The 144,179-nt window shown below is 43.0% G+C and overlaps 3 protein-coding genes across 10 annotated transcripts; 1 reads left to right on the top strand and 2 right to left on the bottom strand.

Moving 5' to 3' along the window:
• Window positions 1-47,203: 47,203 nt before the first annotated feature.
• Window positions 47,204-49,977, bottom strand: LOC101058317 (uncharacterized). The gene is made up of 2 exons (XM_063815957.1): window positions 49,292-49,977; window positions 47,204-48,939 (listed from the first exon to the last, which is right to left on the bottom strand). Exon 1 carries the CDS (start codon window positions 49,975-49,977, stop codon window positions 49,318-49,320), a length of 660 nt encoding a protein of 219 aa, XP_063672027.1. The 3' UTR covers window positions 47,204-48,939; window positions 49,292-49,317.
• PAXIP1 (PAX interacting protein 1) lies at window positions 49,920-108,792 on the top strand. 3 transcript variants are annotated; one of them, XM_063815855.1, is made up of 22 exons: window positions 49,962-50,056; window positions 54,140-54,274; window positions 59,191-59,234; window positions 61,895-61,958; window positions 66,839-66,962; window positions 69,687-69,800; window positions 76,625-77,254; window positions 83,820-84,543; window positions 85,036-85,130; window positions 89,174-89,269; window positions 90,483-90,620; window positions 91,293-91,414; window positions 91,863-92,047; window positions 93,007-93,050; window positions 95,452-95,522; window positions 97,115-97,217; window positions 98,337-98,505; window positions 104,750-104,850; window positions 105,940-106,074; window positions 106,166-106,241; window positions 106,326-106,390; window positions 108,612-108,792. In XM_063815855.1, exons 4-22 carry the CDS (start codon window positions 61,900-61,902, stop codon window positions 108,621-108,623), a joined length of 3,063 nt encoding a protein of 1,020 aa, XP_063671925.1. In that variant the 5' UTR covers window positions 49,962-50,056; window positions 54,140-54,274; window positions 59,191-59,234; window positions 61,895-61,899; the 3' UTR covers window positions 108,624-108,792. The 3 variants fall into 3 exon arrangements, with proteins under 3 accessions (XP_054511373.1, XP_063671925.1, XP_054511374.1); XM_054655398.2 differs by lacking the exon at window positions 66,839-66,962 and having other exon boundaries at window positions 49,920-50,056; XM_054655399.2 differs by lacking the exon at window positions 49,962-50,056 and having other exon boundaries at window positions 66,839-67,001.
• LOC129135457 (uncharacterized) lies at window positions 105,133-124,238 on the bottom strand. Of its 6 annotated transcripts, none has more exons than XM_063815857.1 (6): window positions 123,904-124,238; window positions 123,647-123,715; window positions 108,129-108,745; window positions 107,632-107,749; window positions 106,260-106,391; window positions 105,133-106,113 (listed from the first exon to the last, which is right to left on the bottom strand). In XM_063815857.1, exons 1-3 carry the CDS (start codon window positions 124,020-124,022, stop codon window positions 108,616-108,618), a joined length of 318 nt encoding a protein of 105 aa, XP_063671927.1. In that variant the 5' UTR covers window positions 124,023-124,238; the 3' UTR covers window positions 105,133-106,113; window positions 106,260-106,391; window positions 107,632-107,749; window positions 108,129-108,615. The 6 variants fall into 6 exon arrangements, with proteins under 6 accessions (XP_063671927.1, XP_063671929.1, XP_063671926.1 ...); XM_063815859.1 differs by having other exon boundaries at window positions 107,632-107,745; window positions 123,904-124,220; XM_063815856.1 differs by having other exon boundaries at window positions 105,901-106,160.
• Window positions 124,239-144,179: the final 19,941 nt, after the last annotated feature.

Raw genomic sequence — 144,179 nt, 5'->3', positions numbered from 1 at the left:
TCTCCTCTCACTTATAAAACTGGACAATTGTGTCCGCCCTGCCTCGGAGTCGCAGCGTGGGGGTAAGGATCAAATGCTCCTGCCGACAGGAATAAGCATCGTGGACTGAATGCAGCAAAATCTCATCATAGTGTCAAAAGCACAATGAGCTCTGCTACCCTGTTCCTTCTAACGAGGTTGATATTGCTCTGTTTCAAGGTGCTGTGATTTTCCTCAATGCAAAACTTTTTTTTTTTTTCTTTTTCTTTTTTTTTTTTTTTTGAGACAGAGTCTCACTCTGTCGCCGCCCAGGAGGCTGGAGTGCTGCGGCGCGATCTCGGCTCACTGCAAGCTCCGCCTCCCAGGTTCCCGCCATTCTCCTGCCTCAGGCTGCTGAGTAGCTGGGGCTACAGGCGCCCGCCACCATGCCCAGCTAATTTTTTGTATTTTTAGTAGAGACGGGGTTTCACTGTGTTAGCCAGGAGGGTCTCGATCTCCTGACCTCGTGATCCACCCACCTGGCCTTCCCAAGGTGCTGGGATTACAGGCATGAGCCACTGCGCCCAGCCAAAACTCTTCTTTAAAGGAATACATAATATGACTCGCCAATGATTAGTGGTGTCTACACTTCAGCCACATTTTCCAATAGTGGGGGTGGGTTTCATGGAGTCCATTCATGCTAAGACCCCAATCATATCCTAAGGAGCTGGCCATCTGCATGCTCATATCACACATGCAAGGGGGTGATACCTGCCTAGTTCTTTAAGGCACCCTGACCCCTGACAGCACAACCTGTAGGCTCTTCTACAGGTTGAGCTTCTAACATCACAGATATTAAAAGCAGTCATCCAGACTCCCAAGACTTCCCTGATGCTGACTGCCTGGACTGTTTCTCAACTGCTTCATTTTAAATCTTCCCCAGACTCAAGACTTCACTTTTGCCCTAACCGCAGTCTCTGTCTAGTAAATGTTCCTTCCCAGGCTCACACCTTGGCTTTCCCATGAGAATGTCCGTTTAATTCTCACCTGACATTCCTGGCATCATTTGCTGCCTTGGTGTCCCAGTTCAACTCTCAGCCTAGGCTTCACTGGTGCACTTCCATACCAGACATTAGGCAGCCAGGCGTGGAAAATGCTGGAGTCAGGAGCACTGCTTTGGGCGAGTTGGCTCTTTATGTGAGAGGACCCAAGTTTAACCATCTCTACACAGCAAAGTTGGACTCCAAAAGTATGTTTCAGATTGTTTTCTGAGGGTCCCTAGTGTCCAGATGTGGAGATTCGGAGCAGAACAGGCTTCAAGCAAACACTCTGGCCGGCAACAGAGCATTTTAGTTTTTGTCTGTCTATATAGGAGTTCTACATAAGATCTTGTTCTTAAGCTAATTGAAAACCATTTTCCAAAGTAATCTCTTGGGTCTCTTCCATCGTCAGTGCCATGAACATGGTTGACCTCACTATCACCAAGCTTCTCCCAGCCAGGCTCACTGGCGGGAACCACAGCCCTGATGCTGACTGTGTGTGACAACTTTGAGTGGCCATCACCAACTTGGGAAGAGCTATCTGAAGACCTGAAGACCTAGCCATAACCAGAAGGCAAGAACAGCCTCCTCAGGCAGCAAAAACCAGCATATGCTACACCCGCCAAGTGCAGGCCCAACTTGTGGTTGCTCTTTGGAATTGGTTTGAAAGACTAATTAATTAAACTAAGGAAGAAAAGAAACACTGACTTGGGCCATGGCTACCATACGTAGTGTCGCCCCACCAACATTTGGCCCCCACATAGGCAAGAGGATACCTAAGACTTCTACCTAGCAGAGTATTTCTCAACACCTAAATCATGCCTTCCTCTGATGACTTTTACATGTTCATTTTCATTTCTCATCCTCATCCGAAATAGGAACATCATCGCCCCTTCATCAATAAATGACTGAATTCTGACTCTTGAGCCAAAGAAAGACATTGCGTCTGTATCTAACGTTCTAAACTTTTGTCTTATTTGAGCTTATCCCATCTTTTCACTGTCCTGCAAGACTCCCATCCCGTCATTCATCACAAGTATTAGGACAATAGTAACTGTCTGATTTTTGCCCCTAACTGTCCCTTTTATCTAGATCTTCCAGGAGGAAGCAAAGTACATTCTTTGAGGCCCATGAAGCAGTGACTAATGCTCATCTGAATAAAAATGGAGTGAAACCATGAGAATGGGTCAAGGCCTCATATTCCACCCCTGAGAATTATGAGATTTCTCCAAGGTTAAGCTCAGTCACTCAGAAAAATAATGTAATGGCATAACTAAGTGAGTGCTGTATATGCTCTGAATGTATGTATGCATCAACCATCTGCTGCTCTATGTATTATTTTGCAGTCATTTTTAACCACGAATGCTGTTGGCTGCAAGAATAGCGGGTGAGCAGTGACTCCAAAACAAGATAATCTCACATAACAAGAAGCCTGGGGACAGGAGGCCTAGGGCTAGTGTAGGGGCTTGGTGGTACCATCGTGTGTGTGTGTGTGTGTGTGTGTGTGTGTACTCCATGCAAATATACATAAAATGCTTGAGAAATTGAATTGTAGAGTATCTAGATTCAATGTCTCCAGAGTCATCAGAACTAATGTATTTCTTGTGATACTGTATTTCTCATGTATTTGAAATGATTATGTATTATCATTTCAAAAATGCATTTTTTATAGGAAAAGTATTTGAGGTTTCCATAGTTCTTTTATAGAATTTGGTGTGCTTCACCCAGAAAAATAAATCTATATAAATGAAAGCAGGGCCGGTTGTGGTGGCTCTTTCCTGTAATCCCAGCACTTTGGGAGGACAAGGCAGGTGGATCATGAGGTCAGGAGCTTGAGACCATCCTGGCTAACACCGTGAAACCCTGTCTCTACTAAAAATACAAAAAAAAAAAAAAAAATTAGCTGGGTGTGGTGGCATGAACCTGTAATCCCAGCTACTCGGGAGGCTGAGGCAGGAGACTCACTTGAACCCAGGAGGTGGAGGTTGCAGTGAGCCCAGATTGCACCACTGCACTCCAGCCTGGGGGACAGAGCAAGACTCCGTCTCAGAAAAAAAAAAAAAAAAAAAAAAAAAATGAAAGCAATGGCGTTACTATGTAGAATATGACATCTCCAACTTTAAATTCCAAGTGCTTGATGTTTTCTCTGCTAGTTCTACCCTGGAATCAATTGTAAAAGGGAAAAAATACTGTGGATCAAGGCAAAGACATTTGAACCAGATACAAAAATGAAATAGAGACTCTGATGCCAGGTAGAGAAAATTTTAGGGGAATAAAAGATTCAGGTGAAAATGCTTCCTGAATCCCTCAGAAATGTGACACCCAGAAGGTGACAGGGACTGAAAACTTCAGCAGCAGTTGCTAGACCAGAACCCCCAGGGAGAAAGTCAGGTTAATCAAGGAAAGACAGGCCCCTGTCTCCATGACAGGACGTTATTAGAAAAAAAGATACTTTTTAAAATGAGCGAAAATACAGTAAACACTTCATATGTGACATACGCATAAATATACGGCAAAGCCCTCAACCCCATGAATCAAGGAGATGCAAATCAAAATTACAGTACAATCTCACTATTTATCTGCCAGAATGGCTAAAATGGAAAAGACTGGCAATAGAACCCCCATGGCGGTGTGAAGCAGTACAACCACTTTGGAAAACTGGCAGCATCTGTCAGAACCAGATGTGTGCATATCCTACAACCCAGCAATTCCACTGCTGGATCTATATCCTACAGAAATGTATACATCCATTCACCAAATGGCATATATGGAACTATTTAGAATCACATATTTGTAATAAGAAAAAACTGAAAACTGCCTAAGTGCCCATCAGTAGCAACATAGATAAACCACCGAGCTGCCTTTACTCCATGGAAGGCTGTGTTATAGCAGTGTGGACAGACAGGCCACACCTGGCAGCAATATGGATGGATCGCACAGACATCATTTTGATCAGAGGATGCCAGACACGAAATACAACCTATTATGTGATTCCATTTGTATTAATTCAATAACAGGAAAATGACCCTAAAGTATCAGAAATCAGGACAGGATAACATTTTTTATCCTGTTGGGGAAACAGTGACCAGAAAAGGAGGCAGGTGAGGTTCTATTTCCTGCTGGTTACACGGGTATGTTCTCCCTGTGAAAATTCTTTGAGCTGTACACTTAATGATTTATGCACTTTATTATATACCATGCCTTATCATTATGTTCTGCTTTATATATTATACTTCAATGAAAACTTCAGCAATAAATGCAGCTCGGTATTGTCCAGTTTAAGGTGGTCTCATTCAGATTCATGACCCCCTCCAGCAATAATTATCTTTAGCCAAATGAGGGATTCATGATTATTTTGAAACCACTTATTTAAAAATATGATGAATAATTTGGGAGGCCAAGGCAGGCAGACCACCTGAGGACAGGAGTTCGAGACCAGCCTGGTCAACATGGTGAAACCCCGTCTCTACTAAAAATACAAAAATTAGTCGGGTGTGGGGGCATGTGCCTGTAACCCCAGCTACCAGGGAGGCTGATGCAGGAGAATCGCTTGAACCCGCGGGGCGGAGGTTGCAGTGAGCCGAAATCACACCATGGTACTCCAGCCTGGGCAACAAGAGTGAAACTCCATCTCAAACAAAAAAAAAAAGAAAAAGAAATAAAAAAGAAAAATTTTCAAGCTTCCCGAAACATCGAAATAATAAAATGAGAATGCGAATGTCATAACTCACCTATTGCAAACATTTTGCTACCCTACCTTTCTCTCACTCTCACACACACTTGCATATGTACGTATGTGTGTTTCTCAGTCCATTTGGGTTGCTATAGTAACATACCATAGACAAAGTGGCTTATAAAGACAGAAATTTATTTCTTACAGTTCTGAAGGCTGTGAAGTTCGAGATTAAGGTGCCAGAACATTCAGTGTCTGGTGAGAACCTGTTTCCTTATTTGTAGCTGATGCCTTGTCGCTCTGTCATTACGCGGCAGTAGAGATCTCTGGAGCCTCTCTTCCAAGGGCATTAATCCCATTCCTATGGGCTCCACTGTCATGATCAAACTACCCCCCAGTACCATCACCTTGGGAGTTAGGATGGCAACATATGAATTTTGGGGAGACACAAAGACTCAGACCATACCATTCTGCCCCTAGCACCCCAAAATTCATGTTGTTCTCACATGCAAAATACATTGATTTCCAGCATCAACTTGAAGGTTTAAAGTACAAAGTCTCATCTAATTATCACCTAAATAAAATATGGTAGTCTCGCCAGGCGCAGTGGCTCACGCCTGTAATCCCAGCACTTTGGGAGGCTGAGGCAGGTGGATCATGAGGTCAGGAGATTGCGACCATCCTGGCTAACACGGTGAAACCCCGTCTGTACTAAAAATACAAAAAAAAAAAAAAAAAAAAAAAAAATTAGCCGTGCATGGTGGTGGGCACCTATAGTCCCAGCTACTCGGGAGGCCGAGGCAAGAGAATGCTGTGAACCCAGGAGGCGGAGCTTGTGGTAAGCCAAGATCATGCCACTGCCCACCAGCCTGGGTGACAGAGTGAGACTCCACCTCAAAAAAAAAAAAAAAAAAAAAAGACAAGAAAAAGAAAAAAAAATGTGGTAGTCTCAAGGTAGAATTCATATTGAGGCAAAATTCTTCTCCAGCTGTGAATCTGCAAAATCAAACAAGTTACGTGCTTCCAAAATTCCATGGTGGGACAGGCATAGGACAGACATTTCCACTCCAGAAGGGAGAAATAGGAAAGAAGACAGGAATAACAGGAATTCTATCTTATTGAAATAAAAGCACCAGTTCTTATTGCAGTGCAAAAAAAAAATGTTTATTGCGGTGTTTGTGGTGGTAAAAACCTAATCAGCCCTATTGGTGAGCGTTCACGTTCTGGTTCAACAAAGTATGGCAAAGCTATGTTGTGGAATTTGCAATAATTATTTTTTTTCTTTTGTTTATTTTGAGACAGAGTCTTGCTCTGTCACCCAGGCTGGAGTGCAATGGCGCCATCTTGGCTCACTGCAACCTCCACCTCCTGGGTTCAAGCCATTCTCGTGCCTCAGCCTCTCGAGTAGCTGGGACTACAGGTACGTGCCACCATCCCCAGCTAGTTTTTGTATTTTTAGTAGAGGTGGGGTTTCACCATTTTGGCCAGGCTGGTCTCAAACTCCCGACCTCAAATGATCCACCCACCTTGGCCTCCCAAAGTGCTGGGATTATAGGTGTGAGCCACCACACCCAGCCTATAATTATTTTTAAATTTAAATATATCCATATTGATTTGGTGACATGCCATGATATTATATGGGAAGAAAAATAATTTTCTCTTTCACCCTTCTTGCATTCTTAGCTGAGACTCCACGTAACACAACACAGATTAACAAAAGAAAAACAAACAGAAGTTTAATAATATATATCCCTCCTATACACATGGGAAATACCCAAAGAAATTAGTAAACCTCTACTGATGGTCCTCAACTTATGATGGTTTGACTGAAAATTTTCTGACCTTGGCCAGGTGCGGTGGCTCACGCCTATAATCCCAGCACTTTGGAAGGCCGAGGCAGGTGGATCACCTGAGGTCAGGAGTTTGAGAGCAGCCTGTCCAATATGGTGAAACCCTGTCTCTACTAATAATACAAAAATTAGCTGGGTGTAGTGGTGGGTGCCTATAATCCCAGCTACTCGGGAAGCTGAAGCAGGAGAATCAGTTGAACCCGGGAGGCAAAGTTTGCAGTGAGCTGAGATCGTGCCATTGCTCTCCAGCCTGGGGGACAGAGCGAGACTCCATCTCAAAAAAAAAAAAAAAAAAAAAAAATTTCTGACCTCATGATGCTGTCAATGCTGTGAAATCATTCTGTTTTTTACTTTCAATAAATCACAAAGTATATCCAACACTTTAGTGTAAATAGGCTTTGTGTTAGATGCTTTTGTCCAGCTGTAGGCTGATGCAAGTGTTCTGAGCAGGTTTAAGGTAGGAGAGGCTGAGATATGATGTTGGTAGGTTAGGTGCATTAGATGCATTTTGGACTTATGATATTTTCAGTTTACGATGGGTTTACTGGGAGGTAACACCATCATATGTCAAGGATCATCTATAGATCTCAAAGAAGGGGCATTGACTTAAGATTTAAATACCCTTTTTTGTTCTCTGAAACAAAAAAAGAAAGTTGCAGTGGACAGAAGGGAAGACCAGTTAAAGCACTCTGGCTAGGAAAGGCACCTTAAACAAGGGATAGGTTTGTTCTGCTTATTTAAAGTGGTGCCTTTTCAATTAATAAAAAAGTCCCTGGTGATTTAGTCATCCTTCTCTTCCTAGCGCAGTGAGGAAGACACTCTTACAACTGGAAGTTTCCTTTGCAGACACAAACATCTCTTTTTTTTTTTTTTTTTTTTTTCTGAGATGGAGCCTCGCTCTGTTGCCCAGACTGGAGTGCAGTGGCACAATCTCAGCTCACTGCAAACTCCGCCTCCCAGGCTGACGCCATTCTCCTGCCTCAGCCTCCTGAGTAGCTGGGACTAAAGGTGCCCGCCACCATGCCCAGCTAAATTTTTGTATTTTTAGTAGAGACAGGGTTTCACCGTGTTAGCCAGGATGGTCTCGATCTCCTGACCTCGTGATCCGCCCACCTCAGCCTCCCAAAGTGCTGGGATTACAGACATGAGCCACTGCTCCTGGCCTAATTTTTTTATTTTTATTAGAGACTGGGTTTCACCATCTTGGCCAGGCTGGTCTTGAACTCCTGACCTTGTGATCCACCTGCCTTGGCCTCCCAAAGTGCGGGGATTACAGGCGTGAGCCACTGCGCCCGGCCCAAATATCTCTTACAAAACCGTCACTTCTATTCTGCTTTCCAGTTTCTCCTGGGACTGCTGCTACTCAAAATGATCAGCTCCATATAATCTGTATGCGTAATAGGCATGTTCGGGGTGGCACATTCTGGTCTCCTACAGTCATATTTTTAGGTGGAATATTCTGGACTTCATCATTGTATTAACTGGGGAATTAGTTGTATATTTTTGTAAGTAAAAGGGAGCCAAAATCTTTATGTTTTACATATCTGTGTAAGCAGAGAGAAAGGTGTAAAAGATACACACACACAGACATATTGCAGTTGTTGCTTCAAACCATTAAGTTTGATAAATTAGATGCTCTTTCCAGTGACTTTGAATCTTGAAAGTTTGAGTATGGAAGAAATGCTGTATTTTATTTAGGCCAGTGTCTCAAGTACTGCTTGTGTAGTTGAGTCCAAAGCTCATACCATGCCCTGCATGACAGCAAGTCAAGAGACAAGGTGCTGGGGGCAAGGGAAGGGACTTTATGTTGGAGAGGGAGCAAGCTGAGAAGATGGCAGATGAAGGTCCTAAAGAACCATCTTAACAGGCAGGAATCTCAAGCTTCTTTTTATATTGGGGAAGAGGGAACAAGTAGGAGGTTGAGGTCAGGAGATGACTGGTGACCACACACACCTGGGTGTCAGCAGGAGCCCAAGGGAGTTGCAAAGTTTGTCTTTGGTCAGGTCACAATGCACCTTACCAGCAGCGAATCCATACAGGTCTGCAGCAAACTCAATCCTTGCCTCCTTGGAGGAAAGCGGCCAAGAGGCAGAAGTATGTTTAAGGCAGAGGGAGAGACCAAAGCAAGTTTTAGAGCAGGAATGAACGTTTATTAAAATAATTATAGGGCAGGAATGAAAGAAAGTAAAGTACACTTGGAAGAGGGCCAAGTGGGTGACTTGAGAGATCCAAGTGCCCTGTTCAGCCCTTGATTTGGGTTTTTATACACTGGTGTGGTTCTGAGGTTTGTGTCTCTTCTCCTGTGATTCTTCCCTTGGGGTGGGCTGTCTGCATGCACAGTGGTCTGCCAGCACTTGGGAGGGGCCGCATGTGCAGTGTGTTTACTAAAGTCGTGCACATGCTCGCTTGTGGCATTCTTCCCTTACCAGTTGAGATTTCCTAGAGGAAGGTCATATACTGGTTAAGCTCCGCCATTTTGCCTCAGTTCCCATGCTTGAGCCTGCTCCTCCAACTCCTGAGATTCTTTTGGGAAGCTGCTGATCACCAGCTCCAGGTGTTTTCTATCTATTGAAGACCGTCGCTCCCTGGTGGCAGCTGCTACCAATTACCATTTTAAAGAGACACAGCTTAACCAAATGACCATCACCTAATGGTCGCCTGACATTCTTGGGTGTGGGGGCCTCTCCTGCCCTGCTCGTGACTGCCTTACTACCTGCTCTAATACACTCCTATACATTTTTAACAGAACATTGCTATTTGTATGTATAGCCTCCTTATCTCCTCAGGGGTTAGTTTTGGGAAGGGACTATATTATGGTTTGGCTGTGTCCCCACACAAATCTCATCTTGAATTGTATCTCCCATGATCCCCACATGTCGTGGGAGGTAATTGAATCATGGGGAGGGTCTTTCACATGCTGTTCTCGTGATAGTGAATAAGTCTCATGAGATACTATGGTTTTATAAAGGGCAGTTCTCCTGCACACGCTCTCTTGCCTGACAACATCAAGACGTGCCTTTGCTCCTCCTCCACCTTCCACCCTGATTGTGAGGCCTCCCCAGACATGTGGAACTGTGAGTCCATTAAACCTCTTTTTCTTTATAAATTGCCCAGTCTTGGGTATTTCTTCATAGCAGTATGAAAATGGAGTAATATAGCCTGTTATCATTCTTGCTTCAAACTATAAACTAAACTCCTCTCATAGTTAGCTCAGCCTACATGCGGGAATGAGAAAAAGCAGTTAGCTTGTGAGGTAAGGAGCAAGACAGAGTCAGCTGTGTCAGATTTATCTCATTATTACGCTTGGATGCTGGCAGGATCCGCCCTGGTTAGTTTTCCTCACCTATTGAGAGCTGGCTTTTTTCTTGTTTATTTTCGTGCTTGCATCTCCAGTTTTGCATTTTGTGGCTAGATTACATTGCAGCAACAGCTTGAAATCATCGTGGCTTACAACCTCTTCTGACACACATTCCATTTCCATCATTAGCTGCTCCAGGTAGTCACTCAGGGATCCAGGCTAACAGGGGTTCCATCTTCACACATACTTCAACAATCTCACAGGCAGGAAGGACAGCATGGCAGCCCCTGCACTGGCTCTTATGGGGCCTCCCCAGCAGTGACATGTGTCAACTTCTCTCATTTTTCATTGGCCAAAGAAAGTCAGGGGGCTACATTTTTCACTGGCCAAAGAAAGTCAGAGGTCTATAGGGTGGGGACATACAATTATTCCATAGGAAGGGACACTGAATGTGGGGAACCAGGAACAGCCGACCACATCAGCCCATCCATATGGTCTTCCTTGATTTGTATAACAGCCACAACATTTATTTCTGATCAACAGAGACCTGTTATGAGCTATCCTAGGAGTCATGACCAATTGCTTAATTCCCAGAAATTATTGAATTTGCCAACCAAGAAGTATTTAAATAAAGGGGCAGTTAGGTACACTTAAAAAGACTCTGTTTTAATAATGCAAGAGAATTATGACTTGTTCTCTTAAATTTCCTCCAAAGGAAACCGTGGATATTGGTTGAGTAACTTTGTATAAGGGCAGGGGAACTAGCCACAAAGTTAGGAGGGTTCTGGGATGCTGCTTCTGAGCTGACACTGATTTCTGGGGACCGCAGGAGCCAACAGTGGTTCACTAGTCAGAGTTGAGCTATATCGGTAATCAGGTGTTAAGTGGAGTTTTGTACAGAATCTGCCTCAAATTAGGCCCCAGCGGGCCCCTGAATCCATGCCATGGCTGTTGGTCTGAACACTGACTGTTCCGCTTCAGAATCCCCAGCGTGAGCTCCTTGGCTGATGTCAAGGCTGTTAGTTAGATCAAACAACAGGTTCTGGAGCCTGCCTATTTTATTTAGATAGTAAAATAAAGCAGTTCCACATCCCTTGGAGAGTCACACAGTTTAATGTCACCAGCAAAGCCTTGAATAATGCACACTCATGTTTTTATTAATGAAATTTTAAAAGTGAAATTCAACATATATAAGGAAAAGCATACATCATAAGTGAATACCTCCAGGTAACACACCCAGAACAGAAAATATCATATTACCATCACTCCAGAAACCACCATAATGCCCCCTCCTCCAGGTAACACCACCCAGAACAGAAAATATCACATTACCATCACTCCAGAAACCACCATAATGCCCCCTCCCAGTCACTATACCCCCAGAAGTAATCACAATCCTGACGTCCAACAGCAGAGCTGAGTTTTGTGTCTGGCTTCTTCATTTAATGTTATGTTAGTGAGATTCATGGATGCTTCTCCACATAGAAGTTGTTTGTTCATTTTCATCATTATATAATATTCTGTGTCACAAATGAATACTATTTATCCATTCTGTGGCTTGTGGACATTTGAATTATTTCCAGTTTGTGTCTACTAAGAATAATGCTTTAAGAAAATTTGTGCATAAGTCCTTTTGTGGACATGTGTAGAGAGTTCTGTTGGGCATATGGCTGGGGTGGAATTGCTGGGTCATAGGGTATGGTTACACTGGGCTTCAGGGACGTGCTGTTTACAACAACCCCAGTGGGGCACAAGAGTTCCAGTTCCCCCACATCCTCATTAAAACTAGGTAGTATGATTTTTTTTTAATATTAATCATTCAGGTGGAGGAAATAATATTGTGTCTCTCATTGTATCTTCTTGATACCTGATGAGATTGAACATGTTTTCCTTTGCTTATTTCAAATCTGAATATCTTCATTTGTGAAGTGCCTGTTCAAGTCCTTTTCCATTTGCTGTCTTTTTCTTTTTATTTGTAAGTGTTCTTTGTATATTCTGGATTCAGTTATATGTATTGTAAATATATTATCCTACCGTGTAGCTTGTCTTTTCATTCTCTTAATAATCTCTTTTTCTAAGTACAAGTTCCTCATTTTAATGTAATCCAAGTTGTCTACCTTTTTCTTTACAGTTACCGTTTCTTTTTTCTTTTTTCTTCTTTTTGAGATGGAGTCTTGGTCTGTTGCCATGGTGGAGGGCAGTGGTGCGATCTCAGCTCACTGCAACCTCTGCTTCCCGGGTTCAAGTGATTCTCCTGCCTCAGCCTCCCAAGTAGCTGGGTCCACACGGGCACACCACCATGCCCAGCTAATTTTTGTATTTTTAGTAGAGACGGGGTTTCACCATGTTAGTCAGGATGGTCTCCATCTCCTGACCTCGTGATCCACTCACCTTTGCCTCCCAAAGTACTGGGGTTACAGGTGTGAGCCACCACGCCCAGCCTACAGTTACTGTTTCTTATGACTTGTTTAAGAAATCTTTGCCTGTTCTGATATCGTGAAGATAGATTCTGATCTGCTAGTCACTTTATTACTTTACCTTTTAATGTAAAGATCTAGAGACCTCCTGGAATTAATTTTGGCATATGGTAAGAGATAAGGGGTCAAGATTTAATTTTTCCCAAAGGAATATTTAATTGATCTTGTGCCACTTATGAAAAGACCATGAACAGCATGTAACCCAACAGGCAGCAGTGTCTCCTTCATCACAGGTTAAGTGACCTGCATAGAAAGCTGTTTCTGGAATCTCTCTCCTGTTCCACTGGCTGTTATCTATCCTTTTGACAATACCACACTGTCTTAGTAACTATAGCTTTATAATATGTCTCATTGTCTAAGAGCATTAGTCCTCCAAACTTCTTTTTCTTCAAGATTGTCATGGCTATTTTTAACCCTTTGCATTTTCATGTGAATTTAGTGTTAACTGGTCAACTGTCATCTCACCCCCACAAAAAAACATCTTCTGAAGTTTGTATTGGGAATGCATTGAATCTTAAGATTAGTTTGAGAACAATTTACATCTTTACAGTATTGTTTTCCAACATAAGCATAGTATAGTGCATATGTTTAGAGATCTTTCTACAGGTATGTGTTCACATATTTAATAGTTTCCCTTTTTAAATTCAATTTTTGAATTATTTACTGCTGGTAGAAAATACAGTTAATTTATTACGATCCTCTATCCAGTGAAATTGCTAAATTTCCTTACTAGTTCTGGTAGGTCATAGTTTCCTCTTAGTTTTCTGCATAAACAACCATGTTATCTGAAGTTAATGACAATGTAATTGCTTCCATGCTAATTCTTTTGCTTGTATATCTCTGTCTTGTGTTAATCAATGCACTAGTGGCTAGGTGTGGTGGCTCACGCCTGTAATCCCAGAACTTGGGAGGCTGAGGTGGGCAGATTGCTTGAGCCCAGAAGTTCAAGAACAGCCTGGGCAACATGGCAAAACCCCATCTCTATAAAAAACACATAGTCTGGGCATGGTCATGCATGCCTGTAGTTCCAGCAAGTCGAGAGGCTGATATGGGAGAATTGCTTGAGCCCAGGAGGTGGAGGATGCAGTGAGCTGAGATTGTGCTACTACACTCCAGCCTGTGCAACAGAGCCAGACCCTGTCTTGAAACAAAAAAATACATAAACTAGCTGGGTGTGGTGGTGTGCACCTGTAGTCCCAGCTACTTGGGAGGCTGAAGTGGAAGAATTGCTTGAGCCTGCGAGGTTGAGGCTGCGGTGAGCCGTGATCCTGCCACTGCCATCGAGACTGGACAAAAAAGTGAGACCCTATCTCAAAAAAAAAAAACCAAATTAGTGCACTAGGACATACAGCATAATGTTAAGAACCCTCCCCTCCCCGCCACACACACCTTGTACAGTCAAGCTACTCCCTGACCAGTTTACTTCCTGAAGAATGTGACCCAGAAGGACTCCTGATTGGGGTGGGGACATCCTGGAAACTGAGGTAATGGGCAGGAGAGTATCAAAGCATCTGCAAGGCCTCCTTGTTCCATGTGTTCCTCAGTTTTGTAGGCAGGCAAGAGATAAAAAGATTCTTTTGGGAGAAATCTGTCCAAATCTGTGCTTGTAAGAAGCACCTTAAGACACTGAGAGTCAGAGGAGCCTTCGCTTTCAGGAGCCTCATTCATGAGCACAGAGACTCCAAATGGCATTTGAGTGCTCCATGGTGAAATATGGGCGGGCAGCCAAGGATCATCAGCTACCTGGACAAAATCTCCAGCCCCTAAGAGAGGAGCACAAACAGGAAAATACAACTGATTAACAAGAAAAATGATGCAGGAAAAAGAAAAGTTAATGAAAACTCTATTTTGATTTTTACAAATAAGAGAAAATATTGTATCCATACAAACAAGAATAAAATGCCATTTCACAAAAGGAAAAAAGCTGGGTACATTGGCTCACGCCTGTAATCCCAGCACTTTGGGAGGCCGAAGTGGAAGGATCACCTGAGGTCAGGAGTTCGAAACCAGCCTGGCCAACATGGTAAAACCCCATCTCTACTAAAAATACAAAAATTAGCGAGGCATGGTGCATGCCTGTAGTCCCAGCTACTCGGGAGGCTGGGGCAGGAAAATCACTTGAACCCGGGAAGTGGAGGCTGCAGCTAGCAGAGATAGCACCATTGCATTCCAGCCTGGGTGACAGAGTAAGACTCCATCTCAAAAAAAAAAAAAAAAAAAAGGAAAACACACGGGGAGAAAGCGAACACTTAAAATTTTCTCTTAAACAGGAAGTAAAAGTGCAACAGAATAGGAATTGTTGCAAATAGCTTTAGGCATGAAAATGGTATTCTGGGTTTTTTAGAGTCTTTATCTTTGGCAGGTGCATGCTGAAGGATTTACAGATGAAGCTTTCAAGTCTGGGATTGGCCATGGGTTGATCATTGCTGAAGCTGGATGATGGGTACCTGGTGCTAAAGATTTTAATTATGTTATTTTCTCTACTTTTGTATATGTCTGGAAATTTCCATGATAAAATTTTAAAGGAAATTCAGTAGAAGACAAGTTTTAAAAAATTCTCCAAGAAAGTGGAATAAGGATAAAATTAGAAAACAAATGCAGGGACGGGCACATTGGCTCACACCTGTAATTCTAGCACTATTAGAGGCTGAGGCGGGAGGATTATTTGAGACCAAGAGTTAAAGACCAGCCTGGTCAACATAGTGAGACCCCGTTTCTACAAAACAAATTTTTGTTAATTAGCTGGGTGTGGTGACATGTGCCTGTAGTTGCAGATATTTGGGAAGCAGAGGTGGAAGAATGGCTTGAGCCCAGGAGTTCAAGGCTGCAGTGAGCTATGATCACACCACTGCACTCCAGCCTGAGAGAGAGACAGAAAGAGAGAGAGAGAGAGAGAGAAAGAAAGTAAGTTAGTTCAGGAAAAAGAAAGATGGTGAAGGGAGATTCCAAAATGGCAGGTGCACATCAGGCCTAGAAGGCAGCAAGTCCAGATTGGAGCAAAAGCTCCAGGCTCTAGGAGAGGTCTCAAAAAAGATGGCCCTGATAGAGCACTGGATATGTTCACAGGAAAGCTGCACAAAAGACAAAGTCAGGGAAGCAAATTAAATCCAGGGAAAATAATGTTACATAAGAAATGGAGGCCATGTGCGGTGGCTCACACCTCTAATCCCAACACTTTGGAAGGCCGAGGCGAGTGGATCACCTGAGGTCAGGAGTTCGAGACCGGCCTGGTCAACATGGTGAAACCCCATTTCTATCAAATATATACAAAAATTAGCTGGGCAAGGTGGCAGGCACCTGTAATCCCAGCTACTTGGAAGGCTGAGGCAGGAGAATTACTTGAACCTGGGAGGCGGAGGTTGCAGTGAGCCAAGATCACGCCATTGCACTCCAGCTTGGGTGACAAGAGGGAAACTCCATCTCAAAAAAAAAAAGAGAAGTGGAATGGAATATAATCCCAGTATATATTGTGACCCAGCTATGAATAATAATCTCTACACAGCTCTAATAATAAAACACTGAATATTTATTATATAGCTATATTGAGAAGTGAATGGGGGGTGGAGTGAGGGAGGTATAATCTGTCTTCATTTTCCATAGTTAGGAGTCAATAATAAAAGTGAAAAATTGAGAAACAGCATAAGCATGCTATTTAAAAATATACAAGTAGGCTGGATGTGGTGGCTCATGCCTGTAATCCCAGCACTTTGAGAGGCCAAGGTGGTGTCAGAGACGTTTGAATCAGAGCAACTCCATCTTGAATAGGAGCTGGGTAAATATATATATGGCCTGGCATGATGGCTCACACCCATAATTCCAGCACTTCGTGAGGTTGAGGCAGGCAGATAACCTGAAGTCAGGAGTTTGAGACCAGCCTGGCCAACATGGCCAATATAGTGAAACCCCATCTCTACTAAAAATACAAAAATTAGCTGGGCGTGGTGGAAGGCGCCTGTAATCCCAGCTACTTGGGAGGCTGAGGCAGGAGAATCACTTGAACCTGGGAGGTGGAGGTTGCAGTGAGCCAAGATCGTGCCACTGCATTCCAGCCTGGTGGCAGAGCGAGACTCCATCTCAAAAAAAAAAAAAAAAAAAAGCAAGATGGAGTTGGTTAAATCGGATGTTTTTTACTGTTATAATTTTCTCACTGGTATGAATTTTGGTATTTACAAGTAAATGCCAAAAGAAATAATTACTGGAGCTTTTGGGGGTTTTTTGTTGTTGTTGTTTTCTGTTTTGTTTTGTTTTTTACAGATTGTCTTTCAGATAGGGTAGATTGCTGATCTTTATTGTACATCTTGTAGAACTTATTAAGCTTTAATAAAACATTGGTTTAAAAAATCCAAAGTAGGGATTACAAAGCCATCACCTGAAAACAAGCAGACAATTGATTAAGAAACATTATCAGTGTCAAGAAATTGAAGGCCAGATGCGTTGGCTTATGTCTGTAATCCCAGCACTTTGGGAGCCCAAGGCGGGCAGATCACCTGAGGTCAGGAGTTTGAGACCAGCCTGGCCAACATGGTGAAACCCCGTCTCTACAAAAAATACAAAAATTAGCCGGCGTGGTAGTGCGCACCTATAATCCCAGCTACTCAGGAGGCTGAGGCAGAAGAATCGGTTGAATCCGAGAGGCGGAGGTTTCAGTGAGCCAAGATCCCACCATTGCACTCCAGCCTGGGGAACAGAGCAAGACTCCATCTCAATAATAATAATAATAATAATAATAATAATTAAGAAATTTAAACCGCCTCTGCAAAATTCGTAACAGTGAGAAAATTATGACAGTGAAAAAGATCTGATCTAACCAACTCCATCTTGCCTTTAACCTCCAAACTGCCCTTGGTCATTCCTGAGCTTAGGCCAAGCTAGCTTTGGGAAAAATTGAGTTATGGTTTAAATGCTAATAGCCATTCCCAAAACTAAACCACCTTTGTAAAACTAATGAAAAGCCACCAGGTTAGCAGTGTGAGAGGGGCCTGAATTCTGCTAAGATGTAGACATAATTAACCAATTACCAGCCATTGTTCCAGAGGTCACAAGATTTGTAACTTCTCCAACTACTCCTGTAAATAACGTCACTACTGTAGAACCTAAGATTTGCCTTTTGAGATATCTTTTCAAGCTTTTGCATTTCTGAAGACCAGATGGTCCCACCCGGTCCAGCGACTTCTCTGTGGACCCCACCCAGAAGCAGCCGGCACAGAACGGCCATTTTCCACACCTCTAGGATTGCAACCCCAAACAATCAGCATTGCCCCTAACCCCAGCCCCCTGCCCACCAAACTATCCTTGAAAAACCCTAGCATCTAGATTTTCAGGGAGGCTGATCTGAGTAATAATAAAACCCCAGTCTTCATTTTATTTTATTTTATTTTATTTTATTTTATTTTTATTTATTTATTTCTTTTATTGATCATTCTTGGGTGATTCTCGCATAGGGGGATTTGGCAGGGTCCTAGGACAATAGTAGAGGGAAGGTCAGCAGATAAACAAGTGAACAAAGGTCTCTGGTTTTCCTAGGCAGAAGACCCTGCGGCCTACCGCAGTGTTTGTGTCCCTGGGTACTTGAGATTAGGGAGTGGTGATGACTCTTAACGAGCATGCTGCCTTCAAGCATCTGTTTAACAAAGCACATCTTGCACTGCCCTTAATCCATTTAACCCTGAGTGGACACAGCACATGTTTCAGAGAGCACCGGGTTGGGGGTAAGGTCATAGATCAACAGCATCCCAAGGCAGAAGAATTTTTCTTAGTACAGAACAAAATGGAGTCTCCTATGTCTACTTCTTTCTACACAGACACAGCAACAATCTGATTTCTCTATCTTTTCCCCACATTTCCCCCTTTTCTATTCGACAAAACCGCCATCGTCATCATGGCCCGTTCTAAATGAGCTGTTGGGTACACCTCCCAGACGGGGTGGCGGCCGGGCAGAAGGGCTCCTCACTTCCCAGAAGGGGCGGCCGGGCAGAGGCACCCCCCACCTCCCTCCCGGACGGGGCAGCTGGCCGGGCAGGGGCTGCCCCCCACCTCCCTCCCAGACGGGGAGGCTGGCCGGCCCAGTCTTCATTTTAAACAGCTCTATGTGTATTAAACATTTTCTCGATTGCAATTCCCCTGTCTTGATAAATTGGCTTTATCTAGGCAGTGGACAGGATGAACCCACTGGGCAGTTGCATGATTTTTAAATTCTAGCCTTTGCACATACATACAGTACAAGTCTCCAATATTAACAAGTAGGAATAGCACCAAATGAGAAGATTGGAAAGTCAAGTTACAATCCCAAGGTATGGAAAAATTTATGTAAACGGAAACATACTCTGATGACTATTAGTTGGCAGAAAAGGTACAATTTCACTTTTCCACCCAGCCTAAGCTCTATGTTTAGGTGGAATTAGTGGCTGACATCAATGTGATTTCAGAAACAGCAGTGTAGCAGGCAGGAATCTTATCTACAAATGCAGGTGTTTAAGAAATGAAGCTGTTTTAAAAATGCTTTTTTCTCTCATCAGTGGTATGGCAGAAACTTAAGAACAGTCATTTAGGTTTTGTGCCCCTTACACCATGTCTTACCTTTAATGGTGGGTGGCAGGGTGGGAGTCGGGAAGGAAGTTATCTTAGCAATTGTTCCCTTCTGTTTTTTTACTGTAAGCCTGAATAGTTAACTATTGCATTATGCTCTTTTCCTGCCCAAATCCACTTAGAATCTGGCTTTTTTTTTTTTTTTTTTTTTTTTGACAAGGTCTCGCTTTGTCACCCTGGCAGGAATGCAGTAGCAGGATCACAACTCCCTGCAGGCTTGACCTCCTGGGCTCAAGCAATTCTGCCTCAGCCTCCCAAGTAGCTGGGACTACAGGTGTGCACCACCACACCTGGCTAATTTTTTATTTTTTGTAGAGATAGGGTCTCACTATGTTGCCCAGGCTGGTCTTGAACTCTTGGGCTCAAGCAATCTTCCTGCCTTGGCCTCCCAAAATGCTGGGATCACAGGTGTCATACACAGTGCTTTTTCCTTTGCATCTTCCCTATTACCCTTGGGTGCGTGCCTAACATCTAGCTGCCCCATGGCCTAGGGAACTCTAGGAAGGTGTTTAAGACACAATCGGGGACAGGCGTGGTGACTCACACCTATAATCCGAGCACTTTGGGAGACTGAGGTAGGTGGATCACCTGAGGTCAGGAGTTCATGACCAGCCTGGCCAATATGGTGAAACCCCATCTCTACTAAAAATACAAGAATTAGCCAGGCATTGTGGCGTGCGCCTGTAATCTCAGCTACTCGGGAGGCTGAGGCAGGAGAATCGCTTGAACCCGGGAGGCGGGGGTGCAGTGAGCCGAGATCCCGCCATTGCTCTCCAGCCTGGGAGACAAGAATGAAGCTTTGTCTCAAAAAAAAACAAAAAAACAACAACAAAAAAACGCTATCGCCCTATACCTGAACTCATCACGGGTAATGGTCACAGGGTATCATCAGGTAACATAAAGAGGGAAGCAGGTGAGTGTTGACCGTTGTGAGCTGGAGAGAGTGCTGGCTCCATCTAGAGGGGTGGCAACTGCTCAGCTCCAGATGAGCACCATACAACAACGTCCTCAGATATCCCAGTTGTTCGAGAAAAGCCAAACATTCAGGTGTCTGGGCAAAAATCCATCCCCCTTTTTTTCTTTTCTAGAAACCACATCACATTTATTCATTATTAAAATAGACCATTTGAAAATGTACAACACCAGAAGTGCACCCTAATAAAAGCTATAAACTTCAGGGGATAATGAAGTGTCAGTGTAGGTTCAGTGGCTGTAACAAATGGACCATTCTGTTGGGGGATGTTGAGAACGGGGGAGACTGCATTTGTGGGGGTAGGAGGTATATGTGATACCTTCATACCTTCGTCTGCATTTTGCTGTGAACCTAAAACTGCTCTAAAAAATAAAATCTATTAAACCAGTACAAACCAGATCACATTACTCCCCTGCTCAATCTCTTTCAAAGAAATCCAAATCATATCTGTTATTTCTTAAAACATAAGAAACATTTATTAGTAGAAACTGCATATAGAGATTAGAAAAACAATAGCTTTGTTTTTGAGGTAACTTGTTCACAGTCAAAACTGAATCTTTTATCATTTTTAAAAATCAACTTTATTGGCCAGTCACAGTGGTTCATGCCTGTAATCCCAGCACTTTGGGAGGCCGAGGTGGGCAAATCACCTGAGGTCAGGAGTTTCAGACCAGCCTGGCCAGTGAAACCCCATCTCTACTAAAAATACAAAACTTAGCCTGGTGTGGAGGCAGGCATCTGTAGTCCCAGCTACTCAGGAGGCTGAGGCAGGAGAATCACTTGAACCCAGGAGGCAGAGATTGCAGTGAGCCAATATCACGTCAGTGCACTCCAGCCTGGGTGACAAGAGTGAAACTACTTCTCAAAAAAAAAAAAAAAGAACTTTTTAAAGATATAACTGAAATACGGCAAAATGTACTACTTTTAAGTGTCTAGTTTGATAAGTTCAGACAAGTGTCATCATCCATTAACAGCCACACCAATTGTGATATAGAATATTTCTATCACCCCAAAAAGTGGCCCTGAACTCAGGCAATTGCTTATCTTATTCCTATAACTACAGATTCATTTTTTTGCCTATTCCAAAACTTCACATAAGCGAAGTCATACAGTTTGCAGTCCTTCCATTGTATGGATATGCCACAACATGTTTATCATTCATCTGTTGGTGGATTTCATGCTGTTTTAATTTTGCAACTATTAGGACTAAACAGACCATGAACATTCATGTACAAGTGATTTTGTGGGCATATGTTTTTATTTATTTTGGGAAAATATACATAGAAATGGAATTGATGGGTCATATGGTAAATATATAGCTTCGTAAGAAACTCTCAGATCCCTTTCCAAAGTGGTTGCACTATTTTCCAATGACTCCAGCAATGCATGAGAGTTCCAGTTGATCCACACTTTGCCACATTTGGTGTTATCTTAATATTAGCTATTTTGTTGGACACCCTGTAGCATCTTATAACTTCAATTTGCATTTCCCTAATGAATAAAGATGTTAGACAAGTTTCCATGTGTTTATTGAGGTGCTTACATGTCTTCTCTTGTAAAATATGTGTTCTAATCTTTTGTCCACTTTTATAGCTTTCAGTTTGTTGTCCTCTTATTGTTGAGTTTAGGAGTTCTTCATATTTTCTCACTACAAGTCCTTTGTCAGATACATGAATCACAAATATTTCCTCCCAGTTTGTGGCTCGCGCTATTGGATGACTATGTGCCTTGGAGTTATCTGAGTTATCTTCTTTGGTTTATTCTTCTTGGGGTGTGCTTGGCTTCTAGTGGGTTCACATTAGACATCAGATATGGAAAATAACCATCATTTCTTCAAATATTTTTCTCTCTTTCTGGGACTCCAACTACATGTATGTGAGGCTTCTTGATTTTGCCTGACAGGAACTAAGGTTCTGATGATCATTGTTTTTCAGCTATGACCCTGCCAAATCCCCCTCTCTGAGAAACACCCAAGAATGATCAATAAATACTAAAAAAATTAAAAAATTAAAAAAAATTTAAAAACTAAAATTGAAAAAAAAAAGAAAAGAAAATCAGTGGCATTTATATATGCCAACAGCAAACAATCTGAAAAAGAAATCAAGAAAGTAATCCCATTTATAATAGCTACAAATAAAATAAAATACCTAGGAATTAACCAAGGAAGTGAAAGATCTCTATAATGAAAACTATCAAATGTTGATGAAAGAAATTGAAGAGGACACACAAAAAAATGGAAAGATATTCCATATTCATGGATTTGAAGAATTCATATTGTTAAAATGTCCATACTACCTAAAGCAATCTACAGATTCAATGCAATCCCTATCAAATTATCAATGACATTGTTCACAGAAATGGAAAAGAAAATCCTAAATTTATGTGGAGCCAAAAAAGACCCAGAATAGCCAAAGCTATCCTGAGTAAAAAGAACAAAACTGGAGGAATCACATTACCTGAATTCAAATTATACTACAAAGCTATGGTAACCAAAGCAGTATGGTGCTGGCATAAAAACAGGCACATAGACCTGTGGAACAGAATAGAGAACCCAGAAACAAATCCATATATCTACAATGAACTCATTCTCAACAAGGTGCCAAGAACATACATTGAGCAAAGGACAGTCTCTTCAATAAATAGTGCTGAGAAACTCAGTATCTATATGCAGAAGAATAAAACTAGACCTTTATTTTCATCTTATTTTTAAAAATCAAGTCGAAATGGATTAAAGACTTAAATCTAAGACCTCAAACTATAAAACTACTAAAAGAAAACATTGGGGAAACTCTTCAGGACACTGGACTGGGCAAAGATTTCTTGAGTAATACTCTGTAAACACATGCAACAAAAGCAAAAATATATAAATCAGATGACATCAATTTTAAGAGCTTCTGCACAACAAAGGAAACAATCAACAAAATAGAGTGACGATCCACAGAATGGAAGAAAATATCTGCAAACTATCCATCTGACAAGGAATTAATAGCCAGAATATATAAGGAGCTCAAATAACTCAATAGGAAAAAGTCTAATAATCTGATTGAAAAATGGGCAAAAGATCTAAATAGACATTTCTCAAAAGAAGGCATACAAATGGTAAGCAGATATATGAAAAGGTGCTCAACATTACTGATTATCAGAGAAATGCAAATCAAAACAATGAGATATCATCTCACCCCAGTTAAAATGGCTTTTATCCCAAAGACAGGCAATAAAGAATGCTGGCAAGAATACGGAGAAAGAGGAATCCTCGTACACTATTGGTGGGAATGTAAATTAGTACAGCCACTACGGAGAACAGTTTGGAGTTCCTCAGAAAACTATAGAGCTACCATATGATCCAGCAATCCCACTGCTAGGTACACATCCAAAAGAAAAGAAATCAGTATATTGAAGAGATATCTGCACTCCCATGTTTACGGCAGCGTTATTCACAATAGCCAAGATTTGGAACCTAAATGTCCATCAACAAACAAATGGATAAAGAAAATGTGGTACATATACATGGTGAAGTACTATTCAGCCATAAAAAAGAATGAGATCCTGTCATTTTCAACACCATGGATGGAACTGGAGGTCCTTATGTTAAGTGAAATAAGTCAGGCACAGAAAGAGAAACTTGCCATGTTCTCACTTATTTAGGGGAGCTAGAAATTAAAACAATTGAACGTACAAAGATAGAGGGTAGAATGAGGGGGCGAGGGATGGTTAATGGGTACTAAAATATAGATAGAAGGAATAAGATCTAATATTTGATAGCAAAACAGGGTGACTATAGGAAACAATGATTTATTGTCCATTTAAAAATAACTCAAAGAGTATTATTGGATTGTTTGTAACACAAAGAAAGGATAAATGCTTGAGGTGACGGATACTTCATTTAACCTGGTGTGATTATTATGCATTGTACGCTTGTATCAAAATACTTCATGTACTGCATAAAGATATAAACTTACTATGTACCCACAAAAATTAAATATTAATTTTTTTTAAATTAAGGAAATCTCAATAAAGTATGAATCAGTTGCCCAAAAAACTACAATTTTTTTTTTTTTTTCAGATGGAGTCTTGCTCTGTTGCCCAGGCTGGAGTGCAGTGATGCAATCTTGGCTCACTGCAACCTCCACCTCCCAGGTTCAAGATTCTTCTGCCTCAGCCTCCTGAGTAGCTGTGATTACAGGTGTGCACCATCACACCCAGCTAATTTTTTTTCTGTTTTTTAGTAGAGACAGGGTTTCACCGTGTTGGCCAGGCTGGTCTCAAACTCCTGACCTCAAGTGATCTGCCCTCCTCGGCCTCCCAAAGTACTGGGATTACAGGCATGAGCCACCACGCCCAGCCCCAAAAATCATTTTTAGTAGTTTCCATTTCTTTCTTCATTATATGTATGTTTTTTTAAAAGTCATTGAATAGACATTTTTAAATGCTTATCTGTGAATTTCATAATTTGTCTGATTTACATATCTGTTTCAAAGGATTGATTTTCCTTCTGGTTATGGGTTACAATTTTCTGCTTCTTCACAGGCCTAGTAATTTTTATTGGATGCTGGGCATTATAAATGTCATATCTCCAAATATCTGGATTTTGTGAGGTTTTTTTTTAAGACAGTGTGTCTGTACCAACAAAAATTAAGAATTTAAAAAAAAAAAAAAAAGACAGGGTCTTGCTCTGTCGCCCAGGCTGGAGTGCAGTGGTGTGATCATAGCTCACTGTAGCCTTGAACTCCTGGGCTCAAGCGATCCTTCTGCCTCAGCCTCCCAAGTGGCTAGGACTACAAGCATGCACCACCATGCCTGGTAATTTTGTAATGTTTTTGTAGAGATGGGGTCTTGCCATTTTGCCCAGACTGGTCTTGAGCTTGTGACCTCAAGCGATCCTCTTGCCTTGGCCTCCCAAAGTACTGGGATTACAGGCATGAGCCACCATGCTAGGCTAAACTTTGTTTCTGTATTTAGAGTACTGAGTTTTGTGCTGGCTGGCATTTACTTAACTTGCAGATCAGCTTGATAACTTGCAAGGCTGGAAGTTTTGTTATCTGCAGAGTACTGAAACTGAAACCTAACTTATAAAACAGGCCTAGGATTCAGCAAAAGAGAAAAACTACAAATGTGTACAAGCCAAGCTATCTAAGTTCAAACTGCTTTAACAACAATTTGTTCCATTTCATATATTCCAAAGTAAGATCACAGACAAATTGATTTAACAGTAACTCCTCATGAGGAGTTACTCTCATAGAGAGTTGGATACTTCTCCAGTATTCATTTATTTTCCATTTTTTACCCCAAACCTACATCATATTAATGTTTCAATACACTTCTAACAAACTCTAATATGAAGCAGGAGGTTTAGTGTGTGAAACACAGTATGCCTGAACAACATAAGAAAAGAGGTGCATCTGGTAGGCAAAGAAAACCACACAATGGGACACTGATCAGAGGAAGGACACAGGTGTGCTTTCTCATTCATTCATTAGTTTACCAAATGAAGTGGGTGGAAAGGTGATGCTTAAATAACATGTTTAGGAAGCTGCCTAAAAGGTGACATTCAATCATGAATGAATGAGAAAGAGGCAGTCATGGAAAGAGCTGGGATCAAAGACTCAAACATTTACATATCCTCTAAAGCAGGAAGAAGGGGTTGCAGTTGTTTTTAAAGATGGCAGACACTGGCTGGGCGTGGTGGCTCATGCCTGTAATCCCAGCACTTTCGGTGGCTGAAGCCAGTGGATCACTTGAGGTCAGGAGTTTGAGACCAGCCTGGCCAACACAGCAAAACCCCGTCTACTAAAAATACAAAAATTAGCCAGGCATGGTGGCACGCACCTGTAGTCCCAGCTACTTGGGAGGCTGAGGCAGGAGAAACTCTTGAAACCAGAAGGTGGAGGTTGTGATGAGCCAAGATCACGCTACTGCACTCCAGCCTGGGCAACAGAGCAAGACTCTATCTCAAAAAAAAAAAAAAAAAAGAAAAAGAAAAAGATGGCAGATATTGGAGGATATTTGCATGATGGTAGAAATGCTCTCATGAAGAGCAGGAGAAATGCATGCTAGAGAGAAGGGAAGATGGAAAGAGCCAAGGCATTAAAGCATTTAGGAAATAGTAGAGTAAAAGGCCCACTCAACATTCATTGTTTTGGTTGTCAACATCCCTTCCTCCTTCTTAACCGGGCTCCGCAGTTTCCTCTGGGGGAAATATCTCAATGCCCACTCCATGCCCATTGTGTGAAGCACTGGTGGGACTCTCAATTAAGATGCCTGCAATCCTCCATCCAGGAACATGGCTCAACTAGACCCTGTGTTCCCCCACTTTGATTCCTGCACTTACTAAATGGTTAGTGTGGGACTGTAGCCCTTGGAGGATTTGACTGACTAGTTCCTGACACCTCCTTATAAAGAGCTGCCCCGGTTCCCAAATGTTTCTGGGAACCCATCCATTTAGTGAGATATCCAATATTTCTCAAACTCCCTTTTGGAATAAGTTAGCCAGTATGTGCTTTATTGATATAGAACTGATATACAAGCATCTACCACATACCAGACTCTGAGGCAGGAGCTGGAGGATACATTATCACAAAAATATTAAGGCATCCTCTCTGTTTTCACGGCATGTAGATTTAGCCAGGTGAACACACATTAATTAAATCATCACACAAATAAATAAATGAGAATGGGTCAGGTGTGGTGGCTCACACCTGTAATCCCAGCACTTTGAGAGGCCAAGATGGGGGGATCTCTTGAGTCCAGGAGTTCAAGACTAGCCTGGGCAACACAGTGGGATCCTGTCTCTGTTAAAACACGAGAGGGGCGGTAGGTGCTGTAGCAGAGGAGCTAAGAGAGCTCAGGGGATTTAACTAAACCAAGAAAAGTTTCCTTCAGCAAATGCTTGTGCATAATTCCTTTTTTTTTTTTTTTTAAGATGGAGTCTCACTCTGTTACCCAGGCTGGAGTTCAGTGGTGTGATCTTGGCTCACTGCAACCTCCATCTCCTGGGTTCAAGTGATTCTCCTGCCTCAGCCTCCCAAGTAGCTGATACTACAGGTGTGTGCCACCACACCTGGCTAATTTTTGTATTCTTAGCAGAGATGGGGTTTCGCCATGTTGGCCAGGCTGGTCTCAAACTCCTGACCTCAGGGGATCCACCTGACTCGGCCTCCCAAAGTGCTGGGATTATAGGCATGAGCCACCGCGCCCATTCTGAAAGATGACTGGAATTAACTAGTCATGTGAAAAGAGGAGGGAAGAGCATCTGGGGACGTGAGAAAGCATGTTCTGGAATGGGAAGTAGCACAGGAGGTATTTGGAATGACAAGGAGTGTAATACGACTAGAGTGACAAAATAACAGAGACAGTGGGTAGGAGACGTGGCTGGTGCAGTCTGTAAGGACTGGTTCACTCATAGCCTTTGGGCCACAGAATAGAGGACATCACTGAAATACTTTAAAGCAGGGGCAACATGATCAGATCTGTATTTTAAAAATATGGTCTGGTGGGCCGGGCACAGTGGCTCACGTCTGTAATCCCCATACTTTAGAAGGCTGAGGCAGGCAGATCACTTGAGGTCAGGAGGTCGATACCAGCCTGACCAACATGGTGAAACCCCGTCTCTACTAAAAATACAAACAAATTAGCCGAGCGTAGTGGTGCACACTTGTAGTCCCAGCTACTTGGGAGGCTGAGGCAGGAGAATTGTTTGAACTTGAGAGGCAGAGGTTGCAGTGAGCTGAGATTATGCCATTGCACTCCAGCCTGGGTGACAAGAGTGAAACTCAGTCTAAAAAAAAAAAAAAGAAGAAGAAAAAGGAAAAAAAATGTGGTGTGGCTCTGTGTGGAAAATGTATTGGAAGGTAAGAGTGAGCTTACTTCACCTAGCCAGGTGGAATGGCTGGGAGGTCACTGTCATAGTCCAGGCTCACAATGATGATGAGAGTTTGGAGTACGGGCACATGGACAGGCAGAGATGGGTTGTAGACCACCCAAGAGATATTTAGGGTAAAATCATTAGGAACAGACTATATATAGGCCAGGGAGGGTGGGAGAGGTGGAGGTGCCAAGGTCTAAGTTTCTGGCCCGCATAGCTGGATGGAGGGCTCCTGTCACAGATACAAAAAATACTGGAAAATAACGAGCTTTAGCATAAAAATTAAGTTCAGTTTGGGGCATATTGAGTTTGCAGTGCTTTTGAGCAAGAGGAGATGTTAAATAGCAAGTGGAACAGGACTATAGCTCAGAAAAGTGTTTGAGCTGGATATGTACCTTTGAGAGTTGTCTGTGTAGGGTTGGTGTCTTAGTCCATTTGGGCTGCTATCACAAAAATTCCATAGACTGGGTGGCTTAAACAGTAAACGTTTATTTCTCACAGTTCTAGAGGCTGGGAAGTCCAAGATCGAGGTGCCAGCAGATTTGGCAGCTAGTGAGGGCTGCTTCCTGATTCACAGAGGGCCAGCTTCTCACTCTACCCTCACATGGAGAAATAGGGCAGGAGAGCTCTCTTGTGTCTTTTAGAAGGGCACAATTTCATTCAGAAGGGCTCCACCTTCATGACTTAGTCATCTCCCAAAGGCCCTACCTTCTACTACCATCACTTTGTGGAGTTAAGATTTCAACATATGGGCCAGGCGCGGTGTGTCACACCTGTAATCCCAGCACCTTGGGAGGCCAAGGCCAGTGGATCACAAGGTCAGGAGTTTGAGACCAGCCTGGCCAATATGGTGAAACCACATCTCTACCAAAAATACAAAAAAACTAGCCAGGTGTGGTGGTGCATGCCTGTAGTCCCAGCTACTCAGGAGGCTGAGGCAGGAGAGTCGCTTGAACCCAAGAGGTGGAGGTTGCAGTGAGCCGAGATTGCACCACTGCACTCCAGCCTGGGCAATAGAAAGAGACTCTGTCTCAAAAAAAAAAAAGATTTCAACATATGAAATTTAAGGGGATACAAACAGGTGGTAACTGATACTGCAGCATAGTAGAGAGTTTTGGAGACAACGCAAAATAAGAACTGAGCCCTTGCTGAGCTGCATAGGGGATGAAATATCTGCAAAGATGACAGAGGAGGTATAGCCAGAGAGATAGCCAGGAGAGTGTCCTGTCCAGGAAGCCGTGGAAGGAGAGTGTTTGAAAAAAGACAGTAAGGTCAACAGTGTCATTGGCTGCTGAGGGACACCAGTAGGACAAAGGCCAATGTTGTCTGTGAATTTAATAATATGGCGGCCACTGTGCCCCTGAGAACTGTGTTAGTGGGTCAGTGGAAGTCAGATTAGCATGGGTTGAAGAGTTGGTAGTGAGAAAATGGAAACAGTAGATATAAACAACTCTTTTGAGAAATATGACTATGAAGAAAGGGAGAGAAATTCGAAGGAGATTTGGAGTGGAGGGGAAGTCTGGAATGTATAAAGTGGGGATGTTTAAAAGCACTAGCTTATTTAAAAGCTTTTTGGGGGATTCTATTAAGAAGGGTGGAATATGTAAGGGAGAAGGAATGAGTAACAGGCTCCTGAGGATACAGGCGGTTGGGGGAAGATGTAAAGCTCTCGAGTTAGAAGTGCAGTTTCCCTGTTGCCCCTGGAGGGAAGGCAGGAGGGAAGCTGCAGATGTTGGTGAATTTGTGTGTCACAGGCCCTGAATCCAAGCTCAATTAGAGAAACAGGGCAACGAGGCGATATACCGAGAACGTATTTTGGCAACAGAGCTTTGTGTGGCTGATTAAACCATCTGTGTGAGGCTGTTGAGTCTGTCTGGGATTGGCATCTGAAGTCTACAGGGTGGGCAGCAGGAAGGGAAGATAAGAGTGAAGTGGAGGAAGCCAAGAGAGTCTGGGCTGGAACCCTCATCAGGCTCTCACTGCCTCCAGTCCTCCCGCTTCAGGGAAGGGGCGGCTCAATGCAGAAGCTGCAGGACTTAAACACTCACCTGGCCCAGGAGGTGGAAAAGCTTCAGGAGGATCCCACGGGAGCAGGAAGAGCTGTGGGCCCAGCTGCTGCCCAGCCCAGGCCCGGGAGCCACAGAAAAGCAACAACATGTGTGTGTCGGGGCGGTGCCTGGGGTCCCCGTGCCAGCCTCCAGAACGTGAAAAGAGAATGGCTGCTGTTCCACTTCTGCCTTCCAAATCTTCAACAGACATCTCTGTGGCCCATGCTAACCCCAAACCATGCAGAGAAGGGAACTCTGGGAAATGTAGCTCCTACTTGGCTAAATTGACACAATGCAATTCCAGCACCATCGTCCCTTTGTCGACTTGGCATACAAAGCCACCACTTTCAGCCATGCTTAACTTCCAAATATAGATGGTCACAAAACCATGCTTCTGCCACCTATCATAAAGCCATTATCCTTCATACAACTAAAAACAAGCAATTCTGTCCCCCAAAACTGGATACAAAGACCCTTTATTCAAAGTTAGATGCTGCTGCTTCCACTTCTAATTGAGTTACATTCCCCCTTTGGCATCCTGTAAGCCAGACACAGAGATATGAGGTTAACTACTTTACACATCTTATGTTAGATTGCAGGGGGATGGAAGATGAGAAAGGAAGAAAACGTTGGCTATACCTACATATACATCTTCATAGCGAAATAAGGAAGAAACACTCATAGCTATGACAGCCTTTGTTTCTGCAACTAGTCATGTGGTCATAATTGGAATTTATTAATTTATTTATGTTTTAAGACAAGGTTTCACGCTGTTGTCCAGGCTGGAGTGCAGTGGCGCAATCTCGGCTTACTGCAACCTCCACCTCTCGGGTTCAAGCGACTCTCCTGCCTCAAACTCCTGAAAGCTGGCAGTACCGACACGCACCACCACACCTGGCTAATTTTTGTATTTTTGGTAGATACAGGGTTTCATGTTGGCCAGGCTTGTCTCGAACACCTGACCTCAAGTGATCCACCCTCCTCTGCCTCCCGAAGTGCTGGGATTACAGATGTGAGCCACCGCGCCCGGCCCCTAATTGGAATTTATAACTACTTTCTTCCGTTACACAGTCCATATTTCCTTTGCCCACAGCAAGCACCTTGACTAGTCATAGGTTGTAGTTTTCTACTGGCTTTAATCACAGGGCATAGGAGTAGTGTCAGAAGCATTGGAAACGGAGCAACTCCATTTCGAATAGCAACTGGGTAAAATAAGGCTGAGACCTACTGGGCTGCATTCCCAGATGGTTAAGACATTCTAAGTCACAGGATGGACAGGAGGTCACCACAAGACACAGGTCATAAAGATCTTGCTGATAAAACAAGTTGCAATAAACAAGCTGGCTAAAACCTACCCATTCCAAGATGGCCATAAGAGTGACCTCTGGTCGTCCTCACTGCTACACTCCCATTAGCACCATGACAGTTTACGAATGCCATGGCAACATCGACAAGTTACCCTATATGGTCTAAAAAGGGGAACCATGAATAATTCACCCCTTGTTTAGCTTATCATCAAGAAATAACCATAAAAATGGGCAACCAGAAGCCAGAGTCTCACTCTGTTGCCCAGGCTGGAGTGCTGTGGCATGATCTAGGGCTCACTGCAACCTCCGCCTCCTGGGTTCAAATGATACTCTTGCCTCAGCCACCCAAGTAGCTGGGACTATGGATGCGCGCCTCCATGCCCGGCTAATTTTTGTGTGTTTTTAGTAGAAACGTGGTTTCATCATGTTGGTCAGGTTGGTCTCGAGCTCCTGACCTCAAGTGATCCACCCACTTCGGACTCCCAAAAGGCCTGAGCCACTGGGCCCAGCCCTAGTTCCAGTTTTTATGATGTTTCTCTATGGTGGTGTTCAGGACCTGCTACCCCAAAATAGGACAGCTTGACATAGTGAATATTTTAAGCTGCAGGCATTTGAGAAATGGCAGGAAGGAGTCTGACTTTCCCTCTTCTCCCCTGAAGGAGGTCATTAGTTCCTCAGGTGAGAGGCGCCCTCCCTAGACTCCGGGGAAAAGAGCGCTCTTACTGTCAAGCTCACTGTGCTTAGCTCAGACCCTTTGTCCTCTCACTTCTCCCCTCTGTTGCTCTTCATCAAACCTAGCATAAAAATGCTCAGATTCCACCATTTCTTTGGGTCTTCATTTTCTTATGAAGGCCCCTGTGTCATGTAAGACTTTTAAAATGTGTATACTTTTCTGTTGTCAATCTGTCTTTCGCTACAGGAGCCCAGCTGAAAACTTAGAAAGGAAGGAGAGATATTTTTCCTCTCCTTCAACACATACCCAATACGCTGAACATCTTTGCAGGAATGGAACTTACAACTGAATCCAACACTATCTGCCTATTCCCCTGATTTTTTAAATACTTCTTCTAAAGTTCACATAGCTTCCTCATATAGGTAAATGGACTAAGTAAATTCTCTCACTTAGAAAGCTATCAAAATTATTCGGGACTCTATTAAATCACTGAATCACTGGAATGTTGCCTGGACAAAGCGTTGTAAACGTAACTGTTTTTTGTCTCTGCTTTTCATAGTCTTATTTTCCTTTCCCTCCATAGGTATGGTGCAGACGCTGTCCTCTATGTGAGCGTGTGAGTAACAGGAGCAAGACGATACACCAGTGTTCTCAGCAGGCATCCAATGAGGGCGTCTTATATGCCAGTGGAAACAGCAGAAAGTCAAGGCTACCCAATCAATGCACGCTTCTTTTTTTATTATTTATTTATTTATTTTTTGAGAAAGAGTTTCACTCTTGTTGCCCGGGCTGGAGTGCAATGGCATGATCTCGGCTCACTGCAACCTCTGCCTCCTGGGTTCAAGCGATTCTCCTACCTCAGCATCCCTGTAGCTGGGATTACAGGCATGCCCGGCTAATTTTGTATTTTTAGTAGAGACAGAGTTTCTCCATGTTGGCCAGGCTGGTCTTGAACTCCCAACCTCAGGTGATCCACCTGCCTCGGCCTCCCAAAGTGCTGGGATTATAGGCATGAGCCACCACACCCAGCCTGCATGCTTCTTTCCTGTGAGCTTCTTTTTGATTCGTCCTTTCCCCTCCATATTCTTAACCAATAATATTACTTTTTTTTTTTTTTTTGAGATGCAGTCTTACTCTGGCGCCCAGGCTGGAGTGCAATGGCGTTATCTCAGCTCACTGCAACCTCCATCTCCTGGGTTCAAGCAATTCTCCTGCCTCAGCCTCTGGAGTAGCTGGGATTACAGGCGCCTGCCACCACGCCCGCCTAATTTTTGTATTTTTAGTAGAGACTGGGTTTCATCATGTTGGCCAGGCTGGTCTCGAACTCCTGACCTCAAGTGATCTGCCAGCCTTGGCCTCCCAAAGTGCTGGGATTACAGGCGTGAGCCACCGCACCCAGCCGACTAATAACATTCTTACTATGGTCTTTGTCTTTCTAAGGAGTAGTATGTTTTTAAATGAAAAAAAATGAACCGATTTACCACCAAGGAGAGAATTACTTGTGAACCCTATTAATGAAATGTAGCACAGTGTTAGAAATTCTATATGGTTGGGTTTATAACATCTTCGAAAATTTGTCTTGAGAATTAACTGGGAATAGAAAGTTCATAACAAGAAGTGACTCACAGATGCCCTTTTAGATTTGCAGTTTCTAAATTTGCTCTAAGCTTAAAGCTCAAATATTTATTCATGTAAAAAGACTTTAAAAATGTATTTTAATTCATTTAAGGAGCCACACACCTCACTTTGTGACCATTTTCTCTTTGGTGTATATGTTGTTCATTAAAATGGTGAAAACAGGCCAGGCATGGTGGCTCACGCCTGTAATCCCAGTACTTTGGGAGGCCAAGGTGGATGGATTGCTTGAGCCCCAGAGTTTCAGACCAGCTGGGCAACATGGTGAAACCCCATCTCTAAAAAAAAAAAAAAATACAAAAATACAAAAAACTAGCTGGGCATGGTGGCAAGCACCTGTAGTCCCAGCTACTTGGGAGGCTGAGGTGGGAGAATCACCTGAGCCTGGGAGTTTGAGGCTGCAGTGAGCCATGATCATGCCACTGAACTCTAGCCTGGGTGACGGAGTGAGATTCTGTCACAAAAAAACAAAACCAGCCCAGCACAGTGGCTCACACCTGTAATCCCAGCACTTTGGGAGGCCAAGGCGGGTGGATCACCTAAGGTCAGGAGTTCGAGACCAGCCTGGACAACATGGTGAAACCCCATCTCTACTAAAAACACAAAAATTAGCCGGGCAAGGTGGTGGGCACCTGTAGTCCCAGCTACTCGGGATGTTGAGGCACGAGAATCGCTTGAACCTGGGAGGTGGAGGTTGCAGTGAGCCGAGATCATGCCACTGCACTCCAGCCTGGGCAACAGAGTGATACTCGGTCTCCAAAAAAAAAAAAAAAAAGAACCACCCCTCCCCCCAAAATGATTATAACATGTTGAAATATCTGCCTTTTTCCTAACAAAAATGGTTTCTATTAATACCTGTGAAAAATGTCCCTAAAATTCCTATATTTATCTTGATAGACATTGAATTAACTGCTTTTAGATTGCTGCTCTTCTTTTATTCCATGAGCTCCACTAAACAATAAGCTTTTATATTGAACATACGACGAGCACATTTCACTAAGACTTTCTTCATTTTCACCTGTGCTGTGCTAATAAGTCTCAAATTAAACAGCTCCATCCAGTCTCCGCAGCTGGCATTGTACCCCACTGAGTATCGCAAACTGGAAAATGATTATTTGGGGAGGCTTCATAATTATGCTAAGATGAAAATCTTGGCAGCTAGGAGATACTTATTTTTCAAGATTTGAGAGAAAATTTAATGAAAGTGTCACAGATATATTACTTAGGATGATAGTTTGCACTTAATATGAGGCCCCATTTCTCAGTGGATTTCAAAGTCTTGACTAATTAATTAGCCCTAATTCCCTTGTTTGCCTGATGGTCAAGCATTCAGACAGACCTCCTGAGACCACAGAGTTATCACAGTAAAGCAGGGAGAGTACTGTACGGGGGTCAAGAGGCTCATTAGTTAGTGAACACCTGTTGGGTTTTAGTCTTTCTTTGTTTCTTCCACTTGCTAGTGTGTGACCTTGGAAAACCTAACACAGGGTCAGCAAACCAAGGCCCAAAGGCTAACTCTGGACTGCTGCCTGGTTTTGTACATAAAGTTTTATTGGAATGCAGTCTTGCTCGTTTTTACACAGAGTGTCTGTGGCTGCTTTCACACTGCAATAGCAGAGTTGAGAAGTCACAAGAGAGATTGTATAAACCACAATGCCTAAAATATCTTCTATCTGGGCCTTTACAGAAAAATGTTTGCTGACCCCTGATCTAACCTTCCCAAACGTGTTTCCCCAGCTATAAAGTATAATGAAATAGAACAAGGAAACCTTATTAGAATAAGTTTTAAATTTGTATTCTGATGATTATCTTTAAAGAGGCCCTAAAAGGTGAAAAATCCCTGGCAGTGATGTTAATTCATTCAAAATGCATCCATCCACTCCTTAAATATTTACTCATCATCCATTTGACATCAGGCCTCATACTAAATATGGAAGAGAATATGTGTTAAGGGAAAATAAAACTTGTTTTAGGCCAGGTGCAGTGGCTTACGCCTGATATCCTAGCACTTTGGGAGGCCAAGGCAGGAGAATGGCTTGAGCTCAGGAGTTCGAGACCAACTTGGGCAACACAGTGGACCCCATTTCCCTTTTTGGTTTTTTGTTTGTTTGTTTGTTTTGTTTTGTTTTGAGACAGAGTCTTGCTCTGTCACCCAGACTGGAGTGCAGTGGCACCACCACGGCCCACTGCAACCTTCACCTCCCGGGTTCAAGCGATTCTCCTGCCTCAGCCTCCTGGAGTAGCTGGGATTACAGGCGCCTGCCACCGTGCCTGACTAATTTTTGTATTTTTAGTAGAGACGGGGTTTCACTATGTTGGCCAAGCTGGTCTCAAACTCCTGACCTCAAGTGATCTGCCAGCTTCAGCCTCCCAGAGTGCTGGGATTACAGGCATGAGCCACCGTAGCTGGTCTGAGACCCCATTTCTACACAAAATGTAAAAAGTAGCCAGTGGTGTGTACCTGTGGTCCCATCTACTTGGGAGACTGAGGTGGGAAGGTCCCTTGGGCACTGTGAAGTCGAGGCTGCAGTGAGCTATGATGGCGCCACTGCACTTTCAGCCTGGGCAACAGAGCAAAACCCTGTCTTAAAAACAAAAACTTGTTTTAGTCTTGGAGGGGTTGGGAGTGGGGTGGTGGTGGTGATGCAATGGCAAAGTATTTTAGAATACAGTCTTTTTGATACTTTAAATATAAGTATTGGGATGAAGGCAAGCTCTCACATTTGAGGCTCCCTCCAGCCTTGTTTGTACTCCTTACCCTGAAAATGGTTCACAGCAGCACCACACCAGACATTACGTTGGGTGAGATGAACTCTCTCACATGTGGTTGAGTTAGTCATCCTTGATCCAAGCCAAAGAGCCGCCAGTTATATAATTTATTTATATTTATGTAAATCACAGTAGAAGAGACCAAAGAAAGTCTTTCTCAAGGCATCAGAGATGTTTCATAAAATGGGACATCTAAGGTTGGCCATAGGAAGAGCAGGTGCGATTTGCGCAGGTGCATGAGTGCAGAGGGTTGCTGGTGATGGAACACAGCCATGGCTGCGGTGGGAAAGTTCTGGATGTGTTTGGAGAGTCAAGTGCTGTAGTCTAGTCTGCTAAGAGTGGGAGGACATGGGCCTAGTGTGCTCGGGCTATGGTGTACAAAGGTGGGGTGTATGGTGGAAAGCAACAGCTTAGAGGGTTCTCTGAAAGGCAGGCTAAGGTGACTGAACTTCAGTCTACAAGTGGTGGGAAACTATGGGACATTTTGGAACCAGAGCATTGAGTCAGCATTGTCTAGCTAGTACTTTTTTGGATATTGTGGAACTAGCAGCACTACTTTGCCTGCTATTATACACTGAATAGGGGCAGGCCAGGCACGGTGGCTCACGCCTGTAATCCCAGCACTTTGGGAGGCCGAGGCTGGCAGATCGCTTGAGGTCAGGAGTTTGAGACCAGCCTGGCCAACATGATGAAACCCCATCTCTACTAAAAATACAAAAATTAGCCAGGCATGGTGGCACATGTCTGTACTCTCAGCTACGTGGGAGACTGAGGCAGGAGAATTGCTTGAACCCGGGAGGCGGAGGTTGCAGTGAGCCAAGATTGCAGCACTGCACTCCATCCTGAGTGACAGGGTGAGACCTTGTCTCAATAAAACAAAAAATAAAATAAAATAAAAATAAAATAAAATAAACAGAATAAGGGCAGATATTTTCCAAATGGAATCAAATGGAATACCAGTTTTTACTGTCTCAACTTCAGCCTGTAAATTTTTTTGATAGGAATTGAAAATAGTAGGATTCTAATTTATGAGAAATATGGACAGTCATTTCTTCATATAAAGCTTTTCCCCGAAGGTCTCCAATCTGCTTCTTTGTACATGTCTCCCGCGCTCCATCCCGCAACATCTTCCTCCAGGCAGGAGCTGACTGCTAGTCCTGCCAGCCCACCATGCTCATTCCCAAGCCCAGGCCTCTGCTCAGGCTTCTTTTCCAAAGGGAACAGGCATCCTTCTCTTCCTGTTGATCTTCGAAGGTCTCTCAAGACCCCTCCTCTAAGACGACCTCCCGAAACATCCCTGTCTCCGTCGCATCTCACACTTTGTATTCCATTACTCTATACAACTCACGTTGGCATTTGATATGCTGCTTACAGGCTGGAACTCAGTCACTCCATGGACGGGCCTTGACTGCAACACAAAGCCTATATGCAATGCACCTATGTGCTCAGTACAGGTTTGTTCAACTACAGTGGATTTCCTATCATCAGACCACTTCACTGGACTACATGCGTTGGGCTTGTGTTTTAAACCATACCAGTACCCAAGCTTTACTCACATAACCTCTTGATGGATCAGGGTCTCTCCCAGGTAGTGGTGCTGTGGAAAAGGGGCAATGCAGAGACAGGGAGAAATGGGTAACAGTGCCCTGTCTCTGTCCGCGTCTGCCTGCAGAGGTCTGGCTGCTCAAATCTCCGTGCAGAGGCCCTTCTAAAGTGGGAAGAGAAGGCAAATTCAGCCATTTTGTAGATGCAGCCTCATTTTTGCTCTCGGAAAACACATCACTACATGAAAACATAGTTATCCACAAATTGTTTGTATTTATAAACATGAAATAACATGGCTTATTGATTTCCTCAAGCCATATAGCTGCTAGGCTTATCAATCTGTTATTTCTTCCCAAAATGTCATCCATTTAATCCACCGGCAAGTCTGAGGAAAAACTAAATATTTTATTATGCCATTTATACCAGATGATAGTTTCAGAAACTCTCCTTTTCATTATAATTATTTAGTATGATTTGATGCATCATGATTATTTTATTGTCTATAACTGAGATCATGTGATGGGGCTATTTCTTATAGAAGTCTATGTTCTAGGATATATTTTATCCTTAAACAAAAGACATATCCATTGAGTTCAAATTGGACAGAAATTATGGAGTCTCAACTCAAGTTTTTACATGCATCATGGTTCAAAACAAGTGAGAAATACCTTTGCAAGTATCTGATATCTCACCTAAAATTCCCCTTAATCTGTCTTATTCCTGCCACTGATCATAAAACAGTAAGTGTAAGACTTGGCAATATCCCCTCTTGTCATAAGCTTTCCAATTATTGAAAATTAAGTAACTCCCCATAGATGAGAAATCATTAAATATATAGTAAATAATGAGGTTAATTAATTTAACCCCTTCTAATTAGGAAACTAATTAAATCAGAAAATTAAAACTGACATGAGACATTAAACATAAAATTGTCTCTTCCACTTCAACCACTTCCAAAAGAGAAATATGTATTAGCTACAAAAAATATAAATCTGTATACTCTTTTCAACCAAAATAAAGTTAGATTTTTCCATAGTATAAATATTACTTTCAGAGAGTTTTCCTCTTTTCTATTTCTATTGTATATGAAATTAAAACTCTTTCCTTTCAATGTTTTTAAAGAATGAATTAGAATAAGTCTAAAAAGGAGAGCGTAACCCAGACTCTGCCAGTAACTGTGACAATGAGAAACTCACTTGAATTCCTTGGGCCTCACCTTTCTCAACCTTAGTGTAGTCTCTGAAAGAAGTGAGATTGACTCCCGTCATCTTGGAGACGGACACAGTGTTAAACAGGAGCAACAGATGAGGCAGTTAGAGTTAGAGAAGCTGTTAAAATCTTTTCAGGGTGTTATGATACAGAACTAGATCTTGGCTTGGGATCTTCATTAATTCGCTGGTGAAATGTCTGAGATAAATTAAAGAGATATTTTGCAAACAAGCCCAATTCTCTCTTCAACCCCAAACTGTCATGCCTGTCAACATTATTTTTGGATATAAATTCCTAACCTCTGGGAAATGTCTCAGAACAACAACCAAATAAAGAAAAAGGTTGTGTTGCTTGGTGCCATTAAAAATAATTTTTCTTTTCTTTCTTTTTTTTTTTTCTTATTAAGACAGAGTCACTCTGTTGCCTAGGCTAGAAGTGCAGTAGTATACTCTCGGTTCACTGCAACCTCCACCTCTTGGGTTTAAGTGATTATCGTGCCTCAGCCTCCCAAGTAGCTGGGATTACAGGCACTCACCACCACCTGGCTAATTTTTGTATTTTTAGTAGAGACAGGTTTTCACCACGTTGGCCAGGCTGGTCTCGAACTCCTGACCTCAAACTATCCACCTGCCTCGGCCTCCCAAAGTGCTAGGATTACAGGTGTGAAAAAATGATTTTTTCTAAGCTTGAAAATATCTAAGCAGGTATCCTGCCAGGAGTATTTTTTTACATTGTTCTCAGGCTCCATGCAATTGACAAGCACGTGGTGCACTCTGCGGGGTGGGAGTGGGTGAGCGAATACGGATTCCCAAAAGCCAGCGCCGTAAATCATTTGCCAGCAGAGAATACCTTCGATAGACACTTGGTCTTGCTTACAGGAAGGTGAGTAGCCCCAATTTGCAGGGAATCTCCCAAATTTCAGGACTCTCTTACTTCAGTGTGTATTTCCTACACCTGGGACCTATGAACTCCCACAGGAATTAAGTGTAGCCCGTCTAATTCAGGTGTTGGAAAGCACCAGTAGAAGCAGATGGGGCACAATTTCTTCTCCAAAACTTGAATCCTTAATTCATTCATTTTTTTAATTACTGTAAACAAGTGTGCTCAATTGGCATGTTAATGCTGCTGGGTGTTTTTAATCAAATGACCAATACAATTCGTGACAACAGTTTTATTTTCACATGCGTCAAAGGCGATAAATGAAACAACAGAAGTCTTCAATCACACTACAGCCTGGCCACTCCTGACTTAGAAAATTTTGTTATTTCCTAGATTAGTATTTTCGTTTTAGTCCTAGGACTTGTCCATCTCTATGCTAGACCTACAAAGGTTAGGTCTAAATCAACTGTTTTGTAAAAGAAGCCGTTCCTCTGTGTATGCACGCCTCTTTCTGAGAAGATGCAGGTACGAGTCCCATGCTGGGCTGTCTCCCTGCTGGTTCACAGAATCTGAATAAGTACAGCTTCTAGATGCCACCTAATGATGTCAGTTAAGCTAGTGCTCAGTTGTGTGTGCAAAGTTACTGGGAGTAATTTAGCTGCCCCATACAAATGTAGATAACACAGTGTGAAGAATCATTAACTTTAAAGAACCAGCAATTGGTAAACATATTAATGCTTTCTGGAAAACTATAGGGAATTACTTGCTGGGCAGATGACACAGTTCTGAATAATGAAAGTCCACTGTGATGTACTAGAAACCATGGCATTATCCTAACTCTTAAGATGCTCTCGGAGGACTGTGAACTGTGCCTTTAGCCACAACCAAAACCCAACCAAAGAAACAAGAGCCACAACACCACTTTTCCACTGCAGTCGCTTGTTGCATGTTGTTCCCCACCATGGGTTGCTTTCCTGTAGGATTACAGTTCCTGCCCTGTTCACTGCGGGCTTCACTTTGTGACTTGCTTTGGCTCTGGCTTGCGTTCTCCGAATTGCCCCTCTCAGAGCAGGGCCTGAGCAAGGGCTTGTGTGCAAATTGTTTAACTGGGAAAGTGACCCCAGGAGCAGGGGTGCAGGTGCAGGGGGTGAAACAGGGAGGGTGGGATGTGTGACCAAACTGGCCACCCAATGGGACTCAGTGCAAGATCAATGGGGCCTTTTCTGAGGAGCCTGGTGAAATGTCTCAAAAAATGGGGCAAAGAAAGGAAAGCTTTTACCCATGGGTTCTCACCCCGCAGTGATCAAGTAGCTTCACAGGCTAACTCCTTGAACCTCACCCTTGTGCCTGTGAGCACAGAATCATGAGATTCAGAAGTTTTGTGTAGCTGCAATGTAATTTATTGAAGTTTAACTGGTAGTGGCAGTTGAGGTGGGGAACCCTTCCCACATCCACCCACGGGGATGTCTGTAGCGCTCTGGACCAGTGACCGGGTCAGCCTGCATTCATTCTCCCTGTTCTCAATGGAGTGATCTTTCCCAGCTCCACCGCACGTCGGGGAAGAGGGGCATCCATCTGTGACTAGACTGAGAGAAGACACATCTAGAGTTGCTGTAGAGGCCCCCATGAGTGCCTGCACTTTGGGCCTGATGCTATAATTGAGTGGAATTTTTGCAATTTCTTCTCAAAAGACACAGATGTGGAGTGCAGAAGGGACACACGCTCACATTTGTGACTGAGAGGGATCATGGGTAGAACATACTGCTGTATTCCCAGGAAGAGGATGACATACTCCTGCCCACTCTGCCATGACCTGGAGTAACTTCCTGTGGGAGGAACAGATTCACTTCCGCATTGACATCGGGTTTGGCAACGAGACTGACTTTCAAATGGAACGTGTGTGAATTCCAGAGAGAAGTTTTATAGCTATTACGCGGTTCTGCCATTCTTCTTTCCCCTTGGTCACTAGAACTGCCTATGCCTTCTGCAGAGTTTCCAGAAAAAAGAGCAGCAGAGCCACGCCTGCCCAACACATGAGTGAGAAGCGAGCTTTGTTGAAGCCACTGAACTTTGGGGGTTAGTTCCCACAGCATAAGCTGGCAGGGAAAGCTTTTACCACTTGACCCACCCGGGCTTCAAATGACCACTGGATGTGTATATGCTAATAGGAAAAGAGAGAAAACGTAAAGAAACGAAAGCGAGGACTTGAAATAATTTTATCTTAATAGACTTATCACGCAGTTCTTGGGCACTCAACATCAGTTACAAATCCTGGGGTCACTCTTAGGCTGTAACAATTTCTCGTTATTATAATTTTTAGCAGGGCACACATAGTACGCTGTTTAGCTTAAATCCACTCGAAACATGGGCTGACATCTTAATTTCTAGCTTCCTCTTGACTACCCTTCAGACATACTGAATGTTAGCTTGCTAGGGCTACTGTAACAAAGTGCCACGTACTGGCAGCTTAAACAATAGACATTCATTCTCTCAGTTCCGGAGGCCAGAAATCGAAGATGAAGGTGGTGGCCAGGCTGTGCTTCCTCTGAAGGCGTTAGGGGAAAGGCGGTCCTGGCCTCTTCCAGCTTCTGGTGTCTGCTGCAACCTTGGTGTTCCTCAGCTTCTAGACACGTCACCCCAACCCTTGTTGCGGTCATCACTTGGCACTCTCCTGGGTGTCTGTGTTCAAATTTTCTTCGTCTTATACGAGCACCAGTGACTGGATTTAGGTCCCATCCTCATGCAGCAGGACCTCATCTTAATGACGGGGGCAAAGACCCTACTTCCAAATAAGGCCACACTCACAGGTACCAGCGGTCAAAACCTGAGTTAAGATTCAATATGTCTTCTTGTTTACCCACAACATGAGTAAACAGCCAATCCCACAGCCAGCTTGTCACGAAGTACTTAACTTTAAATAGCTGGTAAGCGATTTTCTTTTCTGTTTTCACAGCCACAGAATTAGGCTAAGTCTCAAATGCAACAGCTTCCTCTGATGAGGTCCCAAGATCTTCATACGCTAGACACGGTCTATTATTTCTTATTACTCCCCATTTCTCTCTTAAATCATCAGTTATTTAATATCCAAAATGTGCACCCTTTTATTTGGCAATATCAGTACTCTGGCCTCTTTTCAGTGGTTTCTCCTCTCCCTTCAAGAACTATTCCCCTCAGCCCGCTCCATCCAAGAGGTTTCCCCCAGCTATTCTGGCACATGGGAACCTCTTTTCTAAATCTCTGCTGCATTTCTACAGAATCCCACTAGTGTTAGGCTCGTGCATCCAAGTATTTGTTAGTTTTTTGAGAGCAGACGCAATATTTTAAGAATTTCTCATCGTCCCTGTAAGAGTTTCCTGTCCATCACAACAGGGTCACCACTGGGGGCAGCACACTCAAATTACAATCATCTGAGAAGGTTTATCAAGGAACTACTTACAAAGGTGTAGGCAGGATGCATGGAGAGTGAAGGGACCTGTGGGGAGAAGCAGGTGAGCCCTCACCACCCTAGGTCCAAGGGATGAGAGGAAGGAAAGATTCCCAGGACCCGGAAGGAGAGAGTTGTATAGAATGGGCTCCTCTGCCAGCTCAAGGCAACCTGATGAGGAACCTGGGAAATAAACACCCTCATACCTCTCTCCTCTCTCCCCTCACTGCCCAGCTTTCTGCTGGGACTCCCCATTGACCAAATTCAACTAGAAGCCAACGTGCAAGGGATTCTACTTACATAATCTGCTCAGGTCAGCACCCAGGGGCGGAGAAAAAGGTGGAGCAGGATGGAGTACAGATCTGACATGGGGAGTGGGACAAATGGAAGACATCTAACACATCCCTCACATGCCTCGGAGAAGTACCTTGTGTTTGCTTTTTAAAAATAATGCTGTTTCTTTGTTGTTTGTTTTTGAGATAGACTCTCACTCTGTGGCCCAGACTGGCATGATCTCAGCTCACTGCAACCTCTGCCTCCCAGGTTCAAGCGATCCTTGTGGCTCAGTCTCCTGGGTAGCTGGGATTCCAGGCGTGCACCACCATGCCTGGCTAATTTTTTTGTATTTTCAGTAGAGATGGGGTTTTACCATTTGGCCAGGCGGGAAAAAGAATACGCTTAATCCTCTATGTATAAAGCCAGTAACCTCAAATTCAACAAATATCTATTGAGTAGCTAACGGGTATTTTTTTTAAATTATCTTTGAGAACTTTGTTTTATATTACACTAATCTTAATTCGTATAAGAATTTTTTTGAAAACCAAAAATGGCAAAAATTAGCAAGATACCATCAATGCCATTTTCTTTTCTTGGACGTGTAAGAACACCACATCACCCAGCAGTCTCCTTTACAGCTTACGGAGGTGTCAGGAGACCAGGTTTTGGCCAGTGGAAATGGCTGGAGGTATGTGTGCCACTCTTGCTAGCTCAGCCATAGAAACTGCAGCAGGATATTCTATATGCTTTGTCCCCATCTGTACAGCTAACAAAGCCGCATGAGAGAAGCTAAGTCCCATTTGGAAGAAAGCTGTCTGAAGCAAGCCACCAAGGCGTTATGTGCAAGAAACTTTCTTTTTCGTTTTTTTTTTTTGAGACAGAGTCTAGATCTGTCACCCAGGATGGAGTGCAGTGGTGCAATCTTGACTCAATGCAACCTCCACCTCACCGGTTCAAGCCATTCTCGTGCCTCAGCCTCCCGAGTAGCTGGGATTACAGGTGCGCACCACCATGCTCAACTACTTTTTGTATTTTTAGTAAGAGATGAGGTTTCACCATGTTAGCCAGGCTGGTCTCGAACTCCTGACCTAAGTGATCCACCTGCCTCGGGCACCCAAAGTGTTGGGATTACAGGCGTGAGCCACTGTGCCCGGTCGAAACTTTCAAAGTCTTATTCCACTGAAATGTAGTTACAACATGATCTTAATCCGGGTTTCTCAACAGTGGCACTATTGACATTTTGCACGGGTCCTTTGTCATGGAGGACGGTCCTGTGCGTTGCGTGATGTTTAGCAGCTTCCTATCCTCCACCACTAGATGCCAGTAGCATCCCCTACCCCCTAGTTGTGACAACCAAAAATGTCTCCAGACGTTGTCAAATGTGCCATAGGGGGCTAAATTGCCCATGGTTGAGAATCGCTGATCCTGTTACCGCACTGTTCTCAGAGTGACGGCAGACAGGTATGGGACGTCGTTTCTAACCTTAAAGGATGGAACATTATGATACGTTATACATGTATTTGTATTTTAAGATGATTGCTTCATTGGAGTACTGTAATTGTTAAATTGGAAACAACAAATGTGCAACAATACAGAATACTGTACATTCAAACAAGGGAGTATTATGTATTCATTAAATGATATAGATATTTATTGACATGGAAAAACAGTCTTGATTTTTTTGAAGTGGCAGAGTATGGGGTATAATTTTTTTTAGGGAAAGAAATATATTTATACGGGACAATGTCTAGAAGGATTTCCATAGTGGTTGCTTCTGGGTATAGAATTTGAGGTAATTTACAATTTCTCTTCACTTGTGATTTCTCTACATGACACTGGTGGCAGCTGTGCCCCGCAGGTCCACTGACGGGATCTTTCCTGCAGAGAAGCAGTGCTCCTTTGAGTTCGCAGTTTCTCCTTCAACTAAACTATGGCCTGTTTGTGCCTGCAACTGGAGTATTCTGACCCTTTCATGAGAAGGTTAAATGTTGTCTATAAACCCAAACTAAAGGTTTACTAAACATTAAAAATATCTAATTTTAAGGGATGTATGGCTAGCTGAACAGGAGAGATGAAGACTGAGACTGTTGTATACAATATAGAAATACATTTAAAAAAAGCCATTTGGAAATAATCTAAGTAACTGCCTCGAGTTTCCACCAGTAAGGGAAATTTGAGTTAAATATCCCCAACTCTACTTTTTTTTTCTAATTTTTTATTTTTCCTAGGCTTAGGTTATCTAATTTTGCCAAATAGAAAATGAGAAACATATTTACTGAACTAGCACTGGCAGTAAGCAGGCTGTTTAATTCTCCAAAGGCTGATTATCAACAAAATGATCATGCTTTTAATTTACTTGGGGGAAGTCTAAAAATATTAATGCTCAGTGTCATATCTGGAAGTGGTATATGCTTCAAATTAAACAAATGCATAGCTTCTGTTTAATAAACTGATAGTTATCACCCTAAAATGGGTCATCCTTGAAGTGTCACAAAACCAGTAATAAGAATTTTATTTAACTGTGAATAAGATACAGCACTATCAACATGATATTTTGTTCCTATAACTTTGCATATGGCCATTTTGGGGAAGATAATTTCTGAGTTTACCGCTTGCCTTTAAATATTGACTTGCCATCTTTACGTCCTCTGCTGGATGGGTTACTCTTCATGATGTCAGGATGCTAGTTTTTTAGACTGCCTCAGAGCATCCTTTATCCACGTGAAATTAACCTAATGTAAACATTTTTCATTACTGGCCAAGCAGTAGTATTGGAGACTCACTGAGTGAGTGTGACACTGCCTCCAGGCCTTCCTGATGCTGTTGCCGTAAGATCCACTTGTGTGGACCGCCTTGCACAGTTCACGTGTGGTATTTTATAAATACTGACTAGGTGATGGGGTTTAAAATAGCAGATTTATTTATTTATTTAGAATCTCACTCTGCCACCTAAGCTGGAGTACAGTGGTGTGATCTCTGCTCTCTGCAACCTCTGCTTCCCGGGTTCAAGTGATTCTCCTGCCTCAGCTTCCCAAGAAGGTGGGATTACAGGTGCACGCCACCATGCCCAGCTAATTTTTGTTTTTAGTAGAGACAGGCTTTCACCATGTTGGCCAGGCTGGTGTTGAACTCCTGACCTCCAGTGATCTGCCTGCCTCGGCCTCCCAAAGTGCTGGGATTATAGGGGTGAGCCACCACGCTGGCCTTAAATAGCAGGTTTCTTAATCCCACAATTTGCCTTACCATCAGAACCTGAAGTAGGGTAAGCTTGTTCTCTTGAACATTGCAAATTGCTTTCTTAATTCACAAAATAAAATACCTGGTTGAGGTCCACTTCAGGTCTTTTAACATAAAATCACATGCTTAGTCTGTGTTTAACCAAGAAAATCAAAGGGAGGGCCGGGCGTGATGGCTCATGCCTGTAATCCCAGCACTTTGGGAGGCCGAGGCAGAAGGATCACAAGGTCAGGAGTTCAAGACCAGCCTGGCCAACATAGTGAAAACCTGTCTCTACTAAAAATACCAAAATTAGCCAGGTGTGGTGGCACGCACCTGTAGTCCCAGCTACTTGGGAGGCTGAGGTGGGAGAATCGCTTGAACCCAGGGGGTGGAAGTTGTAGTGAGCCGAGACCACGCCATTGCACTCCAGCCTGGGTGAGAGTGGGACTCCGTTTCAAAAAAAAGAAAGAAAAAGAAAAGGATAAATAAGTTCTCTCACACAGGTCGATAAAAACGCGGCATGATCTGTATTTGGATCTAATGTATTTATTACACTGATATATGCCCAACATAGAACATTAAACATCAGAATGATAAACATATACCAGAATATATCAAATATATTCTTAGGTATTAAAAGGTTTCCTGATTACAAAGGGTGTCATAAAAATTTAAGGATGGATGACAAATTCTTGGTTTTTCCTTCAGGCAAGCACTCAGTGTTTTTATTACAGGTTGAGTAATCTTTATCTGAAATGCTTGGGACAAAAGTATTTCAGATATTTTTGATTTGGAATATTTGCATACACATAATAAGATATCTTGGGGATGGAACCCAAGTCTAAATGAGAAATTCATTTGTTTCACATACACCTTACCTTACGCACATAGCCTGAAGGTAAGGTTATATTATATATTTTAAATAATTTTGTGCATGAAACAAAGTTTTGATGGCGTTTTTTAAAAAAAATGTTGTTTTTTTTGTTTTTGTTTTTGTTTTTTTACAGACAGGGTCTGGCTATATCGTCCAGGCTGGACTCAAACTCCTGGGCTCAAGCAATCCTCCTGCTCAACCTCCCGAGTAGCTGGCACTACAGGTGCCCACCACACCAGGCTTGATTGTGACTTGACTGTCACCCAGTGTCACATGAGGGCAAGTGTGGAATTTTCCATTTGTGGGGTCACGTCAGCACTCAAAAAAATTCGAATTTTAGAGCATTTTGGATTTCAGATTAGGAATGTTTAACCTAAGTTTGTAAAGGAAATTTTTTAGCCTTAGAATAGGGATGTTTCAGATTGTTCAAGAGACAAATGAAAGACTAAAACAACCAGAAAACATTGGAATGATAAATCATTAAGTATATGTAAATGTGCGTTATTTACCTCCTGCCCATACAAAACCACTCATGACATACATACAAATGTAAGGACAAAACTGTATTCACCTGATTAACAAGAGCCAGAGTTCATTGCATGCTGATCAACGAACCAACACAACTTTTATCATACACTAAAAAAAGGGTAGAACAAAGACCAACTTAAAGCCTGGAGAGTGATCTAATCTGTTAAATTAGTGTACCGCAGAGTAATTTTGAAAGCCTTCTCGTTTTTTTTTTTTTCAGAGACGGAGTCTCGCTCTGTCGCCCAGGCTGGAGTGCAGCGGCGCGATCTCGGCTCACTGCAACCTCCCCCACCCGAGTTCAAGCCATTCTCCTGCCTCAGCCTCCTGAGTAGCTGGGATTACAGGCGCGTGCCGCCACGCCCGGCTAATTTTTTGTATTTTAGTAGGGACGGGGGTTTCACCGTGTCGCCCAGGCTGGTCTCGAACTCCTGAACTCAGGCAATCCGCCCACCTCGGCCTCCTAAAGGCTAGGATTACAGGCGTGAGCCACCGCGCCCGGCCCCTTCTCTTTTTTAAAACCAATTTCACTAACATTTACTTAAAAATGATTTTCTGCTTGGCAGAAGTGACTTAAGGCATGTGGGGGAGACACTGCGGGTCTGTCTCAGATTCCTTTAGACACCAATGCTCCACAGTTTTACGACTAGGTAATAGTCCGATAATCACCCATGAGTTCCTGGACTCCGGTTTGTTGTGGGATTGGAAATAAACGAGAAAGGCTGCGTTCGTCATCATGGCCTTATTTCTTCTCCCAACTTCCGGTCGTGCAGGTGTCTTGGGCAGGTGATCCCGAGGCCACTCTGCCGTGTTCTGTGAATCTTGGCGGAAGGGAGGCGAGCTGTAAATAAAAGCGTGACCATTAGAATCGCCGCTGTGTAGTATTAACCTGTTGAGCGCGGGGCTTCCCGGGGCTGGAGCTGCACCGCGGGCTCTGCTGTCTGGGACTCTCCTCCAGCGCCGACCCGACAGGACGCCAGGGACCAGGCCGGTCCGGCCGGGACAGCGGGGCCTCGGGCAGCGACGGGGCCGGGCCTCCCCCCAGCACGTCCCCAGCTCGGGCGCTGAGGCCTTGCGGAGACCCCAGGACTCGCCGCGGAGGCCACCAGTGCGCGTCTCGCGTGGCGCTACGGCCTCGGGAATTCCGTCACGGCATAGCCGGGTCCAGCGCGGTGTAGACCCGGGCCCCGTACCTTGCTCGGCCAGAGCGGCTCAGGTACTACTGCAGGTCCGGCTGCACTCGCGGCCACTGCGAACAGCCGGGACACCCAACCCCACTCTGCCCAGGGCCAACAAGCCCGAGGAGGCCGCAGAAACGCTCCCGCTCCCGCTCCCACTCGCGGCCCCAAGGCCCCACCCCCTCCGCCGCGCGCATGCGCCGCCCCCGAGCAGCCGCATGTGGCGACGGGAGGGGCCTGCCAGCTCCCCTCCTCCCCGGGACCGGCTCACTCCGGCCCCGCCGAGGGGGGAGCGGGTTTCCCCTCGTCCTCGGGGCCCGCTCGTTGCAGAGCGGCGGCCATGGAACCGCAAGGGCCAGAGCGGGCTGGCAGGCGCCAGCTACCCCGGAGCCGTGGGTGGCGGCAGAGGCGCGCGGCGTCACTGGAGGCCGGGCGGCTCCTCGGCGCTCCCCCTCGGTGGCCGGGGCGGGATGGTGCGTCCCGCAGGGCGCGCGCGGCTCCCGCGCTTCGGGCGCTCGGCGCGGGCGCGGGCGGGGGCGCGGAGGGCGGGGGAGCGGACCCCGATTCGCAGGACCGGGCCTGGGCTGCGCGGGCAGGGCCGTTGGCGGGGCGAGTGGGGGCGCCGGGCGCCGCGGGGGCCGGGGGCGGGGGGTGGGCGGGGCCGGGCGCCGCCGCGGAGCCTCCCGGGCCGCCGCGATCATGTCGGACCAGGCGCCCAAAGTTCCTGAGGAGATGTTCAGGGAGGTCAAGTATTACGCGGTGGGCGACATCGACCCGCAGGTACCGCGCCCGCCCCTGCCGCGGCCTCCTCCCCCGTCCGCGTCCCCGTCCGTCCCCGTCCCCGTCCCCGCTCCTGCCGCGGGCGCGCGCCGGGCGCAGAGCGTCGGGTCCGCCGAGGCCGCTGGCCTGACTGCGCTGAGGGCAGGGGCGACCGCGGGGTGGGCGCGGGAGGCCGGGGCCCGGGGGAGTGCGGGAGGGAGGGCGGCCGGGGCGCCTGGGGCTCTGTACCTCGGCCCCTAGTGCGCGCCCTGACCCCCCGGCCTGCGGCCCTGGGGTCGCCGCCCCCCACCCACCGGGCCGCCTCGTTCTCTGCTCCTTTGCTGAGCGGGACGGGCGCGGGGTCGCGTCTCCCCATTCCCCGCGCCGGGCGTCTCGGCTCCCGGGAGAGCAGCTCCGAGGGCGGACGAGGGGCGCCGGGATCCCCAGCCGGGGCAGCTCGCGCGGGGACCCCAGCCTCGCTCGGCCGGCGGGGGTCGTGGCCGTGCACCGGCTTGGCCGCCTCCGCCACCCGGGCAGCTGCCGTCCTGTGCGGGGCTGAGGAGGGCTCCCTTCCACCCTGTGTCCCTGCACGTGGGGGCTGGCATTCGTCTTCCTTGATTTTCCCACTTGGACGATTAATTTTACGGTACCCTGGTAACACTATCACATTACACATTTAATTTTGTGTAGTTTGGGCTCACGCCAAGGGATATTGTGGGTTTTCCTTAGTATTCCTATAATAATATATCTGTTTGATGTCACACAGTTATCAGTCCGTGGTAGGAATGCATCTTAGTTGAATATCCTCTTCAGGTTAATCTTCAAAATATTTCCTTCTTAAAAGTTTAACTGTACAGTAATGTTGCCTTGGGTGTGACATCAGTGGCCCCCACCTTGGAGGATGGGGATCCCCTGTGACCAGAGTTAGGCCTGGAAGGGCGGAGACTCATATTTCGCAGATAAACTTGGATGGTGTAGAAGGAATTGTAGAAGGCTGAGTGATCTTGGCCTTCTTGAGGTTCGTCCTTGTATGTTAGTAACAACTTTTTGGACTCTTTTTGCCCTGTAACTTTAGGGTAAAGAGACTTCAAGGCCGGGTTTACCCCTGTAATCCTAGCACTTTGGGAGGCCAAGGCGGGTGGATCACCTGACGTCAGGAGTTCGAGACCAGCCTGGCCAACATGGTGAAGGCTCATCTCTACTAAAAATACAAAAATTAGCCGGGCGTGGTGGCGGGCGCCTGTGGTCTCAGCTACTCGGGAGGCTGAGGCAGGAGAATTGCTGGAACCTGGGAGGTGGAGGTTGCAGTGAGCCGAGATCGCGCCACTGCACTCCAGCCTGGGCAACAACAGCGAGACTCCGTCTCAAAAAAAAAAAAAAAAAAAAAGCCTTCTATGAATTTACAGAGTAAAACAGTTGCTGAACACGGAGAGATCAAGATGAGTGCCTGTAACAGTGTTAGCTTTTTCCAGTATTGATGATTCCCCAGCCCCCCTTTTTTTTTTGTTTGTTTTTTTGTTTTTGTTTTTTGCTATCCACCATTTTTCTCTTCCCCCTCCTTCCTAGCCTTCGTGTTTCATTTTAGGACTTTGGCTCTTATAGGGGACTTGAACCAAATGTTACTTAAAACCTGGAACAAGTTGAACTGGAACCATATTTACTCGACTTCGAATCAAATCTAAATGCTTAAAAATGTCCTTGGCAAACCACTTTGATCTGAAACAGTAGATTTTCTGAAAAGTTTTGAGCCTGGACATCTGATTCTCTGACTCTTATGACTGTGGATTATAAGTTCACATGTTGACCATCTAATATGAGGCAGGCATGGACTAGGTGCCAGGTATAATACAGAGGTGAAGAGGACATGGTACCTGCCCTTGAGCGCCCCTCATTGGTGGGGGAGGGAGCACACCTGGACATATCACAGTACAAGGTGTAGCAGATTTCTCCACTGGGGTGCAAAGTAGACACCACTGAAATGTCACTCAGTAGATGTCATTTCAGTTGGGTTTTGAGATAAGCAGAAGTTAAGAACATGAAGGAATATTTTCATGTGGAGCGTATGTGCTGAGGAATGAAGGCATTCATGCGTTTGGGATACATCGGGATGATCACTATATCTGGAACAGAGTGATATGAGATAAATCTATTAAGATACTCAGTAGTGTGGAGATTGAAGAGAAGCTATTGGTTTTGGCATCCTCAAAGTTCGTGAAAACCGAGTAAAGTGTTTTTGGTAGAGTGTTGGTGGAAGGGGCTGGATTGCAGGGAGTTGAAGAGTGAATGGAAACTGAGAACAGAAAGGTTAGACTCTTCAGGAAGTTTGTCCTGAGAAGGAAATAGAGAAGGTGCCTGAGGAAGAGAGGGCTGGGGAGGGATCTGTGTTGCGTCACAAGCGCGTGGAAGGATGTGGGTAACTTTACTGTTTACAGGTGGAGGGAACATAGCTATGGACAGGGAAACTCATGAAGAAGGGAGTAGGATCAGAAACAGACTGGAGGATAGGAAAAGGAGGGGGCCTTTTCTGAAGACCAGTCGAATGGATGCGTGAAGCTAAAAATGCTTAGAGGTCAAGGGAAGGAAGAAAGCTAAAGTGGCCCATGGCCAGTGACCGCTGTTTTTTCAGTTACTAAATATTGAGCCTCTGCTCTAGTTCATATCTATTAGTGGTCAGTAAAGTATTCTGAAAAGGTTGTCTAGCTTGTGGGTGACTTTATTTTTTTTTTGAGGTTGGAGCAAAAGTTTAATAAGTGAAAGAAGAAAGCTCTCTGCTGCAGAGAGGGGACCTGGAAGAGGGTTGCCCTTGTGGGTCACTTGAGCTTTGTGGGCACCATGTCACTTTGACAGTTGGTGTGCACTGTCAGCTTAGACACTACCTACCTCTTCTGAAGCACTTGACTGTCGACTGTTCCTTAACCCTCACTTCCTTGGCTTCTGTTGACGCTCCTCTCCTGTGATACTGCGCTTCCCTACCTGTCCCTGAAGTTATCAGTTGCTGTGTCTACTCTCTAGCTCCCCTCCCATTCTGCACTGCGACCACCTTCACGCTCATGGCTGTGGCTCCCATCTATGTAATAATGCTGATGACTTTCTGTCAGGGAGATCCACATCTTTTCCTAGCTGCAACTGGATGCCTCTTGCCAGATATTAACACGACCCCCAAAGAATGGCATGCCCAAACTAAAACACGTCCTTGCGTCCCCACCTGCCAGCCTTCTGATGTGTTCCTCAGTGAGTGGTACTCACCACCATTTCAGTCTGGACTTTGCTCTTTTGCTTATACCCCTTCCAGACACCAAGGCTTGCAGATTCTCTCACATCTTCCTCCTTTCTGCCCATCAGGACATCCCTTTAATGGATGCCTCTTTCACCTGGGTTATTGCACTTGTTTCTTAACAGGTCTCTTGTCTTTAGTCACCTAGCCAACCAAACACAGCCAGCCCACCCAATCCATTCTTTTCACATGGACTGTCATCTTTGTATGAAATCTGTGCTACTTTTCCTGTGTGAAATCCTTCAGTGGCCCTGCATATACCCCAGAATGAAGCACAGACTTTTTTGCATAGTGTGTAAGAAAGCCCATTTATGGTCTGCTCTGTATTCACCTGTTCAGTGCCTTCAACACTGCTCCCTCTTCCTCGATGTATGGATTTTTGCCTAACACCCAGACGTTTATGAGGGTTCTGCTCACATATCTTGTCTTCCAGAATCTTTCCCTAATTATGGTGAAACTCCCCATGTCCCAGCCTTTAAGTTGGAAGCTCAGGAGCACCATGTGCGTGGCCCCACCGCAGCAGTGGTTGTGCTGTCTCCTGGTTTGTCCAGCCCATCTGTCTTGAGGACAGACCATGTCCACTACTGGACTCACAATAGCCTCCATTACTTGGTCATTGACTTGGTCAGTGAATCAAGATTTGCTGCTTTTGATTGTCCCCGAAAGTTTCATTGGCATATTATTCAGAGTAAAAGGCTGTTAGTTTTTATGTGGGGAATATGGTGTGTTTTTATTAAAAAGTACTATTATGCCCAATAATTATTTCTGTAATTCAAGAGTACAGTACAGTATTGCCCATTTTAATTTGTGTGGATTTTCTTGTTTTTTAGGTTATTCAGCTTCTCAAGGCTGGAAAAGCGAAGGAAGTTTCCTACAATGCACTAGCCTCACACATAATCTCAGAGGATGGGGACAATCCAGAGGTGGGAGAAGCTCGGGAAGTCTTTGACTTACCTGTTGTAAAGGTCAGTAGTAAACATAATTTGTTTTATATCTTTTCCTCAGTATCTTGCAAGCAGTACATTGAAGTTTCACTATAGCTCTTTTCAGGGTTTTTGCTAAAGTCCTGTTTTATTTTATTTTTATTTTTTATTTATTTTATTTATTTATTTATTTTTTTGAGCTGGAATCTCGCTCTGTTGCCCAGGCTGGAGTGCAATGGCGCGATCTCAGCTCACTGCAACCTCCGCCTCCCGGGTTCAAGTGATTCTCATGCCTCAGCCTCCCGAGTAGCTGGGATTACAAGCGCCTGCCACCATGCCTGGCTAATTTTTGTATTCTAGTAGAGACAGGGTTTCAACATGTTGGGCCAGGCTTGTCTTGAATTCCTGACCTCAGGTGATCCACCTGCCTCAGCCTCCCAAAGTGCTGGGGTTACAGGCATGAGCCACCGTTCTGGCCCTAAAGTCCTGTTTTATGTGGAAAGTTGCCAGATAACTGTGGACATCTTTAACATCTGAGTAACTTCCCTTAGCTTCAGGCCCTTTCAGCTAAACCAAGGTAGAGCATGGTTTCTGTATGTCATAAGTAATCCTAGGTCATCCTTTATGCCTGCTACAGAACTCGTCCCATGTTACCACTGCCTGGAAGTTTTCTGAGCCAAGGAAACCTGTCATGGGAAACAGATCTGATGCCTTGAATCAGATGGGTGTTTGAATTATTGTAAGAGTGTATTTCATTCCAAAAGCAGGCTAAGGCCTGTCAGGAGGTAACTCTAGGACAGGGTTACTTTCCATCCCTACTGTGGCAAGGTGTTCTGAATTTCAGTTAGCTGAAGGGAGTCCCCCATTAACTATGTTGTGGAACTCCTTTCTGACAAGAGTCACAATGGCCTTTAGTCACATTGTCTACCCACTGGTCGTCTGGGGTGTATCCAACTTGACCTATAGGTAATTTATTGCAGAGAATGAGGGATTCAGCTAGTAGAAGAATTGTTCAGATTTTGTTTATCCACCTACTGTATTATGTTATGGCTGATAAGTTAGTTGACTTCTGTTAAAATGTGTGTTTTAAAAATTTGTTAAATTTTGTAATTCCAATGCTTCGATTTTATTTCAGATCTTCTCTATTATTTGTTTTAAAATAGTTCTATACCACTACCATTTTTTCCCTCTTCATGTTATTAAATGCTTTGCCTTAAAAAGAAATCAGTATGAAAGTTACTGTGGTTTAACAATAACAGTGTTAGGAATTAAGAAAGATTGCCAGCCTGGTGCAGTGGGACTCACCTGTAGTCCCAGCTACTTAGGAGGCTGAGGTGGAAGGATTGTTTGAGGCCAGGAGTTCAAGGCTGCCATGCACTGTGATCACACCTGTGAATAGCTACCGTACTCCAGTCTGGGTAACACAGTGAGACACCATCTCTTAAACAAAAAGAAAAAGGGAAAAAAATAGAAAGATTGCCATTAAGTCAAATTGCGGGGCCAGAGAAGCCGCCTGGCTGCTGGGAAGTGGTGACCTCCCTGGTACCCAGGGTCGGAAACTGCCTTGGATGAGGTCCTGAGCTGGGGCACCCTCTTCTTTGGAACGTGTTTTTGTCTCTGGCTTGCTTCCTTGTACTGCTTTAGGGACAGTATCTCTGTCTCTTCCTTCTCCTTCCTACAAACTTTCTTTCTCTCAGACAATAGCCTGGAGCTATCGTCTCAGTAAAGTGGCTTTGCATATCTTATGCAGATGTTATGTGAAAGGGTGATCTTTCTAACACATCCTTGGGGCCTAGGTGATTGTTGCCAGGCCAACTACCAGCAGTAGTTCTTAAACCTGCCTGACCCCAAACCACCTTTTTGTAATAAATACTTTGTAGCACCCCCCTTATTATCCAGAAATGAATCGATACGTAAGCCAACCTTTAAAATATGTATATATAAATTGCCTAAACTGAAATGTGAAGGCGAAATAAAAGGAAAGTAAATAATAAATATATATTTCAATGTGTAAACACTTGGGCATGGCTGCTGCTATATGTAGAGTCACTGCCGGTAGCTGCTGCAATTACAGATTGATATCATACCCCACAAGTGGGGTCGCCGCTGTGAGGTGACGTTTCAGAATGGTGATCAATTCCTGAGCTAAACAAAGCAGTCTTCCTTCATTTTACACAGTATTCATATTCCTGGGAAAGTCAGTATGTAAGGCTAAGTAGAAATACCCATTACTTATACAATTAGCAGTTAGCATCTAGGATTATCACCATTTTGCCAAGGTAGTTTACTGTATGCAAACCCAACTTTTTCCCCCTCTGGCTATAGTATTTTAAAATGAGTGACAGACATATTTCATCTGTACCCAGTAGCATTCCAGCCTGCTTGTAATTTTTGGCAGCACCTGTATTGTCCAGGGACTATTGTGTTACATTACAAGGTGGTAGAGTACTTCGGAGCTGACTCAACAGTTTGCCTTCACTCTAAGATATTTCAAGTAGATCCTGATATTCTTAGTTTGAACCTTATGGGCCTGTCTTATTTTGGATCCTGCTGCTAATAGTTGAGTCTGAATTCGTATGACTGAAGGCTGAGACCTGGTTCCCTAGAGGCGTATCCCTTGGCCTTTACCTTGATAGGAAGTTTGACAGTGCATTTTAAAAATAAGGCGTCTTTATACACAGTGACAGTTTATCTATCATTTACATATTTGAATCTTACAAATCTTTAAAACTTGCTTCTTTGGGCACCAAAACTTTTTAAATTATTTTTTAAATTGAGATATTTTTCTCAGTGGCCTTTGGGCATCATTGGAAATGTTAATTTTGCTGACTTGTAGTGGGCTTATTTTATTTAATTTTTTTTCAGACAGAATCTCCCAGGCTGGAGTGCAATGGTGTGATCTCCACTCACTGCAACCTCTGCCTCAGGGTTCAAGCGATTCTCCTCTCTCAGCCTCCCTAGTAGCTGGGACTACAGGCGTGTGCCACCACGCCTGGCTAACTTTTGTGTTTTTAGTAGAGACGGGGTTTCACCATGTTGGCCAAGCTGGTCTCAAACCTGTCACCTCAAGTGATCCGCCCGCCTTGGCCTCCCAAAGTGCTGAGATTACAGGCATGAGCCATCGCGATCAGCCAGCTTATTTTTATATATTGTTCTTTGCCTTTAGGATAAATAGTTCCTTATTACTTTGCTTTTGTAGTTCTCCATTTCTGCTTTGTACTGTGGCCTACATCCTAATTTTGCATTATTTTATCTAAACTTATCTGAAGTAGGGCCTCAGTGATTCTACTGTGCTTGGATGGGACTTTATGATAGCCAGCAGTCTTTAAACTGGGATACCCTACCCAAGCTCCCTGGGGGGAGATTTTCAGCCTGTATGCTGTGTGGATGGTTGTAAGGTGATAGATAACATTTCCAGACTGGCCCTTCCTAAAGCTGCCTGAGAACACACCTGTGGTCACAGTGGCCCCTCCCACTTTACACAGGAAGAATCAGACCTTCACCCATCCTAATCTTGTACTGCATTGCCCCAGGCTCTGAGAATTCTCGTGGACAGCAGACAAAAGGACAATCAGAAAGACTGGTTTTAGGGACTGTTCCCTTAGCGCTCAGTCATGGCATCATGAGGAGAGAGGGGTTTCTGGGTGTTGCTGTTGAAAGGAGAGCTTGGTCTACGTGAAGGTGTTCTGAATTCAGAAGTGTCAAGGCCAATACAGATTCCTGATGCTGGCCCATTTTTTTTAATTTAACTGGAATTTTTCTAGGACTATCAAAAAATGTGAAGATATGTTGGATAAGGCACATAGATCGAAAAATTAAGTGCCTTCTTTCAGATTTCAGATAACTAATCCAGTAACTTAGTTAAAACCTTTGGTAAATGTCAAATCATCATGAAGTAATTATCCCAGGCACAGCTGCCAATCTTTATTTTATTTTATAAAATGTTTAATATTCCTCTTCTCACAGAAAATATGCTTATTTAGAGTTATGCTGAAAAATTGTAGATGTCATCTAAAAAATGATAAGGGGGGCATTTCATTGTCTGAAATTTATTTAAGGTGTACATGACAAAAATAGCTTGAAGATCATTAGCTTGGAATATGACTTGCAGGAGAGCAAAGACTGCGTTTCTCGTTTTCATTGTTACATCCCCAGCGCCTTGCACCATCTCTGCATAAAATAGATTCTCAATAAATATTTGATGAATGAATTGATGGGTGGGTAGTGAGCATATATGTATGTTTCCGTTGGCTGAAGTTTCTGGAAGTCAGCTGCCTTCCAGAATGTAGTAATGGGGGCATTACTACATTTTGATAGTAATTTTCTGAAGTAGAGCTATCAGGAGAATGATTTGTATAATTATAAAAATTAAACATAGAAACAAGATAATTTTTCAAAAATATAAATTACCCAGAAAGGTAGTAATTAATCTGTTTTATAATTAATCTCAGTTTTTAGAATTTATAAAAATATTTTCAGGCAGTTAGAGATAGTTTTTATGGCTTACAAACATTGTATCTGCTTGACTTCACTAAAACAAACAAACACCTCATGAATTTAGACTTGACTGAATTTGGGATTCAAGAAGGGAGCGTATGAGAGGCTGACTATGCCCTGGATGAGGTGGCGGCGGTGGTGGGGCAGGATGGGTGGCAGTTCCCCTGAGTCCTAATTGTGGGGGTCAGCAGTAATAAGTATGTAAACCTGGAACTTAAATGTTTATACATAATTTTAAAAAAATATGGTAGTGCTTCATTCTATAATTGGATTTTTCATCTTGGATATTAGTAACTAATCTTTGACTATAATATTTCTATTTGAATATTCATACTTGTAATCTGGATGTTTTAAAATAGGTTGTAACAGAGACTTTTAATTTCTAAGAACAACACTAGTAAAATAGTATCATGCCACTTGTAAATTGAGAACACTTTTTGATTTAATCTTTTCTTTTTCAGCCTTCTTGGGTGATTCTGTCCGTTCAGTGTGGAACTCTTCTGCCGTATCCTTTTTTTTGAGTGGGGGAGGAGGGAAAGGGTAACTCTGGGTTTAAGACTGAAAGAAATGATAGTTAACGGAGTGAAAAGTGGATTCATTCGTTAGGACAGATTGTTTTGTCTACATCTTATATTCCTACTATTTTCCATCCTGTTTCAAATTTTATGTACCTGATCCTTGTTATTACTCATGTTAAAGAGGGCTCAGCTGTGACAAGTAACTCTAGGCCGGGAACTGGAGGCAGGAGCTCCGGTTCTCTTCAGCTTTTGTGGTGCTAGCTAGATGAGGGATATTTCTAAAATTCTAAGTCTATGTGAATCAAATCATGAATTGTTTGAAGAGTAAGTTGGGGAAGAGAACATGAGAATAAAATTTATAACGTGCATTGTTAATCCTTTTAATTGCATTGGGTAGAACGATTATTAATTCAGTGCACCTGTGCTGTGGGTTGAGTACTGAAAATAGAGGGGTGAAGAAGACCATTTCTGCCCTCAGGGAGCTTCCTTGCTTGCATTGTTCGTTCATGGAGCATTCATAGATGTGCCCTTGCCCTGGCACTGTGTCAGGAGTCAGAAATGAGGCGTTCTACAGGCCTCCTGTTTACTCTTCTAGGCCTGGTGGCTCCCTTTTCATCCTAAAAGGATAATGCTTCATGGGACTGTTACTTCAAGTGTAACTTGCTTGTGGAAATCATTTCTTTTGCAAGTACCTGATACCATACAGTTGCTAAAATTTTAGACCTGGCAAGAGATTATGTCATGTGCTCTATTTTATTTTGCAGCTATGCCAGGCAGTTCTCTTGAAAGCACTTATTACCCATTGAATCAATGCAGATGGAAGGAAACTTATCATGAAATATTTATAGAGAAATAGGGAAAACATTCCTCTACAAGCAGTTCTTCTTGGAGGATGTGTAGAACTTTAGCAACTCCAACTCAGAAGTTCTAATATTTTCTTGTACATAGCCTAAAGAGTTGAAGGAAATTAGTTCCTGTTTTTGTTTTGTCGTTATTTATTACTTTTATAAGAAATGAAAAAGACTGGGAATAGAGCTAAGAGGCTGATTTTGCTGTTCCAGGTCATTTATTCTCTGTACAAGACTCCTTAAGAAGCTGAGATCTTTTTTTTTTTTTTTTTTTGAGACAGAGTCTTGCTCTGTCGCCCAGGCTGGAGTCCAGTGGCACGATCTCGGCTCACTGTAACTTCTGCCTCCTGGGTTCAAGCGATTCTCCTGCCTCAGCCTCCTGAGTAGCTGGGACTATGGGTTCAAGCGATTCTCTTGCCTCAGCCTCCTGAGTAGCTGGGACTACAGGCATGCGCCACCACGCCCAGCTAATTTTTGTATTTTTAGTAGAGACGGGGTTTCACCATGTTGGCAAGGATGGTCTCAGTCTCTAGACCTTGTGGTCCACCCGCCTCGGCCTCCCAAAGTGCTGGGATTACAGGCATGAGCCACCGCGCCCAGCCACTGGGATCTTCTTTGAGCTCTTACTTGCCTATCCATAGGAACAAAAGATTGTGCCACCGCGCTCCAGCCTGGGCGACAGAAGCAAGACTCCATCTCAAAAACAAACAAACAAACAAGGGAGCCTGGGAGACTCACTGGTAGACAGTGCACTCTGAGATTTGCCTTTATTAATATTTCCCCAAGTCTTTGGAAGTAGAAAATCCATGAGCTTAGGTTGGAAGATGGAAACAGATCTTAGATAATGGGGCTGAAGGTATCATTGCAGTCTTCAGAGTTTTTTTTACAGCCAGGGAAGTCTCAAATGTTTATAGGATTCATCTGTGTAACCATATAGGAGACTTCAAACTTGGAATAGAATTTTTAAGCTGATATTTTTCTTGATTCACCTATCTCAATCAGTATACTTTACTCCTATAGGGAAAGAGAAGTAATACTTTAACCCATTTTGAATTCTACACACTCCATATTATTCAAAAAAAGTCATTGTTTGCTCTGAATAGACTATGAATTACAGGCACATAGAGATCATGACTGCCTTGTGTCTTGTTAAATTCACAGTGTGTGATGTGTAGTAAGTGCTCATTAATCATTTTGAATGAATTTTTAAGATCAGCTTTAGAAATAGGAAGGATCTTTGGAATCATATATTCCAACTTTTGTTTTAAAAAAGGGGAAATTGAAGCTCACAGTTGTCTTGCCTAAGTTCACAAAGTTAGCGGAGATAATAAGACTAGAGCTCAATCAAGCTCTTATGAAGGATTCTTCCTACTGTGCAGTGGAAGCAGTCACAACGTTTCAGTCTAAAAGAAACAAGACGTTTTAATTTTGCTTTTAAAATAACTGCTATGCCATTTGTGTGTATGTGTATAGGCATGTGTGTGTTTATATATTTGTATATAGTTAGCTAGCTATCAGAGATCAAAAGGCTTCCCCCTGTGAGTATACTTTGCCTATTTGATTTATGATATAAGTGGAGAGATTGGATTTCAAAATGTGCTTTACAGAAAAGCACTCAGTTCTTTCTGTGCCACCCACTACTCTCTATTCCACTCTGCCCTGTACTCTTCTTTGTCTATCTTAAGTCTGTCTCTTTCTTAAATGGACTGAGTGGGGACGGAGTGGGTGGGTAATGTCTGTTAGTGAAGTACAGGTTGCACTAATCTTATTTCATTGTAATCTTAATAACTATAAAACAGAGTAAATGGTTTTTCTCCAGAATCATGTCAGATTTTTTTTGGAATCACTGCCTGCCTTTCTCAGGTAAGCATGGTTACAGTTAGTCTTGAGTTATTTATATGTGACACTTCTGAGTTTTTGTATGGTTGGATTTATGACCTGTTAACCAGTTTTAGAGAAGCTATTTCCTAAACTGACTGTATATTTAATATAAACTCATGACACTTAAAATTATTTAAATATTTGTGCTTGCTTTTAAGATTTAAAGTTTTTAATGGGTGAAAATGGTCTTTATAAATAAAAAAAGATTTCAAACTTGAATATGAAAAAATATTAAAAATGAAATTAAAAGATGACAAGGAAAATTCAGTTAGAAATACAGGCAAAGAATTTTCTTAATAAATAAAGGGATCATACAGATCAACAAGAATAAAAAAGACCTTAGCAGATAAGGCAGAGAAACAAATTTAGAATCTATAAAGAGGAATTACTAATAAGTGTAACAAAACATTTGATGCAGTTTATAATCAAACATGAACATTTTAATAGCAATGAGATAAGTGTTTTTGCTCATCGAATTTGTAACAGTGTGTTCAGTTTTGGTGGAGATGCTGAGGACAGACTCCTGCTTCCTGCCGGCAGGAATGGGAGGTTAGCACAGCAGCTTCCTAGGAAAGGGGAGCAGTGTCGAGCCTTAAAATACTCATTTCGTTTTCACCTGCATTTCTTTTATGTTTAGAAACTTATCCCAAGTCGGCCGGGCATGGTGGCTCATGCCTATAATCCCAGCACTTTGGGAGGCCGAGGTGGGCGGATCACCTGAGGTCAGGGGTTTGAAACCAGGGGTTTGAAACTGGCAAAAGTGGCGGAACCCCGTCTCTACTAAAAATACAAAATTAGCCAGGCGTGGTGGTGCGCACCTGTAATCGCAGCTACTTGGGAGGCTGAGGCAGGAGAGTCACTTGACCCTGGGAGGCAGAGGTTGTGGTGAGCTGAGATCGTGCCATTGCACTCCAGCCTGGGTAACAAGAGCAAAACTCCATCTCAAAAAAAAAAAAAAGAAAAAAAAGAAAAAGAAACTTATCCCAAGTCGATAGAAGGACAGACTGACACATAAAGGTGCTTACATTTATTGATAAGCATTATTTATAAGATGGTAAAATTGGAAACAATCGGATCATCCACTATTTGGGAATGTTTAAGAAACCTATTGTATATACTTACACAGTAGTCTAGCTGCTTAGCCATTTTTGAATTCTGTTTTATGAAAACTTGTAAAGACATGGGAAACGTCTTAAGTGGCAAAAGCAGGCCATAGCCTAGGTATGTACAATATTACACCAGCCAGATAAAATATCTGAAATGAGAAACCAAAATGTTAACAGTGGTTAGTTCTGGGTATCTGAATATTTAATATTTTTGTATTGTATTTTGTTTTTCTAACCCCCAGCTAAGAAAAACCTCAAATCATAATAAAAACTATTAGAAAAAAATCAAATTGTTATGGTTTAAAGTCGTTTTACTAATTACGTGGAATAATTTGTTTAAAATCAGTGGTCCTTAGGAAGGTGAAAGTGCACTGTAGGATGTCCCATCTTATTTGACCTGACAGTCCTCATCCCAGGCTGTCATTTTGGTGCTCATAGGTGATACTTTTGAAAAAGTATTTAGTCATCTTTCTCCATGCACACCTTTGAGAAAAGGGCACATTCAAGTTATTAGGTAAGATGGAAAGAAATTTGGTTATAATCTTGCTTTTCCTTATGCCTTTGTGATAGAGGATTACGGAGCTGGGTAGTATTTGGTTTAGCATTGTTAGGTTGTTGGCCAGACTCAACAGTTAATACAAAGGATATCACCAGTCTGAACTTGATCCATCCTCTGTCCAAGTAATAAGTAAATTTATCTGTGGTTACTGTGTTTTTGTTTGTGTCTCTTGTATTCTGGAAGTTCTCTAAAATCCTGTTTTTGTTTTTGTGACACTAATTTGATGGAGATCCTTCAAGTAGCAAAATTGGCTTATTTTTTTCTCTTTAACAGGAATTTTGTTGGTATTTGTATTTTGCAATGTTTTTTCATATCTGTTATAAGTGTATATTTACATGAATGATCTTTAAAGTTGGCTAAAATGAGAAAATAAATGCTGGGTGCTATGGTTACATGAAATTTTTATTGTTTTCCTCTACTTCTCTGTATGTTCCAAATTTACAATCAACTTATCAGAAAAGTTTTAAAAATGAAAGCATTACTACTTATGTATAAACACAATGTACTTTGGCTAAAATGTGAATTTTTCATTTAATTTTATTTGCACTGGTTGGATTTCTGGGTTTCAGAGACTCAGAGCCGACTATCCAGAAATGATTCCAATTGAATGAGAAAGGGAGAGAGGACGAAGGGCCACGCTGAGTTTGGGACAGGGACAGGGAGTCCTGTGGGCATTTTTCAGAGATGAAGGTCACAGTGACATGGGATTTTGAAGACTTGATTTGGTGAAATAAATAAGAAAATCAAAAGTATGTGAGTATAAGATGATTATAGGGTTTCAAACGAGGTAATTAGATATTGTTAAATATTAACTATGAGTTTAGCACAAAAGAATATTATTAGTCTTCCAAAGAACTAATAGTTATGTTTAACAGAGTTTATATTTGTAACAGATTGTTATATTATACATGTAATAAATTAGGTTATAGTGTAGACATACATACATGATACATATATGACCACTCAGGGGGCACAGGTATGATTCTATGAGCTTAGGAAGCATAGCATTGGTCTGGATTGCAAGGCGAGGGAAGCCTTGATAGAGTGGATGTAAGGTGTGAGTGGCCCTGAAAGAATGGACAGAATTGGAGGAAATGGGAAGGAAGGAGGGCATTCTGCATAGAGCAAGGTGGAAGGAGAAGTCAGGAGTACACAGAGGCTAGATAAGAGGAGACTGGTGTCAACCAAGGGTGTGCATTTGCATGTAGAAGAAAAAATGGTCAGGCAGGTAGATGGATAGAGACGATGGGAAAGCAAGGTATATGAGTTTGAACTGGGTAAAGTAGGTAGCAGGATGCTTCATCACCCTTTTTTTCTCGTTGATTTTGGATTACAAATACTTACCTCAGAAAATTTGGGAAACCAAAAGTCAGACAAAATTAGAATCACTTGTGATCATTGCAGGTAAAACTGGTCCAGGAGCTCTGAGGATGACTTGCAGGGCAGGACAGAGGCTGGAGTTTTGACAAATGGAGATGGGATTCAGGGTAGCAGATACAACATGGGACTTAGCAACAGATGGGACTCAGCAGGTATTGGGGACGTGGGATGCTGTGGTGCAAAGAGTGAGAAGCCAGCACTCACTGTATACCTCCCTGTGCCAGATCCCATGGTGGATGCCAAAGATTATGTCATTGTTTCAGTCGAGGAGCACAGGAAAGTGGCAGCACCGCTGAAGGAGCTGGGAAATAGGGAGGAGCCTGATTGGCGAGGGGAGATGGTGATATTGGTTTGAAACACAGTCTGGGCTGTTGATAAGGTATGGAAGTGTAGGAACTTGGAGCTGCTGTGGCATGAAGGAGATTCCTGCAGAGCATGATAGAGAGAGGAGCAGATAACTGGGAGTAGAGCCTTGGATAGCACGCATTGGTAGAGAGATTTGGGGAGGAAAAAAAGAAGGAGCTTGAAAACAGAGATGATACTGGAGGAGTAGGACATTATTTTTAGAAACCAAGATAAAGTCACACTTAATCATTTTTATTTTCATTGCTGGGAAATAACAACAACCCAGGTAAAGATTTAGAGCATAAATTGGTAGAAGATAGTTGTACATAGGTTTGTGTGTATCCTGAGTCCTATTCTGTGACCCAGGAAGAGGAGGAAAAGGATAATAGAAAGTGATACAGGAGTATCAGCTGGCTCAGTGAGCATCACACAGGCTGAGGGGTCTAAGTAGATCTTGGATTCTCAGCTGAGAAGTCACCAGTGTAGTCCCTGTGGGAATAGGAGGATGGATATCCATAAAGAAACAACTAGGTGAGCAGACTGCTCAGAGAACGTGAATATCTTGATTCTTTGCAGTGGAATAGTGTCATTTGATTGTGTGGTCTGGGAAGGGGCTCTGCTGGTGACAAACTGGGCAGAGGCCCTGCTCACCCACTGTCAGATGAAAGGTCCAATTTTACCTTGGTGCTAAACTTACCAAGGGGAGTGGCTGGGTCAATGGTGGCCAAAAGGTTAATTTCTTAGCAAGCTCTTTGATAGTATTTTATATCCTTTTAGCAAATTCAGTGGATAAGAAAAATGAGAATCCAGAATTAGCATGATCTTTGTGGGTCACTTACTGTACTTCCCACAGTTCATCACTTAGCGTGATGAATTGGAATCCCCAGTGTGTCATGGGGTAAAATAAAAGCATTTCTTTTAAGTCGAGAAAGATTGTTCAAATAGGGATGGGGAAGACTTTAATAGTCACTTCTATGAAGAAACCCTGGAAACTGTAGTTTAAGAAAAGTGCATTGGGAGCACTAATATTTTGTGGTTGCTAAAAAATGTTATTTTGGTTGTAAGATACATTAACAACATATGTACAGTGTGCAGCTAAGGGACTTTGGTCCAACAAATCCTTGATGGGTACTTCCTTTGTGACAGGAGCAATGCAGAGGGGTACAAATTAATTAAGATGCGATTTCTCTCTCAGTAAACATACAGTCTAGGAGGGGTCAGGCCTTGGGCAAATACGGTATGTTGCAACATATGCAAAAATGAAAGTGGGCACCAGGTACAGAAGCAGGAGGGAGTGCTCACAGTGGTTAGTCCTAACTGATTGGAGACTGTCAGAGGGATCTGCACCTTTTCTGCACACTGGAGCACCCATGCGCACACACACTCACATGCACACGCCAGGCAGGACCCCAGCTTTACAAAAGGACTGTTTCTTGGTGGTTCTCAGTGACCTTCTGTCTTTTCCCCGTCAGGGTGTTGATACAAGCTGGAGCTCTTTGTTGGAGTCTTCCAGAGCTCTCCCAGGGAGAGGTAGGGAAGGGAGCTTGTCCAGCAGAAGTTGGGAAGCACAGAGATCATCTGCCTTCTTCTGACCCGGTATTGATGCAGGCTGAGGCCTCTGTTGTAATGTGCTGGGTAGGTTTTGGGGAATAGGTCAAGAGTGTAATGGAGAGCCTGGCTAGGTCACGATTTGAATCTAGAAGACTAAAAAGTCCTTTCCATTCTGTATCTCAATCAACAGTATTTCTTGACTGCCTACCCATGTGCCTTGCACTGTACTAGGTGCTGTGAAAGATCTCAGAGAAGTTTAGGACATCATGTAAGACTCTTTAAGAAGGAGTGTTAGAGTTCATAGTCAAGACTGGACAAGGAGAAAATCCTGTAAGCTAGAATCAAGGAGTGTCTTATTGGGGGTGGTGAGGCCTGAAGAAGGAGAAGGGAGAGTGTTCCTGATTGGTTTAAAGGAAAGCTTTTATTCCTGGGGGCACAGACTTGAAATTCTAGTCCTCTGCTCCTGGTTGCTTTGGAGTATAGCTGGGAGGACAGATAAGCAAGCAGATAGTTGTAAAGTGTGAGAAGTATTTAGATTTCTGTCCAGCTTGCTGTGGGAGTACAGTGGTAATGCCACCTGAGCTGAGTCTTAGAGGAGGAGGTCGGAGGGTGGGCGCAGCGGGGCACAGGAAAGCAGAACATGGTGAGGATGGCAGGTGCACGCGGGGGCAGCGCTCATGGGCAGGAGGAGGTGGTTAGGAGCAGCCAGACAGGAAGGGCCTGGACACTATGAGGGAGCCTTTGGATTTTAGCCTTGCAGCACTGAGGAGACATTATTAGCCAACATGATAACATTGGTATTTTGGAAAGATGGTTTTTAAAAAAGAAAAGCACTTTTCCCCAATTATAAAATTAATGCTTTTGAAAATTTGGAAAATACAGAAAAGTATAAAAATGAAAATAAAAATGTCCCCATAATCCTATCACCACTAAGTAACTATTGTTAACATTTTGGTGTGGAAAGAGCATTCTTAATTACGCTGGTGGAGATTCATTAAATGAGCTGGTATGGATGTTCAAAGTCATTTAATCCAAACGTACATCAGTGAAGAATCTGGGTCATGGAAGTTTTCCAAGTTGACATAAGCGAGTTATTGGAGGCGTCGTATTAATGCCAGGTCTCCTCCATTCCTCCCTAGCTGATGTTCTTTCCACAGCAATCTCCTGCACCCTGTTGAGGTCTACGCCTGTGACACAGGCCAAATAGGGTATAGGACTAGATTTACTGCAGTCAGTAAAATAAAATAATACTTAACTGAACAGATAGGCAAATCTTGGTAATAAAGGCATATCTAGATTGTTTTTTAATTTCATTTTTAATAAAGATTAGATAATGACTCATTGGATTAATCTGTATTATCATATAATTAAATCTCAACTCTCCAATGCTGCAGGATATAAATGTTTTTGTGAAAGCCTCTAATAAAAATAACCTGGTCCAGTCTTCTGAAATGTGACATTGACTTACTAAATTAACAAGTTATAAAATAATGATTTGAAAAGTGTTTTTTAGAAAGCTAACATGTTCTTGTTAATATTCATAGAATAGTGTGTAATACAGAATAATTTCTAGAAATGTTTGTAAAATGGATGAGAGTAGATGAACAATGCTAGATTATTGGCAAGCTGCATACTGGCAGTTAAAAAGAGATTAACATGCTATTATCAATACTTTTAAAAAATTAACGAGACAAAGTTCAGGATTCTTCAACAACTATAATCCTCAACTTACAATAAATTTATCCAGAAAAAATTTACTCGGTTAAATGATTATCTTAGAATTAATGCTTATATTTTTATTTTTCTTAAATGTTCTTTTGCTTTTCAGACTCTAAAATTTCATTTTTTTTAGAAATTATTTTTGACTTTCCCAGCAGTAACTGCCCTTAGAGAAGCACTATAGAACAGTGGAAAGTCCAGTTTGGAGTTAGACCTGGGTGTAGACAGACCTGGGTTTTAAAAGTCAGCTTTTCCAATTATTAGGTGTGATTTAGTGTGTTTCCTTCTGTTTAAAATGGGGTGGATGATTCCTGTTTCACATGGCGGTTGGAAGGGTTAGCTGTATAGATAAAGCACTTGGCACAGTTCCTGGCACATAGTAGGCAGGCAATAAATGGTAGCTGTTTCTATTGTTACAGTGAAAGCCTGTTTGACTGCATAAGCCATTGTATCTGGAGTCGTTACTTCATCACTGAGCAAGCATAAGAATTATTCCTTTTATGCTTGCCTTCTTTCTTTCCTGTGTTAAGTAATATTTACATTTTCCCCTGAACTTACAAGCCACCATATTTTTATCTTTATTTTTATTTTATTCATTTCATAATTAGTATTTGTTATCCATTAGCATAAAGGCATTCCTAAAATACAATTTTGATATTGCTGTTGTATTTAAACATTTTCAAAAGTGACACAAATGGAAACTGGAATGGCATACTAGTTCTTCCTGCTTTTTTTCCCCTGATTATTTTTGTTATAGACTGAAATAATCCTCCATTTCACTTTTTGGAATGTGGATATAAATATTTTTAAATTCATTTGGTGACAAGGCAAAAATAAGTAATTCATATATGTAAAACTATTATGATAGGAGTGAAGTTTTTGTTATAATAAGCAGATAGCTAAAAGCTTCTCTATTTTTTTCTACAAATATTCTTAGGTTAATTTTATTAAGGGAGAAACAGAATTGTTGCAGTATATTGCTAAAGTGAAAATATAGCCATGCACAGATTGAAATGTATGGTAAAAGCCTTCTTTCTAACTTTCTGTCAGGTGTCATCTGAAGACAGAAGTGCCCTGTGGGCTTTGGTTACGTTCTATGGGGGAGATTGTCAGCTAACCCTCAATAAGAAATGCACGCATTTGATTGTTCCAGAGCCAAAGGGGGTAAGCATTTCTTGTGCCACCTTCTTTTTGTATGTCATTTAAGAATTTCTAGTAATCACATGTCTTTTTTGAGCTTCTTTTAAATTAATTATTATATTTTATTTACAAAAGCTGATTATATTGGTTTATATTATTTATATCCAGCTTCATTCCACAAACGATGTGAGATGATTGTAAATTGTAAGCCAAATATAACTTCTAAATACTATGAAATTTTGCTTCATTTTATGCGGAAAACAGGAAAATTTTATTAATCTGTAGAATTTCCTTTCAAATCCAGTAAAACTTTGGTTCATTTTTATTTGTTAAAAAAATGTATTTTTAGTTCCCTTCACCATTTTTTTTTAAGAACCTTGTATCAGGTATAATTATAAACGTGTGTGGTGAAATTTTCGATATATTTTCTTCTTCATAATCTGGAATATATGAAAATGACTTTTGTCTTGATAAGCATAGGGCTCTCATCCTTGAGCAGTGGTGTGGCTGTATGGATTTTGTTTCCACAAGTAAGACCCCTGGATCAGCAGCATCTGCCCCCCTTGGGGACTTGTTAGAAATGCAGCCTGTTGGCCAGGTGCAGTGGCTCATGCCTGTAATCCCAGCACTTTGGGAGGCCGATGTGGGTGGATCAGTTGAGGTCAGGAGTTCGAGACCAGCCTGACCAACATGGAGAAACCCTGTCTCTACTAAAAACACAAAAATTAGCCAGGCATGGTGGCATGCACTTGTAATCCCAGCTACTCAGGAGGCTGAGGCAGGAGAATCGCTTGAACCCAGGAGGTGGAGGTTGCAGTGAGCTGAGATCACACCACTGCACTCCAGTCTGGATGACCGAGTGAGACTCTGTCTCAAAAAAACAAAAAGAAATGCAGTCTGTCCAGCCTCTTCCCAGACCTAATCAAATGAGCCCAACAGTCAGTGTGTGATCAAGTCCTCTGGTGGGTGATTCTGATGCATACTAAAGTTTCAGAACCACTGTTCTATAGAAAGCATTATATAAAATTTATCATGTGACTTCTAAAATTTAAGTAAAAAACATATTTTCCATGACAATTTAAGTAATAAACAGTATGCTTTGGTTAAAATAGTGGGTTCTTTTTACATTAATGTTGATTTATAGCAAAAATGTATTTGATTTTTACATAGTTAATTTGAAGGGGAAATGAAACCTTTAGCTTTTTTCACTGATTTAGAATGATAATTTAAGAGGCACTGTGTGAACAGAGTGGGTTTGTCAAAGCGGTTTTGAATTGTGATTTGACGTTTTAATTCTAGTGCCTTAATTTAGCGTTTTTTCCCCTTCCAAAATATTTTGATGAGAAATCCTTAGTAACTCTTTGGGCTTTAGGATACAGTATATATTTTAAAGTATTTATTGACTTTAGACTAATTTTTTAAGTGTATAGCTAAAAATGGAATCTTTTAAAATTTTTATTTGGAAGGAAAAACAAATCTAAGTCATAAGGTCTATATATAAATACTTTAATTGAGCTTTACTTATCCCAACAAAAAGGCACTTAAATCATTTTTCTTTGGCTAGAACATGCTTGTGAATAAGACAACAAATATGCTACTATAATTACATTTAGATAAAGCAAATACTCCATATATTTTAAAAGTTGATACTAAACATGATATTATATATAATGTATTATGCATGTATATAGAGATTATCTTATCTAAGTCAATGGTGGAATTATAATATTGTCTTATGTAATGTATTTGTTCTTCATTCTTGATTTCATTTATGGACTGGAAAAGAAAGATAACTCTTTTTTTGCTTTTCCAATTTTAATTTCCCAGTTTTACATGAACTAATTCAACATAGGGAAAAATGAACTACTATTTTAATGCTTACTGTGTTTCTTCTGCAATGGTAAATATTTGTTAAAAGCAGATTTTGTATCTGCCAGTAATAAAAATAATACTAATACGCAGCCATTAGTGAGCACTTACTAAGTGCCAGTACAGTGCTGCTTGCGGCATACAGTGAAGGAAGTCCTGCTGTCCCCTTGAAGAAACTGAAACACAGACACCCACCACTCCTTTCTCTAACCCCGTTCTGTACACATTACCATTCCTAAGTAATTTTTTTTTTCTTGAGACAGAGTCTCACTCTGTCGCCCAGGCTGGGGTGCACTGGTGCGATCTCAGCTCACTGCATCCTCCATCTCCCGGGTTCACACAATTCTCCTGCCTCAGCCTCCCAAGTAGCTGGGATTACAGGCTCGTGCCACCACACCTGACTAATTTTTGTATTTTTAGTAGAAACCAAATGTTGGCCAGGCTGGTCTCGAACTCCTGACCTCAAGTGATCTGCCCACCTCAACCTCTAAGTGCTGGGATAACAGACGTGAGAACCACTCCCAGCCCTTAATTTTTAAGAAGGCATAATGCCCACATGTAAAGAAAGAGAAAGAGAGCAATTAATAATGAAAAACATCCAGGATTTTTTAATGCTCAAGCATAACTACCCTAGAAGACAATGAAGTAGTAAGATATTACATGGGCCAGAAGTGGTGGCTCACGCCTGTAAATCCCCGCACTTTGGGAGGCCAAGGTGGGAGGTCTCTTGAGCCCAGAAGTTTGAGACCAGCCTGGGCAACAAAGTGAGACCCCATCTTTACAAAAAATAAAAAATTAGCTGGATGTGGTGACTCACGCCTGTGGTCCTAGCTACTTGGGAAGCTGAGACGGAAGGATTGCTTGAGCCTGGGAGGTTGAGGCTGCACTGAGCCATGATTGTGCCACTGCACTCCAGCCTGGGCAACAAAGTGAGACCCTGCTTCAAAAAATAAAAGATATTTGTATATGTATAACTTATATATATAAGCATATATTTTTATATATTACAATCATCAATATAGCGGCTGCAAAAAAAAGATTAATGTTGTATATCTGTTGTAATGATGACATAAAGGGTAAGTGATCATTGCCATTAGTGACAGTTTCCAATAAAATTCAATTAAAAAAAAAACTGACCAACTTGTAAATTTTTGAATAAGCTAGAAATAATTCCTTTGATTTTTATTTTTATTTTTCTGGAAAATTAAGTACATACCTCCAGATATTTTTTAATATGACTGATGGTACGTTACCAGAATGTTTGCAGGGTAATTCCTCGACTATGCAGCATTGTCTTGATCATTCTAGGACTTAGCATTCCCTCAACCATTTCCTTCCAGCCAGCTTTTGTGACAAATACAATAGGCTCTCACAAATTTCCAAAATTTCAGGGAGTGGTAACAGCTCTTCTTTAGTGTCACTGCGTTAGTTTCAGCCAAGATCACAGGATCAGAAATTGACAGTTGGACTTCATGCTCATGTCTGTCTGTTGTCTTTAAGGCAATAGTGTTTCATTCCTGTTGGATTCTGGTAGGCCATGCACCCTTCTATGGCGTGGTGTTCCCTGCCTCACCTCGCCTCTTCCCTGGTTCTTTCTAACTCACCCCTTGAAGGCTGAGAAGCACCAGTCTATAAAATGAACTGAAGGAACCATATATTCTGGCATAGTCTATTTATAAAACCAAAATGGTTATATTAATTATATTAATTATTATTTACATTATAATTAACATAATAAATATAATTATGTTCTTGATTCACGATTATGTTATGTTTGTGGCTTATGTAACTCAATAACCACAAATATTTGAAAAATTAAATCCCTTTAAAAAGACTGAATTTTTATCATTCCTTTAAATTATTGTATTTTATAATCTATTCAGACATAAATTTGTAAACCTAATAATGGTGAATTTAAATAGTTTCTTCTAATTTGTAAGTTTTATGAGTGCTAGAGACCAGCTGACTATACACAAAAATAACATTTCTTTTTAAAGTAAATGTTTTTGTTTTCTTTAATGAGCACATAGCAAAAGCTTGTGCAAATGGCCTAATAAAACTACCTTTTATACTCTTGAAGTTTAAAAGTTTCAAATTAAGAAGAATGAAAGAATTTATAACTTAAAACCAACAGAAACGGGGTATGGTTATTAGTTGTTGGGGAGAGGGGACATGGTTGACTCTTGAGGTCCTTAGCCCTTAGTGAGTTAGAAGTTTTGAGGATACAAAATTTAGAATAATTTAGCTGATAAATTGGGTCAGGCAAAGGCATCTAAACATTGCTTTCCTCTTAAATCATCTTTGTTTAAACAGTTACTGTCTTTCAGTGATTAAAAACTACCTATCTTGTGAAAAGCGAGAGAAAACTTGAGTGAAATATAGTAAGGCTGTTTACCTAAGTGTTTTACTTAGATTTCCACAGGAAATAGTCAAGTTATTTCTGAAATGTGAAATGCCAGCATTCTATACAAACCAGGAACTCAAGAGCCTACTGGATCCCAGCCTTTTAAGTGTGAAATTATCTTTTTCATATCCAAAATTTTCAGTGACTCCTCTTCATGGCAGTAGTTTTGTTTTGTTTTTTGGTATTTGTTAAAACAATTAAAAATAACTTTCATATTTTACTATTTCAACAGATATCTTTTTAACTTGGAAAAATCATATGTAAACCATATTACATATAGTCATATGTTATTCAAGCAGATGATATTTTTGTATTAATTGGTTCATAAATATTCTGCTGTGTACCTGGACTTCATATTTTCCTAAAATAACTTGGGTTTTTCTGGAATGGGTAGTCCAGAAATTGAAAATCTCTAGTAGAAATTTATCATCTGGGGAGAGCTATATAACATTTTATGCTTTTAAATATTTAAGAACAGCATGATTTTTTAGGGTAAAGAATAAGACATTTTATTGTCAAGGGTATAGGTAAATTGATGTACTCTTACATAGCTGTTGGAAGTGTAATTGGTATAGCCTTTTTGGGAAGGGGAGTGTAGTTAGAGATATGAAGCCTTAAATCTATTCCTTTTCAAACCTCAACACCAAAACCTAGGAATTTGTCATAAAATATAACTGCAGTTTTTCATAGTAGTGAAACACTGGAAACAACCACGTGGCTAACACTGGGGGATGAACTAAGGTACACAGCTGTGCAACCGAAGAGGAAACTGTAAAAGCCTTTGAGACTACTGGGGAGATCTGAATAGGGCCTGAGGATGAGGTGAATCATAGTTCATTGTGCTGCTATGATAATTATGGTGGTTTAGAAAGTCTTTATCAATTTGAGATCCGTAAACAAAGTTCAGGAGAAGCAAGATTTGTAAAAGATTGCCAGTTATTGAAGCTGGGTGACAGATACAAGGGATTTATTCCACTAGTCTCTAATTTGGTCTGTGTTTGAAAATATACATTAAAAAGTTAAAAACAAAAGCGTAAAAGTATACATGTTTTCATAGGAAGAGGTTGTTCACAATATATTAAGTGAAAAAGGAACATTATAAAGTATTTGTTCACTATGACTATATGTTTTTTCCCTTTGCCCTTTTAATATATGTACATATATATTTATAACAAAAATAAATTTAAACTGTACCCTAAAAATGTTAATCGTGGTCCTTTCTAGTCAGTGTGATTATGATTACATTCATTTTCCTTTGCTTAGCTTCTTATTCATGGGTGTCTCCCATGACTAGGTTTTTCTTATATTTTAAAAAGGTTTGAGAAAGAACAAACTCACAAACACAAGTTAAGTCACTGAGCTGTGTGCAGAGCTCACTATTTGCAAGGATCTCCCAGATGGGCAATGCCTGGCGTTCGCCGCCAGGACCGAATGACCAACAGCTGTCCTCTCTGTGCTGCTGCCCCGCATCCCTATTGCGTGTGACTCTTATTCCACCCAGAAATTGCAGATGCCACCTTGGGGCTCTGCAACAGGACACGGAGTTTAGTTTAGGGCCCTGATTATGTGTTTGCTAGAGAATTGCTGTTATGTGTTAGGCTTTTAGGAGCACAGCCAAATTTACAACTCATTTATTTTAAGGTTACTTTATTGTCATATTACTCTTATTTAACATTTTTTATTTATTTCCTCTTTGTTATTCCCTCCCCTGTGCCTTCCACATTCTACACCCTTTACCACAGGAGAGGTCTCTGTTAGCTTGCCGTACATACTACTCCAGACACATCTTTTCCAGTGGGCTGTATTTTCTGCTTTCATTCTAACTGTGCAAATTGTCATCATTTGTGCCCCAGCCAAAGCTCACCTTTCAACGGGGCTTTCCTCCTGTCCTCCGGCTTATGTTGATGAGATTCCCTTCCAGTCTGTTACTGCATCATTCAGCAGTGGTTTTATATTGTATTTGCATTCCGTATTTAATATCTCTTTAGAACCAAATTGTGAGCCTTGTTAGGTCAGAGACTTGTTGCATCCTTTGTGTCTCCATCCCTTAGTGCTGCTTGGCATATAGCATGAGCTCCATAAATACTGGATCTTGAATAGAGCTGTCCTATGCAAGTCAGCCAAGTCAGCCACACTCCATGAGTGTACGTGATGCATTGGCGGCACTCTGCCACGCTGTTACTTTACTAACTGTCATGGAAAACCAAGCTTCTAAATATTATCAATCAGTAAAAACTTAGGTAGCAATTATTCATTTCATGATTTTCCATAGGATTACTAGCTCTACTTTTGTACTTAAAATATCATTTTAAAAAGTTAATTTTCAGCCAAGTCTTTTAAGACTCCTGCTACAGGTGTGAGACCTTCCTATGATCACTGCTGTATGGTTCCTTTTCACTTTTGCCTCATGTCGTCTGTCTAAAAGATCAAACATTGCTTCTGTATAAAATTGTAATAATAGTTGCTCAACATTTCAACTGCATTCCTCGACTGAGTTTTTTCTAAAATGCGTAATTGTAGGAAATGTGATAAAATTTACAGCTTTGTTTTGTGTGTGTTTCTGCTTTCCTCGTAGGAGAAATACGAATGTGCTTTAAAGCGAGCAAGTATTAAAATTGTGACTCCTGACTGGGTTCTGGATTGCATATCAGAGAAAACCAAAAAGGACGAAGCATTTTATCATCCTCGTCTGATTATTTATGAAGAGGAAGAAGAAGAAGAGGAGGAGGAAGTAGAAAATGAGGAACAAGATTCTCAGAATGAGGGTAGTACAGATGAGAAGTCAAGCCCTGCCAGCTCTCAAGAAGGGTCTCCTTCAGGTGACCAGCAGTTTTCACCTAAATCCAACACTGAAAAATCTAAAGGGGAATTAATGTTTGATGATTCTTCAGATTCATCACCGGAAAAACAGGAGAGAAATTTAAACTGGACCCCGGCCGAAGTCCCACAGTTAGCTGCAGCAAAACGCAGGCTGCCTCAGGGAAAGGAGCCTGGGTTGATTAACTTGTGTGCCAATGTCCCACCCGTCCCAGGTAACATTTTGCCCCCTGAGGTCCGGGGTAATTTAATGGCTGCTGGACAAAACCTCCAAAGTTCTGAAAGATCAGAAATGATAGCTACCTGGAGTCCAGCTGTACGGACACTGAGGAATATTACTAATAATGCTGACATTCAGCAGATGAACCGGCCATCAAATGTAGCACATGTAAGTCACTCTTTCCGAAAAAAATGTCAGTATTGGATCTTAGAATTGGATTTCACAGTCTATTTCAATGTAGTTTATTGGTTTTGCTTTTTCAGACCAAATAACTTACAAGCAGTATTTGTGTGAGAACCTGTTTACTTGTGTGTGTGTGTGTATGTGTATATATGTATATTTCAGGGTCATTGAAAAAGAGGGTAACAGCGTATTTTAAGTTGAAGATTTAAAGCAGCTGAGTAGAACCAGGATGTCAGTGATGGAGTACTATCCGTTGAAGGGTTTCCACTCTTACTTAGTTTAAAATTAGCAATGGCAGCAAAGAGAATAATGAAGTTTACCAGCTGTACCTGATTTGCTTATAATGAACTTCATGGTAGTAAATAAATAGCACAAATTCATGCATTTGTTGAAGAAGGCTTGATTTCAGGTTACAGTTTATTTAGCATGGAGCTTATTGATACAGAGTGGATCTTAAGTTTTGTTGCTGGTTGTTTTTTGTTTTGTTTTTGTTTTTGTTTTTTTTTGAGATGGAGTCTCACTCTGTCGCCCAGGCTGGAGTGCAGTTGCGTGATCTCTGTGCACTGCAACCTCCACCTCCCGGGTTCAAATGATTCTCCTGCCTCAGCCTCCCAAGTAGCTGGGATCACAGGCATGTGCCACCATGCCTGGCTAATTTTTTTTTTTTTTTTTTGTATTTTTAGTAGAGACAGAGTTTCACCATGTTGGCCAGCCTGGTTTTGAACTCTTGATCTCTAGTGATCCACCCACCTCGGCCTCCCAGAATGCTGGGATTACAGGTGTGAGCCACCACGCATGGCCTTAAAAGTTTTAAGTAGATATATTTCTATTTAAGACAGAAAGAAGGTAGTTGAGGTGGTATATTGGCCACTCTGCATTTTTCTGGGCACTGGAGATAAAATTGTGACTAAGAAAACTAATTTAGGTAGAGAAGACATACAGTGAGTGGAGAAATATGAACAAAAGGACTGTTGATGGTGAAAGGTGTTTCAAAGAAAATAATCAGGGTCCCGTAATAGCAGGTGAAGGGAAGGAGGCTATTTTAGACGAGATGGTCAAGAAGGACCTCGGGCAGGAGGTGACTTAGATCGGGGTTGAATGACAAGGAGAGGCCATGTGAAGAACTGAGGGCACAGAGTTCCCAGGCAAAAGGAAGACCCAAATGGCATGAATTTGCTGAGTTCTAAGAAAAGAAAGTTAATGAAATTTGAACTTCATAAGGTGAATGAGTTCTAGGAAGGATTTAAAAGGGGCCTTGCCATATAGGGCCATAGTGAGGAGTATGGTCTTTCTTGGAAGGAAGCCACTGGGCTTTTGAGTTGGGGTGAGATGCACTCTGACAGGTATTGTGTAAACAGTGGATCTTTGAGGGGCAAGAGTGAAGCAGAGAGGCCCCTTAAGAGGACATAGAGGTGGAGTTTGAGACAGAAAAAAATGAATGGGAGGATCCAGCTTTCTGGCTTGAGCGAGTGAAGGAAGATGATGCTGTTTCAGAGATAAGGAAGGAACACTGGAAAGCTGCAGGTTTGAAGAACCTAAGTTTCTTTTCAGATGTGTTGGGTTGGAGGTATCTGATCCATGCAGGGGCTGTCTGCTACGTGGTGGAACCAGAGAAAACAAGGCTGACTGAAGCTATGGAGGCGGATGTGAGAATGTGTAGTAGGTGGGGCAGAGCAAGAGGAGGGTCTGGGGCCAGGCTCTGAGGAGCCGCACCATTGAGAGCCAGCTGGGCTGTTCCATCTGATGGTGACACCCCGTCTGCCGCTTCACCTTGTTCTGGACACTTTCATTTCATAATGACAGCTCAGAGTCCCAGAAAAATGGCTCTGTAGCATATAGGAACAACCTGAAGCCAGATCCAGTATTCTCCACATCCACTTTCAGTGGAAAGGCTTGATGTTGATGAAGTGGGGAAATTCAGTATGGCGTAGGTGTAAGGTGATGTTGACAATGATCATTTTATTGGGTATGATAATAGCAGTGGTTTACGTAGTGTTTAGAAATGCTGTGGGACAGACAAAATCTTTGTCTCCCCTCCCCTCCACCTAAGCAGCGAGTATTAGTAGTACACGGTTCTTGGGATGATGACAGCGGTTGGCTGGCATCCAGAGTAAGATAGAGGCAAACATGCCCTTTAGATGTTAGACAGCAGACAGTTAAGATGGTGGGGGAGAAGGTGAGCAGAGAGGGAAGGTCATCGGGTTTGAGGAGAATAGAAGATTTTCAAATAGGCGATTCATAGATAGGGAAGACTTTGGGTTTCTGGCTTGAGAGGTGGATGCCCGATAAAATGCCGAGCTGGCCTTCCTCAAGTCCTGGGTGGTGACAGTGCCTTGTAGCTGAACAGCAGCTGCCCGTTAGGAGCTCTTGGGCCTGCTTCGGTGCCCACCGCTCCATGTCACCTTGTTGGGTCCCGGAGGAAAACAGGCCTGCCACTGACCATGGGTCTTGGGGGTGGTTGGGAATGTGTGGCTGAGGAAATGGGGAGAAGGCCACCAAGATGAGGAGGTCCAAGAGCTGCAAGGCCAGGGATTGTCCAGGTGGGTGCCCATGAGAGCGCTGGGGTCAGCCGAGTTTAGGGAAAAGGTAGATGCACAGAAGGAGCAGCTCCAGCACCGCCCAATGCTGAGGGTGCCGGCCCTGGTCCCTGCACATCCGCGTCCAGGCAGGTGGGCGGGATAAAGCCACAGGGCACAGCCTCAGCCACAGAGCAGCAAAGTGACGATCACACAGTCGTCCTGAGAGCCAGAGGATGTCATGACAGGTAGAAAGTAAAGGCCATAAAGAATGACAGGCTAGAGGCAAAGAGGATTCTAGCATTTTTGACCTCAGACATGAGAAGAGTGATGATACTGCTGAGGTGGAGGAATTGAGAAGGTGACCCAGTCCTGGCAGGAAGACTGGGGCCACGCAGTGGACCTGTCCTGTCAGCAGTGGGATATGTGGGATATGGGCCGTAAAGATCTCTCTCATAGGGTTGGTGTGAGAAATCATGGATGAAGCCTCTGGCACTTCGAGAAATGGCTACTTTCTCACTTTCTTTAGGTGAGAAATTATGGACAGAAGTCATCCATTTGAAATAGGAAATTTTCTTTGCTTTTCATTTATTTGTGGTGTCAAAAAGTGTTGGTCAGTTACTGCTGGTTAGTTACTACTTATTTCTAATATATATGTTTTGGTTGTTTTTTGAGACAGAGTCTCACTCTGTTGCCCAGGCTGGAGTGCAGTGGTGGGATTTCTGCTCACTGCAAACTGCACCTCCCTGGTTTAGGCGATTCTCTTGCCTCAGCCTCCTGAGTAGCTGGGATTACAGGTGCCCATTACCACGCCTGGCTAATGTTTGTTCATTTTTATTAGAGACGGGTTTTTGCCATGTTGGCCAGGCTGGTCTCGAACTCCTGACTTCAGGTGATCTGCCTGCCTCGGCCTCCCAAAGTGCTGGGATTATAGGTGTGAGCCACTGTGCCTGGCCTTATTATGTTTTTCAAATACAATGGATGTTGGTTGAAATATAAAGTTCCTTAAGTTTGTATTTGGATATAGAGACAAAATAATTTACTTTGAAATGGAAAGAATTGACTGCAGTAGGGAGTTTGGGCACATCTCTGCACTGGAAATTGTCCTTAGGAGACAAATTTGATACACTCAGCTGTGTGCTCTAGCGGTGGAAAACTGAGAAGGCGCCATCCATTTCTAGTGAGTGAATGGATTTGATCACTAGTGAGAAGAATTGCGGAGATTTTCTGAGAGACTTTCAGCAATGCAAGAGAACATAAGGACATTTTACTTCTAGATGTGAAGAAAATGACTGAAACTTTAGAAATATGAGACAGATTTAGTTGAACATTAGATTGTTGGGGGGAGTGTAACTTACCATCAAAATCCTGTTTAAATTGCAAATTTATAGTGGTTAGAAGCCATGTGGTGTGTATCATACTGCTTTCTATATATGGCATTCAGTAACTCAGTATTAATGTAATGTAAATGAAGATTATGACAGTTGTGATGGAAAAATTTAAACTTGACATTCATTCAGAATTGTTTGTAGTATAGCACAATTACGTAATTGAGCAATTAAGATTCTTTTTCTGACCTTCTCCAGGACTAACATGTTTCCAGCCAGAGGCAGATCAGATGGTTGAAAAAGTGATCGGATGAATGTGGTAGGGGTTTTGGGAGGCATCTCGATGGCTGGCCTTGCAGATTTCTCCTCTCCATCCAGGCCTGCACCTCTCGCTTCTTCAAGTGGAGAAGGTTCCAGGCCAACGGCCATCTTCATTCCTAGCCGGGACTCTTGTCCTGAATCTCCATCAGTTCTTCTCCCTTAATGGGGTGGGTCAGCAGTGGATGAGGACCCATCTTAACTCAAGCCCGTAGTAGAAACAGCTGTTAAGTTGCCTCCTGTCAGCAGTGGATGGGCTGGGTCAGCAGTGGATGAGGACCCATCTTAACTCAAGCCCGTAGTAGAAACAGCTGTAAGTTGCCTCCTGTCCTACCTAGGCCTCCCTCAGCCCTCTGAGATCAGATGGAGCACTTTCTGCAGGCAGCAGACCCTGCTGAGTCCTCTTGGCCAATCTGAAAAATAGGAGCCTCTGGCCTCTGTGCTGTCCTGATGTCTGCTGCTGTGTTTGTCTAGGTCCTGTGCCTGTTCCTGAGCTCCCTTCCACCTGGGCTTGGCAGGTACAGAGAGGCGGGGAGCAGCATGTGGTAATGACTGGTTCAGCCCTGTCCACCTGCAGACGGGCATTTATTTCTTTACCATCCCTCAGAGTTCCATGGGCTGTATACATGTGAGGGTGAAAAAGTAATATGTGTACAAAATTCAAAAATTCAAATGATACCAAAGGACAGAGTGAACAGTTAAACTCTCAGCCTCCCTCCCACCCCTCACTGCTGTTTACCTTCTCAAGAGGCAGCCGCTGTTTCCAGCAGTTTGCTGTGTAGGGCTCATGGCTGGTGCCCACCAGGCAGGCAGGTGCCCCACACGTGCATGCTTCTTAGGGGGTGTTTGCACAGCATCAAATGCTGCTGGGCTCCATGGGGTGGCATGTTGTGGGGTGAATTGTCCCCTCTTCTTTTCTGGATTTTTAAAAATACTTTTAAATATGGAGATGAAACAGTTGTCTTATTATTTTGTTTAAAAGACATTTTTCTGCTTAGAGTTCCACTCAGGTGTTTCTGAAGTCTTGAATCCTTTTATAGAGATGTCTCATACATAAGGTGATTTTAAAGATGGGTGTGCCCAAGCTCTTGATTTTGACTTATTTCAGTTCTAAACTCCATTATTTATTACTAAATCCAAAATCTGTTACCCTTGCAGGTCATATAACCTTTGCAATTTGGAATCTGTTTAAGTGAAAGATACATGTTAGAATATGTTTGAGATTTTGGTACAGTTCTGATATGTGTTAAATTCCTAGAATTTTATTTAAATTTTAAATGCTTTTAATAGGGTTAAAAGTTGTATGGATTGAGTTAAGTAAAATCTATTTTTACTGATTTCCATGACCATAAGAAGTTGGTTTCAAATTTTTGTTGCTTGAGCATGTTGAACAAAATTCATTGTATAATGTGTATCTCTTGTTGTATTCAGTGCCTATAGGATATTAAAAAAATAACTTACTCTGCTTGGTGGGCATCTGCTGGTCACCGTCCTCCTCCTACTCCTTAGCGTACACAGAACTCTCAGCTTATTCCCTGTCATTGTGAAGCAGAAAGAGCTAGAAGACAAATAGTCTGGTTTGAATTCTTTTTTTCTAGCTTGAAGTATTTTTGTGTCCCCCATGAAGAACTCAGTCATTTTTGAGGAAGCATCATTTCCCAGCTCTAATGATGAGTCCTTAGTTGGGAGGAACATCACCATTTAAACAGCCCCAGTGGTGTCTTAGCTGGCCTCCTTTTCCATAGCATGCCAGTGCACACAGCAAGTTGACAGTGGAGCGAAAGGCTCTTGGACTCACAGCTTGGGTCATGCTGCTTTCATCTGGAAGGTGATCCACTGAGAACCTTTGTTTACTAGACTCTGGGCTGTAAGACAAGAGGAAATGGGAAGTGGCAGCTGTGGCGAGAAGGTTTGAGGTGAGGCTGAGCCTGATTACCAGATGCCTTCACCACCTGTCATTCCTCAGTGCATTCCTGGGCCAGGAGAGGGTCTGCGGAGCTGATGCAGGCGATGGGCAGTGGAGTGGTGCCGCAGCACGGTGCAGGGAGCACCAAGGCTTAGCTACCAGGTGTGCACAGGACTCCCATGCCCTGCTCTGGCAAACACATCAGCCGTCTGAGTCTTTGTCACTTTAATTCATTAGTTTACTCCATTTTACTGATGTAGTTTCAAATTTTGGTGGTCTCAATATATGAATTTACTTTACGATATTTACAAAATAAATACAAAAGAAAATGCAGTATTGTTTTTGCAGTTTCCAATCATTTGCTGTGTCTACTTAGTTGAATATTGTTAATAAATAGGATATGCCATTCTCTTGACTAAGAAACTATCATTCATCTGTTTCAGGAACTGTTGATAATGTTTCACCTAACTTTTGTTTTGTAGATCTTACAGACTCTTTCAGCACCTACGAAAAATTTAGAACAGCAGGTGAATCACAGCCAGCAGGGACATACGAATGCCAACGCAGTGCTGTTTAGCCAAGTGAAAGTGACTCCAGAGACACACATGCTACAGCAGCAGCAGCAGGCCCAGCAGCAGCAGCAGCAGCACCCGGTTTTACACCTTCAGCCCCAGCAGATAATGCAGCTCCAGCAGCAGCAGCAGCAGCAGATCTCTCAGCAACCTTACCCCCAGCAGCCACCGCATCCATTTTCACAGCAACAGCAGCAGCAGCAGCAAGCCCATCCGCATCAGTTTTCACAGCAACAGCTACAGTTTCCACAGCAACAGTTGCATCCTCCACAGCAGCTGCATCGCCCTCAGCAGCAGCTCCAGCCCTTTCAGCAGCAGCATGCCCTGCAGCAGCAGTTCCATCAGCTGCAGCAGCACCAGCTCCAGCAGCAGCAGCTCGCCCAGCTCCAGCAGCAGCACAGCCTGCTCCAGCAGCAGCAGCAACAGCAGATTCAGCAGCAGCAGCTCCAGCGCATGCACCAGCAGCAGCAGCAGCAGCAGATGCAAAGTCAGACAGCGCCACACTTGAGTCAGACATCACAGGCGCTGCAGCATCAGGTTCCACCTCAGCAGCCCCCGCAGCAGCAGCAGCAACAGCAGCCACCACCACCGCCTCAGCAGCATCAGCTTTTTGGACATGATCCAGCAGTGGAGAGTTAGTAATGGAGATTTTTTTTCCTCTCTCCTAAAAGTCTTGTACCCACATAAATGCTTTGAGAGTGTTTGAGTGTGGGGTGAGGATTCATATCAAAACAATTACTACAAAATGGAGAGTGTGAGTCTCATACCTAACAAAGAATATAGTTACCATGGGATAATTATGCTTTCTTTTGTACTTTGGGACATCATATCCTGAAGTGAATATTGGTGTCCCGTAGAACATCTAGGCTGCCACAGGGACTCATTCAGGGTATTTAATGGCCAGGCATGAGTTACCTTGGTTTTAGTTTTTAATGATCATTTGATGTAGACAGTTAAATAGTATCTTCGTAGCAATATTCCCTATGCACTCTGATTACTGGCAGATACGTCATGGTCAAGACTGATAAACATAACAGATTGACATTGTGAGGCGCCACTTTTTAACTTTTGTGCAAGCATATTCATAGGGTTTTAATTTTCTTTTTCTTATGTAATTTTACTCTAGTTCCAGAAGAAGCCTTCTTATTGGGATGTGTGTTTGCAATTGCGGATTATCCAGAGCAGATGTCTGATAAGCAACTGCTGGCCACCTGGAAAAGGGTGAGATTGTGCCTGGAGGAAGGATGACTGTGTCTGAAGATGCTTCTTTCTTATGTAGATGTAACTGTGTTCACTTAGCTGCATTCACTGAGCTGCACCTGCACGTGTTCTGAATGTGTGACGGGCATTTTGATTAACATTCTGTGTGACCTGAGGCACAGCACTTTTCTGGGCATCAGTTTTCTCAGCTGTTAGATGAAGATGGTGGACTTTTTATTTTTTTCAGCTTGGAAATTCCAGGGGGCACTAATTATATGTGTATAATTGGGGCAATGGAAATAAGTTCAGGGTTTTGGTGTCCTGGGAGAGGGACTATTAATTTGTATGCATCTCAGTCATTTCTCTTTCTCCAAAGGTAACTGTTAGAAAATCCTGGAATCTCTAGAACCTCAAATTCTTCCAGCCCAATTGTGAAACTGGAGTTAATTTAATTATGTATTATCATGCATGGTGGCCTTTAAAGAAAAGAAATACTTTTTCTTGCATTCCCCAAAACAAAACTGAGTCAAAAAAATTTTTTTTTATAAAAACTGAGTTTAAATATGCCTCTAATATATCTTGAATGTGCTTCACTATAAACATCCCTAGTGCTTAAACCCCTGCTATGTGCCAAGCATGCTGCAAGACCTAGGGAATATGTGTGAAATCACAGAGACGGAGAAAACGGAAGAGCAGTGCGAGAGGCAGCCACACGGCTAAGCAGAGGTGGGGTGGCAGATGCAGGCTGTTGTGAGAGCCTGAGAAAGGACCTTCACCCATCGTGTTGTGGGGTGATGTGTTAAGAAAAGTCTGCTGGGAGAGGTGATTCCTGAACTGCTTATAGGATGAGTAGGAGTGAGAATTAGGGGGGAGGATTTTCCAAATAGTGCAGCACAGCCAAAGGCATGTGATTGGTGAAACTGACAGGAGGGTGCAAAGGAGGGTGCCTCAGTGGGATCCACGAGGCAGGGGTTGGGGCAGGAGCCAGGGCTGGTGTGTCTTCCAAGACCTTGTTGGTGTGCCATGTGGTGAAGTTTAGATGCAGGTGAAGTGATCAGCTGTGCATTTTAAATAGTAAAGGGTTGAATCTGAGGGTGACCAGGGAGATGACTGTGTGGCTGGCTGAGGAAAGAGGTGGATGGCATGTGCCAGGGTGAGGAAGGAAGGGAGCAGTTCTGAGAAGGACAGCAGCAGAGATTTTTTAAAAGTCAGAAGTGTTCGAAGGCAGCACTGAGAAACTGTCTTGAGAAGTACAACAAAAAGATACAAAAGTTAGTGGAGAAAAGTTTGGGGTTTTTGTCTTGTTTTCAAGTTAAAAGATTTATCCAAGAGGTCTAACATTAAATAGGATCTTGGGAACAGAGAAAATGAAGGTAAGAACATTATGAAAGAAAATAGCTTTGCAACTGAAGGCCATGTGCCCTCAGGTTGAAAAGAAATGTAAGGAGAGCCATGATAAGGCAACTGGGAACATTCACAATGCTGGTAGAGAAAACTGTTTTCTCTCAAAGACAAGCTCACTGGAGGGGAAACGTGGACAGATCAGGAGTCTGGGTGATTTCGGGAGCCTCCAGTGCAGTGCGCGGGGGCCAGCAATGGAGCAGCTTCTTCCATTTTTGAGGGAAAATAATTTCCAACCTAAAATAACCTATAGAGCCTATCAGTCATAAGACTATGGAAGGAGGATATTTGTAGACTAATGGTAAAAAATGTACCTCCCTTATATTCTTTCTTAGGAAGCCACTATGCCAGCAGAGAGTGAAACATGGTAGCCAGGAAATGAGGCATTTGACTCAGAGATTGAAAGAGAGTTCCTAGGATGGAGGTAAAGGGAAACGCCAATAGATGAGAAAGTAGGTGTCGAGAGAACTAGACCTGGGACCGGAAGAGAGACTTCCAGGAGGAGCAAGCAAACGAAAACACTGGTAGATTGAGGAGAGACATGTACCGCTGACCCCTGAACAGTGTGGGGCCTAGGGGTGCTCACCCCCATGCAATCAGAGATCTGTACATCACTTTTGATTCACCAGAACCCAAATTACTAATAGCCTGGTGTTAACCAGAAGCCTTACTGATAAACAGGCAATTAACGCATATTTTGTATATGTATTACCATATTCTTACAATAAAGTAAGCTAAAGAAAAGAAAATGTTATTAAGAAAATCATAAGGAAGAGAAAATATATGTACTATTCATTAAGGGGAAGTATATCATCATAAAGGTCTTCATCCTCGTCGTCTTCACGATGAGTGGGCCTAGGAGGAGGAGGGACAGGAGGGGCTGGTCTTACTCCCTCAGGGGTGGCAGAGGTGGAAGAAAATCCAGCTATCAGTGGACCCACACAGTTCACACCTGTGTTGCTTAAGTATAGGTGATACTACATTCATTTTCTCTTGCTGTGTAACAGATTATCTCAAAACCCAGTGGCTTAAAACAATAAACATTACCTCTCAGTTTGGTCGTGGGTCAGAAATCCTGCAACAGCTTGGCAGGGTGGTTGTGGCTCAGCTATCTCCTGAGGTTGCAGTCAGGATGCCAGCGGAGGCTGCAGGAGCCCCTTCCAGGATGGTTCCGTCACATGGCTGTGGGCTGGAGGCCTCAGCTCCTCACCACAGAGGCTCTCCAGAGGGCTGGTTGTGTGTCTTCACAGCATGACAGCTGGCTCCCTTCCCCAGGGGGTGTGACCCAAGATAGAGGGAAAACCCGCAGCGTTATGGTGTCTTTTGTGACTGAGTTATGGGAGACTCCCACTGTCAATTCCACCATATTAAGTGACTAAGTCTAGACCATATTTAAGGCTAGGGGAGTAAAGCTCCAACTCTTAGAGGGAGGAGTATACAGTAATTTGCAGACATATTATAGAACCACCATATGTACATTTTTCATAGAGTTTGGGAATGAAATAGTAAAAGGTATATAGAAAACTAAGAAAAGGGCAAATTCTTGGGGGCTGGGATGAGGAAGTGATTAGCACCAGGGAAAACCAAAGTTTATACCAGAAAGGAACTCTAATCTTAGGCTGCCATATTAAGCCATGTGGCTGGGCTACATTGTGTTAAGTCACTGATGAATGATCTAAACAAGAGTCTGGATATAACCAAATCAGGAAGGCTTGAAGAATGTGTGTGTTATTGGGGGGAACGGTGTCCACAGTAGGAGGTAGATGGTTATGTAAAACTAGAGAAAAGGAACTGATATAAAGTGTTAGTTGGAATATATTAATAATTGTCAGCGGAAACAGCTTAAAGTGCTAAATGTGCTTCAGGGGAGTGAAAAGCAGGGATGGGTGAGGAACCTGTGGTTTTGTCCTGTGCCTCATTAAACTATATTTATGCTTAGCCATAGGAAAAATAAACATTCACATCTTAAAAGTAGTAAGTGAAAGAATCGGTTTTCTTAGGGGGCAGGTCTTTTTAAAGTTTATATTTCACCTAATAGGCCGTCAGATTCTCCTTTTTCCATGTACAATATTTTGAGTTCTGAAGAATGTCCAGGGTCGTGCAGCTGTCACAGCCCGGACACAGAGCAATTCCTTCCCCCAGAAAACCAGATGTGTTTTGAGAAGAAACTGTTGGGATTTACTAATTTCATTCTGATTTGCTTTTTATTTCCCTTTTTAAGGGAGGTGGATCTGCCCACCATAGACCTTTGGCAGTATCTGAAGATCTTTAGTAGTCGCGGCTAGGGGGCTGCTGCTGGCATAGGGCGGGTAGAAGTTGGGGACACTGCCAAACATCCTCCTCTGTACAGGACAGCCCCCACTTCCCAGAACTCCCTGGTCCAGAGTGGCAGTTATACTGAGCTTGAGAAGCCCTGGAGTGCATTCCATTGTTCTTCTCTTGTTTCCTGGGAATTCAGATTAAATTTAGAGTATTGGAGTTCATTTTCATTGTATGGTGCTGGGTAGAAAAGTCCGTAAATAGAACTGTTACATGTCCTTGATACTTTGGGGAAATACATGATATAAATATATGATAGAGTCTTTTAATAGCTGCCTTATTTGAAATTGGAATTCTCTATTCTGAGTGATTGATGACTGCATTGGTCGGGTCTTTGTGTGTAGATAATCCAGGCACATGGCGGCACTGTTGACCCCACGTTCACGAGTCGATGCACACACCTTCTCTGTGAGAGTCAAGTCAGCAGCGCGTATGCACAGGTAAGGAAAATAGCCTTAGCTGCGACCAGGAGCAAGGTCTGGCATTTTAAATATGCAATCTTAAATGCTAGTGATTATTGTTTTTGGAAAGAACTTTTTTCTACCTCTAAAGATAGGAAAATTCCTTCTTCCTGTGATCGAATCTTTGGTGGGATTGATACCTTTTTTGGGCACCATTGTCTTTGAGCGATGGAGAAAGAAAGGGATGTTCCCAGGTGGTGTTAAGAAAGGGCGGACAGGAGGCCGAGGTGGACGGGTCACGAGGTCAGGCGTTTGAGACCAGCCTGACCAACCTGGTGAAATCCCGTCTCTACTAAAAATACAAAAATTAGCCAGGTGTGGTGGTGCGCAGCTCTAATCCCAGCTACTCAGGAGGCTGAGGCATGAGAATTGCTTGAACCCGGGAGGTAGAGGTTGCAGTGAGCCAAGATTCCACCACTGCACTCCAGCCTGAGTGACACAGCGAGACTCCATCTCAAAAAAAAAATAAAAGAAAGAAAGGGCGGACACTCCCTGCAGTCACCATTCCAGCTGCTCTCTGTGCACGGTGAAGGGACGCAGGATTCTGTACTGGTGTGTGACTTGCACACAAGCGTGCAAAGACCAGGTCCCTTACAGAGCTTTTCTAAAACTACCGGGGTGCAGGCTTCCTCCTCAATATTACCTTCCTGTGCTCTCTGAAGTTTCATTTCTTTTCAAAAAATAATGCTTATTGTAGACAGATTATATATATATGTGACAAATGACTTCCAAGACACCCCTCTTAAAGAGGATAGCCATTCACAGGATCTGCTTTTCCTGTAAAAATGTGGAAATACTTCTGAGACTTTTTTTTGTTTTCCTGTGGTTCATCTTAGGTGGATGGTTTTTTATATTTTTTCTTATGTGGGGCCCTCTGTCCTTATGGGGCACTTTTAACTTTGGTGGTCACACATGTTGTTTCAGTCATCACTGAAGTTATTTTTAAGGTTGTTGTAGAATTTGTTGCTTTTGTAGACTCTTGTTTGCAGATGGATAGTAACATTTTTAGGTTGTATTTCAAGTAACCAGCTACACGGTTTTAATTCGTTACTTTAATCAAGTGCTAGATGTCATGAAATTCTTTTATGGGGCTTCCAATGAAAAGGGCATTGTAGTTATACAACCTTAGAATTTTCTTTAATCCTGCAGCAGAAAAACAAAAACAACAAACCTATAATTTTATGTTTGACAGGCAATAAGAGAAAGAAAGAGATGTGTCACTGCACACTGGTTAAACACAGTCTTAAAGAAGAAGAAAATGGTACCGCCGCACCGAGCCCTTCACTTCCCAGTGGCCTTCCCACCAGGAGGAAAGCCGTGTTCACAGCATGTAAGACAGAGTCCTTGCGTTCCATTTGTTAAATCATCCTTCGACTTTGGCGAATAATCACTTGCTAGCGCTTACCTGAGGCTCCTGCGTTGGCTTCTGAGTCAGAGCTTCTCTATGTACTTTTGCCCAATTCATAAGTGCCTGCTCATAAGAAATAGTGTGTTTTCTTTTAGTTCCTTGTAACAGTCACAATTTTCTGCACATAGTAGATATTTAATGGATTCTCCAGTCTTTGACACTATTTAAAATCCAAAAATAAATCAGATGTCTTGCACCAAAGGCGGCCCCTATTGGGTTAACTAATCAATAGTTATGGGTCCTCCCACTCAAATGATCTCAGCGTTGGGATCAGTGAGGAGAAGGAGGAGCTGGCTCGTGGTTACGTGCTTTATAACGTAACTGTTGGGATTGTCTGAGCAGTGTTGCAGTAGCATAAACAAGGCATCTCATGTTCATTCTTTTTCTTCCTCCCCGTGAGGGCTATGTGTGTAACCTTTTGACCATTAATACAGTTCTGGTCTTGAAAGTTTTAGGAATGATATTACCAAATGTGTTCCATAATGCCAAAGAAATAGTGAAAAAATATGTATCAACTAAGAAGTAGAGGAAATAGTACTTGGTTTTGGTTTTTTGCTTATTTTGTGTTTACCTTATTTTCTCTTTTTTTCTTAGATTATTTCTGTGACTGGATTTGTTGATAGTGACAGAGATGACCTAAAATTAATGGCTTATTTGGCAGGTGCCAAATATACGGGTTATCTATGCCGCAGCAACACAGTCCTCATCTGTAAAGAGTAAGCAAATCTTCGAAACTGTTTTTAATCATAAATTTACACACAATATAGTGGCTATTTCAATAATTGTGCCTTTTTTAGTATGTCATAGTTTTGTGGTAAAAATTTGTGGAAATCAAAGTCTGTTAAAGTATGACAATGATATAGTAATGTTAGTAGAAATACCTAGAAAACATTTGAATTAATGAAATTAGATGAACTAATGAAATTTGAATGAACAAAACAGGAATAGGATAGAAGTAAGACTCCTTAGTGGTTTTGTAATTCTGTGTGAGCCTTGAGGTGTATATTTCATTACCATTCAGGGTCACCCTCAACTTTGCTAGGATATGCCTCCCACTTCTATTATGAGAAATCTTTTATTGCCTTTTGTTGGAAATAAATGTACATTGGACAGTTGACATCTCTAACATTTAATAAATATGTTTTCTCCTCAAAAAATAAAAAGACCAACTGGTTTAAAGTATGAAAAAGCCAAAGAGTGGAGGATACCCTGTGTCAACGCCCAGTGGCTTGGCGACATTCTTCTGGGAAACTTTGAGGCACTGAGGCAGATTCAGTATAGTCGCTACACGGCATTCAGTCTGCAGGATCCATTTGCCCCTACCCAGCATTTAGTTTTAAATCTTTTAGGTAAGTGAAATTCTACATGCTGCAAATCTTACTTAAATAAAATCATTAGCATTACTTCTACCATCTTTTTATTCATACTAATTACCAGGCCTGGCTTGAGCTTTCTAATTAGTTTTTGACTCATTTCCAATTTCTTTTCTATACTCTTTCTTCTTTCTCCCCACTCTGCCCAGGATTTTTGTTGGTTGGTTTTTGTTTTTGTTTTTGTTTTTGTTTTGAGACAGGGTCTCGCTTTGTCACCCAGGTTAGAGTGCAGTGGTGTGATTATGACTCACTGCAGCTCGATCTCCTGGGCTCGGGTGATTTCCCTACCTCACCCTCCCAAGTAGCTGGGACTACAGGCATGTGCCATGGTTTAGTATTTTTGTTTGCTTTTGATGAACTCTTAGAGATGGAAGGAGCGCTTGAAAGCTTTTTGATAGTCTTGCCTCTCAGGCCAGTTAATCTTTTGTCCAAATTGCTCCCTACCCTACAGAACATTCCCTGCTTTCCTAGAATTGACGTCTGTCCTCTTTGTCACTGTTGAGCTTTGACTGACTTGCTGTTACATCTTGGATGCCATCATGGCTCCTGTGATAAGGCAAGAAGGTTTGTGCCTGCTAGAAGCCAGACTATGTGAAACCCAGACTTGGACACAGGCCTAGAAATGTGTACCCAGACAACCCACGGTGGGAGGGTGAATGCCATGGGTTTCGACACAACGTTTGCTTTGTTGTTTGCTGCCAATGGTCTTAGTGCTACTTCATCCAGACAGCATGTGAAACGAAAGCAGCAGCATGCCCTCACCTTGCCTGGAAAGCTTTCTTTAAAACTTCATTATAGTACTTACATTTATCCTTATTAAGTGTTGTCAGCTAAACCACCTGTCTGTTGAGGATTATCAGGGAAGACTTTTACAAAAAGGCCTTTTTATTTAAACAACGTATCTATCATAAAAAATAATGTGTTTCTCTCTTTAGATGCTTGGAGAGTTCCCTTAAAAGTGTCTGCAGAGTTGTTGATGGTATGTCAAATTAATAACCTTACCTTGGCTATTACTGTATTATTAAGATGCAGTAGGGATGTATTTGTCTTCATAAATTAAAAATTATTTTAGTAACTTGTCAACATGATAACGAATTATCTACTCCAGTAAATCCTAGGACTGATTTTTCTCTTAATTGTTAGGATATGATTGTCATTATTTTTATATATACATGTGAGGGGCTTATTAGCTTCAGAGAGCCGTGTGATTGCTTATAGAGAACAGTAAAATCAAAGGTGATGTCTTGTTTTTCATAGGGTTAGAAAGGCAAGAACTTTAAGAACCACTGGAAGCAATGGGTGTGTAACCTACTTGGGGCTACAGATCAGAACTTAAGGAGTCCCGGGTCTCTTGATGAGGGGAATGTTTTCATAGTGTCCTGAGTTCGGAGTCACATCACAGGGCTGGAGGTCTCTGCTTTTCAGGATAGGCCATTCTTGAACTGTGAGGGCCATTGGTTGTTAGTTACAAGACAAAGAGGTGCTTTCTGCATTCTCATCTGTCAAGCATGATGAGTGGAAGATCAGTTGTTTTTTCTCTTTTCCCCACATTCACGTTTACTAAGTTACAGACAGGACCACTTCAATAATTTTTCAGTTTAGACTTTGTCTGCTGTGACTTCTCACTGTTCGACTGAACATCAGCACTTTGAGAACAGCAGTTTGTTTTACTGTTGGCCAGTAGTAGTGTAATTTAAAGGCTTTGGTTTATGTTCATGTTGTTATATACTAACCTTTGTTTTGAAAAACAAAGATTTCCATGTCATGTGCCCACCAAGTTTTCACCACATTTCTATTGTATACAGAGGTAATTTAGGGATTGTGCCACTTGAACAACTAGCTGAGGAGAATAGTTTCATGAGGATTAGCAGCTAACACCCAAGCCTGTGTTTCTGGTTATTCATCTACTGACTTACTCGTCTTCCAGATCTCATCTGGAAGCTGCTGATAATCATACCACGTCTCTGAGGAAGCCCCTCCAAGCCACAGTCTTGTTTTCTTCTTGCTAGTGATAATGTGATCATAGATGTATTGTTTTCCTAGCTTAAACTAGTAGTTATGATTTTAATTTTAAAGACATGACCAGTTTTGACACATCAGCAAAAGCAAATATTCTCACAGTTCTTTTAGCTGAAAGGAATTTTATGGTGGCTTTTAAGCTCACACTGGGAAAGTGGTCATCAGAGTTTTCCTCCCAAACTACATGGCTTATATTCTAAAGTTGTCAGGGGCCCCAAATGTCAGCTTCTCCTGTGGCTTTGTATCAGTAATTAAAAGCTAAAAATCTTAGAGACAAAGAGGCCCAGTTTATCCTTTTTGCCTATCCCACCATTTGTTTCTATTCTTGGTACCAATGAATGACAATTTGGAGACTTAAATGCGATCTTTGGAAATAGAGTTGAGAAATTGCTTTCTTATAAAGGCTATAATAGGAAAGTAATAAACTTTCCTGCAAATTATTATAAAGCTTGATTCTCTATGTATGACAGGGCTAATAGATTTTGAATGCTTTCTGTAGATATATTTATTTTGGTTGTCTAGATATGGCAGCAATATTTAGAAAAAATAAGTTGTAGTTGAAGTAAATTAATAAGATTGAGAGCAATTCCTTCAAGTAATAAAACACCTGGGAAAGACATGGTTGGCCCACACAAGTCAAAGAACCTCTGAGTTGAAACTATGAAGGAGGAGTCAACAAGGGATAGGGTAGAATGGAGATGCTGACTGTGGTAGGGACCCCACAAGGGAATCCCATCTCCTTCCTGCTCTCTTTGTGCTTGGCATGGCTTCTGCTCCAGGGTCAGGGACTGGAGCTGGTCCTAGTGGATGTGACCATGTTGCTGAGGCAGAGTGTAGGTTTTGGTACCTTGTCTGGCTGTTGGTAGCAGTGTTGATCTGATTGTCATGTAACATCTTTTGTGAAATCTCATAGGTGAAATTTCTCTTTTAGGAATAGTCTTTTAGGGTGGAGGTGTAATTTCAATCATGTTTTCCACATTCTAAATTGGGACACAGGACAAAATATTTGAAATAAAAACCATTTTGAGAAGTTCAAGGTTGAGGGCTGCATATATATAACATGGAGGAAAAAAAGCAACAAAGATACTTTAAAGTACTGAAAGGATTTTGTGAATAAAGAGGGAAAGAAAAGAACAAAAACAAAAACGATACAGAGGTTCTCTCCGGAATATTAGCTGCTTCTCCCCACTTGCATTGTCCTAGTGATCTTTTGAGGTGAAGACTAGTTCTGATGTGGTGAAGAAGAACATGATTCTTGTATATGTTTAAGTAGTTTGATTATTTGACACATAAATCTTTTGGAAGCTACTGTATTACTTAGTAGATTGATTGAATTAAAGTCGACAATATTTTAATTGCAGAGTATAAGACTACCTCCCAAACTGAAACAGAATGAAGTAGCTAATGTCCAGCCTTCTTCCAAAAGAGCCAGGTATGAGTAATAACCTTAAATTTTTTATTGCTGGCTTTCACAGGTCTGCTTTGGAAAATCGGTGGCAATTGAGGAAAGTTTCTAAAATGTTTTGCAGTAAATAGGATTTGAAAGAGTTTGCTTTTTGCTTTACAACTTTATTGGGATATTTTTCATTTTAATGACATAGGCCAGTATATTTTTTATTTTTAAAAAATTCAGTCTTTTTCTTTAAGTGGCATATTATAAGAACCCCTTTCCAACATGTAAAACAGAAGTTGCAGTGGTGGAAGTGGGGTGGGAGGTCTAGAAGCCAGCTCAGAGATAGACCACGGAGCCCCAGGCCTCCTGGGCACAGCTGAAGAACCTGCTGTACGTGCCAAGAGAGCGTGTAGGCTGCCGAGAGAGCATGTAGGCTGCTGAGAGAGCAAGTAGGTGCCGAGAGAGCATGTAGGTGCCGAGAGAGCATGTAGGCTATGGCGTCATCTTGGGTATGCTCCTTGGATCTGCCAGTTTTTGATGAGGACAAAGCAATGTTGGCCACGGTGGGAAGGAGGATCCAGACCCAAAGCCTTTGGAAGGACATGTGCAATGCATATGGCATGTTGGGTTTTGGCTTGGAGTATGCAGATTGAGATGCATATCATTTTAGTGTCATGTCGGCCAGCAGGAGTCAATAATGAAGTCCTTCCAATCATTTAATTAGAAAGGCATAGCAAATGCAGGAGCAAACTAACACAGCTTTTATTTTCTTCCTTGATTCTAGAAAACTCTTCTTTCCAGACTGTACATGGTGAAATATAACTGCTTGAATTGTTTTTTACAGTTACCAGGTTCCTCATCTTTTCTCTCCCTGCTCCTCCTCTTTCCCTCCTTCCATTCCCCACTTCCAGAACACAAACTGAACTGTTGACTTTTGTAATAAAATCCTAATTATGTGATTTTTTTGAGGCTGTCATCAAATTACCACAAATACATTTTAAAATAAATTTTTATTGGACTGTCTCAGAAAATAATAAGCTGAAAAAAAAGACCTAAAAAATTCATGTAAAAAACAAAAAGGTTTAATTTAAAACGTGTGCTTGAGCAGAGCCACGTTTTTATAATTTGTGGTTGAAGAGGGCTAGAATGTGAAAGACACTGGAAGCTCTAGCGACACTCGTCTTGGCTGACTTGTATTGATGGTGAACGTGCAAACAAGGAATGGCCTGAGTCACACAAGGTTATCTTAAAAACTTGATAGAAAAAAATGAAGTGATAGAGCTAGCAAAATCAGTGACGTTTAGAAGCAACTTTGATATTTGCTTTCTTCTGAAAGCCAATTAAAAAAATTAATCAGGAGGGGATTGATGAAGAAGAAAGTATTGATCTTAACCAAAAGTGAATTGGATGCCTCCCTTGGAGGCTTCAAAGGTAGTCTTTTTTGGAAGGTGACTTTATGGAAATGGTGGAAAGAAAGGAAGGACAGATAGCTCATTGTATTTTTCCTTTAAGAATAAAAACCACATGCAGTTAAAGCTTGTTAAACTATTGAAATCCCTTGTTTTCTAAAGAAAATTTTCATTGTAAGTAAATATGAAATCACTACTATTTTATGTGTATTTCTTCCACAGAATTGAAGACGTACCACCTCCCACTAAAAAGCTAACTCCAGAATTGACCCCTCTTGTGCTTTTCACTGGATTCGAGCCTGTCCAGGTTCAACAGTATATTAAGGTGAAATTTCATCTGCTTCGTACAAGGATTTTTAGCAGCGTCCTTTTTTGTATATATTTACTTCAGATCAGCAGTTTTATTAACTTACATAGTTTAGATAGTCAGGAATATCTTGTTATAACAGTCGTTATAGTGCATATTTATGAAGTATTTTTAGTAGTATTTATAGTAATAACTAAATATTTAGTGGCTTCCTGCCCTGTTCTGTGCTATTATTTCATACTTAGACACTTGCTTTCTTATTAGTATAGGCCAGGAACCATGTTAATAGTCACAGGAACATTTGCAAGTCTCCTTCTGTGTCGTATTCATAAAGACATCCAGCATGAAGGAAAACTGTCTTTTCAAGATCTCTGATTGAAACACAGTCTATCCAAGATTAGTTTTCTTGGGTAGAGTGAGGCCAAAAAGGAGTTTGTGTATTTGTTTAGATGATAAATGGGCACAGGTTTTAAATATACTTTTTGAAATAACATCCCAAAGGATGATGGGATTTTGTTTTGTTTTGGTGAGGGAGAGGATGGTTAAGAGTATAAGTTGACCTGTATTATGGTGGATTCGTACATTTTACTCCTGGTTTCCTTTTTAAGGAAAAGAAACAATTATAAATGCTAGTATTATACATTTTGAACAAATTAATTTCACCACCTTTAAAATGTGAGGATAGTTATTAGGAGGTCGCTTTTTTATATGCTCAAGTCTTAGCCAGTTTTTATGCTGTCATTTCAAAAAATGAAGATAGCAGGTAAATGTTCCTCATTAACACCAGTTTTGGCCTAGGAAGTCTTGGCTGTTTACTCTTCATTGTGAAGTGAGCTGCATCATTCTCATGTCATTTAATTTATTCATGGAGATATGTTATTGATGTTTGATGGAGAATTCATGTTTTAATCTTGATTTGTGTGGAATTGAACTACAGAAATGTAAATGATAAATTCTCTTTTTTATTTTTCTCTTGTAGTTACAGGTTTTGTTTTACCTGTCACACTGTTTTCTGTGGCTGAGAATTACAGTCATAAACCTTGTCTTTAGGTAGATATTCCTCTGTGTTACTCTGTGTCAGTGTGGCTCTGTGGATGCTGAACTTTTTCATTTCCGACCTGTGTTTGTGACCTTTAGAAGCTCTACATTCTTGGTGGAGAGGTTGCGGAGTCTGCACAGAAGTGCACACACCTCATTGCCAGCAAAGTGACTCGCACCGTGAAGTTCCTGACGGCGATTTCTGTCGTGAAGCACATAGTGACGCCAGAGTGGCTGGAAGAATGCTTCAGGTGTCAGAAGTTCATTGGTAAGGAGCAGCGCCAGTAACTTTGCTTTTAATGCCAAATAAACTTTTTTTTTTCTTGAATTCATCTCTTTTCACCCCAACAAATATTTAATTTTTAAACTATGTGATAGTTATTCATTTAAATTTATAAATTTATTTCATATCCCCAGTGATTCCTTTGATTGATGTCTTTGCATTTTACCCTAGTTGTAAAAGTTTTGGTAAATTGGACAATATTAGGGGCAAAACAACCTCTATATCCCTCTTTTTATTTTCTTGTTAGTATATTTTGTTTGGAAATCTGGCTGTAAAATGAGATTTTTCAAAGTGCAGGGAAGTATTTTTTTCTTTATTTGGAAAGAGAGCAGGTGTATGTAAATGTCCTACTCAAATACACTTTGAATATCAGTTTATATAAGGAGGGAAAGACATCTATGTCCTCTTGCCCATCTTCCATTGTTCAGAGCCCCCAAAGAGAAATTCTTTTACTAACAGGCACATTTAGAGATGGTATGTAAAGGATAGTTTTTTCTTAGATTGATACACACCTAAATGTTTTTAGAACCTTGCTAGGTATAAAATAAGTACAAATTCTAAGCAATTTTTTTTCTTCATGGAGGTTGTATAGCCAGGGCAGCTATGTGCCCTTACTGTCCTGCATAGGAGTGGTGTCACCCTGTGTCTGCAGGGTTGGTGTCCCCAGTGCGTCATCTAGGTCAGGCACCTCTCAGCTTCCCCAGCTGTGTCCTCCATCCTCCCCTGGGCCCTGTCTGGGTTGAAAGGTTCAGACACATGCCCCATGACAAGCTTCACTGAATTCTCAGTCGTTTTTCTCATTTGGTCTTTCTGCCCCAACCACACTGGCACTAAAACTGAGCTCCCTGGCTACTCCATCATGTAGCAATGATATTGATCACCAGCCCCTGATTTAGAGCATCCACATGCTCATTTTTCTGTGCCAGTTGTTTGCCCTATATTGACGTGTTCTCACACTTTCTCACCTATGCCTCCCTCGCCCCCGACCCCTTAAGCAGAAAGATACAGCTGCCAAAGGGAAGAGCAAGTCATGTGGCTGTGGAGCAAGCAAGGCCTGCAGGGGGCGCTACTAGGTCCCGTTACACTCTTGTGGCTAAACTCACCTTATTTATCACTTAACAGACACAAGTCGTCATTAAATCCATCTTTTAAATTTAAAATATTTTAGATTCATGTCACATTTTTGGCCACAGATTTTAAATATAATTCATGTTTATGTAAATAAATTAGAAGTGTATATATCTTAAAGTTCATGTAGTCTAATTTTACAGATGAGAAGACCCAGAAAAATAAAGATACTTAAGATTGCTGTTTATAGCAAAGCTAGAAGTAAAGTTACAATTTTATGATTCTGTATATCTAAGGCAGTAAGACTCAGGAAAGAATAAATCATTAATCTGAAGAAAAGACTAAATCCTCAACTATGATATTCAGGCAATTCTTGTCATACAGGTAGTTATGCTCTATAAAGTTGCACAGACACTGAGTTAGTGAATGCTGTACTGTAGTCTCTGGGTAAACACGGGGTTAGGTTCCTGAGCGCCTCTGTTCACTACATTTTCATCAGCCAATCATATATAACCTTGTTTTATGTGTGTTTCTGTTTAAAGGTACCTTATTCAATGTATATTGTTAATTCATTGACATTGAACTCATGATCCACAGCACTGTAACTCACGCCTGCATGAAGCTTCCCTGAGACACATATTTTCTCCATAAGGCACATCACTGCCTTCTTGCACTTAGGGCTGTGGACATTTTAAACAGCAAAATCACCAACATAAAGCACACAAATTTGAAAGCAATAGCACTAAATAGATCACAAAAAGGATGCTTATTCACCATTTCAGCTGGAACAGGAAGGCAAAGCATGGCCTTGTTCCTCCCGGCTAGGAATGTTCATGTGGGTGACTGAATCTTTTCCAGTCCACGTACGTCCACAAATGGCCACCAAAGTGCCACAGACACTGATTGTGGGTTCATAAATAAATTTCAGAGGGGAGGAAAATTAGCAAAGAATCTGTGAAATAATGCGGCTCGCATGTACTAAGTGGTATTTAGAAATTTTTTTAATTGAAATTTTGAAAATTTTTTGACTCTAAAAGTATTAATGAAACATGAAACTTAACAATGAAGGCAGAAGAAGAACATAGTAGAAACAATTACTACAAACATTTTAGCTTCCAATTTCATATAATGTTATACAGTTTAGAAGGAGATAGTCTATTCGTTAATAGAAATAGTAAGTGTACTTTTTTAGCTTCTGCTGTGGGAGCATGGCATACACCAGCTTGGGTGGTGGGGAAAGCGGGTCTGTAATGTTCCAGCCTCTGGTTGGCTCCATCGGCTGCTTTTGGGCAACACCCAGCTTTAGAGATCTTTTTTGTTACTTTCTGACTTTGCTTATTCTTTTTCTTTTCCAACCAAGAACATGCTAATTCTTTGAAAATTAGTTTGCCAAGCAGCCAATTTAGTGAATGACAATTTACTTAATTTTTCAAGTTTCAGTTTGTGAAAATGTGGTTGTTTTATCTGTATATAAAGTTTACAGTTCCTATTTGATGGGAAGTTTTGGTTAACTAGCTTTTATTTCTTTATGGCACTGTTAATAAGTATTTGCTGTGTTGCTCTCTGAGGGTTAGAAAGTGGTTGTTATAAACATTTAATATTGAGAAAACATTTCATATTTTATCTTCCATATTTTAGGATTTCCTAAGAGAATTTTTCCAGTTTATAATTATTGTTTTTTTAAAAATAGACAATTTTTAGGGCAGTTTTAAGTTCACAGCAAAATTACAGAAAGTACAGTGAGTTCCCATATACCCCAGCCCATACCCATGCACACACACCGCCACCCCCACTACAGTCACCATCCCACACCAAAGTGAAATGTTTATTAACTGTTAATGAAGCTACATTGACATTTGGGTCATAGTCACCCAAAGTCCATAGTTACATTAGGGCTTACTCTTGGCCAGTCACCCAAAGTCCATAGTTACATTAGGGCTCCCTGTTGGCCAGTCACCTGAAGTCCATAGTTACATTAGGGCTCACTCTTGGCTAGTCACCCAGAGTCCATAGTTACATTAGGGCTCACTCTTGGCCAGTCACCCAAAGTCCATAGTTACATTAGGGCTCACTCTTGGCCTTGAACAGTCATTGGGTTTTAACAAATGTGTAAGGACATGATTTTGCTTTACAGCGTCATATGGAGTTGTTCCACTGCCCTGAAAATCCTCTGTGCTCCACCCACTCATTCCTTCCTGCCTGCTGACCCTGGCAACCACTGATCTTTTATTCTTTCTATAGTCTTGCCCTTTCCAGAATGTTACATATTGGGAATCATACAGTATATAGGATTTTCAGATTTGCTTTCTTTGCTTGGCAATATACGTCCCAGCTTCCTCCATGTCTTTTCATGGCTTCATAAAGCATTTCTTTTTAGCACTAAATAATATTCCATTGTCAGAATGTATCTGTTCAGCCCCTCACCTACACAAGGACATCTTAGCTGATTCTAAATTTTCGCAGTTATCAGTAAAGCTGCTAAAACATCCATGTACAGGTTTTAGTGTGGCCATAAGTTTTCAACTCCTTTTGGTAAATCAACAAGGTTGCAATTGCTTGATCATATGGTAAGAGTATGTTTAGCTTGTACGAAACCGCCGGGCTGTCTTCTGAAGTGCCTGTGCCATTTTGCATTCCCACCTGCAGTGAATGGGAGCTCCTGTTGCTCCACATCCTCCTCAGCATATGCTGGTGTTAGTGCTCTGGGTTTTGGCCATTCTAATAGGTGAGGTCCAGGTTACTTCTTATTTCTTTCATGGATTGTGTCTTTGGTGTTGTATCTAAAAAGTCATTGCCAAACTCAAGGTCCCTTAGATTCTCTCCTGTGTTATCTTCTAGGAGTTTCATAGTTTTGCATTTTACATTTAGGTCTGTGTTCCATTTTTGGGTCGGTTTTTTTTAAAAGAGGGTAAAGTCTGTGTCCAGCTTCCTTTTATTGCATATGGATGTGCAGTTGTTCCAGCATCATTTGTTGAAAACACTCTTTTCTCCACCTGTGTTGGTAGGTGCATGTTTTTGGGATTTTATATTTATGTGTAACTTACATAAAATTTGAGACATCAATATTATAATCAATTTCTAGGATACTCATTTCTTTTGTACTTCCATGAAAAGTTTAATGTTCAGGTTGAGTCTTTACATTGCTACTACTAAGTTAACATAACCCTGTTTGAAAAAACCAAAATCTCAATGTCTCATCTGTGACAGGATCGTCTTAGCTGTATTACTGTATTTTTCAATATTACTTTCTTTTCTTTTTAAGACAGAGTCTCACCCAGTCTGTTGCTCAGGCTGGAGTAGAGTGGTGCCATTGGCTTACTACAACCTCTGCCTCCTGGGTTCAAGCCATTCTCCTGCCTCAGCCTCCCTAGTAGCTGGGACTGCAGGCGCCCACCACGACGACGCCTGGCTAAATTTTTTTGTATCTTTTAGTAGAGACAGGGTTTCACCATGTTGGCCAGGCTGGTCTTGAACTCCTGACCTCAAGAGATCCGCCCACCTCGGCCTCCCAAAGTGCTGGGATTATAGGCGTGAGCCACCGCGCCCGGTGGTGTTTTCTCTGTCATAAACATTAACTATTCTTGGTGATCTCACACAAGTTCTTCAGAAGGCATATCAGCTTTGAAAGTAACACTTCAAATATACCATCTCATGTGTAACAGTACTTTTTTTGTTCCTTTTTTAATTCATCATGTTTTGTTTTTCCAAATTTTAGACATTCTTTTTCTCCTTTCACCTAAAAAGCAGCCTTTCTATCTGCTGGTTGACTCAGGGATTGATTTTGTATTTCTGGCCGTTGGTGAACAGATCCCTGCATTTCTGTCATGATGTGGTTGCTCCTGCCCAGCAGTCAGCAAACTGGTCCATACGCTGAAAATGGTTTTTACATTTTTTAAATATTGCTTAAAAAAGAGAAGAGGAATATGCAGGAGAAATAATACATAGCCCACAAATCCTAAAATATGTATCATCTTGTCAACCCCAGTTTGCCAATCCCAAATCACTTTTCCTTGTTTTCTGCTTTTGATGTATATATTATTGGGTTTGAGCTGCCTTATTATGCTGTATGGTTGGTAGGAAATGGCGGCGGAGGAGAAATGGTTTTCTGAATATGAGGCATATTTATAGGAAGATTGAAACATTTTGTGATCTTTAACTTTTGACACATTTCTTAAAATGTTGCTATGAAAACTGAAAATCTGTCAATTGTTAATAATTGTCAGAAGTCTTTAAAAATTGATAAAATTATCCTTTATAAATTGCTGTATACTTTTATATACTTGAATGTGTGTTTGGTAAATCTTTAAAGTTTGGTAATTCACCTAATTGATTATGAGCCAAATGACTCCAATGTCCTACAAGTCCTTGAGGAGTTAGTGTATATATATAACATATATATATAATATACACTTGGATGGGATTATTTGAAACTTGTCTTTCTAGGACTGGAGATTTTAACCTGAGATCTGCGGGCTTGGAAAGTTGGTGAACTTCCTAAAATAGTGGGGGGGTAAAGAGGGGAGGAGCAGCTATGGGAAGAGGGTTCATATTTTTCAGTAATTTTTTTTTCTTTTTTTATATTTTTGTTGTTAAAAATATATATATTACTATTATTTTGAGACCAGATCTCACTTTGTTGCCCAGGCTGGAGTGCCGTGGTGCAATGATGGCTCACCACAGCCTCGAACTTCCCAGACTCAAGCGATCCTCCCACTTCAGTCCCCCGAGTAGCTGGGACTACAGGCACATGCCACCATGCCAAGCTGATTTTAAAATTTTTCTGTAGAGATGAAGTCTCACTGTGTTGCCCAGGCTGTTCTCGAACTCCTGGCATCAAGCAGCTTTCCTTCCCCGGCTTCCCAAAGTGCTGGAATTACAGGCATGAACCACCACACCCAGCCCGTTTTTTTCAAGAGTTTATGACCCCAAATGGTTAATTACCACTGATCTAGGAGAAAAAATACCTGCCTGTCTTTTTGGTCTGGCTGTTTTTAGAGGGAAGTAAATGAAATATAATGGTGACATTTAAATATCCGAAGGCTGTACAGGTAAATGTAGCTGTAATATTATGTACCTGAATATGGACGAGAATTTTGTGGGTCACACTTGCCACACTTCACGTGTCCACACTTTTCAGAGTATGTGCTGTTCTGTTTTCCAGATGAGCAGAACTACATTCTCCGAGATGCTGAGGCAGAAGTACTTTTCTCTTTCAGCTTGGAAGAATCCTTAAAACGGGCACACGTTTCTCCACTCTTTAAGGTACACTTTAAGGGAAAAGTAAATCAGTCCAAGTAAGCATAACACACGGACCTGCTCAAGGGAACTACCAGGTGATTTGGTGGGAAGTGCGCCTCCAGGGGAGCTGGGCTCACCCTGCATCCCATTTACCTCTTGGCTTCCTTCTTGGACATTGCCACTGGAGGTCTTCCTCCTGTGAACCACAGCACATCTCTAGAGAACTTTTCTTTACTATAATGTTTAAAAATAAGTACACAAATTTAATAAATACGTCTATGAGAAATAAGTTATTCAAAGAATAGGTTTTTGAGTAATTGGTTAAGAGGCATGTTCATTTTTCTGCTTTTAATAAATCTTTAGAGGGCATTGCTTACTTCGTACTATTGTCAGTAAATGTATATTCAGCTGGAGAAGATACTTGGGAAAATATTCAGTGTGTGCATAGACATAATTCAGTACTAAAAGATTTTTAAATGTTAGATAAGTGTTAGAACAGCTAGGAATTTTTTTTGTACCAAAGAACTAAGTAAATCAATAAAGATAATCGGTTCTTTAACCTTCTTAAGGAGTCAACAGGAATTAGAAATTATTTGCAGTTTCAGACAGAATAGTATTTTGTGGTATCCTCAGGAGCAATCTTGTTAGATAATTAAATCTTAAGCATCAATATCATTTCCTGCTCTGAGTTCAAATAATATGGAGAAAATAAAGAAAAGGGATATAAGCCAGGCAGCATGCTATGCCAGAGGCTGTTGCTGGGCAGATAAGTGTGGTGAAATATAATGCTGATTTAAAATTGTATAGAAATTGTGAAAAATATTTGTAATATTCTTGCTTATTCACAAAACACTTTGTTTTAGGGACTTAAGTTCTGGTTACTTTAAATCATCTTCAGGTATACTTAACATGTGAAAATGCTTACATTCCAAATTTACATAGCTAGATTCCTCTTCCACTTCAGATTGAGTGCTAGTAGGAGAATAGTACCTTCATAATGTCATAAAATTTGAAATTTTGTCAAAAATCTCAGGGCAGAATCTATGAAAATTATGTACTCTAAAAATTAAAGCATTTTAAGAACATAATACATATATTTTCATTTAATTTTAGGCAAAATATTTTTACATCACACCTGGAATCTGCCCAAGTCTTTCCACTATGAAGGCAATTGTAGAGTGTGCAGGAGGAAAGGTGTTATCCAAGCAGCCATCTTTCCGGAAGCTCATGGAGCACAAGCAGAACTCGGTGGGTAGAGTGGAGTCCGCCAGCGAGTCCGTCATTGCCCTGTATCACATTCAGTGTTCGGTCACTGAGAAACTCATTTTCTTTTCCTTAGAGTTTGTCGGAAATAATTTTAATATCCTGTGAAAATGACCTTCATTTATGCCGAGAATATTTTGCCAGAGGCATAGGTACGTTTCCCCGCTTACCTGTGTGAGTATGTGTGCACGCACAGCAGTGGATCTCTAACAAGTGTCTGTTTCCACCCTGTTCAGATGTTCACAATGCAGAGTTCGTTCTGACTGGAGTGCTCACTCAAACGCTGGACTATGAATCATATCCTTTTCAAAAGAGAATAAAAAGTAGATGGGTTAGATATGAAATGGATTTCCCAGGTTAATAAGGCAGTACCTTTCCTGTTTTGTAAGCCATTTTTCCTTTCTTTGCTATTGTGATTTATGCAGTGAACAATTCTTTTCTCTTCAGAATATTCATTTGAGTTGCTAGTAAAAATATTCTCTTAACTTACTGAGAGTTCAGTTTTAATAGGTGATGTTAATTAGAAAGGATCTATACTGTCTAGTTTATGGAGGTATTAAAGAATTTGACAATTAGATAAAATAGAAAATAATTGCAAAAATAAATATATGTTTCTTTTTATCAGCTCACCTTTGAGTTTGTAGTTTTCCAAATGAAATTTAGTTCGTATATAGTCTTTGTACTCAGGAACTTTGGGATGGGAGATAAATTACTACTAAATGGAAGCGGCAGAATGAATACTTCATCAACATGTCAGGAAAATGCAAAGGTCAGTCTTTAGAATATTGACACCTAGGCTTTTTTCTATTTCAGACATTCAGGAAAAAATAAAGCTCATCATCTGTTATTTGAATTCCTTATTAAAAATCTCTGAATTATTATTTTAATGTAGGAACAGCCTATCAGTGAAGCAAAACATGCCTTACAGGTCCTTATGGGAAAATTCTGTTTCCACTTCCGTTTCCCATTGCAGAGCACCTTCTCTCAGGGCTGTTCTCAGGACTTCTCCCTGGGCCTCCTGCAATGAGGCTGGAGGGCCGAGCTCCTCTTCTCGGTGAGGGTGGGAGCCTCTGCCGCCTCTGACCAGTGTCAACCTCAGTGGACCTTTCCTTAAGCAGGGGAATTTTGTGTTTGGGATAGGACTGCTTCAGTAAGGCACAGAGGTCAGAATGATACCCATCCTTGCCGAGTTTTTTTCTCTTCGTGTGTGCCTGTTTCATCCAGGTAATTACATTTAAGTATATTTACATTTAAATACACTGACATTCATCCAGTTAATTACATTTATCAAACATTTTCCTCTTAACGCTAAAGAGCTTATGGTTATAATAGTAGACAGAAGACCTTGATATCACTGAGAGAAAAGCACTTTTAAGAAGTAAAATTTGGCCGGACGTGGTGGCTCATGCCTATAATCCCAGCATGGGAGGCCAAGGCAGGTGGATCACCTGAGATCAGGAGTTCGAGACCAGCCTGGCCAACATGGTGAAACCCCGGCTCTACTAAAAATAGAAAAAATTAGCTGGCCATGGTGGCAGGTACCTGTAATCACAGCTACTTGGTGAGGCAGGAGAATCACTTGAACCTGGGAGGCAGGGGTTGCAGTGAGCCAATATCGCGCCATTGTACTACAGCCTGGGCAACAAGAGCGAAACTCTGTCTTCAAAAAAAAAAAAAAGAAGAAGTAAAATTTGCCTCAGTCCCAGAATCCAATGTCATGTTTAGCCATAAATAGCCTGTCTAGTTGGAATGAGGCTTGGTGCAGAAACCCTCTTACCATTCATACCAGAGCTTGCTGTATTCCATACCGCCATCTATTAGAAAATTATTGTAGGAGCTACTGATAGGAATGATAAGAGGCCTGTTAAATTTTTACAGATATGCTATAAGCATTTGGTTTTTATACAACATGTACTCTTGCATTTTTTCCAGACTTTTTCCTAGCATTCATGTTTGTATTTGTGAAAGCCTATTCTACGCTACATTTACTTTCAGAAGAAATTGCTTTAAAAGTCATACAGGAGACTTATGAGTATTACCTTGGGGGCCTTTTTTCATATCCATAGCTTGATGAATTTTGCCCAAAGTGGACGGTTTAGAATTGCAGAGGTCAGTACCTGCTCCTGCAGGTATAAGTAGGAGTCAGCTATTTGTGGTGGGGCTTTGGGGATGTCAGCTCTTGGGGGTTGTGTGTTGTACATGTTAATTTAAAGGACATTTCAGCTATTGCTGGGCCTCAGTTCTGGCCACGTGGTGGATACCTTGCGGAGCTGGCACAGGTGCTGATGTCCCTGGGCTGAGTGAGCCTGTGTGTCTGGGCTGAGTGAGCCTGTGTGTCGGGGCTGAGGGCCTCCTGTGATGTGGGTATGCAGCAGAGCGACTGGTTTGAATGGGTAAGAAAGAGGCTGTAGCATTCCTACAAGGGTGTCTCTGAAACTGGGTGATGAATGTTGGAACCCTTGGTTTCATGTTTTTCTTTTGCCTTGTGTTTGAAAGTCGTTTTCCTCAACAAGCCTACATATAAGTTTAACTGATGGCGTCTAGGCTGCCGTGCATGTCGACTCCTGTGGTGCGGGGCTGGCTGGCTGGCTGGCGAGGAGCTGCCGCGCTTCCTTCACATGCTCTTGTTTTCCAGCTGCTTTCCTGGGGGATCAGACTGTGAAGCAGGAAGACAGATATAATAAATATACTGCATCTTTTTAAGATGTGCAATTTTATTCTGAGGAAACATAAATTATGTTTTGTATTATATGACTTTAAGAGCCCACATTAGGTTTTATGCTTCATTTGCCAGGTTTTTAAATGTTTTCACAAAACTGTTACGGGACTTCAACTAGAAATAAAATGGTGTAAATAAAGACCTTGCTATCTCTAAATTATGGATGTTAAAGATTTGAAATGTTTTGTACTTTGATTATTTTTATTTCTTATACTCTGTTTTCTTTTATATTGATATCTTGCCCACATTTTAAATAAATGTACTTTTGAACTTAGAATTGAGTAATCCTTTATTATTCCACATTTTTTGCATAACTTATAATTTGCATCAAACCGGATCACATTTTAAGTAATTTCAAGACAAAATATTTTCCAGTCAATTTTTACCTCAAAAAATAATTTCTAGAAGCCAGCCATTTTTTTGTCACCGTAATAAACTCCATCCCAGGCAGGGGTGGCTTCAGATTATTTTGCAATCACTAAGCACAGGCGCAACCGGTGAGAACCAGTGACGCTACGGAACTTGCATCCATCCTGCTTCTTTCCAGACCCTGTTGCAGTACACGTCCTGTCGGATCATAGGTGTGATAAAATGGTAGGAGACCGCCTGTTTATTAAAGATGAGCAGGGCAGTAACTGCTAATATCTTTAGATCGTGCTGACCGGTGCTGTCGCAGACATTCAGAGCTGTTTTTTAACCAACATTGTGCCTCAAAATATGTCTATTTTTAAGCTTATATTTTTGTGCCTAAATAAACTTAGATACTGACTTATCTTTGAGTAGATGTAGAACTGACCTTTTCCCCTCGTGTACCACAGGTAGAATTGGTGTTGCTATAAAATATTTTAGATTCTGTAGAATCCTGGCAGTGTGGAAGCATTTCATAAATCAGAATAGAGTTTTCATTTGCAAAGTATTCAAAGTACTTCCCTACCACTTAGAAGCTTGAAGGCAAGTGACAATCATTACAGAATAAATGGGCCTTCTGGGTAGAGTATAATGCGTCTGTTTAATCTTTGGTGGAGACAGGGTGTTTATATAACTAACATACAAATATGACTGATTTGATTAACCTTTCAATTAGTGCTTTTTTTTCTAAAGCTGCCAAGAAATGATCCTTAAAAACTCCAGGAGCTGTCTAAAGCCAACTGGCTTGCACAGCTGTTAAGCATTGATTTGGTGACTAAGAGGGACTTAGATGAACATATAAAAATAAAAAGATTTCAAGTAAATACTTCTTAGAAAAAAATGATTAGATCGGACAAATTATTTCTTACATGAAAATCTCATTTAATCCTATTTTCATCTGGCTCGGTGTCATCTAATAGAAATATAATGGGAACAATGTGTAATTTAAACATTTTTAGTAGCTACAATAAATGTTTTAAAATTAGTTTTAATATGTAGACAATACATCCAAATATTGCTTCTGCCAGAAGTAATCAATATTTTTAGAAATTACTGAGCTATTTTACTGTTTGAGGGATGCCAAGTCTTTAAAATCCAGTGTATATTTTACACTTAGACAACATCTCAATTCTGAAATTTTCATTGGAAGTACTTGATCTGTTTAGATTTCACACCACTTAGAGTTGAAAAAGGATATTATGTATGTTTATATACTCAAATTATTCAAAAGATAGTTAAGTGTCTTCCAATAACTGAATTAGTGCCAGTTTTGAAGTTAACATAAAGTGCAATTAAAAATGGAGGTCCTTCCCTTGCACTAGGTACTTTTCCAGCGTGCAGTGACCAGGGGTGGCTGATCATTGAGAAGATGAACAGCTGTCCATCACCGAGCTGCCACCTCAGTATACCCTGAATTCTGTAACACTGGCAAGTAAGAATGGCAGGCAATGTGAATGCCAATGATGAAGACATAGATAATCCATCCAAATCATCCCAAGATTGTTTCTTTGTGTAGGATAATTAAAATTATCTACCTGATAGCTCACAAAAAGTGTGTTTTTAATCTATCTGCTAGGTATTGAGAGGAAACTTGGAAGAAATACTGTGTATCCTAGCTCTAGGAGTTTAGTCTCATTAGGAAAAGTTAAACAACATATGTCAATCTAGCACATATTTGGTAATTTAAGGAAATATTTGAATAATAATAGCTGCACAACTTTATTTTTAAGAAATATTTTAGCATAGAAAGTAAGTTAAATGAAGATAATTGTATCCTCAGCTCTTTAAACCTCAGTGCTGCTCCCCATGAAGCTCTCCCAAATTACTTTGTTGAATTAAAAAATAAGTGCATAATTACGTACTAACATTGTAGAAAGTTTAGCTACCTCCTGAAATGAACCACATGTGTCCCCGAAGAGTTTCTCTCGCCCACCGCCCAGCCGCTCCATCTCTAAACTTCAGTGTTGCTGGGCTTGCTCCTCAGCCGATTCCACCCTCTAGGGGTGCAGCTAAACACAGGTCACCTCTCCTTATTTCCAAGGTTTGTTCCTCCAACTGCAGAGCTGTTCATATCTACCTCTCCCCATGCTCACTGTGTTCATTTCTTTTCCTCTTGTAAATGTTAGCAAGGTTTTACATTTGTCTCCTTTTCTCCAGTCGCTTTCCTTTCAGGTTGAACTCTGTACTGTTCCAGGAGTAATTTTCCTGAAATAAGATTCTGTTTCTCATATTAATGCTAAAAAGAAAAACAGAGTCCAAGATGAGATGTTTCACATCTTTTTTTTTTTTTTTTTTTTTTTTTTTTTGAGATCGAGTCTCACTCCAGTGCTAGCTGGAGTGCAGTGGCATGATCTTGGCTCACTGCAACTTCCACCTCCCGGGCCCAAGCGATTCTCGTGCCTCAGCCTTCCAAACAGCTGGGACTACAGGTGCGTGCCACCACGGCCAGCATCTTAATCTCTTGTAATGTCACCATCCCACCCCCTTACTCCCATTAGTCACATGGAATCAGTTGTGATTACCCAAGCTTGCCAAACACTTCACAGGCCTCTCTCACTTTATATGCTATCTCTTCCTATTAGAAGAACTCCCATTCCTATCTGGCAAGCTTTCCCCTCATTTAGACTGTAAGGCCCTCCTGATCTTTATAAACATTCTTTCTAGTTTCCTCCTCTTTGTGTCCTCAGCCCTCTCTGATACAATGGAATAGATGTCTTAGAGGTGAGTGGTTACTTGTTCGCACTCTGTTTCTCTCTGCTTTAATGAAGCCTCAGAGACAGATTGAGGCCTTCTTCACCTATGTTATCTGTGGTAGGTGGAATTATAGCCCCCCAAAGATACCCTAGACCAGCAGCCCCTTACCTTTTTGGCACCAGGGAGTGGTTTCATGGAAGATAATTTTCCCATAGACTGGGTAGGGGTTTAGGGGATGTTTCAGGATGAAACTGTTCAACCTCAGATCTTCAGGCATTAGATTCTCATAAGAAGTACACAACCCAGATGCTTGGCATGTGCAGTTCACAATAGAGTTTGTGCTCCCATGAGAATCTAATGCTGCCAGTCATCTGATACGAGGCAGAGCTCAGGCGGTAATGCTCACTCGCCCACATCTCAGCTCCTGCTGTGCAGCCCAGTTCCTAACAGGCCGTGGACTGGTACTGGTACGTGACCTGGGGGCTGGGGAATCCCTGTCCTAGACCTAATCCCCAGAACCTGTGGCTTCTATGTTAGCTTAGTGGCAAAAGATACTTTGCAGGTGTGATTAAGGTTGAGGACCTTGAGATGGGGCGATGAGCCTGCATTATCCAGGAAGGCCCAAGCGAGCCATGTGAACCCCTCACAGTGGAAGAGGAAGGCAGAATTATCCAGGAAGGCCTGAGTGAATCACGTGAACCCCTCACAGTGGAAGAGGAAGACAGGAAAGTGGTTTGGAAAATGGGACCTTAGTCCTACAGATGCAAGGAACTAAGAGTGATTTTATTCCAATGAGACTCCACCAGACTTCTGACCTATAGAACTGTAAAACAATAGTTTTTAGTTGTTCTCATTTAAGCCACTAAATTTGTGGCAATTTGTTACAGCAGCAATAGAAAACTGACAGTATCCCAAATTTTTGTAGATTGCTTGGCATTTTATAGGCATTTGCTCAAAATGTGTTGAACTAAAATTATCATAGAGGGAAAATAAGGAATAGTTTTAATTTTTTTGTGGGGGGAGGGGATACAATAAAAACTATTCCAGAAAGATTAATTTGAAAGTAGACACAGTGAAGGCAGGTAAGTGAACAAAACATGTTGGATTCACCTCTATAAGAAGTAGTAAGACCTGGAATTAGGATAGACTTAGAGAAAAAGGGGGTGTTTCAAAGGAAAACAACATTGCTTTGTTCATGATTTAAACTAAAAATTTTACATTTGGAGAAAAGAAATTAGTGATAATGATATAAACAATGAACTTGGTAAGGCAGCCAGAGAAAATTTTATAGTGAAATTAAGGCTGCAATTTGGGTAAGCATGTAAGCTGAGTTCCGTTACTGGGGAGTTATCATAGTGGCATTAGGTAATTGTAGGTCAACACTCCCTAATTACCCTTTGTACTGCCAAGGACTGGGGCTTGAAGACCAATTCTCAGTGGTCAGTGGAAGATATCAAAGGAATGGTTGGCAAGGTGAGATGAGAATTTTGATGGTATGAGACCTCAAGTGTTCAGGGAGACATTTGTATCTCTGGCAATATGGTGGGCAGCTACCTTGACTAGTTATCCTTCTGATAATTAAAAATGCTGACCTTAGATATAGAAAATAAACCCATGAGCTGGCAAAACAGGAGTACTCAGGCCAAGAACTAAGTAAAGATGAAAACTCAGGGACTAGCTAAGCACTGAGGCCATTGCCTTGAGAGCATTTGTCCAAGCAGCTGAACTTGAGTTTCACAGCCTCACTGTGGAGAAGGTAAGTGTTCAGGACCTGCCCAAAGTGAGGAGTCAAATAGAAGATCCTCCTTCCCTAAGACTGGAACCCCAAAGGGCTATGCCCTAGGTATAAATATGAAATAGAAATAAACATAAATCTGCCCCCTGGGAGTCACTGCCAGTCTTGAACCTTAGGGCTGCTGCACTAATTCACAATACGTGGATGGTCCAAAAACCCTTCAACCTCAGAATTTAGGCTAGTAGCACCCTAAAGCAATTGCATAAGGAATTACAAATCCTCCTTGGAGATACCCCCCTCCCCATCTTGGACTAAACACATACTTATCCCACAGAGAAAATAGCAAGGAAGCAAGGCATCATGAACAAAAATGGGCACACACCAGACACAGAAATAGGAAATAGAGCCACATAATTTGGAATTATGAGAGAACACAACAGAGTTAATATCTCCTGAGGCAGGCTTAAAATATTAGCAGGAAATAAGAAACTATGAAGAATGACCCAGCAGATTTGAAAAAGTATCAAAAGGAACATGTAGAAATAAAATATAATTAAAATATAAAGCTTAATGGGGTAGTTCACAGGTGACATGATCTTATATGTAGCAAACCCTAAAGGTATGTAGAAACCCTAAAGATACCACCAAAACAAACAAAAACACCAACCTGACAGATCTAATAAACCAGAAAATACAAAGTCAACACGAAAATCAGTTGTGTTTTTATATACTAACAATGAACAGTCTGAAAAGGTAATTAAAACAATTCCATTTACAATAGCATTAAAAAGAATAAAATACTTGGGAATAAACTTAACCAAGGAGGTGAAAGATGTGTATGCTGAAAACTACAAAATATTGATAAAAGAAATTAAAGAAGATACCAATAAATGGAAGGACATCCCATGTTCATGGATTGGAAGACTTGATATTGTTAAGATGTCAATACCAACCAAAGCAATCTATGGTTTCAATGCAATCCCTATCAAAATCTCAATGACGTTTTTTCCAGAAATAGAAAACTTGACCATAAAATTCACATGGAATCTCAAGAGTGAACAGCAAAAATAATCTTGAAAAAGGAGAACAAAGTTGGAAGTCTCACTTCCTGATTTCAAAATATTGTAAAGTGACAGCAATCAAGACAGTATGATGTTGGCATAAAGACTTAAAGGACAGTCATTCTAACAAATGCTACTGGAAAAAACTGGATACCCACATGCAAAAGGATGTTGCTGGAACATTACCTTTCACCATGTGCAAAAATGAACTCAAAATGAATCAAAGTCCTAAAGCTAAGAAATAAAACTATAAAACTCTTAGAAGACAACATAGAAAAGCTTCATGATATTGGATTTGGCAATGACTTCTTGGATACAACACCAAATGCATAGACAACAAAAGAAAATATAAATTGGGCTACACCAAAATGTAAAATGTTTATATATTAAAAGACAACAGAGTGAAAAGGCAACCCATCAGATGGGAAAGAATGTTTGCAAATCATATATCTGATAAAGGATTAATATCTGGAATATATAAGGAACTCCTATGACTCAACAGCTAAGAATCAACTTAATTAAAAAATGGGTAAGAGACTTGAAATAGACATTTCTCCAAAGAAGGCATATAAATGGACAATAAGCACATGAAAAAAAAGAAAGCTCAGTGTCACCAATCATTAGAGAAATGTGAATTAAAGTCACAATAAAATACCACTCCATGTTGGGAGAAAGGCTTATGGGGTGCCTGCATAAACTGGCCATAAAAATATGAGACAATAAGTTGCGGAAAGCCGCAAGAGGCCTCTGAAGAAGAAAGCCTTCTTATAGCCACTATGTTCCCATGCTCTGAGCAAGACTTGCTCTCTTATCCATAAACACTGTGTTCAAGGAGAAAGACACTCCTATGAAGCATTAGAATGTGGCTAGATATGCAGGCTCCTAGTTAAGCCCGCTGCCAACAAGTAACTAAAGATATACTATTTGAGCACAAAGGAGATTCACTTAAACCGCCACTGCTATACATTACACATATAACGCACTGTCTGCCTTTCCCCATTTCACCCCTGAACCCCTGCTTCTCAGATCTAAGTGATTGTACTCAATAAATAGTGTGGAAACCAGAGCTCTGAGCCTTTTGCAGCCTCCACATTTTGCACTGGCCCCCGGCTCCCCACCTTTCACTCTTAACTTGTCTCTTCTCATTCCTTTGTTGCCACCAAACTTTGGGTACCCGTGGGTGGCGTTGAGGCTGGACCCTAACAACTCCACACTCATTAGAATAACTACTGTCAAAAAAAAAGCAGGAAATAACACATGTAGGTGAGGATTTGGAGAAATTGGACATGTGTGCACTGCTGTTGGGAATGTAAAATGGAAAACAGTACAGCATGCCCTCAAAAAATTAAAAATAGTATTAACATATGATTTAGCAATCCCACTTCTGGGTATATACCCAAAACAATTGAAAGCAGGGGCTCCTCAAGATATTTGTAAGCCCATGTTTATAGTAGCAGCATTCACAATAGACAAAAGGTGGAAGCAAACCAGGTGTTCATCATTAGATGAATGAATAAACAAATGTGTTCTATTCATACAAGGGCATATCATTCAGCCTTAAAAATATCATTCAGCCTTAAAAAGGAAGAAAATTCTAACACACACTACAACATGGATGAACCTTCGAAATACATTGCTAAGTGAAAGAAATCAGTTACAAAAGGCACATAGTGTATGATTTATTCTACACTTCAAAATATAATGCTAAGTGAAAAGGCAGATAATGTATGATTCCACTTACATGAGGTTCCTAGAGTAGTCAAATATAAAGACACAGAAAGTAGAATGGTGGTTTCCAGGGGCTGGGAGAAGCGTGGAGAGTTATTTAATGGGCATAGAGTTTCAGTTTTAAGATGAAAAAAGTAATGGAGATGAGGTGGTGATGACTGCACAACAATGTGAATGCACTTAAAAGTAACAAACCTGTACACTTAAAAATGGTTAAATTGTTAAGTTCTGTATTGTGTATATTTCATCACAATTTAAAAACAAGGAAATGCAGAGCACTAGTTTAGCCAGTGAACTGATGACAAGGAGGTTGGCCAAGGGGAGATTCTGTTGTGAATTCATATTTAGCTCTTCCACAGGACTTTCTTTAAACTTCTCTTAAACCTTGTGTTCAAAACCTGATATGGTCTGTCTTTGTGTCCCCACCCGAATCTTATCTTGAATTGTAACCTGAAATGTAATCCCCACGTGTTGGGGCAGGGACTTGGTGGGAGGTAAATAAATCACGGGAGCAGTTACCCCCATGCTATTCTCATGATAGTGAGTGTGTTCGCATGAGATCTGATGGTTTTGTAAGGGGCTTTTTCCCCTTTGCTCAACACTTCTCCTTTTGGGCACCATGTGAAGATGGACGTGTTTGCTTCAACTTCTGCCATGATTGTAAGTTTCTCGAGGCCTCCCCAGCCCTGTGGAAGTATAAGTCAAACCTTTTCCTTTATAAATTACCCAGTCTCCAGCAGTTCATTATAGCAGTGTAAGAATAGGCTAATACAGTAAATTGGTACCACAGAGAGTAAGGTGCTGCTATAAGGATACTCAAAAAATGTGGAAACAACTTTGGAACTGGTAATAGACAGAGATTGAAACAGTTTGGAGGGCTCAGAAGAAGACAGGAAAATGTGGGAAAGTTTGGAACTTCCTAGATACTTGGAGGGTTCAGAAGGCAAGGAGATATGCGAAAGTTTGAAACTTCCTAGAGACTTATTGAATGGTTTTGACCAAAATGCTGATAGTGAGGTGGACAATGAAGTCCAGGCTGAGGTGGTGTCAGATGGAGGTGAAGAACTTGTTGGGAACTAGAATGAAGTTGACTCTTGCTATAGTTTACCAAAGAGACTGGTGGCATTTTGCCCCTGCCCTAGATATCTGAACTAGAGAGGGATGATTTAGGGTATCTGATGGAAGAAATTTCTGAACTTTAGAAATTTCTTTAGAATTCTGTTTTAGAATTTTGACTTCTAAAGCAAAGCATTCAAGAGGTGACAGAGCATAAAGTTTGGAAAATTTGCAGCTTGACAATGCGGTAGAAAAGAAAAACTCATTTTCTGGGGAGAAATTTATGCCAGTTGCAGAAATTTGCATAAGTAACGAGGAGCCAAATGTTAATCACCAAGACAATGGGGAAAATGTCTCTGGGGGATGTCAGAGACCTTTGCAGCAGCCCCTCCTATCACAGGCCTGGAGGCCTAGGAGGCAAAAATGGTTTCATGGGCCAGGTCCAGGGCCCCCCTGCTGTGCGCATCCTGAGGACTAGTTGCAATGCATCCCAGCTGCTTCAGCTCTAGCTGCGGCTAAAAGGGGCCAAGATACATGCTCAGGCAATTGCTTCAGAGGGTGAAGCCCCAAGCTTTGGCAGCTTCCACATGGTGTTAGTCCCTCAGGTGTGCATTAGACAAGAATTGAGGTTTGGGGACCTTCACCTAGATTTCAGAGTATGTATGGAAACGCCTGGATGTCCAGGCAGAAGTCTGCTGCAGGGGTGGAGCCCTCATGGAGAACCTCTGCTAGGGCAGTGCTGAAGGGAAATGTGGGGTCAGAGCCCCCACACAGCGTCCCCACTGAGGCATTGCCTAGTGGATCTGTGAGAAGAGGGTCACCATCCTCCAGACCCCAGAATGGTAGATCCACTGATAGCTTGCACCATGCACCTGGAAAAGCCAAAGACACTCAAAGCCTGCCATGAAAGCAGCTGGCGGGGGGTGGGGGGCTGTACCTTGCAAAACCACAGGGGCAGAGCTGCCCAAGGCTGTGGGAGCCTACCTCTTGCATCAGCGTGACCTGTATGTAAGACCTGGAGTCAAAAGAGATCATTTTGGTGCATTTAGGTTTGATGACTGCCCTATTTGATTTCAGAGTTGCATGGGGCCTGTAGCCCCTTCATTTTGGCCAATTTCTTCCATTTGGAACAGGCGTATTTACCCAATGCTTGTACCCCCATTTATCTAGGATGTAGCTAACTTGCTTTTGATTTTACAGGCTCATAGGTGGAAGGGCCTTGCCTTGTCTCAGAAGATACTATGGACTTAGGCTTTGGGGTTAATGCTGAAATGACTGAAGAGTTTGGGAAATCATTGGGAAGACATAATTGTGTTTTGAAATGTGAGAAAGACAAGATTTGAGAGGGGCCAGTGTGTATAATATGGTCTGGGTCTGTGTCCCCACCCAAATCTCAGCTTGAATTGTAATCCCCACATGTTGGGGGAGGGACCCAGTTGGAAGTAATTGAATCATGGCAGCAGTTACCCCCATGCTGTTCTCATAATATTGAGTGAGTTCTCATGAGATGTGATGGTTTTATGAGGGGCTGTTCCCTCTTTGCTCGATGCTTCTCCTTCCTGCTGCCATGTGAAGGACATATTTGCTTCACCTTCCACCATGATTGTAAGTTTCCTGAGGCCTCCCCAGCCCTGTTGAACTGTCAGTCAATTAAACCTCTTTCATTTATAAATTACCCAGTCTTTGGCAGTTCTTTACAACAGCATGAGAACAGACTAACACAAAACCCAACATCCACATATAGAATTAAATAATAGGCCAATGTACCTCTGTGTATGTGTGTTACTGTGTGTCTGTGTATGCTTTTTTTTCTGTGTCTTTTATTATACTAAAAAAAAATTTGGCCTAGAAAAGATTTAAAATTTACCATGGTAAAAAATAAAAACCACCAGCCATAATGCCTGGAGAAGGATGTGTGAACTGATGGTGGAGGGCCCTCCAAGAATCTGTGCCTCCATAAGAGAAGGGACGTAGCATAAGCTGTCAAAATCCACTTTTTCAGAACTCTGGATATTAACAATAGGATTGGAACAATTCAGAGTGTTTGTTAAAGAAAATGGCTGAAACTCAGTAAACAGCAGGCTTTGTGGAATTTTAACTTTGCCTCTTCCCCAGTCCCACCCCCTCAACCACCATCAGCTCTGCAGCAGCTTGAAAAACAGCAGCCTTGGAACTGTGGTAGTAGTGAAAACCAACAGCCTAATGGACGGACTAGAGGGGCAGGACAGCTTCAGAGCCCCAAAAACCTCATTCCCAGAGAATCATCAATCTTTCTCCTGGGCTGGCAGCTCCTATTCAAGCCCCATTCACAAGGCTCACCTTTATTTGACCTGATTCAGATCTCCCAGTGAGGAAAGCCCCATCCCCAGGGTGTTTGTGAAAATCAATCAGCACTAACTGTTCAACATCCCAGCTGTCAAAAGTGGTGGTGCCACTTAGGGCAGATAAGAAATTGGATATAAAAGGCCGGGCATGGTGGCTCACACCTGTAATCCCAGCACTTTGGGAGGCCAAGGCAGGAGGATCACAAGGTCAGGAGATCGAGACCATCCTGGCTAAAATGGTGAAACCCTGTCTCTACTAAAAATACAAAAAATTAGCCAGGCGTGGTGATGGGCACATGTGGTCCCAGCTACTTGGGAGGCTGAGGCAGGAGAATGGCGTGAACGCGGGAGGTGGAGCTTACAGTGAGCCAAGATTGTGCCACTGCACTCCAGCCTGGGTGACAGAGTGAGACACCGTCTCAAAAAAAAAAAAAAGAAAAAAGAAATTGGATATAAAACTTACAAGGAAAGTCTAGGGACAGAGATATTCTTAGGGGCTTTGAAAAGCTCCAACTTATTCCTGGGGGATTAGAAGGCCTCCTGTGTGCACGGCTGCATGCAGGCCCAAGAGAGACCAGGAAGGCCCTAAGTACTTACTCCAGTGGCTCTTGAGGGTCTGATCAAGCAGGAGTGAAGACTAAGGTGGAGTTGTGAATTGCAGGGACATTGAAGACATACCCTAACAAACAGCCCATGAGCAAGGGGAGGCTTATTGGTTGAAGGCATTTAAGGAATTCTCTGTCCAATCATTAGCTGACCACTAAGCTAACCAAGTAAATACTTTAGTGGCTGCACACAAAAAAGAATACAGACTTTACAATACCAATCCAGAAACATCACTAAACAAATAAACCACCACCACAACAGCAATCACAAAAACAGCAACAACTCTAATTTCCAGAGTCGATATATTATTTAAAGTGTCTAGTTTTCAACCAAATAATTAGGAGACACACAAAAGAACAGGCAAGTATGGCCTATAAACATAAAAAAGTAGTCAAAAGAAATTGTCCCAGAGTAAGCCCAGATGTTGGACTTATTAGACAAAGACATTAAACCAGGTATCAAAAACATGTTCAAATAAAAGAACTATGTCTAAAAAAATTAATGGAAGATATGAAAGTTATTCCACACCAAATAGAAAAAAAATGTCATTTGGAAATTATAATAAACAATAAGAACATTTTGTTATATATATTCAATAATAAATCTATCTATCTATCTATGTATCTACCTACCTATCTATCTATCTATGTTGGACCAGCAATTCTATTTCCAACAAAAATGTGTACACATATTCATCCAAAGACATGCAGCAGCCCCAAACTAGAAACAATGTTAAATGTCCATCTACAGTAGAATGAAATAAATACTATTATAGTAATGCAATAAAATATTATAATAACAATAAAAAGAAATGAACCATTGGTACAAACCACAATACAGATGAATCCTACTGGGAGAATATCGTACAAAGAAGTTAGACAGAAAGTAGAAATACATACAATATGACTTCATTTATATAAAGTCCAAAACAGGAGAAACCACTGACAATACAAATCAGAGTTTTAGTTACTTTTGGGGAGGAGTGTGAGATTAGTGACTAGTAAGGGTGCATACATAGTTTCTGGGATGCAGGCAATGTTTTCTTCACATAGTTGGTGGTTACATGCGTGTAGTCACTCTGTGATAGTTCATACAATGCTATAATGTGTATACTTTTCTGTTTGCTGTACTTCAATAAAGAGTTAGTTAAAACAACAACAAAACACTTCTGTTTCTAGTATCTCAGGAATTGGAAAATTACAGTCCATGGGCCAAATCTGGCCACCTGCTATTTTTGGAAATAAAATGCTAATGCGACCCAGCCACACTCATTCATTTACAGATTGGCTATGGCAGCTTGCATGCCACTACAATGCAGCGTGGATTTCATGGCCTGCAAAGCCTGCAATATCTACTACCCAGCCCTTTACAGGAAAAGTTTGTCGACCAGTGCTCTAGCCAGGCCTTGCTCCCATTCTTCAAACTGGCTCTTTCAAGCCTTCGTTCTCAAACTCAAATGCCAATCAGACTTTTTTTTCTCCCAGCAATTTTGAAGTAGGACACAGAAACTGACTGGGTTAGGTGTTGTAGAGAGCAAAGCTGGCAGGTCACATGAAATGGAGGGCTGAGGCTGCCATGCGTCAATAAACACGATAGGAGGTGTGCAGAGTCTCACGTGCAGAGAGGAGGGTGAGTCAGGCCTGCAGGGCACAGGCAGGAGACCAAGAGCTCTGCAAAGGTGCTGAGGAAATCGGAGCGGGGAATCCTCCCTCTGCTTTCCAGGACCTGGGAGGCTCAGTCCTCTATTCCTGCAGCTAGGGTCATGAGCTTTCCCCAGCATAAACCCCAAACCCTTATCTTTGTAGTTCTTTGAGTGGCACGCCTTGTTACTGACGATCGCTAAGAGGAACATGGTGTTCTTCAGGCTGGGGAGAGGGCTTGATGCATAGTACATGAGGAAGGCAGTGCTCTCCAGCCAATAATAAACAAATAAAAATTAAAATATGGATGCTTTGGTCGCCAAGAAGAAATGAAAAAGTAACATTAAGATTCAAAGACTTTTTTTTCATATCAAGACCCTCAATAAAAACCAATTTCAGCCAGGCATGGTGGTGCGCACCTGTAGTCCAGCTACTCAGGAGGCTGAGGCAGGAGGTTCGCTTGAGCCCAGGAGTTTGAGTCCAGCTTGGGCAACAGAGTAAGACCTCTTCTCTAAAATAATGAAAAATCTAACAATGAAATTTTGAAAACTTTCAGAATTATTTAATCTGATTAGCCTAATCTGTATATTGAGATTAGTAAAGGTAGGTTTTGTTTTGTTTTCCAATCAGGAATATCCTCGCCTCTCCGTCCCCCCTGTATATACCTGGGAGCCTGAGAATGTATTTTAGCGCTACCATAGGAGGAAGGAGAAAGAATAACTAAATGGTTCATAAAAGCAAACAAACCCTGAAGGTTCACGCCATTCTGCCCAGTGGGCCCTGTGGGACTTCGCGGGGCTTGTGGTTTAGGCTTCAGAGCTTTGGGGCTTCTGGGGTTTCTGTCTATGTTATTCCTGCCTGGATGACATAGTGAGGTCTTCACTGCTGGAGAAGGGAGGGCTGGTGGGCCAGAGGGGAGACCCTGCAGAGGTGTGCAGTGTCCTTCTCTGCTGTTCATCTCAACCCGCTGTGTTAGGAAACCAGGAGGAAGCCCTACCTGGAATGAAACAGGTGCCTAGAATGAAGAGGGTAAGGACAACAAGGTTTCAGACTGTGACACCTGTTGCTTAAGAGACGCATTTAGGAGTGTGGCATGTAGATCCCAAATGTCCGTTTTGTAAAAGTTGTTGTTATTGTTTCACTTTTGTTGTTGTTGTTGTTTGTTTGTTTTGAGATAGAGTCTCACTCTGTTGCCCAGGCTGGAGTGCAGTGGTGCAATCACAGCTCCCTGCAGCCTCAACCACCCTGGCTCAAGCACTCCTCCCACCTCAGTCTCCCGAGTAGGCGGGGCCACACGTGTGCACTGCCATTCCTGGCTAAGTTCTCTTTTAATTTTTTGTAGAGACAGGGTTTCCCTATGTTGCCCAGGCTGGTCTTGAACTCCTGGCTTCAAGCAATCCTCACACTTCAGCCTCCTAAAGTGCTGGGATTACAGGCGTAAGCCACCACGCCCAGCCTGTTGTTATTGCTTTGAAGGAGTTCAGGAAATGCCACCCCCATGGCACTTGGGAGTGCTGATCCCTGTGAGCTGAGGGCACTTGGGAATCAGCGGATGCAGGCAGAGGTTTCCTCTGAGCTCCCCTTACCTGCCTGAAGACGGATCCTCCAAAAGGAACTCAGCTGTCATGAATCGCCTCCCCAGGAATCTCGTCAATCTGGGAAGATTAACACAGATCACAGGAGAGGACACTGGAGGTGACATCAGCCCAGATGACTATCACCCGTTCTCCCGAAGGCGGCTCTGAGATGTTTACGACCTCAGAGACATTTCATCCACAGAGCAGCACAACCTTTACTCACCAGACAGTCCCTCCCCAGGCTCTCCCATCACTTGTGTTCTCACCTCCCCTGGAAGCCCCGGGAACTTCGAAGTAGGCTTCCGTGGACTCCTGCCACTTCATCAGTAGCTGGGGCCCTGGTACCAGCACAAACTGCTTGCATCCAACTGACTTCACCAGACATACGGGCGTCTTTGGTAAGACCGCTCTCAGGTTTTGAATCTCCCAGGTTTGGGCTGAGATTCAGATTTTATTTAAGTAAATGAATTTCATGCTCAGTGGGGCTGATATTGAAGCCGCCATTTAGGGCTTTAAGGCAGGAGTTTCGCGTCATTTCTCTAAAGATTCTGCTATTGGCAGGTTTGTGGTTTCACTTTTCTATTAGGTTAAGTTTTCGTTCGTCTTACTTGCTCGTTTGTAACCTTTTCTCTCATTGGACATTTTACTTGCTCAAGTTTGTAACCTTTTCTCTCATTGGACATTTTTTACTTGCTCAAGTTTGTAACCTTTTTTCTCATTTGACGTTTGGTTAAAGAGAAAGCAGTTTTCTTTTTAAAAGGAGAAAGTGAATGTTTGTGACTTAAGCCAAATTTGTGGCTTTAAACCAGCCAGGCTTTGGATCTTGGTTAACATTGAGATTTAAAGTTTCTTCTTGAGTGACCAAAAATTTGTAAAAGGCTTGGAATGAGGACGTGATAAGCTGAAGACAAAAAGCACCCTTTCTCCCAGCTGAAAGGCACCTTAGGCAATGGAGGTAACACAAGGGTGTGGAAGCTCACAACAAACCCCAGAGAAGAACTCACAGGGAGAGCTGCTTAACCCCCGGGGCACACAACACACAAGGGGTTCATCACCCAGTGCCTTGAACTCCCAGAAATGTCTGGGTTTCTCTGAGGTAGGTAAGAGGGAAGAAGCTACTTGTAGGTGATACCTCCAGGAATAATCCCTACTAAGCAGCACACTGGACCCCAAACACTTTTCCCTTTTAGCCTTTGGGCATTTTAAAAGAGAATCCAAATTATGAGCAATTATCCATCTATAACCAAGCCCTCATTAAGCAATGCACCTTTGGAAACTCCAGCGGGGTTTATGTACAAGACTTATGGCGCCACCTCCTGTCGATAGTTGGAGAAATGGTCTTATTTGACCTAAGAAGATCCTAAATTACAATGATCAAAGAGAATTATCTTTGAAATAGCTAGATTAGTTTATTTATATGCACAATTTTAAAAAGCCAGCTATGGAATCAAATAAAATAATTAAGAGAGTTACTTCCAATGGCACCCAGAAGCATCCAAAAGAGGTTTTGACAGAATTCTTCCCTTAGAGGAAGAAAATAAAAAGCACTCTAAAACCATTACTGAATTTTAAAAAACACTGAAATGTCTTCTTCTCTCCCTGCTCCCCTGTCTCTCTAAGCCTCCTTGTCAGAACTACCCAGCCCTGATTGACCTTCTCCTTCTCCTCCTCCTCCTCCTGCCCCTCTCCTGCTCCCACTGGTTTGGCTCCATTTCATCCAGCATCTGGTAGAGGGGAACCTGCTTTATCAATCATGATCAAACTTACAGGCATAGTTAAAAGAATTCCTTGATCTTCACCAGGTTCCTATTGGTTTTGCTAGGAAATTTGAATTAAATATCCAAGCTTATGACCCTAGTTATTCTGACTTCTAGCAACAGATTCACATGTTAGTAGCAAAAATTAAAGCTAAAGGCTAGCTAGACAAAGCTCACTGGAGAAATCGTTAGGGATCTTCATAAATGTTCAGAAGAGGACCATAGACAGGCTTGAAGAACAGCAAAGGCTTTGCATCAGGCCATCTCCTCAGTTTTTCAGAGTAGTCAACTGGAACAAAATACAATATCAACAAAATTCAGATGAGTCAGTAACATACTTTGAGGGCTGTGGAAAAAATTTTAAAGAATATTTAGTTTTATCCGAAGAAAGTTGTGCTAATCATCAAAATGATAGTCAACTCCAGTTTTACAAATGAGTTAGATGAATTGGAACTAACAATGAAAAGACAAAGCTGGGCCACTTCTGATACTCATGATTTGGTCAGTCTCATTGACTGGTTATCTGATACCTTAACTGAAGAAGAAAGAGAGAGGGAAGCCAAACAAAAGAGTGAGGCTAACACAATTATGAATTTACAATTAAAACAACTATTCACACAATTTTGGCCTTCACAGTACCCCTAGCAACTCCCTAATGGACCTAACCTTCCACTTTGCAATTTTTGCAAAAAGCATGATTACTTTGAAAAGAATTGCCAAAAATGAAAAAGGAAAGAATGTTAACCAGTGGAGGCAGAAAAGAAAACAGGTGTGCTCCAAGGAACTTAAAGGGGCCTTTCATTTCCTCCTTACTAACACTGGGAGAAATAAAAATTATTATAAATGGAGAACTAACACAAGCACTTATTGACACTGGAGCCACATTATCTGGAATTAATCCCATCTTGGTACAAGGTCCCATTCCTTGCAGTAAACAAAGAATTCAAATGGTGGGCATCACAATCCTCCTGTATTGGCATACCAATCTCAGCCTGTAACCTTTCAACAGTGTTCGTTACAAGGAACTCATGCCCTCCTCTTTGTTCCATCAGACCCCATCCATTCAACAGGAAGAAACTGCTTAGAATTATGTGATACCCACATTTCTTTCTCTCAAAGGAAGGAAATATATTTAAAATTAGATTATAAAACTCAACTTTGAGACACAACAGATATTTTAATAAAATTTTCAAAATCTAATCCAATTGCAATCCATATTGCCATGAAAGACAATGAATTATTGCTTAATGAAGAATTACAAAATGTACTAAAGACAGTACTTGATCCATTGTGGTCAGTGTCCTCCATTGATATAGAAACTATCATCTCAGCTACTCCAATAAATATTTAAATATACCCATGGAAACATCTTCAAAATACAAGACAATACCCCTTGAGAACTAAAGCTCTAGGAGGGATAAAGCTTATAATGTCAGATTATATAGAAAGATGACTGTTCATTCCTTGTACAAGCCATTGTAATACCCCAATCCTCCTGGTAAGAAAACCAAATGTTAGAGAATGGAGGTTTGTACAAGACTTGAGAGCAATAAACAACATGGCAATCCCATGGCACCCTATACTGCACAAGCCTATGTTACTCACAGCCATTCCTTCTAATATGGAATTCCTTACAGTCATAGACTTATGTAGTACATTCTTTAGCATTCTTGTAGACAAAAATAGCCAATTTCTCTTTGCCTTCACTTGGGAAAACAGACAATACACTGGGTCACACATGCCTCCAAGGATATGCTGAAAGCCTGACTTACTTTTCAAAAATATTAAAAATAGGCCTCTCAGATGTTAATTTCCTGGAAATGCATACATTAATCCAGTAAATAAATGACTTCCATCTTGGAGAGCAAACAAGATGTTCTGTGAATGATGGGCTACATTTATTACAAAAGGCAGCCCTAAGAAAACAAAGTCTCTAAAGAGAAACTTCAATTTTGTCGAAGACAAGTGAAATACTTAGGCCACCTAATATCCAAGGAAGGATGTTTTATTAATTCAGACAGACTAGAAAGGATCTCAGCTTTTTACAACCAAGAATGAAGAGATGGTTGAGTGGGATTTTAGGACTGGCAGGATATTGTAGAAATTGGATTCCAAATTTTTATTTAAAAGCCCAATCCTTATATGCCCTCCTTTTTGTTTTTAAGACAGAGTCTCACTTGGCTAATTTTTGTATTTTTACTTCAGACGGGGTTTCACCATGTTGGCCAGGCTGGTCTTGAACTCCCGACCTTCATTGATCCACCCATCTCGGCCTCCCAAAGTCCTGGGATTACAGGCATGAGCCACTGCGCCCACCTTCCTTATATGCCCTCTTAATAGAGAACTTTAAACCCTCTAGACTGGATAAAAGAAAGTCAACTAACATTAGAAATGACTAAGAATGGTCTTGCCAATGCCTCTTCTTTGGGGCATGTAAATTATAACCTCACATTTTCATTGTTTGTACATGAAAATGATGGAAATGCTTTAGATAATCTGACTCAGAAACATGAAGGCTGAAATAGACCTGTAGGGCATTACAGCCAACAGTTAGGCCCGGTAGCCAAAGGATTGCCTCTTTGCATGACAGATATAACAGCAACCACCTTGTTCATTAAGGTGACCCAAGGAACTGTCGTGGGAACTCCCCTTACTGCTTTTATCCCTCATTCTGTGGAAGCATCACTAAACTCACACCACACTGGACATTATTCAATTAGTAGACGAGCTTCACATGAGTTTTACTTCTTTCAGCTTCTCCTATCACCATCTCCAGGTGTAACCTAAATCCTGACACTCTTCTGCCTTCATTTTCAGATGAAACACTGCATAATCACATAGCCCCAATTGATTGGCTTCTCTTTCCTAGGACTGACTTGCAAGAGACTCCACTGATTAATGCTGATGTTGTTTGAATTACAGGCAGCTCTTATTTAAAGGATGGATCAGGGACTTACCGAGCAGGTTACACAACAGTATCTTCAACTGAAGAAATAGAAAGGCTTACCTTCCAGAAGCCACCTCACATTAACAAGCAGAATTGCATTGATCAGGGTTTGTCAGTTGGCGAAAGGAATGATTGTTGATAATATTCATTACTAATATTCAGTAAATATGCTTTCAGAGTAGCTCATGATTTTGGAATGCTATGGAAACAGAGGATTTTTCACCTCTTCTGGTCAATCCATAAAAAATGGACACCTCATTTCACAATTGTTGGGAGCCATATTATTACCAAAGTCACTGGCCATAATTAAAATTCCAGGCCATTCCAAATCAAACACTCCAGAAAGCAAAGGAAATCAGCTAGCTAATAAGGTAGTAAAAAGAGCTACTGTAAATGCATCTAAACAAGAAAAATAATCTACAGTAATCTTAAAAGAAACACCTGCATTTGTATAAAATTACCTCAATCTGGGCTCTAAAACCAGAACATAAAAGTTGGAAAGCAAAGAGGGGGAACATACTCCCCCAAAGACGAGGTATGATATGGACCAAACAACATGCTTCTACTTTATGCTGAATTTTTGTTATCATTTCTAACTTACGCACATGACATAACTCCCCAGAGCCTGACAGAGTGATTGCTTGAGGGAAACGATATTTTGGAAACCTTCTCTGACTGTAGCACACAGGATGTACAGTTGTTACCTTTGCCCCCAAAATAATTCAGGGAGGCCTCTGTCAAAGTATGGCAATTTCATTCCGTCCAGTTGCCGCCCTCACAAATATACACGTATATTTTGGTAATGATTTGCATGTTTTCTCATTGGGTGCAGGTGTTTCTATGTAGAAGAGCAATGACCTTAGGGTGAGTACAATTCTCTTAGAAAACATTATTGCAGCCTGGGGAGTTCCTCTGGAGCTTCATAATGACAGAGGCACTGGGATCACTGGACAAGTCATCCAACCAGTACGTTAAATTTGGCCCATTCTCCAGTATTTCCATTGTGTTGACCACCCCCAGTCATCTGGGTTAGTGGACCACACAAACAGAATAATCAAAGCTCAATTGGCAAAATTAATGGAGGTCTTTCAAATTCCTTGGCTAAAAGCTCTTCCACTGTTTCTGCTTAATCTGAGGTCGATCCCTTTTGGTAAACACCAGTTATCTCCATTAAAAATTACAGCAGGCAGATCTATAGCCTTTAATAGTAAAGGAGACATATTTAGCTATTGCAATGGCTTAATGAGGCAATTAACTAAAAATTATGAATTGGTAGAAGAATCTTTTCACAGTGAGCTCCTGGGAGAAGAAAACTTCAAGGACCATGGACTTGACCCACGAGATTTCATCTATTGGACACAACATTTCTTAAATAACTCTCTTCAACCAAAATGGTATAGACCTTATTGAGTACTGCCTGCTAAACTTTGTGCTGCTGAAGTAGAAGGCAGTAACACTTCTCATCTAAAGAAGACTATTAGTTCGTTCTTGCATTGCTATGAAGAACAACTTGATACTGGGTAATTTGTAAGGAAAAGAGGTTTAATTGGCTCTTGGTTCTGCAGGCTGTACAGGAAGCATGGCTGGGGAGGCCTCAGGAAACTTTCAATCACAGTGGAAGGCAAAGGGGAAGCAGGCATGTCTTACATGGCCAGCAGGAGGAAGAGAACACAGGGAGGTGCTACACACTTCTTTTTATGAGATGGAGTCTTGCTCTGTTGCCCAGGCTGGAGTGCAGTGGCGTGACCTCAGCTCACCACAGCCTCCTCCTCCCGGGTTCAAGTGACTCTCCTGCCTCAGCTTCCCAAGTAGCTGGGATTACAGGTGTGTGCCACCATGCCCAGCTAATTTTTGCATTTTTAGTAGGGACAGGGTTTCACCATGTTGGTCAGGCTGGTCTCGAACTCCTTACCTCAGGTGATCTGCCCACCTTGGCCTCCCCAAATGCTGGGATTATAGGTGTGAGCCACCCTGCATGGCAGTGCTACACACTTTTAAACAACCAGATCTTGTGAGAACTCAGTCACCATCACAGAACAGCAAGGATGAACTCCGTCACCATGATCCAATCACCTCCCACCAGGTCCCTCCTCCAACATTGGGGATTATACTTGGACATGAGATTTAGGTGGGGACACAAATTCAAACCATATCAAAGGCTGAGACTCTAGGTTGGACTTTTTCCCCAGAAGGTGACCTCTGACTCAAAATAGTTGATGCCAGGCAGAGAAAAAGATGGCATTTGACATAGACAGCTGAAACCCAAAACGCTAGACAAACATTTAATACTAAGTTGTTAATCTATGGAGAAGATTTCTTTTTATAAGCTTCCACTGAACTTCCTTCTAGTATCCTTAGTCCTTATGTGACGGCATGACTATCAGCCTGTTTTTGCAATGGGTCCCAGGCTATGCTGGTAGATTACAAAACGACGCTTGCTGGATATGTGGTCCCTTTCCAGTGGGTCTGGCCTACCATGGTGGGCTTTTCTTTTCCAAAGGCAAGACTGGACAGAATGTCAAAAATTTATCAAAACTATAGGATGGGACACAAAATCAGCCTGGTGTCCTTCACACTAGTCTGACTAAGGATAAGGTACACCATTGACCTATTGATGATGCTTTACAGAATGAGGAACATGAGAAGAGCTTCTTGGTAGAAGAAACCAGTTTATTGGCTTTTCCTCAGGCCCCACCCCAAATGAAAGGGAAAACAATGATACCTAATTGACAGCACGATTTCAGCACGGTATATTACAAATTTGGGGTGGGTTTACTTAGCTCACCTCCTCTTTTTTTTTTTCTTCAGATGGAGCCTTGCTCTGTCGTCCAGGTTTTTGTGCAGTGGTGCGATCTCGGCTCACTGCAACCTCCACCTCCCAGGTTCAAGCAATTCTCCTGCCTCAGCCTCCTGAGTAGCTGGGACTACAGGCACGTGCCACCACGCCCAGCTCTTTTTTTTTGTATTTTTTTAGTAGAGACGGGCATTCACCATGCTGGCCAGGCTGGTCTCAAACTCCTGACCTTAGATGATCCACCCACCTTGGCCTCCCAAAGTACTGGGGTTACAGGTGTAAGCCACCTTACCTGGGCTCATCTCCTCTTATGGCCAGCTTAGGCAGCATCCCCCTTTGTGTTAGGAACAAAAAAAATCACACCAAAGATAATGGCCCAACTTCGCTAGAGATATGGGGTAGACATCAAAAATGAGGTATGCCCGCACCCTTGTCTTACGAAGAACTGATTGGTCTGCCACCGATTAAACACAAGGACAGGTATTTATTGGTTATAGACCCAAATGGAACATCTTGGCTATGTGGCACTAACATATGGCCATTGTTTCCCCCAGGACGGTAAGGATGATGTTGCCCTGGTTATGCTTGGGCACAAGGCTGTGTCGTTCATACCCTGTCAAAACCAGTAAAATTTCCTCATTTACAATCTTGTTGGGTGTGTTCTGTGTTCCATTGGTGTGGTCATTTGGATTCTGTTGTCCTACCACAGCTGGGTGTTGAAGTTGTCATTTGGCACATAAAGGCCCTAACAAGTTGTGCACGAAAGACCCTAAGTGACAGCTGCATGGGTATTTTGTTATTAAATCATGAAGTGGCTGTCATGAGAAAGGCTGTATTACAGAGCCATGTGGCCTGAGACACACTCAGCGTGGCCCGAGAAGTGTGTCCCGTCATGAAAACTGAATGTCGTGCCTTCATCTCATTCATGTCAGATGAATCAAATAACCCTCACAAATTCATAACTCATATAACCCAAATAACCAGACTTTCCGATCGAAAACCCTCCTTCTGGGACTGGCTAAGTAGTTGTTTTGGCTCTTGGTGAACTTGCTGGCAAAAGCGACTGCTCATCCTGGGAATCAGCATCATGGTGGGTTTCATCCTGTCCTCGTCCACAGAAGTACTACGGTGTTCGTCTGCAACTGAGTCAACCTGCAGCTGAGAAAACTAGAACCATGATTTTTCAGACAATTGCTGTGATTGAAGAGGCAGCTGTGCAGCCTGACCCAGGCTCCAGGACTACTCTCCCTTTGTTCTTTTGACATTTCACCTTGGTCCCTTCCAGTCCCCCTTCCTGGGGAGGTGACTTCCGAGGAATGAGCCCTCCTAGCAATGTGGGATTTGATAAAATACAGGGCCTGAGCACAATTCCTCTGCAATACTAATACGGTTTGGACGTTTGTCCCCTGCAAATCTCAAGTTGAGATTTGATCCCTAATGTTGGAGGTGGGGCCTTCTGGAAGGTGGTTGAGTCATGGGGGGTGGAGTCCTCAGGAATGGTTTGGTGTCCTCTAGGTAATGAGTGAGTTCTTGCTCTATTGGTTCCCTCAAGAGTTCCCCAGAGAACTGGTTTTTCAAAAGAACCTGGCACCTCCTCCTCCCTCTCTTGCCTCCTCTCTTGCCACATGATGTGCCAGCTCCCCTTCCCTGTCTGCCACGAGGAGAAATTTCCTGAGGCCCTCAGGAAGCAGACATTGGCACTATGCTTACTGTACAGTCTGCAGAACCATGAGCCACATAAACCTCTTCTCTTTATTAATTACCCAGCCTCAAGTATTCCTTTATAGTAACACAAATAGATTAAAACAAATGCTTTCTCTGAATAATTTTCAAGGAAAGGGAGAAATGTGAAAATAAAATAAGTTTCAGGAGCTTCTAAATGTATTTTGCCAAGGGGTAAAGTTAACGCCCTGGAAACCAAGTCATGTAACAGCTGTGTTTCTTCTCTGGGGCACAACTGTAGCTGTCTGACCTTGGTGTGTTGAGATGTGACACATTAGCCAGGCTCCTGTTCTTTGCCAGGCAAAATGCCTGGCATTGGGAAGTGGTCAACTCGTAGGTTGGTAAGAATTTACCAACAACAGTATAGGTTTGAAAAAGGAAAAACTTTTTTTCTTTTTGAGACGGAGTCTTGCTCTGTCACCCAGGCTGGAGTGTAGTGGCGTGATCTCTGCTCACTGCATCCACTGCCTCCCGGGTTCAAGTGATTCTCCTGCCTCAGCCTGAGTAGCTGGGATTACAGGCATGTGCCACCACGCCTGGCTAATTTTTGCATTTTGCATAGAGGCGGGGTTTCACCATGTTGGCCAGGCTGGTCTTGATCTCCTGACCTCGTGATCCACCCGCCTCAGCCTCCCAAAATGCTGGGATTACAGGCATGAGCCACCGCACCCGGCCAAAGGAAAGTTTTGTTAGAAAGAAAGAACGCAGCTGGAGAGCGCAGTGGGTGCCTCAGCTAGAGAGGACTGAGCACACTGCGGTGGATTTTTTCTTAGGGGTATTTATGGACCTTCAAGCAGGAGCTGAAGGGTGATTTGCACAATAAAGTATTACATTTGTAGACATTTTGGTGTCTCAGTGTCAGCAAGGGTTGCACCATAAGTTTTGGCATGCATGCATTCCAGAGATGTATAGAAATTCTAGTTACTCACACGTTTTGAGAAGAGGCCTGGAACCAGGTGCCTTTAGGTAATAGGGAAGTCTAATTACTTCTAAATTCCTCAGATAAGGAACTTTTGTCCCTGGGGTCTGCATGATGCTCACCAGGTGATTTTTGCCCTCCTCATTCTTCATTCACACCTAGATTAAATGATGTTGGGAGAGAGCCTTGTGATTGTTACCTCTTCACAGTGGAATGTTAAGCAATCCTGGAGAGTGTAAGCAATAGTAGCCAACTAAATCTTATATCTTTGTGTCAGCCTTTCCATGGAAAATGTAATTCACCTGTGTTTTCCCTGTATAAACGATCTTTACCTTTCCCGACTCCAGGAGCACTGGTGAACATTATTCAGTGTTCGTGTGTCCCGGACAGATGCCCTCACACTTTACACCTGAGTAAGCTCTTTTAACTGGATCCCAAGCCTTTTGATGATCTTAGGTTGACCGTTAACAGCCCCAGTTAGAGTCCTTGAGGGTGTCAACTGAGAAAAGTGACGAGACAAGTCTCAATCATTTCAGGAGGTTTATTTGCCAAAGTTAAGGATGTGTGCGTGGGAGACAGGACTATGCCTTTCTCCAAAGATGATTTTGAGGGCTCCAAATTCAAAAGGGAAATCGATGAGAGTCCTTTTCCAGCCATACACATATGAAGGGCTTGCCCTCTTCCATGGGCACGGTGGCCTGAACACCAGGATATTTTTGGGATATATATAGCTAGGTAGGGAACACACACTCCAAAACTCAATTCCCTAAAACAAGAACCATTTCACTGTGCTCAGGATCCTGTGGGAGGGGCACAGCAGGGGCTGCCTGAGCCTGTTCCACAACTCTCCCGCCCCAGCGGAGCGTGGCTTCCCTGGCTGGAGCTGACTGAGATGGCCCCACAGGGTCCCATGACCTCTCCAGGCCATCCCTGTCTCCTGGGCTGGAAGATGTGAGCTAGCCCTTCCCCATGTCGGCTGGGGCTGCGCTGACGGAAAGGGCTGGGGGCTGACCAGCGTTGCTCTGCCCACTTCTCTCTTCAGCGTGGGCTGGACTGTGCATTCCCAGACACCAAGGTGGGTGCTTCAAGCCTTCTGATCACTGAGTCTCTGAAGTGACATGTGTCGCCACCATGGTGCTACTGGTGACACAAGGACAGGCAGCTCAGTGTTGGGGGAGCGTCCCATGCATGACACTGAAGGTGTGGTCTCTTGGGGAGCCATCTGGAGACCAGTTACTAGTCATCTGGAGATTGGTTACTAGTCATCGGGAAACTGGTTATTAGCCATCTGGAGACTGGTTATTAGTCATCTGGAGACTGGTTACTAGTCATCTGGAAATTGGTTACTAGCCATTTGGAGACCAGGGTACTAGTCATTTGGAGACTGGTTACTCGTCATCTGGCAGTGGGTTACTAGTTATTTGGAGACTGATTAATTACTAGTCACCTGAAGATTAGTTAATAGTCATCTGGAGACTGGCTACTAGCCGTCTGGAGACTGGTTACAAGTCATTCGGAGACTGGTTACTAGCCATCTGGAGACTGGTTAGTTATCAGTCATCTGGAGACTGGTTAGTAGTCATCTGGAGATTGGCTACTAGTCATGATCTGGTTACTGATCATCTGAAGATTGGTTACTAGCCATCTGGCAATTGGTTACAATCAGTTACTAGTCATCTGGAGACTGGTTACTAGTCATCTGAAGATTGGTTACTAGGCTTGTGGAGACTGGTTAGTGCACTGAAGCACTATCCAGAGGTTGAATCTCAGAAACACCAATTCACGATCAGACACAGAGGCCAGTCCAAGTGCGCTTCTCGTCCGACGCGTGCACCTGATTCCCGTTCCAGCCGTCACACCCCATTAGCCAAGGAGAGGAATGAGAGTAATAATAATTAAATAGTAATGATGGGAAACAGTGCACAGTTAGGACAGGTGCTTGCACTGTGCTTGCCCATGCCCGATCCTGAGCTAAGTCCTGTGCATATACACACCCACTTTATCCTCAGAATGCCAACAGGAGACAGGTGCTGTCACTTCCTCCCTTCCACAGCAGAGGAAGGCAGAGCACAGAGGTTTCAGTAGCATGACCAGGGTCTACCCCAGGCACAGGCTCCAACATCGCGCCCTTAGCCACTGTGAGTTATGGCAGGTGGTGCTGGGTCTCCTTTTACTTGGGCCTGTGGACAGAGCAGGGGGCTCAGGTGACACTTCCCACCCACCGGCCATCTCTCTCTGCCAGCGACATGCAGGGCCCCGAGCCGGGACTCTCCTGGGGCGCCCAGGACAGCTTTCCTCTTACGTAGGCGTCCCCTGTTCTTGCTGGGCATTCCCCGCCTGCCCCTGCCTGCCCCCCACTCGGCCCATCTGTTCCCAAGCCCTGATCCCAGCCTCCAAGCCAGTCTTGCCAGCACACACGGAGAGGAAATGATGGCACTTTTAAAGACTCAACGCTTTTGTTTTGGAGTCACCTATTGAGCCAAGACACGGGGACCTGGGCAACACGTGGTTTTGTGGATTGGTGCTAGGAAAGGGTGGCCTGGGAAAGCTAAGGATGGAGGAGAGGAAAAGGGAAGCTGCAGGCTGCTGTGAGGGGTACCCCTGGTCAAATGGCACTTTGGGGATGAGGAGACTTGGGATCCACTTGTAACCCCAGCCGCACACTGCGGGGGATCTCTGGGGACACTTCTGTCACTTGTATTTTATTGCACTAAGAGCCTAGAAGTTTGATCTAAGAATGGCAGAGTCAGCAGCTGGCACTGTGGAGCCCTGATTTGTGGTAAAAATACTGAAATATGGAAATCCTCCCACACGAGTTTGTAGTAGCGCTGCATGAGCCCCTCTCTTGGGTGTCCCCGCCCACCAATATCACCTCATCATCCGGCACCAGGGGAGCCAAATACCTGACATGGGGGAGCTTGGAGGGGGCTGTTCCAGCCCAATGTGGGCAGCCCCAGCGGGTTGTGCCCCGAAGCTGTTAGTGCTCTGAGCATCACCTCTACTCTGAGGTAGGGTACTGTCGGGTGTGCTGGGCTGCAGGTGTCCTGGGCTGAGGGCATATGGTGTCAGGTGTGCTAGGCTGAGGTTGTGTGGGAGTCAGGTGTCCTGGGCTGCAGGTGTCCTGGGCTGAGGTTGCAGGAGTGTCAGGTGTGCTGGGCTAGGTTGTGGACATCAGGTGTCCTGGGATAGGTTGTGTGGGTGTCAGGTGTGCTGGGCTGCAGGTGTCCTGGGCTGAGGTTGTGCAGTGTCAGGCATCCTGGCACTGCCTCTCCACCCAGGGCTGGGCCTGCTTCTGGAACCCCCTTGGGTTCTCTGGGGCTTTGGTGCTCACCACCCTGGTCTAGAAATGGAATGCTGGCACGGGTTTCAGAACAAGGGCTCTGAAGCCACATGACCCTAGGTTTGAATGGTAAATGTACTTTTAATGTGATCTTGAGAATTTTTCTTCAATCCCTGTAGCTCTGTTTTCTTACCTCTAATAGGCCTATGGCAAGGATTAGATGAAATTAGCACAAAGCGGGATCTTCCAAATCCTCCTCCTGGTCTTAAGGTACCTGGGGACTGGTTAAAAGTAGGTTCTTGGACACCCCTAAGACCTGCTAAATCAGACCCCCGGGTGTGGGGGGCAGTGCAGCCAGCCAGGCCCGGGAAGCCCGGGCCGCGTGTCTCCCCAGCATTCTCCAGCTCTCAGCAGCACCCGCGCTGCCGCTGGGCTCCCTGCGCCTGGAGCCCCGGGTGTTACCCCCGACCACCACCGTGTGGTGCTGGCGCTGGGTGACTCACACTCCGCCAGCTGTGCCCCGAGCAAAGCCTCCGCGATGGTTGTGGGCTGAATCAATTGTGTCCTCCAGATTCATAAGTTGCCGGTCGAACTCCCAGGACCTCAGAATGTGGCTTTATGTGGAGCTGGGGTCTCTACGGCGGCCAGTAAGGTATAATGAGGTCATGTGGGTGGGCCCTGATCCAGCAGGACTGGTGTCCTTCCAAGAAGAGAAGATGAGGATACAGCCGTGCACGCAGGGACAGTCAGGTGAGGGCACGGGGAGAAGACGGCAGCTCAGCTGAGGAGAGAGGCCCCAGGCAGAAGCAGCCCTGCCCACACCCAGATCTCGGGCTGTGGCCGCCAGGACTGGGAAACGCAGACGCCCGCTGCTGAGCGCACTGGCCCGCGGTGCTGTGTGGCTGCTGCCGAGCTGACGAGGATGTGAGATCCTCCCTGGCTTTGCCTGCGGCCGCCCGCGAAGCCCATTTACCCGCCTCGTCTTGCTGGTCCCCAGGCCCCCCGGGGACGGGTTCCCCTTTGGCTTCTTGCAGCGGCTGCAGCCCTGGAAGCTGCTAGGAGGAGGCGGCTGGGGCTGGGCAGGGCTCGGAGCTGACTTCGTGTCACCTGAGCGAGCTGCACAAAAGTCACAAATGCCACCCTTTCTACGTGTGCTGATGGGTCACTCCGCAATTCCTAGGCATTGATTTTGTGTCTGGGAAGGTCACCGTGGCCCACGCGGACAAAAGCTGCTGCTCTCCTGGGTCCCGCTGGAACCAAAGGCCCCAGAGAACCCGTGGGGCTTCCAGAGGCAGGCCCGGCCCCGGGTGGAGGGGCGATGAGCAGGGCACCCGCTGCCTGCGCCATGGTGGGAATGCGGGGAGCACGGCCCCCGGAGGGTCCGCCATCCCCCGCGGCGCACCGGAGCCTGACCCCGGCTCTCCCTTCACCTGCAGCCTGCACGCGACTCTCTCCGAGCTGATTTCTGCGGCTCCCGCGGCCCTCGGCTGGCTCACTAGTTCCTTCGAAGCCTGTGGGCTTCGGACCCCGCTCCATCTCTCCTCTAAAGAGGAAGCCAAGAGTTGGTCCGCAGTCCCTCTCGGCGCCACGTTAGCCCGGGAAGTGTTTTCACCTCCCGGGGCTCCTCATGGTACCTTTGCAACTCGCACTCCCAGAGCGTGCAATCTTCCTCCAGGTACCAGGGCCCAGCCCAGCCGGGAGGCCTCAGAGACCTGCCAGAGCTGGGCCTTTGCTGCCATCTGCCGGCGGCTCTCAGATGACAGGTTGAAGGCCTGAGGAGTGGCCTCCCAGGGCCAGTCCAGTTCAAGTTCAGCAGGGGGCAAGGCCTGAACTCTGCACTCCTGAGCAGCTCCGGGGGAAGCCCAGGTGCTGGCCACGCGGCAGTTTCGCTGCGCTCTGTTCTCAGACGCGGAGGCCGACCTAAGAGTTTCCGCTGCTTGGGAACCTGTGGCCACATCGCCTGGTCTGGGTTTCACAGGTTTGGGGTCTTGGGGCCCCCTCTGGCCAACCATCTCATTTCCCATTGGCTGAAGCGCAAGACGTTCCAGCGACCTGTTCAGGGTCACAGAGCTGGTTCTTGAATAATTGGGAAGAGATACACCCCTTCCACTGCCCAGAAATGTTTTCCAAAGACTGTTCAAGAAACGTGAGTTGGCGGACAGAGAGCAATGCCGGGTGGGGAGAGGCCGCTGCAGGGCTGAGAGGAGGGGCCACATGAGCGGGGTGGAGAGTCTCAGGGCTGAACGGGGCTCAGAGCCCACCCAAGGACGCCAGCTGCCTCTGTCTCCGTCCTGCTGCACAGAGGTCGTTTTCGCAGCTGTAGAAATTGGTCACATTTCTGTTTGTGCCAAAAACCAATTTGTACCAGTCGACAAATTCAAAAGCATGTGCTTTCAATTGTCCTTGGCACTTGAAAAAACTAACTTTCCTGTGATTCAGACCCACTTCCCTGCTGATTTTATATTTCCGATGTCGAGTTCACGTCAGCTGTTCCTAAATAGGAGGGAAGCTGTACAAAAACGTCTCTGCTGTCAAAGACAACACGGTCGTATTGGAGACACAATTTTGGAAGGATTTTTCTTGGCAAACCCACTTTCCTCTAGCTTGGGGATTTAACATTTTTTTTCTTCTACCATCTGCTCCCTTGAGGCTTGGAAAGGCCTCAGCTCAAAAGCTCAGACCCGAGGGTGCTGATGAACCGCACCTGGCCTACGGAGGGGGATGCCAGCACTTCTCAGTGTCAGCTTCACTCTTTATGGTCATTGCTCCACGTTCTTTTTTTTTTTTTTTTTGAGATGGAGTTTTGCTCTGTCGCCCAGGCTAGAGTGCAATGGCACGATCTCGGCTCACTGCAACCTCTGCCTCCCAGGTTCAAGCGATTCTCCCACTTCTGCCTCCCGAGTAACTGGGATTACAGGCACCTGCAACCACGCCCAGCTAATTTTTTATATTTTTAGTAGAGATGGGGTGTCATCATGTTGGCCAGGCTGGTCTCGAACTCTTGACCTCAGTTGATCCACCTGCCTCAGCCTCCCAAAGTGCTGGGATTACAGGTGTGAGCACCGCGCCCAGCCTGCTCCACATTCTTGTAGTGTGCAAGGTGGAGTCATTAGCCAGAGATCTATACTCAGGAAACGGGTGAGTGACTGGTTGCTGGTGAATCTAGCAACTTGATGTCACATGGCAGGTCATTTATCTGTGGTCATCGTGCTCTGGTGGACAGCTGGTTAGGGACAATACAGGGTAGAACAGAGAGGCAGCCCATCATGCACTCCTTTCTGTGTGAGACTCACAGAAAGACACTGTTTCTGGGATAACAAGATTTCAGTCTAGTTGGGGAAATGGAAACCACTCCAAGAGCAATTAGCAAGAAAAACAAATGTCATTACATGCTGACCATGAAGTGCTGAGCTGATGACACTGGAAGACATGGCCCGATGACAAGAACAAAACTTGACCCTGTGTTGCAGACAAAAGGTGCGGGGACCCGCAGCCTGTTTCTCTGGCCCTGCCCAGGCTGTCGGGAACAATCAGATGAACATCAGCTGCTGCTCAGATTCCATTATCTGATATCAAGCCGCTGTCCTGCTGGTCATTGAGCTGCAGTTAGCAATTTTCTAAAATTTAAAGTAAAGGCCTTTGGTTGCCTATGTGACCCCTGGGCTGGGGTTTGAGGGAGAACTGGAGCCTCAAGGATGTGCTCAGGCCCACAGGGCCCTGCAGAAGGATCTCAGTTCTACAGCTCCTGAGGGCAGCTTTCTGGGCCAGGCCAAGGGAATCCATGGGGCCAATGAGGCTGTCCAGACAGGCGGTCTCCTGTGTGTTAGGGGAGGCAGGTGACTAGCATCTGGGATTGTATTAGTTACCTATTGCTGTGTAACATACAACCCCAATACTTAGAAGCTTAACACCACACTTATTATCTCCCAGTGTCTGAGGGCCAGGAATCTGGCTGAGGCTTGATTGCGTGGCTCTGGCCCAGGCTCTCTTGGGAGTTTGCAGTCAGGCTCTTAGCAGGGGCTGCAGCCATCTCAGGGCTCTGCAAGACATGCTGCTCAGGGGCCTCTGCTTGAGTGGCAGCTGGGTTTCCCCAGAGTTAGTGAGGAGACAGAGAGAGACATTCAGGCAGACATAGACACACAGAGAGAGGAGAGACAGAGACTGGGAGAAAGAAAAGGAAAGGAGAGATGGAGAGAAAGAGAGGAGAGCGGGGAAAGACCAAGCACCAGCCTTAGAAGCCACAGTCTCTTATTACCTCCTCTTAGCTCAGCATTGACATGCGGTCACTGCTGGTCACACCAACCAGCCCTTGTGCATTATGGAAGGGGCCTCCACAAGGGTGAGCACTAGGAGGGGGATCTCAGGGCACCAGCTTGGAGGCTGGACACCACAGGGATCTTGGGCCAAACTACAGGATAGGGCTGAAGTTCAGGACTGACTGTTACAAGGCCACCAGGTCATTGCCCCCCCGTGCAGTTGCAAGCCAATGCACCAACACAGCAGGGTTTGCAGCAGAGAAAGAGTTTAGTGGCGGCAGGGCTCCAGGTGAGGAGATGGGAGGAGACCCTCAAATCCATCTCCCTGGGGAGTTCTGGGCTGGGGTTGTTAAGGAGGGTGAGGTACTGGAAAACTGGGGTGGTTGATTGGTCGGGGTGAGGAGGGTGAAGTCATCAGGAGGTGGAAACTGCATTCTCTGGTGGGAACTCAGCTTTTTATGGAGTCCTTCAGACCAGCTGGCATCAGTAGTTGCATTGGTACACAGGAATTGAAAGGATATCTCAGAGAAATGTAAACAAAACTTAACATTTCATAATGTTCAACTTGTCTATAGAGCAGTTCAAGGCATCTGTAATCTGTGCCAGGCTTTACGTGATTCTGGGGTGAGAGGCAGCAAACGGCAATGAGGAAGGGGTTGCAGAGCAGGCTGACCCAGTGATTCATGCTGAGTGTGCTGCAGCTTGGTCTATTTTCCTTTCTCTGCCTCCCCTCAGCCCTGATGAATTTTATAAAGTTCACAGGGACAGTTCCTGACTGGGTGGCTAATCCAGGGTCTAGCAGTCCGAGCTCTGCAGTGGGGCCTGGGCCAAAAGGAATGTGGGTGTGGGGATGCTGATGCCAGCATGAGCTCCTCCTGGGCTGCAGGGATGGTGCACAGGCTAGAGATGGAGTCTGGCCTGTGTTGAGAAGGGGCAGAGACGTTCTTTGACCACACTGCTAGACCTGGGTCCTGCTGTCTGCCTGTTGTGGGTGCCAAGCACTCGTCCATCTGGGCAAGTCCACAGGGACAGGGGTGGTTCTGTGCTGGCCCCTTGAGACGACAGGCAACAGTGGTGGGTGTGCACAGAGCCAGGAGACGTTGTGGCCATGTGGCCTCTGAGGGGCACCCCCCCAGCAGGATGGATGGACAGGTAGAGCCTCTCCCTGTGCCTCCGCCCCACTCTGGCCACACAGGGCTCTCTGGCATTCTGGGGTTGTGCTGGGGAGGCACTCCCTTTGGGCCATGAGGTTGGGGTTCCTCTGCCTGGAGCCCCCTTCGCAGGCATCTGCACCACGCATTCCCCCCCTCCCCAGGGCTTTGTGTAGACTCCAGTTTCTAAGCAGGGCTCCCATGCCACCTCCATGAGAACGATGCCTCCACCCCAGCCCAGCCCCTCCTCATGCTCTGCTCTCCCTCTGTGCGAGGCGCCCTCTCGGGCAATAGATTTCTCATATGTATTGTCGTTCTGTCCCCACTGGAATCCAGCTGTGCAGGGGCCCGGCTTCTGTGTGCTGGGTGCTGCCACACTGTGCTCAGTGCCCAGGGCTGGGCCGGGCACAGATGCTGGGATGTGAACTGGTAGCGGCCTGGGAGGAGTCGGGGGGCCCATCTGGCCCTCATGTCACCCGGGTCTTGGCATTCTACGGTGCCTCAGGGACCCCCTTTTTAGCGTCAGAGCTGGGAATGACCGTCTCTCTCAGGAAGGCAGGGCTCCCAGCTCCAAACCACCTGACAAGTGGCAACAGGTGACATTCAGGTTAGTCGGGATTGAATGAACTCTCACAGCAGGAACCCCGTGCGTCAAGGGATGTAATTCCCACTTTCCGAATGAGACTTAGGCACAAAGTCACTAAGTAATTTCTCCAGACCCCGTTATGCAGGAGAAGGAGCGAGTCAGGATTTGTGCAGAGGTCTGACTTCCAAAGCCAGGATCCCGTTTGAAAAGCGGTTCTCTTCCTGCTGAATCCCAGCGTGGCGACTGCACACGGAGTTGTGGGAGTCTCCTCACCCGCTTCCCCTCTCCCTCACGTGCTCCGGACCTCGGAGGCCCCAACTCCTGTTGAGAAACACCTGAGCTTTTTACTCCTGGAAGTGCGGTGCCTCCCTGGTGCCACCTCCTGTGGTCGTCCCGCTGGGATGTGTGAGCACGTGACACAAACCCTTCCCGTTGCCGTCCCTCCCCAGTCCCTGCAATCCAGGAGCAGCATCACCAGGGCTGAGGCTGTGTGTTCCGTGATGTCTTCCGGCCCTACCCCCGTGGCAGGAGCAGGGCTGACTCATAGAGGAACCTGTCCATTGATCTTGTGTGGGTACCTGCAGTTTCCATGAAAATGGGCAGCGTCCCTCTATGCATCTGTGTCCAGCGTCTGAGAACTGATGGGGAGAGGCGGCATGCGGGCGTGGGTGGGTTCCGGGGCCTCCTGAGCTAGCGTTCTGGCTCCAGACCCATCTTTGTTCTGAGGATCGGGTCAGAGAATTACATGAGTGGAGAGGGTGGCTCACTGGGCTCCCGTGTGAAGCCGTGGGGCCCTGGGAGCACCACAGGCCAGAGGCCTTCTTCTCGTGTTTAAATCCTTTGCCACGTAATTGCAGGTGGATTGGTGAGTCGTTAAGGCCAGCGTAGTGAGAAAGGACCTCTCCAAAGAGCGTCCCGAAGACTCCGCATCCAGGCGTCTCTGGAGGAAAGATGCTTACACGGGGCCACCGTCCCTCTGCAGAGCCCGAGCCCTATACACCCTGCTGACCCCAGGCACGGCCTGAGCGAGGGCCCTGGGCGCCTTCCAATCCTGGAGGAGAAGGGGTGGGAGAGGCACTGCTTGACTCTTTCTTCAATTTACACAAAGCAGGAAAGACATTTAGCAAACC

This window comes from Pan troglodytes, chromosome 6, assembly GCF_028858775.2.
Source record: "Pan troglodytes isolate AG18354 chromosome 6, NHGRI_mPanTro3-v2.0_pri, whole genome shotgun sequence".
NCBI classification, from domain to species: domain Eukaryota; kingdom Metazoa; phylum Chordata; class Mammalia; order Primates; family Hominidae; genus Pan; species Pan troglodytes.
Note: the sequence above shows the minus strand (reverse complement) of the source record. Positions and strands in the feature narration are given on the sequence as shown.

Coding starts and splice junctions, on each gene's coding strand:
- LOC129135457 (XM_063815857.1), bottom strand. CDS start 124,022: ATGTCTGGTGAAGTCAGTTGGATGCAAGCAGTTTGTGCTGGTACCAGG. Junction 123,716..123,903: donor TCCCGGGGCTTCCAGGGGAG/GTGAGAACACAA, acceptor TAATCTTCCCAG/ATTGACGAGATTCCTGGGGA. Junction 108,746..123,646: donor GAGGATCCGTCTTCAGGCAG/GTAAGGGGAGCT, acceptor CCTGCTTCACAG/TCTGATCCCCCAGGAAAGCA.
- LOC101058317 (XM_063815957.1), bottom strand. CDS start 49,977: ATGATCGCGGCGGCCCGGGAGGCTCCGCGGCGGCGCCCGGCCCCGCCC.
- PAXIP1 (XM_054655398.2), top strand. CDS start 49,976: ATGTCGGACCAGGCGCCCAAAGTTCCTGAGGAGATGTTCAGGGAGGTC. Junction 91,415..91,862: donor ACAGTCCTCATCTGTAAAGA/GTAAGCAAATCT, acceptor AAAAATAAAAAG/ACCAACTGGTTTAAAGTATG. Junction 106,242..106,325: donor ATATTTTGCCAGAGGCATAG/GTACGTTTCCCC, acceptor CACCCTGTTCAG/ATGTTCACAATGCAGAGTTC.